Genomic DNA, 144179 nt, shown 5'->3' on the forward strand with positions numbered 1-144179 from the left:
CCTCCTTGGATCCTTGTGGCAAAGTGCCCCGCCCCTGGGCTATTTATTTGTGTTGTATGTTGCGTGTGGTGTGTTAATGCTGGTGTTTTGTAGTTGGTACACAGGATAATATGGGTTATGAACACAAGTGATTTAAAAAATGTATGTTTGTATTTAGGCACAAGGATTACACAGCACTTCACGCACAGGTAAAATGTAATATGTAAGCACGGAGAATTGCATTAAGTAAATTCACATGCAGTTGTACTGAGACTCCAATTGAATGATTGATTAACAATCGAGTCTCGGTACAGCTGCATAAAAGCAGCATGTTTTCACTCACTCGGGGTTGTGTGTTCGGTGAGTAGAGAACGGGTGTGGAGAGGAGAAAAGTAAAAATGTTAATTAATTTAACTCAACGTGTTTGTCTGTTCGTCCACTCGTTTGTTTGTCTGTTTAGTGTTAGTACGTTTTGTTTATATATTTATTTTCACTAAAGTGCCGTGTCCTGTATTTTGTTTGTCTTGCAACCTTTTATTTTCTGCTCTGTTTATGAAATGCTGAGCGCAAGCAAGCACTCAGCTTCACCAAAACTCCACTTCTCTGTTTCTCTTCTGTGTTGGTTCCTGTTTCTGGTCTGACGTCACCCACTGCAGCCGTCTTTGTTACAATACTATATTAATTTTAATTGATTCCTGGACTTAGAATATATGATGACTTAAAATTGATGAATTGCATTTTATATCCCAGGACCAAAAAATTTACTCTAATACTGTTATGATTTATAATGAATATGTTAAACTCTCTCTCTCTCTCTCTCTCTCTCTCTCTCTCTCTCTCTCTCTCTCCCTCTCTCTCTCTCTCTCTCTATATATATATAATATATATATATATATATATATATAATATAATTTTAGAAAGGTTTTGACGACACATGTTTTCCTCGCTTTAGTTTTTCTTTTTACAGTACATCCATGTGTTTTTACACTATTAACCATCTGAAAAAAAAAAAAAAAAAAAAAAAATTATATCAGGATGCTTCGGACTAAAAGTCCTTCTTCAGCAGGATGGAAAAGCAGCTCCAATATATATTTTGTTCTAGACACGTTTTTCCCACTTAGTTAGATGCATTTTTACCAATGAATAAAATAATATTTAAAAAAAAGAACAAAAAAAACCCACTTTCATTTTAAGATTTCAATTCACATACAGAGATTTAACTCATATTTTTTATTCAGTCTGACAATCGCCTTGCCTTTTATTCATGAACTATAAAAAAAGAGCACAACTCTGCTATTCTTTGTTTACCATTTCTTATTTATTTCACATATACGGCACTTTCTTTTTGAGCTTCCTTCCTTGGCAGAGTCATTTCTGACAATGTTAATGATTTACTGTAAAGCGCTCTGTGCAGTATGATTTGTGACATCCAGGCTAGCTAGATGGGAGGACTAGGCAGATTTCTGGGGGAGTGTTTGGGATGCAGAAATGCCTTGAAGATAGCAATTTATTATATTTAGGACAAGTATGACATCCCACTTCAAGGAAACAGCACCAATACATACTGGGGGGGTCGTAGTTGGGAGGAGAAGGTGAGTACAAAGGAATGCCTCTGTGTTTTTGGAGCAGACGACGATAGGAGGCAATGAAATGGAGGCAGGAGGGAGCAAGATAATGGTTAATGGAAGAATTTAGCCCGAGGCTATATGCCTGCTTTGCCTACTTCTGTATAACTAGTATATTTATAATTCAAATACATACCTTTAATAATTAACTACCATCGAATATTAAAGAAGAATACAGAAAATTATGTACAGATAGTCACAGACATTATGCATTAAATCTCAGCTGTAGCAAAATACAAAGAAATAACTGCGAAACAGAAGTTCCCATGATGTTTTTTGGAACGGTGAGAATTTGACAACTGCTTGAAAAACGTTTTTTATTCACTCACCTAGCAGGAACATACACACAATCCTTTCTTTTATTTAAATATTTTCAGAATAAATTGGTATGAAATTCACAGTCACCGAAGTATTTTTTTTAAAATAAAATAGTTGAACCCAGCTCTCTTCAGATTTTATTGTAATATTTGAAAAATATAAGCGTTTCCTAACTGTCTGGCTGTAAAATATTCACTGATAAAAACTTTGAGTAAATTGCATATAATTAGAAACACAGTATCTGTAGCTTTGTGGTTGCATTTTATAGTACAACTTGTGTTTTTAATGGGCAGGTTGGCAGTGCTGGAAAATCAATGATGAAGAGATGTCATTGTCTGGTATAGCACAGTCTGTAACTAGGCAGGTTTCCTTCACCGCCCAGCTGATTTCAGGAGAGGAAGCTTTGATGCACAGCATTATTCTCACCCTCTCCATAGCCACCATGCTTCTCTGAGCAGAGGAAACTACCATATTGAAAGCCAATTAGTTCTAACTGGTTGTGGGTTTTGTTAAGACCACTATAATTTGTTTATGAAGAGAAAAATAAAATGGCCGTACGAAATATTTTTAGCAACCCATACCAGCAGCCAAGAACCCCTGCAAGCCAGCCATTTTAATTTTACAAAGAAAATATGAGTTGTATCCACTGTAAATTCCTTTATTGTAGCTCTGGTTCTTTATTTGTTCTTGAACAGCACACTTGTTCTCATCGAAGATTGCACTTACAAGCTTGTGAATGTGGATGTAAATGTGCGTATAACGGCAGTAAAGAAATTATATAACCTGCACCTTTTTTTGTTTTTGAGTTATGGATATTAGTCCATTGTTTTGTTTCTAGGAGTCCTTTAGTCTGATCCAATATGAATAGTTTGAAAAAGAAACCTGTATCTATTGAACAACATTTATAATTAATTATATCAATCAAAACATATTTTCTATGTAAAATTAACTGTGTTTTTATTTCTAAGACCGAAGGCCACCAATCTACACAGATTATTTCCAAGGGAACTTTGTCAGTTAATGTTGATAAGAGCTGATTATATGATTATCTAAAAGTGGCATCTCTGAATTAGGATATGGTTGTTCTACACCAACAGAGTTCTTACCTACCGTACAGTAAAGAATGCACACATTGCCCTTTTTACCCTTATGAGACCAGCATTTCAGGATATACCTCAAATAATTTCATAATACTTAAGCTCCTGATACAGTGCTCTGTTGTTATTTCACTGTGGCTTTCGCATTATAAAAACATCACATATTGAGAGTAGTGAATTAGTGAAGGGCCTTCATGCAGCTAAGTAATGAACATTAAATTGTACTGTAATTGTTATATATATATATATATATATATATATATATATATATATATATATATATATATATATATATATATATATATATATATTGTACACACACACACACACACACAACAGCTATTTGCCATTTAATTTGTCAGTAGCTACTCTTGGTTGCCAACATTTTGTGTTTTGATTTTCTTTTTCAGTGCTTACCTTTGAACTTCCAGGGTACATCCTCTTACAGCACCACTATAAACAAAAAAAACTACCACCATTCAGGAGGGCAAACATGCACTTTGACTACAATTAATGAATTTCTCTTAGCTGACAATTGCATTGAGGTTTTATTTGTGATGAGAGAAAATTAAAGGGAATGGTTATCATAACCTCAGAGACTAGACTACTCACAACATATAACTCCAGCAGTATAAATCCAGCAAACTTGTTTTCTGTTCCTCTAGTATCAATTAGTACAAAATGCACACTTAGCTTTTACATACTAATTGATTAGAAAAGAACAAAATGTTTAAATATTACCCCCTTGGCCATACTCAAAGATGAGATAATAAATAGCCTTTTATGTTTAATGAGGATTACAAATTTTAAATTGGCACCCCGGGAATTCCTTATTTGATTTTGCTTAATTGGGGATGACTTCTGAAGGATTTGGCCCATCACAATAATGGTAAATTCTTTTTGTCTTGCACTAGGTCAGCCAAAGTGGCTGGACCAAATAATGGCTTTTACTGAGAAAAACAACAGAGGTCTCAGAGTGCTTACAGACAAAAAGAGCATTACAGAGTATTACTGCTCCATGGCTCATTAGAGAGCCCAGGCTCTAGAGCTGTTGCCTCCAAGCTCCAGTCTAGGAATTTCTACAGAATATAATGTTAAAAAGAGCATAACCACAAACTTAACCTTCTTCTTCTTCTTCTTCTTCTTCTTCTTCTTCTTCTTCTTCTTCTTCTTCTTCTTCTTCTTCTTCTTCTTCTTCTAATATAAGAAACATCTATTCTATAGCTGTGCTGAAAAGCTAATACCATGAAAATAAATTTCAACTCCTGAGATCCTTCAACTAGTTTGAACCTTTACAGAGATGGGGTGCCTAACCTGACCTGTGGCAAGATCCATTAGTGTATTTTGAATGTTAAATCTATTTTCTTTTTCTGTTTTATGAAATTGGATGAGTTTTTCTTTGCCTTGAGGCCAATCCCGAGGACATTTACACTGGTTTTGCCCTTGATCTTGGCCTCGGATGTCCTGGCTACAATGATTTCATGGACTGGGTGTTTTAAACTGATATTGTGTAATTTCTAATACTGAAAAGTTATAAGACTTAATTAAATGCTCATTTTAATGATCATAAACAAATATATTTTAAGAATTCACTGAATTAAATTGTTTGGCCTCAGTCTTATAGATCCTGTCCGTAAATCTAACACTGTTTAAAAAACAATTTATGAATTCTGTATTAAAGTAAATAATTATGTCGAACACTGCTCCACATCAAATTAAACTTCACAGCAATCATTGGTACAAGTATAAATACGTTACAGTACAATATAAAGATATTTTTCATCCAAGTTAAAATACTTTTGGTGAATTTAAAATGCTCAATTAACTACATTTAATTAAGGACTTACAGCCTTATATGCCAGCCCACATTGTTGCCTATGAAACTCTGCCTGTTGGCATTGGGTCACCTGAGAATCCAGAAGTAGGGTTTTGATGAGATTTAACTGCATGTTTACCATTCCTCTGCTTTGCTCCCCTGACTCCACTGCTTCCTGTTTACGCCAAAGCATCACCCAGCCGCTCAGTCTGACTCCTACTCCTTTGCATAAGCCTTATGAAAGTTTACTGCGGTAGGGTTATAAAGAAAAGCAGTAGAGCATGAAAGCATGATGAAGCACAGACTACTATACATATCAAAATACAGTTCATATAGAGCGTGAGCTCTGCAAAATGACGATGGAAAATGTACTGTGGCTTTTATGAGCACCTCGGTACATACTTTGTACTGCGTCTGTCTTCTCATCCAACGGTTACAGTTTCTATTAGATTGGTGCATTAATATCAAGGTTCCTGTTCTGCACTGATTAGGTGATGTTTTTGATACAGCTACATCATTAGGAATGGTCATTCTGTTGCAGGTTTAGTTCTAAGTAGCTGTCACAATTGTCGTTAAAAGTAGTGGTAGCCTGTCAGTTCTGTAATTTAGCCAAGCAGGCAGTATTCATTCTTTAGTTCAAAACTGCACATTTAAGCCCGTTTAGTGAATAAATATACATGAATGTGTTTTAAGATATTTAGATGTACACAAATTTAGAGAACCTTTGAAACATTGGTAATATATTTTTGTGTGTGTTGCCACTGTCAGGGTCTAATACCTTGTGTTTCTGTCAATGGTGTCATTATCGATAATCTTGGAGATATTTCCCTGACTGAAATAAAATAAAATCACAATACCTTAGTAGTTGTGTTTTGACAAGTGTCCATTCTGACTTCCTTATCAAGTAGCCATAAACGTTCATAAAAAACACAGACTTGTTGTCAAAAAAAGTTACATGTGATTTCCTTGTAAATTAATAGACAACTGTGTTACTTTACATGTTGATCCTTTCGCTAGTTTTGCAACAAAAAGTAGAAACAGCAGATTAATGTAAACTAGAGCTGAAAAAAGAACCTTGGCAAATTATTTAAGCAAAACCCAAACATAAGGTTCCTTTTTAATCTATCAGAATATTTTACTCATTCAGTATTTTTGTTATTGAGTAAACACAAATGACACCATTCAACCAATCATTTGGATACATTAGGAGTCTGACTAGCAACTCAAACCTTGGTTTGAGAAGCTGTGACTCCTTACTAGCAACTAACCAACTAACAATTCTGTTTGATCAGTGAGCAAATAAGATTAGTTTTTAGCGAAATGACCAGTGATGTAAACTTTCATACTTTAGTTAAATGATCATTCTTCATTATATGTTTATTTATTTCAAATTCCACATGTTTCAATGTGTAACACATTTGGGTCTAATTAATGAGGTTGTAATATAAGGGTAGATCTTAATTCTGTCAAAATATGAATTAATCCTGATGGTATTTCCCCCCCAGGAGGTGAGCTATTCACCCCTTTGCTAACAGCAATAAATATAGTAAAAAATAAACTTAAAAGATATTGATATACAGGGGTTGGAGGATTATGAATTTCAGGGACACAGTATTAAGATCTTCTACTGCTCAGATTAATAAAATAGACTGCCATATGTTTCCACAAGGGGGTCTTGTCATCATTTGCAGATATTATTTATCAGCATCTGAAATGTGTGAGATGTTTAAAGCAGAGGAAAACACATATTGTAATTTTTATTCATTTAAAATGTTGGTAACACTTTAGTTTAAAAAAAAAAAAAACTTTATAAATGACATCAATAAATATATTATAATGGATGGTAATACTATGTTTATAAGAAAATATCACTTATCTGTAAGAAACCTTATAACTATATTATAAAGTTACTTACATTTTTACACTAGCAATGAGCAATGTTAATTTAAAAAATGTATGCTTCAACTAAAGTATGCAATATTCTAATTTAGGCAGTGGCTACAACTGAACAGGTACTGCCACTGTGGATTGATTTCCTAGAAGGTTTTGCCTCAACATATTCACTTGACACATCACAACTTGATAGGCAGTTTAAAGAATAATAACACAAATAAATAAATAAAATGGCAAATCCTCCTCCTGCAAAAATATGCAATGACCTAAGAAAACAGTTTAATATGTAGATGTTGAATATGTAGTAACTACTCATGTACATGTGTTTTGTTTTTATAACTATATAGTATAATATGTGACAGAACGCTAGTCACAAATCCTACAGGGTCTTCAAGTTGTACTTTTTAAAGAAAGGCCAATCCATGCCATTTACATTGAATATTTTACACCAGGAGTTAAAATGTCTCGGAGCTTTGCAAAACAAGCCAGAAGTCTTTAAGAACAGGAAAAAGAAATTCTAAATTCTAGTTAACATTTAAAGAGAATATCTGAGTTTATTCACATTTAAAAGTTACAAAATGGAAAACGGGAAACAGAAGAAAAAAGTTTGAAAGGTTGTTACCCCATGTGTCTCTCTTTTCCATATTTAATAATTATTCACATCAAACTGTAGAAACCTCAAATCGACAGATGTTTCAACAAATTGATTCATAAAATTGATTTATCAGTATCCTCTAAAAAATATTGAGAACAATCTGTTAACTTGACTTAGATTTGTTTAGTTCCTTTAAGACAACAACGAGGGAAACTCTGCACTAGATTTTGAAATAGATTCCATTATCACCTTATACCCGTGGGTGACATCCAGGTCCAGAAATGAGAACGAAGGCCTTTCATCCTTAAAATGCATCTCCAGACAGGAGATAGTGATTCAAAGTACAGCCATTTTCATCAAATAATAGATACAAGCCAAATATGATCGATGGTGGTGTTAAATTGGTACAAGACTGCTAAAAAAAAAAATAATAATAATAATAAACTGAAATAAAAAGAATTCAGATTGAAGTAAAATGGGACTTGGAAGTAAAATGAAATGTATATTTATGTGTGTGTGTGTGTGTGTGTGTGTGTGTGTGCACATATACAATACGTATTTATAGTGTTTACGTGATATTTGAAATAATGTATATCTTTAAAGCCCTTTCCCTTACTTTCTTGTGAAACTGTCTACAAGTTTATTTTAGCATGATATATGTTAAATACTGGCAATCATCCTCTAATATAGTAAGCGCCCTCCTTTTGAGCAGGACCGTATGAAGTCTATGCACTGCGAATCCCTTTTGGCAAAAGTCTGAACAGTCCCTCTAAAACCAGCTTGCTATGAAATCCATTTTACAGGGTCCCTTTCATGGCTGCAATACCAGAGAGATTTTCTTACAGGTTTCCCCATCGTTATTTGATTTGTGGGCCTATTCATTTGAATCTTTTAGGTGTGTATCTTGGAGCCCGTGTAAAAGCTTAACCACTTTGCAGAATTAGAAAAAGAAAACAAACAGATTGCATAAGTTATTTCTCACTACTTTTATAACTTTGACATGTTTGCTTACTTTCAAAAAAAGGAAGTCTGATTACCATAAGTCCCGTTCTGAAAACACCATCTTGGTTGTTATAGAGTTGGAAACACATAACTCAATGTAAAGAGCATGAGGATGATAACATGGGCATTATTTTGTTTCTATTTGTGATGCCCCCTAATGCTCTTGACAGATAATACACATGAAATATTCAGTTTAGAACGCTACACTTTAAAAAGATTATATTAAAATGAACAACTGCTGTGTGTCTTCATTCACACTGCAAAACAAAACAAAGCAAAACAAGTATTGTTGTCCATATATAATCAAACACCTTTTAACACAAGTGATAGGATAGGCATACATAAATCCACACTCAGTCTGTGTTTGACTTGCATTGGTGACCACAAGTTAAAGCATGCTTTCCTTAAACGTGCATTGCATTTTATTTGCACAAGGAATTAATTAACAACACAGTTTTGTCCTCCATGTGGTGGTTGTGTTAACAGTTCCTTTAGGCAACACCCAAGCCTAATTTATTGTCAGTTACATCTATCATAACCTATTTGTTTGCCTTGGTTTTAATTATTTTCAGAATCATTGCCACCTTTCATTGTATTGGTATTACCAAATCTACCTAACTGGTGACAACTAAAAATACACTTTAAATGTGTTAAGCAGCCCAGACAGAAGGATTAAAACAAACCACCCTATTCAACTATTGGAACAGGAGACATATCAGAATGCATGTAATACATGTTTGTGACCATGTTGCAGCCCAAGATCAAGACTTCCGTTAATAAGACAACATAAGACTGTACACACACAGAGAGAGATACAGTACATACACACACACTCTGGCACAATAGAGCATGTGATAAGAGGCATGTGATTGAGTCTGGTAGTGCTATATGCATTTATTCATTATAATTACCACAATTACAATTATGTATTTATAACTCTGAAAGTGGATTGGTGAACTGTATATAGGTTACAGTAATATCATAACAAAATGTGCATCACAGTAGGCAATACACAGCATCTACACTGGGATTTAGAGTTATTGTTTTCCTGCAAGTGGGAAAGGGTCACTATCGGACAATTAAAAACACCCAAATGATAAACAATGGAAAGGCAATATGTTTGCTTGGAGATCGTAAAATGCTGAATGGATTATTCAAAGTAGTTATTGATTCAAGCTAAATTCTTACTGCTGCATAGTCAAAGATTTTAACACAAAGAAAACCACCATACAAAAACTTAATAGGCTATCTTTACAAATACAGATAGAATATGTTTACTTTATTTGAAGTCTCTTCTAAAATCATATTGTAAAATGTTGTAGAATATCTACATTATTATTATTATTATTATTATTATTATTATTATTATTATTATTATTATTATTATTATTATTATTATAATTATGATATGACACAATTAGGTGAATTGTCTATTCTGGGGCCTATACAATTTGTTAATATTATTACACACACACACACACACACACACACAAAAAAAAAAAAAAAACTAAAAAATCAGGATAGCATAATAAATGAGCTTAGTAATGTGAATGTGAAGCTACTGTTAGAAAAATATGTGTTATCGCTTCTAAAGGAAATGTTTCTTACATGCCAATAGACCACTCAACCACAAGAAACCGATGCATCATTATTTATTTTAATGCATTTAACAATTTAGTCAATAGCCATGACCAGCATTTAATTAAGAAGCACTCATAATTTACAAATGAGGTAAAGAAAATATAATGTAAATAAAAAGCTCTGCATGGGGTGATTTTTTTTTTTTTTTTTTTTTTTTTTTTTTAAGTAAAAAAGTGTTTTTATACTTTTGCTTAATCCACTTTTGAAAATAAGCAATGTATGCATTTTGTAAGCCTGTGGTGCTGCTAATTAATCCAGGCATACCTTTAAAAATATTTGAAAACATATCTTTAAAGTGTTCATTTTCTCTGGAAAACGGCAGAAATGATTTGGTATCTCCTAGGGTTAAATAACGTTTACAGCTCAGTGCACACTAGGTACCATAGGTCCATGTTACATGGGTAAATAGACTGTAGCCGTTGAACAGGCAATGAACCTTTGTTGGTTAATGTAAAACAAATAAAAAATAAATAAATAAATAAGTAAATAAATAAATAAATAAATAAAAACATTTTACCCATTCATTTATGAGATAATGAAGCAAAAATGTTAATTTAACTTAGTATGGCGCCTATACCATAGCATCTTGCTTAATCGTGTTTAAATATAAACGAACCTTTAAACTATATGTTTTATATTAACATGCATCTCTCGTTAAGAAATTGGAGCACAAATATTTATATTTTTTTATGACCCATATAAGCAAGCAATCATGTTCATACCGGATTATAAAACACTGTACTAGTCAATATGAACGTGTAGTTGATTCTGACAGTGTTCGCTTTTGGCATCCCTGAATATTTGACAATTTGCATCTGTAATAAACAGCTTATAGGTACCCCACTGCTTCTTTAAAGCCGCGAAGTCTGATAAATGATGAGTGACAGGAGAACTGAAAAAGGGTCAGTGCTATTAACTTCACGGCATCTCAGCTCCACTTAAACTTCTCCCAATTACATCTAGTGATGTGGAGAAGAACATTTCTCCCCTGACCCGCTTATTCCAAAACAACATTCATATCTTGCCCTGATTGCTTACCCAACAAACCCAAATTCCATTACACGCTTTTTCTGTTAAAAATGGCTATCTACAAGGTGAGGAAAATGCCTCGCAGTTTGCGCATATATATTCTTCACCTTTACATTGTTGTTGTTCATTATTTACATTGTGTAATTGCATGATTTATTTAGCAGCTATGATATTGTGCAGTTTGGCGACCGCAGAAATACACCGCCGAGAACAGTGTATCTATTGAGTGTACAGTGTGTAAATTGTACGGATAATTCGTTATTTTTGATTCCCAAAGTTCTCGTTTTTTTGTGATCTGAAGTGGTTATTTAAAAACAAAACAAAACAAAACAAACAAACAAAAAAACATTTCTGTCTGTCTGTCTTTGTTTTCTTCTGTCTCTATCAATCCCAAGTGGGATAACATTATTCAATTCATTCACTTTTAAAAGTGAACTATAGGTCCGCAAAATCGTAATAGCTGCTAATGCCATTTTTGACAATATCGACTACATGTAAATAATTCATATTTAAACACAGCACTTTCAGACCTATTACCGATACAGACAGTATACAGATTCGACAACATTCCCAATAATCGACTGTGCAGTTTCGATTAATTTCTCTAGTATTTTTTTTTATTTTTTTTTTTTTTTTTTATGTATTGAGTAAATGTAGGTTTTAGTTATTTCTGCGAATTGATATCACTTATTGTTTTTCAAACATGTGGATTGTATAAGTCACTCTAACGTGAAACTAAGCAACATTTGATATTTTTTTAAAGACAACAAATATAAACTAAAAGTTGCGCACATTGCTTTTCTAAATCACATTTCAAACATGCATACAGTGCAAAAACTTGAATGAATACAGAATAATACAAAGAAAGACTGAGTTTAAAAAAAAAAAATCAAATGCATTTTAGTAAAACAGGTACTTGTAGTTGCCCTTATATAACCTAAAAGTATTGAGCACTAAAACGGTACTAATTGGATTTTGAAATCAAGCAGAGTTCGTGGTTGTTATGCTTTAATAATTACGATAAAACACATTTTTAATGATCACCATTAACTTAGCCTTTTGTTATTCAGCTACTGAACAGCGAAATGGCGGTTAAGTTTAGGCAAAAATTTTGTTTAAAAATGTGCGCGCTTGTGTGTGTGTGTGTGTGTGTGTGTGTGTGTGTGTGTGTGTGTGATATGAGATGGTAACGCTCAAAACGAATTTCCTTTGAAATGCAATAGTTTTAAGTAATTATTGGCTAATTATTATTAGTTTTTGTTGTTGAAATGCTTGTTTATTTATTTATTTATTTATTTTTTAATACAGCTGAAGAGAGTCAAATTAATCGTGCTTATTCACAAGCAATGCTACTCAGCGGTTAATCGTGTTGTTCAGTAGTACATTGCCTAACACATTTCCAATTATTTAGATTCAACCTAAAATAAATGCATAAAGTAAAACAATAATATATAATTGAAAAACAGTCGACATATAAAGTTCAAATACCCACGTTTTAAACGTTGCGCATCAGCCATATATTACAATTATTTTCTAATTAGGGTCTATCCTATTTTACACCGTTATACAAATTTACGATTAAATATTGCAACGATGTCTTAAATACATAATAATTCCTAGTATTCAGTGTAGAAAATGTCCTCTAATAATGCTCCGGTTTGATAAACGGAGAATATAAAAGAAAGAAAAAAGTGTTTACCACAGCGCTGGTAAGGTTAATCCGCCAGATAGCGCTGTAGGTCTGTATATTTAAAAAAATGAGCTCTTGTTAAGAGAAAAGATTACAGATTTTTTTTTTTAATAGAAAAGTATAGTTCCATTGCTGTACTTTACATTTGTGATAGTAAAACTATAGCTTTAGGATCACTGGTAACAAAAAACAAAAAAACAAAAACACACACACACACACACAAAACAAACAAACAAACAAACAAAAAGATGTTAGGAATGTAAAGTCGAAACTTTAACAAGAATCTGAGTGACTCAATCCACTTTATCCACTTGCAGGGACCCCAGTCACATTGCAAGCAAGGTCAAGACAAGTTCAAACTGATGAGGTAACATTGACTTTTAAAAATGAAAAGAACGCGTAGAACAGAATGAAAAAGGTCAAAGACAAATATGAGAACCAACTTGAACAAGTACAGGTAAAAATAAATGAATAAATAAATAAATCGATGAATAAATATACTGAATGTGTAATGCTCTTTAAAATCAAATACCAAAAGATAAAAAAAACAATAATAATAATAATAATAATAATAATAATAAATAATAATAATAATAATAATAATAATAATAATAATAATAATAATAATAATAATAATAATAATAATAATGACCATCGTTGACTTGTTCTATGAAAGGTCTATACCCGCCGAAATTCTACAGATAACTGCACTTGTGCCAACTTAAATTTTAAAATAAATACATTTTAGATTTGCATTGAATGCCCAAACTGTTAATGTTACTTCCAAGACTCATTTGAAATATATACAAACCCTAAAATCTTCGTTTCAAAACAATCATCACACAAGTGTAGCCGTATTTCCCCCGCTAAATAGTCAGATCGATATTTGCATAATCTCAAACAATTATACAAACAAACAAACAAGATTAAGGACGATGTAATTTGTTCGTCTGGTCAGGCGTCAATTGTCCTGACAGATGTATAGGTACTAAGAGGATTTAAACCACACGATTTTAAGAAACCACTATAACAAAGGTATTTCTGAAAGCATTTGCAGCCAGAAAAAGCAATAGACTACTCACGGATCTCTTTTTTTCCCTACAGTGACCGTTAAATTACACGAATTGTGTGTAGTGGTTGCATATATTATCTTAAAAATAAGTTAAGGTAGTAGAAAATAAGCATGTATTATTATTATTATTATTATTATTATTATTATTATTATTATTATTATTATTATTATTATTGTTGTTGTGTTGTTGTTGTTGTTGTTGTTGTTGTTGTTTTTGCTGTTATGTTTCTGTAAACCAATATAATTTTATTTATATCACAATTTAAAACAGTTGTTGTGCATAATGATAAATCGTAGTATTAATATTTGAGGGTTAGTATATTATTTATAGTTGATCAAACCTATATGGTTCAGAGGATATCTGTCTGAAAATCTAACGTTCTCGCAGGAGCTTCAGTCGAAGTTTGGTCAGCTTGCTATGGTGCACTTGTAGGATGTTACACGGAGTACATCTTTAGCCCCATGCTTGTCTTAGTTGTGTTTTTTCTTGAAATTGATCCTTTGCCCTTAATGAATACCCACACAGCTGGACAGCTCCCTCGGACACCGAGAGCACTAACCCTAAACTGACCCCAATATGACACCGCGAGATGAAACTGTACCGCCTGTTAAAGCCATCTTCAGCAAGAGCGCAATATCTGTTTAATGGAGTTGCACTTCTACACCGGATACAGATTTGCAATTGTCTAAATACGATCCCCTTACTAAATATTCACAATGCAGTTGCTTGACGCGCGGAACAGACTTTGGATTTACTAAGGAGAAGGCATTTTAATTTGTAACTTGTTACATTTTTTTTAACAAAAATGTTAACTCCGCATAACTTGAAAATACATTTTCAAATACATCGGTTTCTCAATTAATATAAAACGTTTGCAGTAGGCTACTCTGATACATTTTTTGTCTAATTGCTACTCTGGGAATCGGATATTCATAATAAAATTGCTAATGCACTTTAATGTAATGTCATTAAAGAAAATACAATTAGTAGATATCTGTAGTTAAAATTGTGGACGCATATATAATTTTAATTATCAAACAGGACTGCCATAAACTTTGTGAGAACACTTTTTTTTTATTTTTTAAATGTCAGAAAATAGGTTTGACAAATAAATTAAATCAGATCAAACTCACATTATTTGGCCTACAAGTTTGTTTTATGTTGAAATGTATTTGGCAATAGAACAATTTTGGTACATATTTGCCCAGTTTATGTATTAGCTACGTTAACCTTTGTATTAAATAAATAAATAAATAAATACCTACTAAAACAACAGGGCTTTACTAAATACATTAAAAAAAAACCCCAAAAAACCCATAAAAACAAAAAACAAAAAACAAAACAAAACAATAATAATGTATTCGTGGAAAATATGTTTAAGACGGTTAATGAAAAATACAGTTTACATTATAAACATGCAATAAAAAGAAAATCATACTTCTTAAAACGTGATTAGCATGCACATATAACATAGATTATAAGCATAATCCATGCAATTTGCGTCCGTTCGGTAAATCTGCAAACATTTTCTCTGTCAAATTTTCCATCCGATATTTCAAAAGTAAAAAAAAAAAAATAATAATTTACATGCAGTGTTATTCTGACATTCACCAAAAGGAATTGAAAGTACATTCACATCTCATCTGCACAGTACATTAAAATAAAGGCTTTTTATTTCTTCAAATCTGACCATGAACTGTTTTCTTTCAATCTAATGTTCTCGAAGACTCGCCTACATTATGGCAGAATGATTCTTAACAAAGAACGTAGGTTCACTTACCATTCTAATCCCGGACAAGCCGTTACTATACAAGACATATGCACAGGAGTATGTTTTAAACTGCAGGTCTCTTAATGAATGGTCGGTCGTCAATAGCTTGCTAAAAGTGCTCGTGAAATGCTTTTTTTTTCCATGCTGCACTGCTACATTAGTCAGCAGCAGAGTTCCTTCTCAGGCCATCACAGCAAGTTGAAATGTCCATTGCCGTTTGTCAACCCCACTGCATTATTTTATTTTTTCATGCAGGGATTGTTTCCCCCCTACAAACATAAGTGTTGTTATGATGCCCGGTTTAATCAAACAGTTTAATTGCTCTAGCTATCGCTACCACAATTCCGAGTACTCAATCATTTATCTTTTGGGGGGAGTTCATTGACCTCTTCAGCCCCCTCCTCTCCCCATTCCCAGAACATATGTGACCAGTTTAACCATCTAGACTACATGTTTCATTTTAGAAATCAAATAGGCCATGCAGAAATATATTTAGCAATGTACGTGAAAACCTATCAATATACTGTGATGTCATATGCACAACATGGTACATTATCTCTGATGAAGCTAAACATTAAAGGGGATAGATGGCCTGGTTAAGGTTTTTGTGCGCAAAGGAGCGTGAACGCGACGGAAAAAGGCCAAAGCTGCAGCAATCGATGGCAAGACCATTGCTCCTCCTCGAAACTTCAAGCATTCCCATGATTGATGATCTTAGGGAGCTTTGATAATTGACTACACTGAGGTAAGGCATGGATTTGTATCCAGGCAGCGGATTGGAGGAAAGAAAAGGCACACAAAATTACTTTCCCTACAAAAGGGTTTTTTTTTTTTTTTTTTTTTTTGGAAAAGTTCATTTCTTGCTCAAGGGGGTGCGCTGTCTCACTTAATTCGCTAAATAGCCATGGTGTAATTAGCAGCACGATTAACAGACATTACCGGCAGCAGCCAGCCACAACATACATAATGAGTAAGCTTTAGCATCATAAATAAAAAAAAAAATAATAATCAAAAATCAAAACGGGCGAATGACATTCAGTTAACATTATACGATTCTTTACTCTCTATTGTATATTTTCAACGTGCTGCAAAAGAAATGTGTCGATTATTGTTATTATCACAATTTATTTATTTATTTACGTATTTATTTTAATAGCCTATATTTCGTAAAGTAAAAAATAAGGTCCGAAAGTTGTTTTAAGAGTTGTAAATGTAAAAGGTGTCATTTTGAATATTGTTGTCGATGAATTATAGATGTTTTGTGTGCATGTGTTTATTATGTATTTATTTATTTTACCTTTAAAAAGCGTCTTAAATTATTGTTAGAGATGTATGTGAAGTAGGTTATATTTTCTTACTTGTACATGTATCAGATACAGAATTATTTTTTTCCCCCCACCAGCTTTGATTCTTGTTATCGCTGAAGAATTGGTTTAGATAAGATGATATGTTGTTTGGCTCCCCCCGTGTGGAGTTGTAGCAGTCCTAATGCATACTCTGCATATCGGATCCTTTGGTCTCTCTCCTCTTTCAATAGCTGTTGTAGGACTGGCTATGGCCACCACTACTTCCGGGTTCCGTCATTTCATTCTCCCGCCGATCAGCGCTGCAAACTGACTCTGTTCTATAAGCAAGCTAGCAGCCAACCTGCCAACACTTACTGACACTCACTCATCTCAGAAAGAGCGAGCGAGCGAGAGAGAGAGAGACGAAATACCAACAAGGAAAGAGGAAAGATCTGAATTGCAATCTCTTAATTTCCATTGCTTTTTCTTTTGCAGTAATAATAAAAAGATAGCGATCCTAAGGCAAAAGGTGGAAGCGGAGTTATTGGAAGAAAACGAACTAAAAGATTCCTCCTCTCTTGATCATCATCAGCAACCATCATTCATTCATTACCTTGACAACCCCTGGCTTTGATTGACAGCTGGAGTGGCAAAAAGCCATGAGACACGACAGTTTAGTTACATGCGGGTTGTTGACGGGCCGATTGTAACCTTCAGTTTGGTGTTTGACATTTTTTTGCAAACGGGAAAACGAGAAAAAAAATTGCACCAACTCTTCTTGGTCGTTGTGTTTGCATTTTACCATATTGGAAAATAGGAGAAATCACTAAGTTGGTTGGAAAAGGAATCCTTCCACTAAATCACTTTCTAACCGGACTGGGATATTAAATATACGACACAGCCAGGAGTTTATTGGAGCGCAGACTGATGGCGCAAAGGGTAGGTTTAAATCTCCAACACTTACCTACTACAAGTCCACTATAAGAGGGCCTCTTCGATGGCACTCTTCTATTGATTATGGCGGCTCATATATTAAAAAAAAAAAAAAAAAAAAAAACAATAGAAAAAATAGATTCATAAATATTTTTATTTTACGCTTCTCAGTGATGCTCTGCGCCTTCCCCTACTTGATTTCAGTTTTTGATTAACCGGCGCTCTGCTAAAACACAGAGCTGTTTTCGAAAGGGGTCCATAAGTAATTTGCGGGTTTTATGAAACTGACGGAGAAGAGGGATTGCAGTTTAGAAATGTTTCTGGTAATCTCAGACCTTTTCATTTTTGCTCTTTTCTGTGTTATTGGGCTAGTCCTCTTCTCCTGGCGAATCTTTGCGTGTTATTTTCTTTTTTTTTTGTGCTTTCTGTCTTCTGTTTTACGTGTATGTCTGCTTTATTTTTACAGGTGATTTCAGTACAGAAATCATCGCTCGTTTTACAGCTGTTTCAGTGCTTTTTTCTACTTCATTTTCTTTGTTCTATTTGCTTACCTTTTATTCTATTCTTTTTCAGTACGATGAACTACCCCATTATGGTGGAATGGACGGAGTGGGGGTGCCAGCGTCTATGTACGGAGACCCTCACGCCCCCCGGCCGCTACCGCAGGTCCACCACCTTAACCATGGGCCGCCGCTACATGCCAGCCAACACTATGGAGCACATGCACCCCATGCAAATGTAATGCCAACCAGCATGGGAACTGCTATCAACGATGTTTTGAAGAGGGATAAAGATTCCATTTATGGGTAGGTAGACAAATAAAACTTGTAAAACGTTTTAGCATAAACAAAGAGTTGAAAAACAACTTTAGCATTCAACTGTGTACAAGTTAAAAACACACACACACAAAAACAATAGCATTTATTTTTTTATTTTATTTTATTTAGTCTTTAGAAGGGAATTCTGTGCAACATTATGTGACTAGCAGAACATTCATTATTTGCCTTTTAAAGAAATTCAAACATCATGCTACTTTGCAAACTACTTTTTTTTTTCCCCCAGAATTATTATTTGAAAAAAAAAAGTGTTATTTACATTTTACACTTTTAAGGAGGAGTAGTTTTCAACTTTTATTTTTTGTTGCCATGAAGGAATTGTTTGTTACAGATAACTACAGCAAAGAAAGCTACCATATTTTCTGAGGCGCGAAAACAAAGCAACAAAGTTACATTTTCATGCAGCTGGCAAGAAGAGTTAAAATAAAATGCATTTTATTTATACAGCGCAGAGATTCGAGTAATATTGACAGCATAGTAAACCAATATTCCCGATAAATGCTACATGTTAAAGTAATAAGCAACAATACAATATAACCATATTCATTCAACTACGCAAGTCATAACAATGAAAGTGGATTTGCAGGTCTTGTATATGTGTAACACATGCTATTATTGTGCAACGTGTCTATTGTTTCATTTAACCCACAATTGCCATACTCTGAACTTCTGTAATTCAAGTAATTGTTGTTTTTATAGTCGGGAGTGCTAAATAATAGATTAATAAAATAAAATAATAATAACAAAACACGTTACCACATGGTTAATTTACTGTACTAGAGGCTTATTTATGTTTTTTTCAATGTGAAGTATTTAAGTTCTCGCTTAGCTGAAGTTATAAAATGCTATATTGAGACTGCTCTTTTCCCCGTTGTAGTCACCCGCTATTCCCCCTGCTCGCGCTGGTTTTTGAGAAATGCGAGCTGGCGACTTGCACACCCCGAGAGCCCGGCGTTGCAGGCGGCGACGTCTGTTCTTCCGACTCCTTCAATGAGGATATCGCAGTGTTCGCTAAACAGGTCACTTTTCATTACATTTGAACTTTCCACTGTCTCAGTCGTGGCCACGATTTGCGCTTATCTTTTTTTTTTTTTTTTTTTTTTTTTTTTTAACGTTTTATAAATATAAGTTTTTGGTAGTTTACTACTGAAAGCCACGGCAACAGCAGAATCGCCTGCTTTCTCATATAAACATGCAAGTGAATGCACAGTGCACTTCCTTTCTGGCTAATGATATTGTTTATGATATATGTGATGATATTGTAAACTGTAGGTGTAGTACATTGAGTAAAATATTGCAGCTTTTAAGTTGGACTTTGGTTAAGATTAAAAGAAAAAGGACTGGTTTATTAAACAGATCGAGCGAACCAAGCAACAAACTGATGTACTTTCCGTCCACTATTTTAGGTTCGAGCAGAGAAACCTTTATTTTCATCAAATCCAGAGTTGGACAATTTGGTAAGAATGTTATAAATGGTTATATTTTATACAGTGTACAGACTTTTAGAGAACTATGACATGACTATTTTCAAAGCGCTGCGTTTACTTAGTCGAATGGAAGAAAGTGTGTGTGTGTGTGTGTGTGTGTGTGTGTGTGTGTGTGTGTGTGTGTGTGTGTGTGTGTGTGTGTGTGTGTGTGTGTGTAAAAAGAACAACATGAATGTTTCTTAGGGAGATCGCTTTGAAGTGTACAGGAAAAATCGAAGGGTTGTTGCATGATAATGCATTACATAGGAGGAAGTTGAGCTTAGTATCATTGTTTTCAATTTCAAAACTTTTTTTTTTTTAATTAATTTGGGCTATTCTCAATTTGAAAACATGCAATGTCCAATAAAGGCAACGGGTGTATAGGATATTCAAAAAATTGGTTGCTGAAGTTCAGATATTGTTTCCCTGTACCCACAGATCCCCAAGGGAACGGACTTTTGTAAAAGAAAAAAAAAAAAAAAGAAAAAATTGCAAAAAGTTTTAAATCGATGCATACCACAACTTTTTCTTTTTTTTTTTTTTTTTTTTTTAAAGATTAGAATATTGATTGTTACCACTTAAAACTCAAAATCAACAGTTTTGCTTTCCGTCGTGGTTTCATATTGTTGTTTATTCATTACTTGCTTCAACCAGTTAATCAACACATGAATATTTTATTAATTAAAAATATTTCTAACAGTTCTTCTTTATATATATGTGTTTGTGTGTGTGTGTGTGTGTGTGTGTGTGTGTGTGTGTGTGTGTGTGTGTGTGTGTGTGTGTGTGTGTGTAATTTTATTTTATTTTATTTTTTTACACAGATGATTCAAGCCATACAAGTATTACGGTTTCATCTTTTGGAGTTAGAAAAGGTAAACTAAGTTTTAATTTTTTTATATACATTGAAGACAGTGTTTGGAAATATTACAGCATTTAAAAATGTAATATTTAAATTCTGGTCATTATTGTACACCGTCTCTGCAGTGGGACTTTAAAATAGAGATATTTAAATTCTAAGTTAATAATAAATTATTATTATATATTATTATTGTAAATTATTATCTGTAATGAAAAATTAGCTAGTGCTCTGACGGTCTGTCATGCTACTGTTTAATTTAAAGTTCACAGTGTCAGAACTTGAACTGTAATTTTAGTATATCCATAGTACGATTTCATTGCTGAAAGAAATACCTATAATACGGTCTGTCACAACTGTTAATTTAATTTCCAGTGTCAGAAATGAACTGTAATTTTAGCATATAGCGATGCATTGAAAGAAACTACTCAAGTATGGAATAGGTGGCTGATTGCTTGATTTTTTTTTTTTTTTAATGGAATAGCAACATTATACCAAACCACTGCAGCGTCAATTAAAACAAACAGCAGAAAATATATTTAAATATTGGTGTTATGTAGGGGCATGCTTTAATGATAACAACTGTAATCCATATCTTATTTTATTTATTTATTTTTTAGTTATATATGCATATGCTCCAGCGGTATCCAAATTACGTTTTCAGATAAAGATGCTATCATAAAATCCTTTTCTGCTCCATGAATAGCTCTTTCGGTTTGACATGGTTTCTTTTTTCTGCCTTTCAACTTGTTGCTCCAGTCTCCTGAGAATAATAACGGCAGCAACAATTTCACTATTGTTTCCTTGCCATTGACTGTTATGCCTCTTAATTATAGTTATTCTTGGACTAGATCGCTGGGTTTCTAAAGGTATTTTCCTTTGCGTTTAGGTCCACGAGCTGTGTGATAATTTCTGCCATAGGTACATTAGTTGTTTAAAAGGAAAAATGCCAATCGATCTCGTTATTGACGAAAGGGATGGCAACTCAAAGTCGGACCTCGAAGAGCTTTCAGGATCTTCAACAAACTTAGCTGACCATGTGAGTTGCTGGGGGTTTTACATGTATGTTTCTCTGTTTAAACCACATTCATTTCTTTCTTCTTTTTTTTATGGGCGTTAAGTGTCTTTTGACTAGGTTTAGCTCACTGCTTGCGGTGCTTTTTCGCCGCAGTTTTGTCTTTTCACTTGAAAGAATGTCTTTAAAAAGTATTTTAAATGCTCGTTTACAGTGCTTGGGATGTTGTTCATTTCCTTTTTCCTATTCTGCAGAAAGGGTGTCGATAGTTCAGGAATCGGATATACACACCAAGACTGAACTTTTTCCTTTTCCCCTCCTCTTAGGCTGCTTTTATACTGTTTACCTATTTTTAGATCTTAATCCAATACCACGATGTCGACAGGGACTAATTGATTATGATGTGCGTGATTAAAGTAATAGCAAACATTAGCTAGCTGCTTTTGCAGTAAATCGTAAACTGTACAATCCCTCAGATAGTCTCAGTGCATGCTGACGCTTGTCGCTGCGTTGTGCGAATTGACTTTTTCAGAACGATAGATTTTAAAATGTTGAGTGATAATGTTAAGCACAACGATGTTTATATTCATTTTGGTTATCTTGGTAGCATAAGATATTTCTGTTTGTTATTAAACTTGTTATTGCTATTTTGTTTATACAAAACATTGTTTTGTATGACATTATTCTTGCTATCTGTGGTGCAGATGAAACTTGGTTCCGGGCGCTTAATTGTATTCAAATAACATATCATAGAAATTATATTGAAATCTTCAGAGTTTACATTAGGAAGGAGAATGGCTGGATTAAAAACTACATGCGACCGTGCACAACAGGCACGGTCATTGAGAAGCAGGCATTCAAAGGGACAGGGCTGCAGTTAAGAGTTACAGTCCAGGTTATAGCCTGGTTGATTGGATTGTGTTGCTTAGCATGATCAAAATATGAATGGGTGCTTTTTTGAAGCGACGGTTTAATTTTTAATATTGATTTGGCCGGCACTGTAGCAATGCTGTTGTAACTGTCATGTTATTATCAGAACAGATGCAAAAGCAATTGTGAGACAGACTGTACAGTCAGTGAGTTGGGTACAAGGCAGTGTAAATCATCTGCGAAGCTGTAAATACGGAATGCGATTTAGTACAGAAAAAAAAATAATAATCGCGTGCATCTGCGCAGTAATGTGTACTGCACATATCAGTTATGAATTTAATGCATTGTGATTAAATGATCATGTAAGCGAAGACTATCCAATTTCTGTTGAAGATTAAAGTGGTATGTGGTTAACATTTTTATAAAATCGAGAGTACAGTAGCCTATATTCACTGATACTGTGACGGATTGATATCTATCAACTGCACATGCTCAAGCCTATTAGGCATTACTGTAGATGTAAGTGTTATGCAAAGCCATTTTGCCGCGTCTGTTAGGGCTTGTCTTGTAATATTGGAAAATTGCTGTTTTGTTCAGATTGTGCATGATAAAGGTGGCTCAGTTTGGGGTTATTGAAAAATTGCAGGGCCTTATCAACTTCTGTTTAAGCCTGAAACTAGAGTTTGTTTCAAGTGTAAGTGTAGAAATGAGGCATGCTGTTGTTTATACTAAAGAGATTAGATAAACTAGTCTGTTTAGTTTCGTGGCAGATGGCAGATGCCCAAGCCAATTGTTCCATTATAATATTCAAATTTAGACATTGCAGTCGGACCATTGTGTAAAGTACTACTTCGATAATTTAATAATTAAAGATGCCAACAACAAGCCTGAGTGTGGATGACTGCCCGTTTATCTTCAACCCATCAAGGGTTACCACTTAATTTGGTATTTTAGTTTAGAGCCTTTTATTTCACTGAGATTTCAGCTTTTCATTTTGCTACAGCTGTTTGTTCTTAAAGAATCACTAATCTGTCCAGTAAGAACACCATCTAGAAACTTGTGGACAATTTCAAATATGCAGTTTGCTTTAGTTTGGAGAGTACAGGCTTTCATTTTTAAGCTTATGGAAAAGCAGATACATTCCCTAAGTAACGCTGACCCCCTAACAGTTTGAGTTTTAAACTGATTATTAAATGGTGCTATAAATGAAATCTAATCTGTCCCATATGAAATGCATTAAAATGTTTCAAGAGGAGCTAATATTGACTAAAGCTGTTATTCATAGTTTAAGAAGTATAGGTTTATGCAAAATAAAAGTGTGTGTGTGTGCGTGCGTGCGTGCGTAGGTGCGTGCGTGCGTGCGTGTTTTTTAACATTATGAACTGATACTGCCCATATTTGAATGACCGTGCAAGGCATCTATAGTCAGTTTTTTTTTTTTTTTTTTGGTGCAATATAATACAATGTACAAATAAAACTTGAAAATAATGGTTACATGAAATCAAGCAAAGGGTTTAGCCTTGACTGTAATTGGGTTAGGGTATGTGACATGGGTTTAGTAAGACTTCACACACACACACACACACACACACACACACACACACACACACACACACACACACACACACAAAAAACATTCTGAACTTGTTGGTTTAGAAAACATGCAAAATACCATTAGTTCTATTTTTAAACATAACAAGGGTGTAATAGGCTACAATACACCATGTTCCTTCTTTTACAAGGACTGAATATTTCCACAGCAGAAATATTAACAAGCCTGTCTAAAAACATGTACAGACACAAAGGTGAACTTGTGCTGAGTTTACGCTCATCTGAAAATAAACTTCAGATTGAAATGGGGAATAATGGGCAACAGACAGTTGTGGAAAGAAATGTGCTGTTTGATGGCAGTAAAAGTTTTTTGTAAAAAGGGATTTTTTTTTGTATAATTCATTACTAGCTTCTCTTTTCAGCACAGAGGGAGAGGCAATCTAATAGTTAGATATGCTAATTTATTTAGTTTGACTCTCTCACGTCCATTTTTCTGTTCTTTGATATGCATTTTTAATACATAGCCCAAGGCTAGATCTCATTTGGTGAAAGTTGGCATAGTGTAGATGATGAGCCACTTCAGAACGAAGGAGACAGACTGTTTTCTTTTTTGTTCTTTTCTTTACCTGATGGTAGGCAGTAATCAGCGTCCTCTTATTTGCATTTGGAATGCTGTATTGTCTTTGAACCGATTGGTTTAGACCAATGTCAATGAAAATAAGTCCTTCTGTACACCTTTTCGGTGGATGTGATTTTGTACATCTGTTGCCCTTAAGTCCTTCTGTACACCTTTTCGGTGGATGTGATTTTGTACATCTGTTGCCCTTCCCTCTTTCTCTCTCTCTCTCTCTCTCTCTCTCTCTCTCTCTCTCTCTCTCTCTCTCTCTCTCTCTCTCACATATATAGACTCTTGATGCCACCTATAAAGTAATAGCTTAATGCCTCTAGAATCCACTTCTATTTCAGTCGGCTAAGCTGTTCTTCAAAATATTCAAGCTTTTTTCCCCCAAAAGCCATAGTCGGAAGCGCAAATTAATTTTAACTGAATATCATCTCCTCTAATGAACAGAAACACTAGACAAGTCTATGTTTTTGTCTACCTTTCTGTAGGTGTGTGCTCTTTTTTCATTTTCTTAAGGTGACACATGTGTTAGCACAGAATTTATTTCCTGGCACACCTTGTAAAGTGCCACTGCTTTTCATATACCTGTTACTGGTATCATTGTTGGTCTTCAATTCATTTGTAGTCATGCGAGACTGCCAGCAAAGCAGATTTATCAGTGTTTATGTAAAGCAATAATGTTTTTTGTGCCCAAAAAGCAAACTGTATTGGCTGTGTTATTATAAACTATGCAGCACATCCTTACTTTTCCACTTTATTTGCATTTTCTTTTGTCTTCAACAAATGGAATACCTTCTATCTGGGCCAACTCAAAAGCATGGCTATGCATAAAACTCCCTATTGTAAACCTGATATCTGCATTTCTGTGCATTAAGGGACATGTAACATGTGCAATCAGCTGTGTTTATACATGTAAAGAAAACACTGTTACATGTAACACGTGAGTAAGTTTATTGTTTCAAGCAGTTACATTGTACTGTTAATGTATATCACCATTTTTATTCCCCCAGTACTTTATAAATGACAGCATTGAAATATCTTGCATATTAGCTGCGTTTTTGATAAATTGCCATTGCTTACTAGTACTTGCCTGTAAATTCTTACCTTTAAGTGAGATTTAAATTGTAAATTTAATTAGTAGCAATTACAAAACTATCTACAATGAAAAATAGACACACTACAGAGTCCAGATACAATAAATATTCATTAACATATTTGGTACTGTGTCCCATAGTAAAATTGTTTTATTTAAACCCAAACATAGGTTTTACCACATGTTGTTATTAGACAGTTACTTGTTATAAATTATAAGAGGAAATTAAATTTTCCACCCACTAGATAATTTATTATGTTATAAATATGTCTTTGCCTAATAGAAAAGTATGGTTCATTTTAGCTGCTATGTGGAATTGCTGTATAATTATGTTTTAAATTATGCCGAAACATGTAAGAAGTGATCTTGCCTGTAGGTTGAGGCAAAACATTCTGTAACATACTTCTCCTAAGATTTGTAGGTGAACGATGTGTTTTATGCCAACAATAAGCACTGCTTAGCATTTAACTTCCCCAGCATTGTAACAGTATACAGTGGCATTGAAATCTTTGACCCGCTGAACCACCTCCCTGGCGGGAAACGACAATTAGTAAATAAAAAGTATATCTCAATAGAAGATCTCTATGTGGTTTTGACTTCTACTGCCTACCAGTAAAAAGAAAAAGGTATATCCCCTTAAAAAAAAAAAAAAAAACACTTTGATAGGTAAAATTGTTTACATTTCCCAGTACTGGGGTTTCACCTACTGAGGAGGGACGCATCCGATTTCCTTCATATACCAAGAGACCTATATCCATGCTCTGCTCTTTTCTAGCTTTAGCAAAATTCAATGATGGTGTTAAATCAATTTTTTAAATTCCAAGGGACGAAAACACTGGCAAAATTGTGTTTTCCAGGCAAGGCGGTGTGTGTAAATGAGAAACGGTAGATAGCGACAGTGTTCTCCTGTGGCCTAGCTACTACAAGCTTTCCCCATATTGTCGCCTGGTTTTATATTAATTACAACTTGCATTATCAGCTGTACGTCTGTAACCTGGCAAATAGAAAGTGCTGCCCCTGGAGACCTAGCTTCTTGTATCTATTTTCCATCTACTTCCATTGTGCTGTGCTTGGTATTTGCTTCCTTTCTCTGGGTAACTGCGCTCTTTAACACAATTAGGAAAGAGCAAGGAATGAACCATGTTTGACTCCTAATAATTATTGAAGCTATTGGGAATTGTTGCATGCATGCAATGCTTTTGCTTTTGCACTTTAAATTGCATCATTGAGGCGGATGTTGACTTAGTTTCATGACTACAACTTAAATGGACTTTTAAAGATATTGAAAATGGTTTTAATGCTACACCTTCAGCTAGTCAGGAGCCCTGTGTATTAAGAGATTTACTGAATAATGAATATCAAAGTAGTGAAAGGAAGTAGCTGTGGGATTTAATAAGTGAATGCAGAGAATTGTTAGAACTGTCTTTGAACACATAATTTAAGAAATGTACTCAAACAGAACATATGTAAAATATGTAATATTCTGTTTAATCCATTTACTTATGTTTGGGTTCTAGAAGTATTTAGCACAGTGAATGTCTTAGAATGCCTGGCACTTCTTTATTTTGTACAGCCAATGTACATGTAAAATCACACAGTAAGTATACAGCCCCAAACCAAAGTAGTCAGTCCTGCACAACAAACAGTGACCTTTAGCAGAGCAAAGGCTAGTATGAAGGGATAGGCAGCAGTGGGTGTTTTTTATATGCACCTAGTCATTTTCTTCCCCAAGAACAACAGTGCATTTTCAGAACACAAAGTCTGGCTTGGCCTAGATAGATTGTATGACGTTGTTTTTTGTGGGTTTTTTTAATGACATTTGCCTTGAAACATAAAGGAGGTGTTACTGGATAATTAATGTAATTTTAACATCTGTGGTAGGGATCTGTAGAAAAAGATGGCTTAAAAGAGACCTCAGTGCATAAATTAACATCACTATGCCTCATTCCCAAAACCTTGGCCTAGGTGAACATGTTGCAATTATTCTGTTTTCTAAAAAGAAGGTTCTTGCTCGTTGTTGGAGGGCTAAATTCATGCCGAGCTATTGTTTCTTCTCTTTTTCATGTAATTCTTCAAGCTCTTTATCTGATTACCATCCGGCAAACAGCTGACGCTAAGAGGCTGCAGAGGGCTGAAGAGCCCCTGTCTGCTGTTTGCCTTCAGCTTGAAGCTATTTGAGTGCTTTCCTAACTTGCAGATAAAAAGGGTAGCTCATAGGCACAGCTCCGGCACAAGCGCTAGGCAGGAGGGAAAGTTGTTAAATCTCTGTGTTTTGCTCCTGACTGTTTCAGTGCTGGTTTAACAACTTAGCTTTTAATGCAGGACTCTTTTAAATATTTTTTTTTGTTTGTGTAGTATCTTACCAAAAAAAAAAAGAAAATGGTAATTTTTTTTTTTTTTATAGAACTTCTTTTTTCTTTTTTTTTTACAGTGGGTTGAGGGGGGATTTGTTCTTTCCTATTGCAGAGATGGTGTCAGTCAATACCATATTGTTGTCACATGCAGGTGACATGTACAAGTGCAGGGGCAGGCCTGGGGCTGATCTGTTTCATGTGTTCTGCCTCTCCTTTCTGCCAGAGGAAATGCCATCTCTTGCCCGCCTTCATGTGGAGCTTTTCCTGTACAATAGAAATCCTGTTTTCCTTTAAGCAACAGCAGGATATTGGGAATGACTACGGAAGGAGAGGAGGACCAGGAAGATCATACACTCAGCAGCGTTGTTCTAAAACTGCAACTTTCTGTTTTCAGCACTTACCTCTTTGAAAAGCAAGCTTTCACTCCAGGAATAAAGTAGTTGATTTTGTTATGTTGTGAAAGAGAATCATTGTTTTGCTTTTCTTTTTGCCAGAACAGCATTGTTATATAACAGTTTTTTTTCCAACTTTAACAAGATGTTTACACTTTTGGCATTTTCTACTAAATATGGTTATGGTTCTATACTTTCTTGTTAAAGATATTAAATACATGCATGGATTTTCTATGTTTGGACTTTTATATACATTACTATGATAACTGTTTTTTAACTTCATTGAGGTGCAACATATTTTGTGAAAATAAGTCAGATTTCTAGTGAGAATTGCCATAACACAGTTTTAATACTGTTTAAAACTTTAAAATGTAAAGTGAACATATTACTAGAAATATCCTAAAATGAATACGGTAAAGCCAGACCATTTTAAAGTGGAAATGACATTTGTTGTGCAACACCAGGTCCTTGAGACAGTGCTTGTTGTAAAGAAATTAAACAGTCGACACTTCAGTGCTAGCTGATCCTTGAGATGAGTATGTACAGCGTATTGCAAGCTCGTTCTCTGACTCTAATACTTTAGAGATGCTAATGCGATTCCTTTGCCTTATTTCTCCCCCCTCTGCTTTCTGTTCCTAATTTGCTGCTGGAACTGTATCTGTGGAAAAAAATTCCTTGGCTTCCTCACACCAGAACCCAGCGTCTTGGAGAGACCATGATGATGCAACCTCCACACATTCGGCAGGCACACCAGGGCCCTCCAGCGGGGGCCATGCTTCCCAGAGCGGAGACAACAGCAGCGAACAAGGTAAGTGGTCAACCCTTTTCTCCTTCTCGCCAAGCAGGCATGACTAAAATAACTTGATCTGTAATTATATTAGTGCATGTGTTATAATAGTAATATTAGTATGAATGGTTGTGGTGTACTCATCTGTGTATGTCATGCCATTTCCTTTAACACACACACTTACAGTGTATCTATAGATCACTTTTAAAGAAAGACATGGAATTATTAGTACTATACTGTATTTGGGGTTTATATGGTATTACCCAGACTGGATGATTATTTAATCTCAAGCCAGAATTTAAAGCATGTGAGTTGTAGGTTATTTATATAATGAGCACTGCTATGCCAGATAGCTATTTGTTTATGCAAGAATAACTTGTTAGATGTAGTCATGGTCATTTACTTTGTTCATATCTCGGCAACAAAAATCTGCTACTGCATTACATTACAATACAATGTTGGATAATTTGTGGTATTTATCATTGGTGGAATGCTTTAAATACAATGTCAGTTGTAGTTAGCGAACGCTTCCCATGCAGCAACATATGAAAGATAATCCTGATTTCATTAGTGTATGGCTGCTCTTTGTTTTTTTCCTTATGTCATCACTGCTAGGCCAGGAGGAAAAAAATAAAATCTGCAGCATATTGATTATCTTACACACATAAGTACAAGTGACCTGTAATCCACCAAGCTTTTATCGACTGCAGTCTGTTCCAGATCCAGAGCTGTTGATCAATGTAAGAGAATACACTCTCTGTACTTTGCATACAGCACTGGTAAAGAGAGTGACCGGATAAGGAGTTAAATATAGCCTTAACCACGAAAACATCTTCTAGAAACAAAAGGGAAGAACGGGAAGCTGATTTAATGTCTAATGAGGCCATCTTCCACAGAGTTGTTTTGTGCAAGGCTTGCTCTGACCTTTTGCTTTGCTCAGGAGCCCAACACTTCATTTTTCACATTCTTGCAATTATGTTAACGCTTGAAGCATTTTCGACTCTAACTCTGCTAGCAACACCAGGAATAGCTACCTTACCTCAGCTCCCTGTTCACCCCTCTCCCCAGCAAATTCACAGGCCCCAAAAGCAGTTTCATTAACAGGTCAATAGGACTGAGATGTTTTTCAAGTCGCCCGGTTTGGGTCTGTTGTGTTGGGTCTGATACAGAGGTGGTTGAGCTTGCAGGAAGAAACAGAAGAGCACATATGGCCCTTTGGTTTTATCAGGGAAAAACAGCATGTGAAAATCCCTCTGCTGTACATTAAAAGGTGTGCAGCTTGAAAATCAAACTGTTTCTTTCAAACAAAAGTCTCAGAAGCCCCTTTGGGTCCTGCGTTTCCTTTGCACTTTCCACAGACTACTAAAATGTTTTTGCTTACATAATGTCTACAGCAAGGCCTTTCAATAATTGCTGCAATGGCAAGCTTCTTTTTGGTTTTTATGCTGCTTTTCATTAAGTAATTATTTTTACGGGACAGTTTTCATTATGAAAAAAATATTTACACATTACTGGTTGATGTAGGGGTGACTTGTTTATATTTATTACAGTATGACAACTTTACATTTTTTAGTTGTGCAACACTTAAGTAAGTATGACTGATTGAAAAAAGCAGAGTTATGTAAAAGCAACTAAACAAACATTCTATACTTTTAGCATTATAGATATATATTTAAGTTGGTGTGCTTTGATACAGTGCCTGCCTTCAATTCCAACCTAGTTTGTTCAGAATAGATTCCTGTGGGAAAGATTAATTATCAGCTTGGGGGCGAAAGCAACACATATACCGAGTAAGATACAGCAGCTTTTCCAGGTTAAAGCTGTCACTGCAGATAAAAGATTAAAGTTCTTATATTTTCTGGCAATAATATGTAATTATTATTTTTTTTAACTATTTTATTATTCAAAATGAAAGCAGACTTGAGGCAGTACAGATCAGCTGCAAAACAAACATTTTATAGCATAGTAAGATCAGGAACAAGGCTCTTGTTTTGGGGTCTATGAAAGAATTGTGCGATTAGTAAAGGAAACTCAGGATTGCCATTTTTAAAGAATCTACATTGCATATTTGTTAAATGTTGGCACTGATAAGTTATTTTTTAATTCTGTTTCATTCTTTGAGACTAACTTTTTATTGTTTCCAATTACACATGTGGTTGTTTTGTATGATAGAAATGTGCCATTGTATTTTACGCTGGTGAAGATATGAAACCATTACTGAGGCAAGTAGAATATGTTTGCCTAAACATTAGCTATGCATGAGAGAAAAAATGATGTTGACATCTCTGATGTGAGATCATTGTAAAGGGCCTTTCTTACCATTCATCTTTTGGTAAAAAAAAAAAAAAATCAATTTTGTACATTTTGCTGCAATTGAACAATCCTTGCACTGTGAATAGGCAGAATTCCCAGAAATACTGAGGCAATTGGCCCAGTAACTGCTCAGCTCACCCTGCAAGCTGAGTGCATGTTAACTGCTGTGCTGCCAGCTTTAGTTAGCTTGATTCATTAAATAGTTCAATTTTCTCTAGCATGGTCACTGGTTAGCTTTGAAAAGGTCTGATTTCAGGATATCTGAGATATTGTCAGACATTGCCAGCATACAAGTTTAGGCTTTGCAGTAGGTAACGCAAACTGAATGAGCTTTAGTAATGCATTCTCTGACATTTTGAAAGACTTAATTCTGTGAATAGAAAAAAAATAAGTGGTTGGAATTTTATCCACGCACGTGACGGGGGCCTTGTTGCAACTCTAGCCTAGCCCTTAGTAAATGTGAAAGGATGTCTCCTGGTGCCGGTTAGAGTTTAATTTAGAGTAGTAATTAAACCTGAATACTGCCTCATAAACAAAAGATAAACAATAAAGCAGCCACATTCCCTGCTGCTTGATAGCCTTCTTTCCCAGCTGTTTTAGCACTGATAATTTTTACACAGTTAACTAGCTAGTGCAGAATGTTACCGGTACAGTGCTGCTGGTCAGGGAAGAGTTCTAAACCCCAACAAATAACAGAATACAAAAGATATCTCTTTTTATACAGAACATTGGCAGCAGGTGAAAGAGAGCCAGATAAACAGGGCAGGTTATACTTTTACTTTTTTTTTGTTCAAACAGTGCTATATACAGCATGTATATTATTGCGTGACACTGAGGCCTAACAAGGAACATGGCTTTGATACCTGTCACATTTTACCATTACTAATTACAAAACAAACTCTTCTTTACCTGTTTTTGAAGAAATGTAACTGCCAGGTATTTGTTGCAGGCTTTTGCAAACTCAGGAGCCTTTTTTTTTGGGGGGGGGGGGGGGGGTAATTGTTGAAAGCTGAGAATAGTTGCTCTGAAGAAAAAAAAAAAAAACAGAGGGATACTTTCATGATCCCATTAGCATAACAGTGGGTAAATTATTCATGCCAAGTGCCGATTCTATGGGGAAAAGTATAGTTAATGCACATAGTTTTAAAATGTATCCCTTTCTGCTCTGAGACCAAAATTCTTGCTGGATTCATCATTCAGCAGTTTACGGGAAAGCTCTGGTGGCATGTTAGAAGCAGTTTCTGGGGTGCTCTCAGTGTGCTCTCCTCTCAATAGAGACCATCTGGCCTTGATCCAAAAGGTGATTAACCAAAATGATCAGCCCTTGTTGCATTGTTACATGCCCAATACTCTGGATTAAAAAGAAAGAAAAAAAAAACCATTAGCAGCTAATGTCATCTTCAGACCACCACCCCCTTTGTAGATTTTTGCAGTATTCAGAGGTTCCTCAGGCATCCCTGGTATAAACATGTCTGTATTGGCCATAATCATGAACAGGTTGTGTGTGTACGGCCTTCTCTGGGTTGCTCTCTGTTCTGAAGCCGGAAAACGAGTCATATTAAGTGGGTCAGGCTAATGTGCAAGCTAATGTTCAATTGGACATGGGGAAAGAATTACTAAAATTATTCTTACAGCAGCTAAGGAGAATGTCTGCAATGAGCCATTAGGGAAAGCTGAGTTTTTTGCAGGTTTTTTTCTTGTGCAGATGAAGTCTTAATTTTCTTTGAAAAAAAAGAAAAAGAAACAGGAAATCCTAATGAAAGAATGAAACCGAGCAGGTTTTTTTTTTTTTCAATAATATCAACTTTGTACAAATCTACTACGCTAATGCTATAAACAGTACTTTGAGCATTGCAACTATAATGTAATACAATGTCTGAAAGTCAAACAAAAACATGTATTATAAAATGAGTATTATAAACCTAGAACTAAACAACCTAGTTGCTGGTAATTTAATAAGAACCTTTTCAAAGTTATTAGTTGTGGGTGGAATTTGCCAACCAATTAGCAGATGACCTGCAGATCATCGAAGCACTCACCTCTGAAGAGTGATAATCCAACAGCACTCTTCTATTAGCTAAACTTTGGGAAGAGAAGAAGAGGGTGGGGTGGGGTGCCCACAGGCAGCATCTCAAATGCTCTGTCTCGGTAGGTCCCTATTATGGCTGAGAGAAGGGTTACAAAGGCCATCTTTTACACAGGCACACCTGCAGGATGACTTTAAACCCTGCCTAGGCACTCCCCCAATAGCATTTAAGGTGTGCTTATTTGGGAATTAACCCTGACTCCTGGGCTTTAAGTTTTGTTATTTCTTTTGTGTTTGTCTGACTGCCCTTGCTGTCTTTTCACTTTTCTTTTTCTTTTTTTTTTTTTTTTTTTTTTTTTGTTTCTTGGTGTTTAATCCCTGCTCCATCTTTACATCTAAACATTGCATAGCTGAGGTCCTTTTTTTAAATATTTGGATGTAATCTAATAGCTTCTAAGAAATATCTGGCTAGAGAGGGAGGGTGGGATGGAGGTTACGAAGTGGATTCTAAATTCCAAAAGGCAGCGCTACCCTACAGGTACTACTTAAGCAATGTGCTTGCAGTGGGTGTAAAATAATACAGCTTTTTAAAACCATTTTATGAGCTTATGCAAATTTCCAGGGAGTTATTGAGATTTGCACATTTGATTAAAGCAGTGTCTGGTTTCTTGCCTCTTAAAACATGCCCATGCTTATTTTATAATGTAGCTGTCCTGTTCCTTTTTTGCTGCCAGTGTTTTAACTGATTTACTTGTTTTTGAGTGAGGGGAACAGCAGATGGATGTATATGATTTGACAATAGTTAGAGCCATAGCTTTTGTTACTGTATGCAACCATATAATCATTTCTAATTACCCCAAGGAAGTATCATGAGTGTTAGTCAGCAAAGATAATTTTCTTATTTACAAGCCCTGAGCACTGAGCACTCCTGAGGGAGGAGAAGAAGCCGAAGAAATGAATTTGCCAAACTAGCACCTGAATACTCCCTAGCTTGCTTCTGGCTATGGGTGACAATATATGTTTTATGTGTTAAGATAACAGATTTAGAAGGTCATCAATTGTATAAAAATATAACAACAATATTTTTTAACTGCCTTTGAGTTTTAAAAAATAGCACCTGGAATTTTGTAAAGGGTCGTTTTAGACCTTGTAATCTTGTATTAAATTCTGCTCTGTGTTGAAAAAACGGGCTTTCATCATATTTATTTATTTATTTATGTTTTGGGCCATTTGTTTTGAATAAGGCAGTCTAGCAGTGTCCTACATACAAATATAGTGTGTTTCTTCATTCATGTATCGTTAGTGTTTATTTGGCTTATGATGTGCTTAATCAAGGGTTTTGGTGTGTTTTTTTTTTTTTTTTTTTAATGACAGTTGCTCAATTGCACGCTGTTTTTGCTTAGCTCTTTGCTCTGCTGCTGTAAAACTTGAAAATGCATCTCTTCTAATGCCATCAAGCAACAATGGCTCAGCATTGATTAAAAACAATGAGGGAATGTAAACTTGTAGAAAGAAGAAAGAAAGGAAAAAAAGATCCTGTCAAGTGAAGAGGTCCAACATATGAATTTAGTTTGACAAAACACAGGGAGATTCTTTGTGAGTACCGGTAAGCCGACCTTATTTATATCAGAACAGCATTTTTAAATTTAATTTTACAGTGAGCAACAGTGCATTGTTAACAGTGAATGCACACATCCTGGGATGCAACCTTTAGACAACTGCATGTCTGCTGGGGACATCTGTGAGGAGTGACCTCTTGACCTGGAAAAGAATGCTCTGATGGTGGGGGAATGCAGCTTACCCCTCCATGGCCCAAAAGACACTTAAAATGTGCCCAAAAAACCGTTCAAATTGTGTAACTATTAAAAACGACAGGCAATGCATAGGACTGGTGTTGTTTGTTCCTAGAGGCCTGTTTTTCTCTGGCCTCATGAGATTGTTTTCATCCTTTATAAGTCAGAAGGACCCCAGTAAAATGAAAGGTTACGCAACAAGACACAGCTAGGGTGAGAGGTGCTCCTTGCTGCAAGGGTTACTGCTATTCAAGGCACATGCTATTGTGTGGACGCTCATTGTTACAACAAAATTAGTCGTGCTTCCATTAGTAGGGAAAAAGCAAGGGTGTTGTAAAGATATTTATTAGTTCCTTAACCACTTGCATTGCCTTGGAGAACTAGATGGCTGTGTATCGGTCTAAGATCCTTTATAAAAAAAAAAAAAAAAAAAAACCTCTTGTTTTTGGGATTGTTTCATCCCCATTATCATCATTGATGAAGACTACTACATAGGGGGTTTAGAATAGTAATAGCTCAAGCTCCCCACTTAGGCAGAGTGGTTCATGTGGGTACTGAGGGATTAAGAATATCAAGACATTATGTGTAAACCTGTTGTAGAACACAAAGGGGGTTATGCTTGTAAAATCATTTTTTAAATAAGACTAATTAAAAAAAGGAATTAGGAATATATTTAGCTGAATATTGCAAGTTAAGCTGTTTCAGTCTGTTAAATTCAAGGATAAAAATAAAACCCCTTGACCATGGTAGCAACAAACAGGGACAGGCTATCTTATTTCTGAAACAAACACTGGAAATGTATATGCTTGTATTATCTATATAAGCAGATACATTCACAGTCTAGGTTAGCAGCCAGCAGTAAGAACTGCATCCATTTCCCAATTGAATTCCTCTGAGGGGAGGGTGTCAGTGGATCTCCCACACTAACCCATTTGGTTTGTAAGCATACTGAGCCCTCTCATCCCCCACACTCTAAAAATAATACCTTGTGCCAGGAAACTTATTACCATTAAGCAAATGTTTAAGAAATCTAATTGAACACCTATTATTGTAGGTCAGCAATATAGAGCCATAGCAATTTGAACCTTGGATCTGAATTGCAATTTCTCACAGTCTTTAATGGGTTCTTACAAGCAAGTTATAGAGTAAATGCAATTCCTTGTGCCAACAATTATCAAGCTTTAAAAAAAAATAAAATAGCAACAAGTCAGGGTTTTTTGAATGCAATTGATTCTGAATATATCTATAAGTTAATTAACTGGGATGCTCATTATTCATGGCTTTCTTGAATAACTTAAAACTGCGTTCCGAATGAGTGGAACATTGCGAATTCTTCATGCATATCAGCATCAGATGCAGGTTCCTGAAATGTGCTCCATACTAGGAGGTGAACACCTTTTCTGTTATGCAGGTGAATGCAAGATTGAATGCTTGGGAGATTACATTTATACATGTAGGTACAGTAAATATAGTTGTACTTTTTAATGATACTGATAGATTTAATTATGTATACAGCCATTGCAGGACATTATTATTATTATTATTATTATTATTATTATTATTATTATTATTATTATTATTATTATTATTACGTTTTGTCTCTTCTGGAATTCAATCCCTATAACAGCTACAATGCAGACACTGAGTTTTTGTTATAAATAATAATTAATGTTTGGAATGACTCAGTGGAGAACACAAGACTTGTAGGCCGAATCATTGACTTATAAAGGAGCTGATGGGTTAGGGGTCTTCACAAGGCACATGCAGCTTTCTTCTCTTGTAATGGAGAATCTGATTTCTTGGCTAGCTGGGTCCCGAGAGATCATGTTGTGCTTACTGTTGATCAGGGACTCACAGATGTAGAGAATTAAAAAAAAGAAAAAATCTAGTTTTTAAGAGGCGTTCATCACTGTGGTTGAAGCTCTGAGAGAGAGAGGAAACTGCTCATTGACTTTGTATGTGACAGCACAAAGGACAGCAGTAGTAAAAAGCAAGTCAGCAAGAGGAGAGACAAAAGCAGTGATCAACTAGCACAGCTCCCAGCTTAATTTATGAGAAAAAAAAAATTGCACTGTTCACTGGATCAGCACACAGAGCAGGGAACAGAAGGAAGTTTTCATTGACTCTCTTGAGCAAGTGGGGATGCCATGGGGGATTCTTCTCAGTTTGAACTTTATCAGGGCCTATGCTTAATCGATAAGGTATTGGAAAAAGAATTAATTACTAAAGCAGAATAAAACAGCTGCATTTTAAGCTAAGGATTCATCAATTCTGTAATCTCCTAGGTGCCCTGAGGATAATTTTGACTTCAAATAATGAGGAACTGAGGGAGTTTCTTCCCCGAAAATGTATGGAAATTCGTAATCAGTCTTGTTTTCAGCAGTTTGTTATCATCCTCATCCTCATCCTCCTCATCATCATCAGCCACAACAGAATTCTTCCCTACTACTTCGCCTCACTCACAAGTTTCATTAGACATCTGCTGGCTTCCCACCAAATTCCAGCATTTACTGTGATCGAAAGCATTAATGTGGAAATCATTTGCACCAAGAGAACAAGTTTTAACTATCCTGCTGCTTTGAGCTGTGCTGGTTTTCGTACCGGACATACCTCTATTGTGCCACTGTAGGGTCAGGAACCTGTCCGTTGAAGAAGCAGTAATTTGAACACAGCCTGTAAATGTTTCATCCGTAATTTCCATAATGGTGGATTTCAAGGAGGGCTGAGAAGGGTTATGGGAGATGAATTAGGTTTTTAGTGAGCTCATTAGGAAGCCAAACAGAGTTTAGACAGCAGAGCAGTGAGTGTGGCTGTAATCAGTTCTGCTCGCTTTGTTCCCTGCCTTCGGGACATTTTTGAAAACTTCATGGCAGGGGTTGATGAGAATATGCTGAGCAGAGGCTACAATCTGATGGTTGACTTGTTGATTTATAAACCTTTTAATTACATTTTTCTCCAATTTAATCTCTCTTTTCTTTCTCCAGCAAAACCCCTCAATTATTAGGCCTTGTTTCACACCAGTGTCCTTTAGTAATTGTAGTCATTGTGAGGGGTCTAGTATTGCTGCAATAAAAGGAAAAAGCCCTCCCGAAATCCATGCGTTGTTATTTAATTGTTGTACAAGAAGCCCTTGATATATTGATCCAAATGCCTTAAAAAGTGTAGAGATGAAAAGTACTCTCCAGCAGTGTGCATTTTTACTGCAGCATATTTTTTTCCCCTTTGATTTTTCTACTAGGGTATACAAATACCAAATTCGCCGATAGCAGATAATTCTGTGTAATATCGGATTTAAAAAACATATTCATAGTTTGAATATTCATGTTTGTTAGAATAACATATTCTTTATTTGGAGGAGGACTGTTATTAGAAAATTGATTCAGTTTGCTCTGCTAATTTTCATGCTCATTTCAATTAATTTAACATGACCCAGTTTTCCTTCCTCAGGCTTGTTATAACTAATTAGAAAAGGAACACATAAAGAATGAGTTTTAGTTACAATCACTGGAGAACTGCAGGTGTAATTTTCTGATGGTAATAAAGTTATCAAACTGCAGGACAGATGTTTGATGTCAGTTACCGAGCCCACTTTAAAATATCTGTTATGTCTGTGTCTGTGTTGAAGGCCAGGCTAAATATATTAGTGGTGAGGGGAGATCGCTATCAATAAGAGACACAGCACACCTAGATAACCTCCGGGACCAATTAGTGTAATTTTTTATTCAGAACTGGAAAGACTGTTCACTTGTTCTGCAGAAGGGGAAAGGGTGGAGTTGTAAGGGAATCACAAACTGTGAAATCATTGGTCTAGACCCAGGGCCCTTCATTAGCCATTGATCCCTGTCACTTAGAGTATGGGCAGTCATGGGCATCGTGATGCTTTTTTTATCAAAAAAAGGGGGACAGCTCTCCCATCCTCTGTAATTTAGCCTTTTCCATTCATGTTACTTAGATTTCAGTTCAAGTGGCTCTGATAGAAATGTGCACTTTGGTCCTTTTCCTCTAAAAACATGTATTATTCATATATTTACATGATTTTATTTGACATGCTGATGAATACATGCACCTCATTAAATATGTTGTTTTTTATTTGCTAGTAATGTGCAGTGATTTAGAAAAAATGCATGTTTTTTAAAGATTTGCTTAAAAATATGCATTTTAACTACTCTGATTGAACTTTACCAGGACAGTAAAATAATATTTATATATTAATGTTAATAGTCTGAGCAAATTAGTGTAAAAGTACTTTTTCACAGTAGGTTTTCTTTTAAGTCAGCACTTCATACTCAAACCATTTGTGAATATTTTTATAATCTTGAGAGAGGGAGAGAGAGAGAGGGGGGGGGGGGTTCTTTTTTAGTTCTATTTTGTTTTCTTTTGAATTGAGCATTTAAAAAAAATAATCTCTTACAATCCCTTGCCAAGATTTAGTAATAATTAACAAAGCAGGTCACAAAAAGGTGAGGCAACTGTGACTTAAAAATCATAAGCATGGGATGATTAAAATTGTAATTAAAGCAAAAGGGAATTGGAGGAAAAATATGTTCCATTAATTAAGATGTGCAATAATCAGATGCAACGGAAGAGCTATTGTCAGCCTCTCAAAGGCACTATTTATGATGTAATGAGATAATTGTAGTTGCAGGTAGCAGGTTAATTACACTTGTAATTACCCTGCCCAAAGCCTTTGATAATATTCATATCAAGGCTTTCTCAAACATTGGGATTATTGGCAGATGATTATCACAAGGTTGTTGAGCCTCCAGATACTCCCCCTTGCTTGTAGCGTTTCTACAGCTCCTTTGTGGCTTGTGTTCTTTTTTTATTTCAGGTTAAAAGGTAGGATTGACTGTGTTCTAAAACAAGACCCCCCCTCCCCAACCCCAAGTTTAGAAACCTGTTTCAGAAGGTTGCCCCTGCCCCTCTCTTGTTCTTTTCATTGCTGAAGAGACGATAGCTATCTCCAACATTCCTGGGATGTCACAATGATTTGTGTTAGGGGGGAGGTGAAACCATTTAAGATGTACACTAGTCGTAACACTAAGCTAGTCATGCCATTTTCATTTCATTTAGGACCTTGGTGAAACACAAAGAAAACTTTAAAAGCAACAAAAATATTTTGTTTTAACCTATTAAGTGTCATTGTCCTTTGAGGACAGGCTACTTTGTAATGTTTTGGAGCATTTTTTACTTATTTTAATTTCTCTTGAACTATATTGTTGGATAGCTTACTCTAGTTATGTTAACCACAAAAGTTATGTCTAAATGTAATACCTAAAATGACATAAATACAGTTTGTGTTCTGATTTCTTCAAAAAAAAAAAAAAACTTAATAGGTTAAAAAATAATAGTAGTATAAAAACAGGAGGAGCAGTGAAAAAAAAATGTAATTATACCATTTAAAACCCAAAATGTATATTTTTATGTATTTAAACATATATCAGCACAAGGCATCTGCTTTTTTAAGAACCCGGTAACTCTTTTCATATACAAGTTTTTGCAGCTATCGGCCCTCTGTCAATCACAGAATTAAAATGACTCGTACCATATATTCTAGACAATGCAGAGAAAACTGTAAATGCTCAAACAGCTGAACTATAAAAGAAATACTGATGGCAGTTTTAATAGCTCCTGGCAATTCTTCCCACTGGTCAGGGGCCACTTATAAAAAGGACTGCTTACCAATCTGTTGTTTTATATATAACTAAGCAGGGCTGGTGTGTTCCAGTAAAATGCAGGAAATAATTGCGCGTAGTTGTATTAAAGTATCAACCTAAATATACAGCAGTACATTTCCAAGGTAATTACACGCCTAAACTACTATTCTCAGAGTTCCCCTTAATTTACTGCATGTTACAAAAACTGGGGGAAAGGCCTGTGTGCAGTTCATTCAATAAATACATCCAATCTATGACGGTTTCTGCTTTACTAAACAGTGTCCACAATTATAATCACTCTAGATTCTGGTAAAGAGAGCTTGGAAAGCCCTAGGTATATCCAGATGCTGTAATTTAAGTTTGAAGTTTACACAAGTAGTGGATGGAATCCTTTATGGCTGCCATTCTCTTTCTTTTTTTTTTTTTTATAGCAGTTAGTTAGCATATTGTTGCTGTCTCAGTGTAGCTGAATCCCCTAATCCTGGGGTCAGCATGAAACTTCAGTGGCTTACAGTCCTGCTGCCTGATAGGGTGTGAATAGAAGCGCTTTCTGTCAGGAACATGTGGTCTCTTTACTGGAGAGGGCCTGTGTAAATAGAGGGAGGCTAACAAAGGACGAGCCCCCGCCGCTCTGACCATTTGGAGCCATTTGGGGACTGAATGTGCTAAATGCTGCTTATGCCGCCTGAAAAGTTGAGGAGAAAGGAGCACAAAACCCCTTCTTTTCTCTCCTTTCTTGCTGGACCCTGGGGGGGGGGGGGGGGGGGGGGGTTTGAGGATCCAGGAAAGCCCAAGGTAAGCCAGTTGCACTCTCTCCTAGGGTAAGAAACGTGTCCTGGGTCACTGTCATCAGCCCTTACACCTCCCTTCTTTAATATCGGAAAAAAAGCCTTTTTTTTTTCTTTTTGCATTTCCAGAAAAGAAATGCAGCTGTTAAACAAGAGAGCTCCAGCACAGTAGGCCGTGGCCCCAGTCACCTCAAAATGATACAGAATTTCATTTTAACATGCCTGAGCACTGCAGCCCAGCGGGGGGGAACAAAACAACAGTAATTAGTCATTTTAAGTATTGGTTCCATGGGTCAGTACAACAAAAGCATACTACTTTTATCCACAAGCCTGATTACACCGAAACAACAAAACAGGAATGAATGAGGTTTGTCAATTAAGTTAGAAAATAGGGCTTGGCTTTTATAATTGTCAGACATTTTAAATATGAATAACTTTAGCAAAAGAAAAAAGAATACATTCTTTTTTTTTTGTTTGTTTTTGAAGCTGGTTAAATGCTTAGAGATATAAAACAGAGCTTGCTGGCTTTCTAGAACATAAACGAGCTTCCTAATTTCAGTTTACAGTTCCTTTGGAGTAACTCTTACTGCTTTACATAGCAGTTCTGTAGCAATTCTTTGACATTGGGTTTCCAGTATTCCAATGATCTGCTTACCCACAGTGGGCTAAAAGCAGTCAATCGTGCCACCTTTTCTACAAACCCGTACACAGTACGGTTAAACTACCCATGACACTGCAACACATGGCCTCACTTTATATTTACCTTGAATAAGAAAAGGCTCTCAACTGACATTTGACAGTTTTCCACACTGCAAAAAAAAAAACTCATTTGCACACAGTCAAAAGCTGTAATTTAATAAAGAAAAGCCATAAATGAATTTAAGTAATTTTAGATAACTTTTTAATTTAGTCTGAGGTCATTTCCCCCTCACATGCAAAAGGATATGCATACTTGCATTGCAAGCACTTGGACTATAGAATGTTTTTTTTTTTTTTTTTTTTTTTTTTTCATCTCTTGGGGCACTGCTTTTCCAAAACTGCCTGAGGCTACACTACAGCACCTCACATCCCCCGGGCCCTTCACCCGGCTCCTAATAGCCACTCTCCATCTGTGTCACATGGACAGATGATGAGACATTTACAGTTTCTGTTTTTTGGAGTACACAGACACACAGGTTAACATGCCAGAGTTGCCAAGGAACAGTCAAAAGCCATTAGCGTTTGGGACAATTTGCCCTGCAGCACTCCTTCTTTGGCACATAAGAAAGGAATGGGGGTGGATTTAAATCACCAGCACTCTTCGCATGTAATGAGGTTGTGTGAATATTTTTTTTCTTTCTGATTATTTCCACCTCTTTGGCTCGCCTTAATGCTTTTTTTTTTTTTTTTTTTTTTTTGGTATCTGCTTGTCTATATGCGTGTGTATGTTGTGTTGGGACGGGAAGACAAAAAAGTTGCAGGTCATGAAGAATCCGGTGACAGTGGTTGCGTCAATGGAAAGGGAGCCCTTTTTGCTTTAGGGAGCTGGCTGGCTGTATAATGAAGTGACATGTCAGTCTGTAAATACTACAGGGTTGCCTCTTGCTTGTGAGGGAGGGTATCACATTGCAGTGAAAATGGAAACGTCAATAAAATTAATCTGCCAGCTCTTTGCTGTGGCTTTTCAGTTTCTGTGGTCAAGGAAGGTTGGTGACAGATGAGGAAAGGCCCATTGCAAAAAAGAAAAGGTTTGTTAGCTAGAAAGCAGACCCATTTGTAGTTGTTTTGGTCTTGTTATTATTATTTGAATTTAAATAAAACTGGGATTAGCTAGCGGACTCTGTTGCATTCATCAGGAAGCTATGCTGTGTTCAGCTCAAGCTGCATCCAGTTCTGAGTTTATTGTTTTAGGCTTTCCTGAACAAGGATTTTACTTAGCATGGGATTTATGGCATTTGTTGCTAATGAATGTCTATTCTTAAATTACAAAACTCACAGTCAGTGCAATTCCCAGATGTCCTCACAGGACTTCAGCTTCTTAAACACCAGCAGGGATCACAAACTCTACACTTCTCTGTTTTCTCCTTCGTGTGGCTCTGGGCTAATGATGTGTAAGGAAAACAGCTCGGAGAAAGAAAAAAGAAAGAGAGAGAGAGCTTCAGTGCTGTCCTTGTATTCTTCATTTATTTTGCATTTGATTATGCCACCAGTTGGATCTTTCTTCTTTCCCCCTTTTTAATGTTATTAGTTCAAATATTTATGCGCGAATATGACTTGTATAGGTGCTCATGATTGATGCCTCCCCAAAAACAGGAAGACATGCAAGTGTGAATTTTAAGAAAGTAGGGGTCCTGCAATGCCTTGGTGGAGGAGTTTTTCAGATACATAATTTAGATGCCCTCAAGGAAGGCTTTCAAGGCATTTTTGCCTGAGGGTAAGAAAAAATAACTATGACTGTTAAAAGTAAATCATTTTTGCTAATGCACAATTAATGCTAGGGAAAAGCTGGAAGGAGAGAGGGCTGAGGATGGAAACTTCGTTTTAAAGCGTACAACTTGCCTTGATATGCACAAGTTTCTTCTTTAAATAAAATGATGATGGACATTAATGCAGTGAATGCCAAAGTTGTCCTGTCATGCACATTTTCTGCCTGCAGCCCATTATGTGCATTGAGCTGTGACATGTGTCACCTCAGAAAATATATTAGGCAAAACATGAATTGTTACAAAATGCTAATTTATAATGTATTTTTTAAATTTGTGTATCTATTTTTAAAGTGTCTTCTTTGGGTAGTATTTTCTCTTTGGACATTTAATTGACAAAGGGTAATTACACTGTGTCAATCACACATTTCTAATTATCATGATATATGGCTATGCAGAGCGTGTAAAGCCAGTATTTGGTGATGTAGTGTCTCAATGTTTTATTATTCATATCACTAATTAAATGTAATGAAAAATTTTACAAGCATGGTGTTGTATATAATCAAAATACTGCTTCACTAGTATCTCGGTAATTGGTTATACCTTTGATTTATATTCTCCACTTTTGTTTCTTGCACTTGCAGGTGACGGCCTAGATAACAGCGTGGCCTCACCTGGCACAGGTGATGAGGACGATCCAGACAAAGACAAAAAACGGCAGAAAAAACGGGGCATATTTCCAAAAGTAGCAACAAATATCATGAGAGCGTGGCTCTTCCAACACCTCACAGTGAGTGCACATAAACTGTTTTAAAGGTTATTCCATGTAATGAATGTTACAACAACTTCTGTCTTTGCCGTGAAGGTGTTTTGTGTGTTCCATGTAGTGTTGTGTGTGTATCTGTCTCAATCAACAGCAAAGCTGACAAATGAGGTTAAACTCCTAGTCAATAACTTGTGCTTGTGTCTTTGTTTGTTTTATATTTAGCAAGTTGCTCAGATTACCATATCCAATTGGTGTGTAATTCCAGAGTACTTCCTCATGTAATCAGCCATTTCATTTACATTAGAAAGTAAACCTAATTATGACATTTCCTAATCAGTTACAACAAACAAAAGCTTTCTTTTCTTCTTTTTTTTCTTTAACATTATTAAAAAGGGTGTTTTTTTATTTTTTATATGGTTTATTGTCTGGTATACCTCCAGTATTTGTCTGCATGGTTTAGTGCTGACAAAAAGCTTCTAGTTCTGGTCGACTCCTGCTTTACAATACAGAGATTAGAAGAATATTCTTGCTGTTCTTCACGTCCATTGTCTTAAAAGGTAGACATTTCACTTCTGGGGATTAGGTGGAAATAGTAACGCTTTCTATAACAATCTTTTGTCTGGAGATGTTTTTTATGTACTGGTGTTCTGTAGACAACTCGGGTAAAATCACTTGGGCTTTGGACATACTGTTTTTCAATCAAGACTGCTTTGTTTTATGATAGCATGAAATACACCAGCATTGCTTCTTCCAGGGAGAACATTCGTGTTTGGGTTGCGCCTGTTACTCCCATAGAACTAGAACCACCTTTAGAGCTTATGATTGTAAAAATAACAATTCAGCTAAAATGTGCGCTACTTTTCACATTCACAGACATCTGTTTTAAAACGACTTGGATTTGTTTCCTTCAAGCCTTGCAGTACTGTTCATTGATCTAAACGCGTCCCTCTGAGAATTCCTTAACATTTCTAATCATGAAAATTCAAACAATTTGTTAGATTAATGGCGAGAAAATATTCCCCTTGTCAGAAGCAGTTGCAGTTTTATGTATTTTGAAACTGTCTGCTCCTGCAGAGTAGAATGTTTGCATTTGCATTTCACACTGCTGAATGCTTAATCAAAATAACATTTGTCAATTACAAATGTACATCAACAAATACAATAAAATCGGCCACCGTATTAAACATTTACATGCTGCTCAGAATTAGTTACAGTTGAGGGTTGGGGATACATGTTAAATGTCTGATTAATGTCAAGGATCAGTGAACTGAGTTACCAGAAGCGTAGCTAAAACAAGCATAGGGGAATGGATCCACTTCCCCTTCTGCCACTTTGATGTAAGGACATTATTAGAAAATGAAGGTGTATTGATTGTGGCTGTGGGGTCAGGATTAGAAGGACTGGCTTTTCACTCCCCCAGAACACAGGGGTCAATCTGCCTCCCAGCCTTAGCCCTCATGGCGGTCAGGTGCCCCCTGTTGCTGTGCCCGCTTTGCCCAGGAGGAGTTTGATGTAACATGGGTCCTAAGGCTGATTACCTAACCAAAGACAAAATAATGAGTCCTAAGCAAATACTGACTAATTGAAAGGGCCGTAAATCCATTACATATTGGTCAGGGATAATCAGGAGTATTTAATCACTTTTGTCTATTCAGAAGCACTGAAGCTGCAACAGAAAATCCCTGAACCTTGCCATGTGCTTATTATTCTCATCATTATCAAAATTACTTCACAGCTGTTCTTTGCTACATCACCTCAGCTGGAGGTTTAGCAACCTGTAAAATGTTTTTAATTTGGAAGTTGAGTGAGTGTGAGGGAGAGAAACTGCTGGGAGTTTTTCAACAACAAGCTGAAAGCTGGTGGGCTAGCAGTTAAAAAGAAAAGCTGGAAGCACAAGCAAAGCCACCTACCACAGTGGTTATTTTTTATAATTTATATATATAATATATATATATAATACTCTATATATATATATATATATATATATATATATATATATTTTAAACTACGTTAGTTAATTAAATAGGCAGCTCCTACCAGGTTTTCTTACTTTATTGAAAGGTCATTAGGCGGCTTTCCCCTCTACCAAAGGAATGTAAGTATGTCCTTCTCAGGGTGACAGTGTTCCTTGGAACAGAAAAAAAAAAAAAAAAAAAAAAACCTCACAAAGCTTTGGAGCCCTTGCTTCAATTTTCTTTTGAATTGTTTTAAAACGGTATTGAAAAAATAGAGAGAAGCCCCATAGACATGTCTAAGAGCAGTTTTATTCATGTTAATGCAGGATTCAAGCCCCCTTTTTCCCCTTTTATTATTTCCACATTTTCTTAGATGTTGTCTCGAATCTTTGTTTGTCCCTTTTCTGAAAAGCCTGACCCGTTCTGTTACAAGCAATAATCCCTTCTTTTAAACCTACCTTTATATTTTTTGTGAAAAAGGGGACTAATTGAATTTTCCCCCTCTTTTATTTTAATTTGTTAAGCAAATGAATTTTCCACGTTCATGCAGGGAACTGGTAGAGGACTTTGGCCCTTGAATGGCCTATTGCTAAATTCTGGTATTCATGCATTCATTAACTGGGGAGAAATAAAAGGACTCTGGTTGTATTTCTTCAAACACCCGACTGGCATGGAGCAACTTTTCCCATTAACCACAGGGGTTTTTCTACATATGTTCTCAACCCTGAGCCATTGTCACCTATTCTGAAAAGCTCAAAAGGAGCCCTCCAAAAAACAACAAAGACCAACAGTAACAATTGTTAGATGTTAGTTTCAGTATAACAAAAATCAATTACCCCCCCAGTTTCCCTTTGGAACTGCTAATATTAATTTATAAATCACTAGTAATAAAAGCCGTTATGTATTTCTTACTACTAAGAGGACATAAGTGTTTTCGTTAATACTCTGCATTTTTGTCATTTAATATGTCTTGAAGGAAAAAAAAAAAAAGTGTGGTCTTATAATAAGCATCAACAATACACATTGTCCAATGAGGGATTCCTGGTTCTGTCTTATTTTCTGGATAACTTCCAATTGTAGAGAGAAAAGGGAAATCCCAGACTCTTAATATAAGCTTTTCAATACTACAGGGAGATTATGCTATCAGTAAGGTAAACTTTACTGTTAAGGCAGATTTTATTTAACTTCAAAGTTGAAGAAATAAAAGAAGATCTGGGGATCGCTAACCCCGGCCTTGGTTTATTTAGAGACTTGGAAGTGCCCTTGTGTTTTATGTAGAGGAGCCCTCAGTCTACTTAATTAGCCTCTCAGCTGCCCCGATTTTCCCCCTTCAAGTGCTCCCTGTTTGCCCTGCAAAGGTGAGATTTCACCACAAATGAAAACAGGAAGTACTCAGATACAAAGATACCACTTGGTGCTCATGTCCCTTATAGGTTTAAACATAAACTATTAGGCTAGCTGCAATACATAGTAATATAATAAAGCACTTTGTATTGAAGCGTGTATGTTTCTGTATGTAAGGGTAGGCAATTGAATCCTATGAGAGCACTCTGTATAAAACTTGCAATAGACCATTTGTTAAATGTCTTCTAAGCATGGTGTCGTAATGTGTATATTATAATTTGCTACACCCAAGATCCTCTATACAATGTATGATTTCCTTTATTTTTAGTGCGTGTCATGACATGTTATTTTAAAGACCAAAAAAATGTTTTTGAAATTGAGATTACAGAATAAGAAACAGCACTGGTAATATTTAGGCAAACTGAAATTTTGACAAATTCTGGTCATCTGTATATTTGCACTTATCTCCATGGAGATGCACTGGTGATTAAAGTCATCTTCAAGTCTCTGATCTTCCAAACTAAACAATATGCTTACCATGTTTCCAGTGACCGTGGCAGTGTTGCTATCCCTGGTAACGGATGTTTGCCTTACCAAAAGACCAGTCCACCACTATGAGAATCCTCCATATAGGTAGATTAAACATTTACCCTTTTACTTGTGGCCTGTGCCTGTGCCCTGCTTAATCCATGTGTATTGTTCCATCATCAGTGCTATTAAGATGGTGGAACACATCTGCTAACCATTTAAACACAGTACAAGAGTTGACAGGTCTGTTTTTTTTTTTTTTTCCTTCAAATTTTATGTCTGTGAGTAAATTTTTATTTATTCAACTCGATAGGAAACAATGTTACCATGGCACACTATTTTTCAGTTCACACTGGCATTTTCGTGTTAATTATAGTAGTTAAATTGTTGAGTGTTAGTGGGGGATGGTTAGCTGGGGGTCACCAAGGTTCAGGACTGAGTGAGGCCCCCAGACTCATTTGTCATGTGCTTGTTTGCTGCAAGGACTGGAAGTCAGTACTCTGGTCACCCATAGCAACCCAGGGACAGTTTGGGTGTCGCACAGGCCATGTGTTGAAAAAAAAAAAAAAAAACAGTGTTCTTGAGCTCATCAGTCACAGATCTATCAGATAATTATTGAATGGGCCTGCAAAACCTCTGCCTTTAGCAAACAGTGTTCCAATGTCTCCCTTTCTACAAAGGCTGCACTGAGGACAGAAGTCAACTCTGTCTACCATCTGTTGGCCTCTTGCCTCTTTCTCACATTAAGTAGCTAATCTGAGGAACCAAGGCAAACCTACTGAAAATGTAGCGATAACATTTTCAGGAGACATTAGTTAAACCAATTGACAGATCCATGCTATCTTTATGGGGCCAATGGGGTTGTTAAGAGTTCCATTTTAACCAAACAACAACAAAAAAATACCTTTTAATATTTGTTGTCTACTGAGATACACCAAAAGCCTAGGCCCTTTGAAAAAAATCTAAATCTAAATCACATAACCACTTTATTGTGGGCAGTATAATTATATGGCAGGGCACATCACCTTATATTTCATGGTGGATACCTTTAAATTCACTCGAAATCCCTGTGGTATGTGTGAGTTATTGAAAGTGATTGACAAACCCGTGTTTACAGTACAAGATTTATTATGACATTAAAACATAATAACCATACATTGTTTTATGCTGTAGATTTCAACCCTTTTCACTTCATTCCTAATCCTGATATGTCACAGTTTCACTTCAAAGGGGTATATCTATTATGGTACCAATAGAAATTAAATACAACACCATTAAACACAGTTAAGTGTAGGAGGAGACTAGGTCGTAAGGAATTCTTCACATTTCTGTTTTTATTTTTTCAAAGACCTTTTTTTTTTGCTTGTGGAACCTTATATTCATGGAATGCAGTGTGGCTCCTACCTATTGTGCAGTTTTAAATACACAGTATTGTGTTCTGTTTATTTTAGTATTACAGTATGCAGTTTTAAGCAGCTGTCACTCAAACAAATGGTTGGGTTCCTGCCACACTTTAAAGCAACAGTTTGTTCATTGTGGATTTTGTAATTTGTCACCTGTCTTTTGATTAAGTTGTAAATTCAGTGATTGATGCAGGATGTTTACATAAACCTATTTTCACACGACCAGCAGGGGATAGAAAACTGACATATATGTTTTACACACAAAAGTGTATTTTCTTTTTAAACAGCAGAAGTCTGCATAAACAGTTAAATATATAGATATATAAATACACACTTAAATACTACACAGTGTAATACATTTAAAAACCAGCTCAACTCAATTTGACCACTTTATGTTTGGCGCCTATCAGCTCTGCAGTAGGATAGGAACTGGAAAATGAAATATCAGAATGTCTGTCTGTTTAGGTGACTGCATTTTCAGTGACCTTAGAAAAAAAAGAAAAGAAAACGGTCTGTCTTGATTTATAAACTTCAATGGTAAGTTCTGAAAAAATATTTATTGCAAGAGCTATATTTCCTAATTACACATCTATATTAAGGTATGTATTATGAATATTTATTCAGTATTAGAAATGATTCACAAAGTGCTTAACCTGCAGCAATTACTGATATTATTGTGTAGGCTGGCATAGAAAGTAAGCCTATAGTGTATGTTTTTCTTTCTGTTTTATGTGATTGTCTGTGCCACTGTAGAGTGTTTAGCGGTTACAGCAGAATCCTTTTGGAAGTGTTTTCTTCTCTTGAGGTCCCCTCAGCACAGCTTGAGGGGGTTCTCGTAAGGGCCCTGACTGTCAATACAGTTGCCATTAATCATAGGCTGCCATGTTGTGACGCAAGATCTAAAAACATCCCATTGAGATGTTGTTATGTGCTAGAGGCTTACAAACAGTACAGGGCCTTTGATATTCATCTTACACCAGGATAAGGAAAATGCAGAGTACAAAAAAAAAAAAGAGCTAACAGGGAAAACAGAGCAAAATCAAAAACAGACACCGTTTCTGAATACTATTTGGTTTGCCAGGGGACCCAGGCTGCAATACATCTCAGTTGTGTAGTGTTTCTTTTTTTTTTTTTTTAGGCCCTCTTCAAAAGTAAAGGTTGTTCTCATGCTGTTACCAAGTAATGCTTGAGGTCATTTAAAAAAAAATAATAATAATAATAATTGCTGCTGTATAGTGTTTTGCTATCAGCTGATTTCATAATTACATGTGTACATTAAGAAAGAAAAAAAAAACAGCCTAATTTGTTGTGGTCTGAAATTTGCCATCCGTTTGGCAGTTCAGGGGAAATGGTTTCAAGAGAATTTCTCCCAAGAATACGTTTCGCACTGTAGACATAGACGTCTAAGGTTAAATTTATAGCACAAGTTCAGCAGAAAGGTGCCTGACATGCCTGAGCATATTTTATGAAGCATGCACGCTTGCAAATTAATTAATCTAAGAAACATTTTATGCCAAATCACCAAGAAAAAGAAGATAAAAAGGCAAGCAAGGCTGCTATAGATGTGCAAAGCTATGAATATTCATGGAGTCTATTGGCCCTTCTTTCCCTAGGGCTTCTAAGGCTTTGAGAATAACCATTTTTTCTTAACCTTACATAGCAAGCTTGTACAATTATTTAGATAAAGGGTTTGGTAAGATACAGTTTGATGCAGCCCCCAAAAAGCCCCTTTCTTTTTGTCAAGAAAAAATACATAAAAACCTGTAATTATCCACACTTTTGTGAATCCCACTTAATGTTCATTATTTAAACCAGCGGCAATTACAAGTTCAAAGGGGTTTAGAGGGCCAGCAACCCGCATAATCACTGCCAAATTAAGTGGGACTCATTCGTCACAGAAGAGTACACTCTGAGCAGTGAATCATGCATGCAGTGACAGGCACTGATTTACATAAAGACAGAAATCTGTGCCCTCTAGGGCTGAGTATTGCTCTATCCTCCGGAATCCTCTTATATATGCATTTTGTGTTGGAAACTTCAGTATGGCTAATAACTCTGAGCTGTGTATGTCTTCTTCAGACCTGCTTTTAGTTTTTCTTATTTTTGTTCACCCTCATGCCCGTCCCATCCCCCACCTGGGTGCAATGGAAATTGGAGTATGTGTTTTACTGTCCCCAGATTAGCCCTGAAGTATATCTTCTTTACTTTCTGTGACCGTCACAATGCTGAATGCTGTCTTCAGATGGCTGTTTAGTGAAGTCATGGAGGACAGGGAAGAATCCCTGTGATCTCCAGTTACATAGCACAGTGACCGAGGGTCACTTCAGAAAACCTAACAGAAAGGAACAGAGATCACTCCACCGTTTATCTGGCCCAGGTGCTCTTCTCTTTCTGTCTTTTTATGTGTCCATGTTTGTCTGGGATTCTTTCAAAGGCCCTTTCAGGTGTACACTGTTGCTATCACACTCTTGCGCTTTAATTCCCTGAGTGATGTTGCCCTCCCACCTGCCTCTGTTAGGCATGTTTAGAGTTTGACACTCACCAAAAAGGCAATATATCAAAACACTTTTATTCATATAAAATCTATTTTTATTTATAGACACATACACACACACACACACGTTTGTACCCAAAAACCCGGGTAGCCGTCAGGTTTTAAATTACGCAACACTACCCGGGTCTCTTTTTACTATCTGGGTATCGATTTATTAATTTGAGAATTTAAAGAAAATGTAGAAAGTATGACAATACAATTGTAAACGCTGGTCTCTGGCCGGTGTAATAAAGACAACGTTAAAACAAACTTTTGCATTAAGCCTTTTCTTAACTGACAGGATGTCAATGTTTTACAGAAAACAATGACACGCAGCAAGCGGCAAGTACACCTCAATAATAATAACTGCGGCGACTATTCTCAGGAAGTAAATCGGAAACAAAACACCATTGTTATGTATTCACAAGGCAGAATTTAGTGATTAGGAACGGCGCTTTATTGTTACAAACACAGACGCACATTTCCCACTAACTCTTTTGTGACTGCTGTCAAAACCCAGCTGCCTCAATATACGGTAGCTGTTGCAGCACTCCATAACTTAATAGTGGTGCTGTACTACTGCATTAGTTTAAAACTGAACATAACAGCCATGTTAACAACAACAACAGTAGTTGAATATGGCCAATATATGTCATAATGAATCTCGCAGCAATATGCACATTTAACATTAATAACAGTATTTAAACTGAGATTGTTATTATTGTTATTTTGTTGATGTTTCTAATACTGAAAAAGATTATACAAGTCTACAGATCTGAAGGGACTAAGTGCATGTGTACTATGTAGTATTTAAATAGGTATCATGCACTTAACCGGTCCATATTTTCTACTACTCATGCCGACCTCAAAATTTTATATATATATATATATATATAATATATATATATATATATATATATATATATATATATATATATATATATATATATACACACACAGTGCCTATAGAAAGTCTACACCCCCTTGAAATTTTTTTCACATTTTGTTGTGTCAGTGCCTCAGAGTTTCATGCATTTAAATGAGGATTTTTTCCCACTTATCTACACACCATACTCTACACTGTTAAGGGGAAAAAAGTTTTTAAAGAGAAAAAATATATATATCAAAAATACAAAACTGAAAGATCATAATTGGATAAGTCTCCATCCCCCTGAGTTAATACTAGGTGGAAGCACCTTTGGTAGCAATTACAGCTGTGAGTCTGTTGGGATAGGTCTCTACCAACTTTGCACTTATTTGCAATATTTGACCATTCTTTATAAAACTGTTCAAGCTCCGTCAAGTTCCTTGGGGAGCGTTAATCTTCAAGTCATGCCACAAATTTTTGATTTGATTTAGGTTGGGGCTCTGACTGGGCCATTCAAGGACATTTAACGTTTTGTTCCTTAGCCACTTCAGTGTAGCTTTGGCTGTGTGATTTGGGTTGTTGTCATGCTGAAAGATGAACTTCCGTCTCAGTTTCAGCTTTCTTGTAGGGGGCAGCAGGTTTTCCTCAAGGACTTCTCTGTACTTTGCTCCATTCATTTTCCCTTCTATCCTGACAAGTGCCCCAGTCCCTGCCAATGAGAAACATCCTCAAAACATGATGCTGCCACCACCATGCTTCACAGAAGGAATGGTGTTCTTTGGTTGATGCACTGTGTTGGGTTTGCTCCAAACATAACCACAAAACTTTTTGACACATGGCTACAGAATCTCCTGAGTGGTTTTTTGCATACTTCAAACAGGATTCAAAGAGGGCTTTCTTGAGTAATGCCTTCCTTCTTGCCACCCTACCATACAAGCCAGATTTGTGGAGTGCTTGGGATATTGTTGTCACATGTACACTTTGACCAGTCTTGAACATAAAAGCCTGTAGCTCTTGCAAAGTTGTCATTGGCCTCTGTGATCAGTCACCTTCTTGCTCGGTCATCCTGTTTGGAGGGACGGCCTGATCTAGGCAAGGTCTTGGTGGTGTCATACACCTTCCACTTCTTAATAATCGTCTTGACCATGCTCCATGGGACATTCAAGGCCTTTGATATTTCTAATACCCATCCCCTGATCTGTGCCTTTCAACAACTTTGTCCCATAGTTCTTTTGAAAGCACCTTGGTGCTCATGGTTGAGTCTTTGCTTTGAAATGCACTACCCAGCAGAGGGAACCTACAGGAATTGCTGAATTTATCCATGTGACTCACTACAATTTAACACAGGTGGAGGCCACTTAATTTGGTGTTTGATTTTGAAGACGATTGGTTATACCTGAGCTAATTTTGCATTGCTATTACAAGGTGGGTGGACACTTATCTAACCAAGCTATTTCAGTTTTTATTTTCAATTAATTTTCTACAAATTTCTAGACTATTTTTTCACTTGGAAATTGTGGGGTAGGATGTGTAGATAAATAAAAAAAAAAAAAAAAAAAAAACTATTTGAATGCATTTTAATTCCAGGCTATAAGGCAACAAAAGGTGAACAATTTGAAAGGGGGTGTAGTCTTTCTATAGGCACTATATGACAATTCATGACAATTGTCAATAATTAGCAGCTAATGGGTTTCATACGAAATGTGTTTATTGCCCAAATACTTTTGTCAAAGTATGAAATTAGTTTTTACATTGTATTTTTAATTTTATGCATGTTATATAATAGTTTGTTGTTTTATTATAAAGCTGAATCTCTACTTTAGTGTATATCTTTAAAAAAATTAGAAATCACTTTATTTGTGGTTCTTTTCTTTTTTTTTTTTTTTTTTTAAATGCCAAAATACTTTTGTCTGCGACTGCATATATAGACTAACTGCTGCAAAGGTATGTATGTGAATACAGTGTAATATACTCCTATAAATATACAGACATGGTTGATTGTATATTTGATTGTGTGTTTATATTTCCTATTTCCAGTTGTAGTGGAATACAGGCTGTATTTGTCATGTTTAGTTGAATGGTTTCTGTAGCAGATACATGTTGATTTCTGTTGGTAAGCTGTTATCTGCAGAGTATAAAGCAGAAACATTTTAGAAGTCTGGATTCAGACAGGGACAGTGGTATTTTGTCACAGCTTGAGTAGAATTAGATAAATAGATATAGATACAGTACATCCAAAAAAATTCAAACCACTGTTCAGGGTGTATATTTAAGCAAAGATTCACCCCCTGACACACATACATTTTACACAGATGTTAACAATTCTGCCATTGAACATATCTACATTAGATCTGTGTTGTAATAGCTATATAATGGACTGAGCAGCCATTTACAATAATGGAAGTAGGACAAAGTATCTTAAGTAGTGAGAATTCGAGTGATCTGACAAAGCTGATTTGTTTCAAGATGTTTTTTTTTTTTTTTTTTTTTTTTTACATATATATAATTATTATTTATTATTATTATTAGACCTTTACATTAAATTATATTGAAAGTCATTTTGCCCCTTGTGAATTGCGGGGGGAAGAAAAAAAGATTCAAACCTTGTTGTAATTATGATCACCTCTCTGATCGCCTGAGTGAAAGAAGTATATGGGGAAAGCTGTCTGGGAAATGGCTTCCTGAGTCATTACCATCAATCACGGCTCAGGTCAGGCCCCCCAATTCAGGCCATCAGGAGATGAAATAAAAATAATAAAAAATACTGCAAATCCCTCATAATGTGAGAGAGAGAGAGAGAGAGAGAGAGAGAGAGAGAGAGAGAGAGAGAGAGAGAGAGAGAGAGAGAGAGAGAGAGAGAGAGAGAGAGAGAGAGAGAGCTTCTTGCTGCCCTCTATGATGCTCCAAGCACTCCAGTCTGCGCCCAAAAAACAGCAGTCATCCGAGCAGAGGAAACCTGGATTAAGAGTTTTAAGCTGTCTGGGTTTTCCTTTCTGGGTATTTTGTCTCTTTACAAATGAAGAATAGAAGGATTATTATCCATAGGGCCTATTACCACTGGCGCCTAATTTAAAAGCATTACTTAAATACAGTTCCCGCTGGTCAAAGTCTGCATTTCATAGCTTGATTACATCATTAATTGTTCCAATGTCAGATAAAAAAATAAAAAAGGAACTAACAGCTGTCTTACACCTCTAGTCAACTTCAGTTTACCTGATGCAAGGCCCTGGGTTACCTTTCTCTCTGTAAGTGGTTATGTTACATTCTTCCGATGAGGCCTTGTAGAGCTGTTGAAAAGAAATGAGACGCTTGTCAACAGCATCTGAGGTTCACGCTTTACCAGACAGCCATTGCAGGAAAGGCTGATGACCTTATTTTGCACTTTTAGTTTGTTTTAGGCCTGAACTAATTTGCTTAGTTTCTTATAATAACAAAAGCAATAGATCCTGTTAATACTTGTGGGTTATTTCACTGAACTTTGAACTCGAAGAAGAAGAAGAAGAAGAAGAAGAAGAAGAAGAAGAAGAAGAAGAAGAAGAAGAAGAAGAAGAAGAAGAAGAATTGGTTAAGTGTAAAGCAATCATAAGCAACTATTGTAGAGTTGTTATAATACAGAAAGTGGCTAACATATCTGAAAGTACTTAGTAAAAATGTCAGATCAGTAGTGAATCTAGAAACTAATCCAATACAGAGTATATAAATGATCACTATGTTTATTTTTTTATAGTCTTTAATATATGTCTCTAATGCACCCATGTGAGCTGTTAAATACAAAATAAAGTAAGATTCAGCATTAAAAAGGCCACACAATCAGTACCGATCAGTTCGAAGTACTTAATGGAGACTATGGGATCAGTTGATAGCTGCATGTCAATCAGGTAGATAAGTTAAAGCATTTATTTTTGTTATCACACATGCAGATTATTGTTTTAGTGGAGGGTGTTATTTTTGCTTCTTGGCTTTGTGTTTCGGTAGTTTAAAAAAACGATTGCAAAGAAAAGGTCAGCACAGCGATGTTTCCAATTCTTTTATTGCTGTAAGCTGAGCTAGCTGATGAGCAACCTCCAGGGACAAGACAGGATCACTCCTGCTTCCTGCTGGGCCTGACTGAGAATAAAGCTAATGAAAAAAGAGACCCTAATGGCATTGCACTCCAGGTAAAAGGCCAGAGGACACTGGGTGTAGGAGGTCCTTAATTTCAAGCTAAATTTGATTGGTTCAGTGTAAGTGCTTTGGAATGGTAGGGCCATTGTAGGTGTAAAACTGAGCAAAACTAAACCTCCCCTTTTTTTTTTCCAAAATTGCTACTTAAGATATTCTTATTGTTCATTAAAGTAATGTTCACATTCAACAGAAGGTTGCAAAATAATAATATGTTAGTCATTTACAAGCAATTCTATACATTACGTACATCTCTATCGGATATTAAATGGCAAATTTTAATGGGAGCCTATATCTCTAGGATGTTTCCTGTGACTTCTGGTAGAATATTTAGTTTATTCAATGAATTCAGTGAACTGTTAATTTCCACCAACATGGTGTTCATTCCTCTGGAACATTGCTAAATTGGTGACATGGTTTATTTCTAACTATCAGCAATTCAACCCTGCTGCTGTCCATTTCAGTTTTTAAATGTTGCCATGGCACAACAAATATGACCTTTTGGGGTCTTACTCAGAAACTCCCCTTTAGTGATGTATATTTATCCAGTAATATCAATAAATCTATAGAACTAGAACTACAGGACAAGTAACTCCATTTTGAATACCTTGAAAAACAAAATTCTGACAAATATGTTAATTACTGCATGTTGGACAAGTTGGCAATCTATGGTTTGTATGTATGATGGCAGTAATCAAGCAGGATTTTCCCCACGTTAACTTTTGCTATCCATTGGCTTTTCTAATCAAAAGCACACATTATCAGGTACTGTATGTGTCAGTCCCACTTTATATTAATAGTATTAATGAAGTCAGTAAATGACTAGCTGATATTTGCAGGCATAAAGGCAATAGAGGATCTGGAATATCTCTAACATTAGTATTACCTCTTTAGTATCTGGGGTGCCTGATTAAATGAGAAGCTGGTTTGGCATTATCTGACCCCTTGTCTTATCCGTTGAGGTTAGGCTTTTTAGTTGTTTTAATGCGGAGCCAGGAGATTCCTATTAGTCTTGATCTGCTGGCGTGTAATAACTCGATCCATTTCATGCAGGCAAAATATATTAAAAGTATGGACGAATAAAGTTTGTGCCCCAGGGAGAATGCAAGATAATGCATTAAAATTGTTCAGAGGTAGTTAGATGCCTAATGGTCTAATATGTGTGCTATGTGAGGTCCGGGGTCTGCATCTCATAAATTCTGGCTAGACTCATCCAGTAATTTCAGGCACAGGATGAAACTGTCAAGCAGTCATTACTGTTCTACATCTCTGATTACGTTTTTTTTTGTGCTGTGCAAGTGGAAATCTTTTTAAACTGTCTGGGGTTTGGAAACACAGGTGGAGTCTACAGATCTTAGATGGTATACCTAAATGATTCACGTGCTTTAAAATCTGTGATCTCAGCTGTGTGTTGGGAGATGTACCTCATGTTAAGCACGTGTTTGTGATGCTCTATACATTTTTTTTCTTTTTTTTGTATAATTGTACCGTGTTGTATCTGAGCACATTGGGAAAGTGTCCATGGGCACCTTAAAACTATTTACACAAATGCAAATTTTCTATTGAAGTTTAGATTTATGTATTGCATGTGAATTGAAGCTTTAATCCTTGCATCCTTTGTTAACACCTTTTACATTACAGTGTACTGATGCAGTGTAAAGCCTGCCCACATCAACAAGTACCAAAAGGCTCTAATTGCCTCTCTCCAAGCCACAGCTCATGTTTGATTTATCTGATTTGTCTGTTTAGAGATTCTCAGGTTTACAATGTGTGCACAAGCCATTAAATTGGTGTTGATGTTTGTCCAGCGGACTTACCGATTTGTGTGTAACATGCATTCCCTATGAATTTATGACAAGGTGGCAGGAGTCGTGCTGCCTTCAATGGGTATTTCCCTTTCACTTGAATATTTGAGGAGACAATACCTGGACACACTTTTGCCTTGAGGTAATAACATTGCACACGGGTTACAAAAGTGGGAACTGAAAAAAAAAACAGGTTTCTGAAGCTAGAGACCTGAATCTTGAGGACAGTCTATCCTGACTGACATGTCTAGACATGAGGGAAAAGTATTTGGATAGCCATTGAAGTACAGGGGTGTCCACTACTGGACAGGGAGAGGACTTGCCGTGAAACACCCAAACAATTCTAAAGCATTTGTTTGCAAAAACATAAATAGGAAATTAATCTGAACACAACGTCTTCATAATATAAACCTTACATTTGTGTGTTACAGATGAAAAAACTGACAAGATAAATGATGGCCTTTTATTAGTTAGTAAACTGGCTTTGAGGAGTCATGGGTTCGATTCCTGGTTGGCTAGTCTAAAATGAGTCCTCAGTGGCAGGCTAGCCAGCTGTCCGCAGGGTAGGTAAATCCTATTTGATTAGGAAAAAATTGCCTCAGGGACAAGTTTGCTGCTCAGTCCCCTAGATCCTAATGGGCAGAAGATTGGCGCCGGCAGCAGTAAAAGCCCATAGAAACCCAGCATGCAAACCACTGTGAAGAGATCCTTATGCCACCGAGATGGACAGAAATAGACAAGGCTACGAACCTCAAAAATGTCTCTTTTAATTAGCTGTTTATAGCTGTTTGTGGTCATATTCTCTGAGCGAACTGTGTGTGCAAGCATACCCTCTGTCTTTTATTCTTATTTTTTTGTCTACAGTACATTCAGCGATAGGATTTGAAATGATTCCTTTTCAGCCTTATAGATGTTTACTGTTATGAGCTGTGTGCCTGAGATCCTCTGGGGGCCTTCGATCTTTCCTTTTTTCAGGCAACAGTTTGCTTGGCAGGCAAATTGATAGCCAAAGTTGCTCTAGAACCTTGCACCATCTCAGTGAACATAAATTAATAGTGTAAAGCAAACAGGCAACTGGCGAGAAGCCAAGAGCGAACAGGATAGAATCCAGCTATTGTTGAGGGGGCAGCTCTGTATTCCACAAAGGGAGCCCCTGCATATAATAGCACTACATAGCTTCTGGGTTTTGAGAGCAACCTTTGAAGTGTATGAAATGATAACTGTTTTATTTCTGAAGACACAACCAGTGAGGCCATTCACAGCCTGCTGCAGTAATTGTTACTCAAGTTCAGAAGCACCAGCAAGGCAAGCTGTAAGCAAAGTTATCTGTGGCATTCTTCAGTGAGGAGTGTGTGTGTGTGTGTGTGTGTGTGTGTGTGTGTGTGTGTGTGTGTGTGTGTGTGAGGCAGTTGAACTGGGTGAATGAGTCATGTGTCATTCTTGTCTGTTTTCTCTTGTTGTCAGGAAGCACTGAAAACAAAGTGCAAATTGCCATAGCCAAACATGAATTAAAATAATGAATCAAGTGAATAGAGGAAAATTAAATAATTGCACATTTCCCTAGCCCATTTTCCAGAAGTCATTAATCTATCAACCTGAATATAAATAGCAGTCATAAAAAATGTAAAAATATTACCAACTTGTTATTTATTATCCACTTAGCACATTGCATCATTAATTGCATCCTTCATAACAGAAAAGAAAAGACATGTTAAAATAAGATTACAAAAAATATAGAAAATAAAATCAAGTTAGGCAACCAACCACAATCTAAATAAAAAAGTTACATAGGAAAATATTAAAGTGTGCAAATCTAAATCTATTTGTAATAAAACAAAAAAATAGAAATATATTTGTTTTAAAGTTTGCAAGATTGATATGCGTGAGGTTATTTAATATTTAAAGAAAATGATTTTCATTCCTGGAAGATTTATTAAATGTGAGATTTAAAAGAAAGAGAAATAGATTTAATAAACATGCAACATGCACAAGCCTCCTTTGTACAGTACAAATCAAGGCAAAGGTGAAAAAAAAAATTACAAAACAGGGAGATTGTATTACTATTATATAAAAGCAGAAGACTACAATTTCAAAAGATTCATTAGCATGGAATGGTTTCACAGAACACCTAAACCTCTGACCTGTGTCTTTAATTCGCTGCAGTCTGGCTCCACACTGATGAAGTGATCTATCATCATTGCTGCTACATTCTAGCATCTACTTCTCCTGAATAGTTCAGTTTCTACAGGGGCAACAGCGAGCACATTACACACTGTAATTTAGCAAACACACAAAACACATTCCAAGGCCAAACGCTTATGTAAAAGCTCCTATTATTATTATTATTATTATTATTATTATTATTATTATTATTATTATTATTATTATTAGATATAATCATTTAGGCAAGAGTAACTATTGTCAACAGTTTTTACTGTAATTAACATATCTATTCGATCCCTGCAGACTATTGGCTTTAAGAAAAATGCCTTGTTTCGAGATTACATCTCAGCTTACCACCTCAACATTCATATTTTATTCAACAACATTTAGGATCCAAGATTGGAAGAGTGCTTAATATAAATGGAAGTAAAACAGCTGTTTTTGAAAGATTGAATGCAATTCTAATTGCCAAAGGCTGAGATAGTGAAAAGGTGGTGAATAAAATAATGTTTTAGTGTCTTCGATAAATTAAAATTGCCTTACGTAAGGTATCTTCGGTTTTAAAGTCCCCACTCCCCTTGATGAGCCATCCTTCTTGTTTGTGCAAACCATTCATTACGTGCCTTGCAGAGTAGGGATGAATCCTGCTGTTGGTTGGGTATATATCATTGTGGTACAGTGTAGCACCTGACAGAGCAAGATTGATGACTAGGAGCGGGCTGAGTGGCCCAGGCAGCCTTAATACAATGTAAATTACTAACTGCTATTTCCAATCCAGCCTATTCATTTCTTCCATCTCTACTGAAAATTATTAGTGGTTTTTATAGTGTCACAAAGGTCATTACTAATGTGTACAAGACCAAGGAGAGAGGGGGAGATAGAGAGAGAGAGAGAGAGAGAGAGAGAGAGAGAGAGAGAGAGAGAGAGAGAGATGGCTTTCAAAAAGAACCATCATTGTGAGCCAAAAAAGTGTCAGCGCCTGGCTTTAGGTTTCTTTGTTTTATATATATAATATATATATATATATATATATATATATATAATAATATATATATATATATATATATATATATATATATATATATATATATATATATATATATATATAATATATATATTTCAGAATATTAAAAGCCCTCCGTGTGTACTAGTACAAATCTGGTTAATCCCTTTTCACTGGCTAGTTTTATTATTTGTCCAATCTTTTGCTTATTTTATTATTAATTGCGTGCATTCTTCAAATGTTTTAAGCCGTTGTGTATTATTACGGGTGCTCGAAAATGTTAATTCATCTAACATGTCTTTATTACATTAGCAAGCAGCATTTTATGAAAGGTGTTTGAAAAAGTATACAACTAAAATGAACTGTAAAGACCTTTTGAACTGCTTTTAAACCTTTTTTTATAAAGTGACCTTTTAACCTCACTGCTAACCCTTCATTACATCTCAGGGAGTAAGGAGTAGTGATTGCCATATGTTACTATCAGATTCAGTTGATTGATTCAGTGTTTCCAGTTGTCAGTTACCAGTATTGGGTAATAAGGCCATAATTGTGCTATTAATATTTTCAGTTAAATGCCTACATTTCATATTGTTTGTTACCAAATGATATCCATCCTGTGACTGTTTATTTGTATATCTGAAAATGATATTGTTGCTAACTACTGAAGGCTGCATGGCATTGTTGTTAGAGCTTGGGGACTAGGAGTGAACAGAATCTAGTTTTAAATTTCAGCACAGCCACTTACTACATCCCTGGGGTTAGTCACTTTAATGCACTGTGCCTCAGGCTACCCACTTCTAAAACCAGGTGTGGACAGGTCCTCAGAGGTGGAGGATCTTGAGAAACTTTAAACTTTAAAATTATAATAGTAAAAAAAAGGAACCTATAGGTTCTGTTAGTGATGAGACCTTCCTTTTTCATGAAGCACTAATCTGGAAGAAATCTGTGTATCATTTAGAGTGGTTGAGCTTGGGTTATTTCATGTCACGAGAGAGATGTCCGTCTTTTTCACGAGAATTGGGAATTCCGAGCTTATCCGTGTACACCATCTGATACGTTGACACTTCTGAGAAAAAGAAAAAAAATACCAAATGAAAATGAAGATACTAAACGATTGTTCTGCTTTTTTTTTTTTTTTCCTTAGCATCCATACCCCTCTGAAGAACAAAAAAAACAGTTAGCCCAAGACACAGGACTCACGATTTTACAAGTTAACAACTGGTGAGTAAATTGAAATCCTCTATGATGTACACTGAGTATTTCATTTTGAAATGGCCTTTTCTCTTGCTGGCGATGAATCCTTTTTAATGCTCAAAATCTGTGGAAACACTTTATTTCTCTTTCCGTGGCTATCTGCACAGTGGATGCAAGCTATCAGAGCGCGCCGCTTTATCAAGGGTGTTTAGCAATAAGTCACAGCCCTCATCTGTTTGATATACATTTATTCACTTTGATATGTTTAAGAAAAAAAGGAAAGATTTCCACCACCCCCCATTTTACACATTGCGATATGGTGGATTAGTGCCATGGTGGTCAGGCCAGTCGTCCCTTTGTAGATGGCTTAGCACATAACTGGGGGTGGTGGATTAAATAAAATGATCACAGCAGCAAAGAAATGATACAGGAATTACTTATCAAAATACTGGTCCAGGTTTTATCTGCAGCTTAATTTTGTTCCGTACATTCTTGGGGTGATGTTCAGATTAATTGAACTGACAGCTTCCTTTCAAAATGCAGGGAAGGTATTTGCACGGATTTCAGGTCTTACACAAACTTAATTACATGGAACCCCATTTTATCATTCTAATTCCATGTAGCGGAGGTTGTATTTACAAATGAGAAGTCTTTGCCTTTTATTCACAGCTTTCCTTAATATATTTATCAAAGCAGGTTCATTTACAAAGTGCTCTATCTGTGGGATACAGGCAGGCAGACATTAACGAAGCTTTTAGGTTTATCAGGCTCAGTGGCTGATGAGCTACCCGAGGGTCAATTGATTTTGTGGTTCTGTGATTCATTTTTTTCTCATTTTTCTTGGATCACAATGAGAGACATGCCTGGAGAATTAGCCAGTTTGTCTGCCTTATCTGTCAGGCAATTTTATTTTTTCCAGGGAAGTCAAGCTACTTAAATTGGCCACAGGAACTGCCGTTATCTGACTTTAATACACCCCATAGTGTGGATAGCATTTCAATTACACCAGTAACCAAAGCTTAGCTGCAGCCTGTTTCATGCCTAGTGCCATACAGAAAGTGATGCACCTACCTACAGAAGCAGAAAATTGAGTTGCCTTGCTTCTGTCATGGTGATTAATGCAGAAATAAACTCAGAACCTGAAAGAAATAAGAGAGTCTCTATTCCGGGGCGTTAAATTCGTTCACACTGGAATATATCTATTAGAATACCTTAAAAGGCTGACAGTATGTCCACTGCACGTACAATGCTTGTATAGAGACATTGCGCAGGACCTGAAGCCTTGCAAATAAAACCTGAGTGAAAAAAATATATAAATAAACAACCAGATGCAAAATGGGTCTCTCTGAAGTGAATAATTATGCTGCAGTGCCATATTTTACATGCTCTGTTGTGCACTACTGGAAATGGCAGAAAGGTCATTGTTTCACCATTGTCAGTATAAGTCAGCATTTTGTCTTCAACTTAAATGAAGAGGGCAGTTTGTTTTGCAGGGGAATGATACAGGATGTGACATGGACATGGAATTCCTGTTGATAGGCATACCGGTAAACACTCAGAATTGTGAGCTGCTTCCCTTTGATTTGATGTTGGCAAATTATTGGCTAGTGACAGTGAGAGGGCAGGCAGTCGTCTTCAGTTTCCAGCACCCCCTGGAGAGGATGTAGCTGAATCATTGCTTTGTCTCCCAGCACAATCGTGTCTTGGAGAGGCCACAAGGAAGCTCTGTGTTTGTGTCGTTGGCAGCGCATCATTCCTGCAAGGCTGCCAAAAGCCATAGCATTTACCTGGGATTCACCTGAGCGCCTGTTGTTAGAGAAAAGAGTAGCAGAAAGAACTGTGTATTCTGTAAACAGAAGGTTAGCAACAGTTATAAAGGGATTTGTTGCTGTTACACAATACATACATGTGCTTATGTTATATACCCACCCTTACTGATAAGCTAAAAAAAAAAAAAAATCCACTACAGTTAACAAGTGCTACTCAACCAAAAATCTGTGGCCTTACTAATTGACAGTTTCTTTGTAAAAATGTACTGAGGTTTACCAAAATCAAAGCTTGCTAAAGTATAGTAGAGCCTAGTAAATATATGGTGTCAGAAGCCTAATAAAGAATAGCATTTTAATGCTAGTTTTTAGTCTATTTTAAAACACTGACTTTATTTTTAATCTCCTTCAGTAATTCAGAACAACTGAAAAGCAAGGAGGAGTTTTTTCTCTTTTTTTTTTTTATCGAGTCACATTTCCTGTTCCATTGTTTTAATGTTGAGCCTTTGTGCATGACTCACAGGCAGACATTGCTAGCTGTTTTCTTAAAGCTGCCCTGTAATTCTCCAGCTCCTACCAGAGCCTAACACTGCCAGCTGCAGGTGAAATGGCCATTCATTTAGTCAATCTGCACTGTGCACAACTGTGCACAATAAAGTCACCATTACATCTTAAATAAAATTCTATTGTTACAAGTTTAGAAGTTCATTTTGTGCATATTTGTGTTATCATCAAGATGTTAAAACCAGGTGAGGTAGTAAACTGACCACTATGCTGTAGAGGATGGTGTCTCTTGGCTTAGGTAGCAATTGGAAACATGCAGGTCCCAGCTGTAGTTGCCATTTCAAACCTTTTTGTTAGTCTATCAGTCTGGGCTAAATGGACCCTGACAAGATCCTTTCAAGTCTTTAATGCTGACACAGTAAGACATACCCTGCTCACCACCATAGATGTGATTATTGCCCTGGTGCTGTTGACTGATGCACCCGGCGCTACTATATATATATATATATATATATATATATATATGCATATATATATATATATATATATATATATATATATATATATATATATATATATATATATATATATATATATATATATATATATATATATAAAAAAAACACTTTTCAAGTATCATACTTTTCGTCGTGACAAGACGTATAAAGCAATATATAATTTAACTTTTGTCATGGTACTTTTATTTTTTTTTATATTTTTTTGTAACTGAACCGCGACGTCAGAGAGAATAATAATAATAGCAATAGTTTTCTTTTTTGCAATTCTGATATTCAAGTATTTACCAGCTGTAGCTGACAGATTACAGTACTGAATACATCTAATCCTAGTCACAGGCCAGGAACCTCCTATACGCAAAACAATAAGCCCTAAGAAACAAGCCTAATAAGTGACTCATTAAAATCCATAGAAATAGGCTGTGACCTTAGCATGCAGAATATATGGAGCACATGATGAGGAATAAGCCTGCATCACAAGCTACGAACACACACTGCTGCTCTCTGCACACTCCCCAGCTCCTGATATTCAATAAGCTTTAGGTATGATTTATGACATGCCCCTTTGACAACATCTGAAAACTGCAATGCTATTGTCCTGGCCGACACTTGCTGTTGCTTTCATTGTCCAATGATGTAATGGACGTGTTTCATTTAGTCAACTAGATTATGTGTAGAGCTGTGAGGATCTTGCCCCTGCTCGCAGTAGTCATTGTTCAACACATAATAAAAGTATGCTATCAATTTGCCAGCAGAGGAACACTTAAGTTCAGTGACTTACAGCCCAGTGTGCTTGCCTTGCAAGCTGGTAGTTGGCAGGGGAAATGAGCAGCTTTAGTTTACAAAGATTTTGTTAGTGGCAAAGAGGGACAAGCAGGCTAGAAAATCTAAAGGACTGGGCAGTCCCTTAGGGCAGTAATTTACTGGTTTCAGAATTTTAAATTCTTTGAGATTAGAACTGTGGGGTATTTGCCGTGTTCTATCACCATAGCATGTGTCACATTGTTATTTGAATTGCGACCTTGTGATAGATACGATGACACTTCTGTCAATGCACAACAAGCCATGCAACCTATTACACTGCCTGTTTAGCTTTCTAAAAATACCCTAGGTACGGTACTTATGTCCGACATGATCTAATAACTCAAAAAGAGTCGTACAGTTTGTAGCAGCCTTCTCCAGTGCAGACAGGCTGATCCTCCTCATTTAGGGATTACTAATTGGCAGTTCATTAGGAGGATTGATTCTGTTGTCTGATCCTAAGGCCCAGCCCTAAATTAATTTGATCTGGATTTGTGACACTGCAAAGGTAATTACATCTTTGTTACATGTAAAACTGGATTCAATGTATTTGGATAAAATTGTATTTTTGTTCTTAATATCTTTGTATGATGCCAGTCGCCATATCATTGCATAAGTAAATAGTCTGGTTGTTTGAATTTGATTAAGACTCCCTTGTACTTACAATTCTTTATATTGTTACTGTACAGAGATGCTGTCCATTCTAAGACAATAAGGCAGATTGCAGCCGCATGTGCTAAAATGTATCAGCCATTGTGTGTGTCTCTATTGACTTCTGCTTTATTTACTTATCTGACACTATTAAGATGTCTGTGTGTAATTAACAGGGCCGATCCACCTGTCAAACACCAATTTGGTTATTTCATCATTGTCAGGCAGCAGTAAATCTGAAAGTCTGGTGTGGGCCCCACACAGATGGAAACAGGACACTTTTCTAAACATATACTTCATTATGAAAAACAGGTGCCCACAAAAATGTTCTTAAGATAAACTGCTATCTTTTATTAATAATACAAAAATGAACCAATTTTCTTAACTGTTACACAGTCATGGTGATAATAATAATAGCACTGAGTGGAGGAGATTTAAAAGGACTAGGTTTTATTAGCTAAATAACAGGAAGGCATGAGAATTTGTGTGGGTCTGCTTTTTTTCTTGTTTTTGAGATATGGTGTAGAAAAGGGAAAAAAGTAGGTTAATTTATTTCATTTTCAGGTATAGAGTAAAAAAAAATAAAGGGGAAGAAAGACTTAAGGATGCAGTTTTCATGAATAAGCAGCTTAATGCATCTTGGTACCCACAGTAAGCCTTGTAGGAGCTCAGAGTGCCTCAGGCAATCTGTGAGCAGAATAGCAATTTTATTACTTTGTCATTAAACCAATTTCACAGCAGTATTGTTTGTTAATGAGCAGCAGCAAACGAGCGAAGATGTCACACACTGGAATAGCGGCAAGATTTGTGACCCAGGCTCAGAGCAGTAAGATGGGAAGGCCAGGGCTATAAAAAAGAGAACTACTTTAAGATAAAATGCAAAGTCTGTACAGTCAAGCATCTGTTTATGAGCTTCCATTTTACTTTAGAGCTTGTCGAGATATAAAGGTCTGCTGGTAGGTTCTTTAAATATATTGGAATAATATTTGTCAAATATTTGGACATAACCTGCCAATGTTAAAGAAAGGATGCAATAAAAATATATCTTTAAATAATACCTCAGAGGTGCTTAAGAAAACCTGCACTGGCTCAAGAAACGCAATAGCAAAGAATGAGAAAATATATATGGACCATTTTATTTTATTTTATTTCCTTGGCTATAGCCAAAAACAACACCAAAGCAACCATTTTGTGATTATTTATTTTTTGTCATAAGCTTTATGGTTCGTGAAGCACGCATCAATTACACGTAATGTAGAACAGAATGGCAGAAATGGAAGCAAAGGACATGGCTAGGTCCGAAATTCAAAATGTTTTCCATGTATGCACACTGATATGCAGTGCCTGTTTTCTGTATGAAAACGTATGTATCACATGATTCATCGCAGTCCCTTGCTTAAGCTACTCTTTACTAGCCACTGGTCCCTAATTTTGTGAGGATTGCACCTATTTACAGGCTTAATTAAAGACTTGAAGTCTTATAAGTCCAATTGGTGTCTCAGAAGAATCACCAGTGGAAAGTGTGTTTTTTAAAACAACATTCCACTCTCATAAACTGGTCTGTCTTATCCCACCACTCTGGAAATGTAGCTCTTTTCTCCATGACAGCAGTGTTTTTAAACAGTAGACAGTGCTCTGAGCCATGGGAGTCCACTTGAGACTGCTTTCTGCCTGACATGGCACAACCCCATAGACAAAACTCTGGCTGGACCTGTGCTAGTTGGCAGCCATTCAAACCTTGTCCTCTGCCAGCACTATTACTGGATAGCAATGCCAGACAGATCAATTCAGTTTTACATTCCAGCCATTATTTATAGCATGCCATATACCTGTTCTTTCTTATGAACTAACGATTGGGTAAATACATTATACATAAAACATGGAAAAGCTGTCTGGAGCAGGCCTTGCTATTTTGCTGATACAGCAAATAGTTTTAAAGGCTACAAAGCATTGAAAAAAAGATTTAAAATAATTAAGAGTGAGCTGTTTAGGGGAGTCTCAGATCTTGACAGGTTGCTCCGGGGAATGGGGAGGGGGGCGATAGCACCAATAGCCAGGATTACTTCACAGTGGTGACTAGGTGAGATAACCTGCATTGACATCATTGAGTTCAATACCTGTAACCCTGTGAACCGGCCACACATTCAAATTTTGTTGGAACGTGCTTGTTTAGTGTTTCATCAGGTCCATTGGTTAAAGTATTATAGGTATTGACAGGTTTGCTATCGTTCTTTTTGTGTGGAAACTGTAATGTTATTTTATAGCTTAAAATTCTGTCATTATTATTATTATTATTATTATTATTATTATTATTACAAAGGGGGATGTGGTACAGGGCACGCCACCCAGAGCCCACTGGTCGACAAAGGCCAACATGTTGCCAGCAGACTCAGAGTAGTAGTAATATTAGTAGTATTATTATTATGAACACATTTTCACAGTGTACTGTTGTGTGTCGATTGGTCTCGCTTGTCAACTGTCAAATTCTAAACAAAGTATATCATACTCAATTGATATTAATAGCATTAATAACATTGAAAAATGATGCATGCCTTGGCAATACTATTTTGCCCATCTGAAAACTATGGTGCTTTCCACAGCAGTATTTATTGAGCTCTTGTTATGACAGTGCTGTTTTCATTTAAAGCCATTGTTTGTGTTTGAACTTTGGAGGTTTTTTTTTTTTTTTTTTTTTTTTTCTAATTCCACCGAGAACATGTTACTACGCATAGCCCAAAATCATCAGTATATATATATGAATTTATTTGAGTGTGATTGCAACACTTTAGTTTGTCACCTCTTGTAATATGTTCATTAGCAACACAGTGTTATGGGTGCAGGTGGTTGCACTCAGCTGTCAGAGGTTCAGTCCTTGGCATGAGACCTAAAACTAAGGTGTCATCTAAGCTGGTGAGATATGAGATGTCCCTTGACACTTCTGGAATAAGAACCAGGCTAATGATGCCTGTGATTTTACCACATAAACATCCCAAAAAAATCTAGCTTCCCATATTAGCTTAGTAAAATAACACAACTAATATTGGCTTGTCCCACTATGGTTATGGTTAAATATGAATAAGTATTAAATAAGTGCAAATTGTTAAATATAAATTCAGTGCAAAAGCACATGTGATTGCATATAGGTAAATTGCCCAATGCGATTTTATAAATGTATCACATTTTTAACAAGGTTATTAGCTTCAGAACAAGCAGGTTTCAGTGAGGGGAGGAAACTTTTAACCCTACAGCTAAAATGGCCATTGGGGAATGTTGGCTTTCTTCTTGATAAAGCAGAATGCGCAGAAGGCATGGAGGAATGTTGTAAACAGACTCCAAAGAACCACAATTTAGCCTAAAATGTATTCTTTCAAATCACATACAAAAATATGACAGTAAATCTGCCTACTCAAGATGAATTAGTATTGAAGTGAGGAATGTGCTGTGAATGTTCAATAGGAAATCGTGTTAATTGACCCCAGAGAGTAAGAAATAAAAGGTTCATATTTCATTCAGTTTAATGGTGATTTTTAACATTTCTGAGCACAGTCAAGTAAACAAATGTTTGAATGAATTGAAAGCTTTTTTTTTTTTACTTTAAATAGCTGCAACGCTTGTCTGAGTAGTCAGAGGGTTAAATGAGAGAATGATTCATAAGAAGGCAGGTGTGGAAAATGGAGTAGGTAATGCACACTACTAATGCTTTAAGACTGCAAACCCAGCTCTGTAGCCTAAGGGACAAAACTGACAGAGCAGTTCTCAAGCCGGGATCTCTTTTCATTCACACCATCTTGACAACACGGCTTTACAGACTGTGCCTTGGGATTTGAGAAACAATAAGCAAGCATGCAAAAGAGACATAAAGTTTGCATTCTTTCAAACACTGGTCCTGACAGCTAAAAATGTACAGGTATACGTTCCAGTACCCTAATCCTTTGCCTTAAGAAAGTGACAGAGCCTCAGAGGCTTTGATGCTAACACAATGCTGAACTCATGGGGATTTTGTTAAAAAAAAACAAAGGTGACTGGTTCATTGTTTAAATGTTGCCAGCCTACCTGGTACTTTGCAAACAGTGCTTTTTATTTCTGCACTTTTGTTTAGTTTGATGTAAGTGTTGGAGGGATAAATGATTTAAAGGGCAATTCAAAGCTGCAGCTTGTTTTACTGTTAATGTTCAATAATCATTTGGATTAAAGGAACAACATCGAGCAACATCCAAAACACAATAATCGGTTGCATCTACGTGTGACATTAGCTTAAGGTTTAATTTTTTCTCTCCCTTATCGTTGATAGGTTAAATATTAATGTACCTTTTAGTACAGTACCTAACAGTGCTAAACTACCATTTTTATTTTTTAAAAGTCCTATTATCTATTTAAATAGTAGCTTTTTTTCTGTAATACCTAAGCTTTAATAGCGTTTTGTAGTTGAATAACAGCTGCCTAGCTATAGCCAGAGAAAACACACCATTATAGGTTGTGACCTGCTGTTTAGATCAAACAAAACAGATTTTTCTTTTAGATGCCCACCTTTTTAAGATGATCCTGTTTCTGAACATATTGTCAATGAAATGTCAATTTTGTTTGAAATATTGTGACTTCCTTGTCATTATAAATCAGTCCGCCTGTTAATCCCTGAATCTGCCTGTTTGATATCTGACAATATCCACCAAGGCAGAATCTCTTACTAGATTATTGTAGTTAAAAAAAAAAACAAGATCCTTATTTGCGATAGTGCCTTGAGATTAGTCTTGGAGCACTGGAAAGCAGAGATTACCTTCTATTCCTTTTGGCCCAGTACAAAAGGCTTGTTGCAAGCAGCTTTTGTGGAAGAAAGGGAAAGGAACTCTTCCTTTCACCCCCTTTGGTTTGTGAGAATAATCTGGCCGACCCTGCACAGCAAATAGTAATTTTAACTGGGCCAGCACACAGCTCAGACTGTTTGTTGTCTACAGTAATGATAGAGCGGCAATTCTCTCTGGAGTCAATAAGAGCAATAATTGAGACATTTTGGTCTGCGTTCCTGAATCATTGCTGTTTTCCTGAATGACAGCATTACTTGAAGGCCATGCCCTCCTGCACACTGACCTCAATTCAAGGGTTTTCAGACTGGCTAGTTGCAATGTATTTGCTCATTGCAATGGATTATTGTCTATTTTAAAACTTGAGTAAAACATAACTGATGATACATGAAAGCAATTTTTTTTGCATGTTATAGTTGTTGTGTTATAAATTGATGAGAGATACATAAATAATAACAACAACACACTAATAGTTCTTTAAAATGATGTAAAATGTACTACTAGGCATTTAAATAGGACTACTACTACTACTACTACTACTACTACTACTACTACTACTACTAATAATAATAATAATAATAATAATAATAATAATAATAATAATAATAATAATAATAATAATAATAACATTCCTAGCACATACAAGGTAGCACAAGCCAGATACAGAAACAGGTTTGTTTTGGCCAGGATTTACTGTTTGGGAGTTTGGAGCTTTCAATTCTCAGAACCCAAGAACTGGTAGTGCTTGTGCAGGTTAGAAGTCTATGGTTGCTACAATAAGGCTCCTTTCATACAGGTGTGTTTATGCCTGAGGCTTGCTGGCCACAGTCCATTCCATTCACAGAAGCTGAATTGAACAATAACTACCATATCTCTTAAAAAAAATAAAGTAAGCGTCAAAGGAGATGTCTGAGAGCTTTGTCGGGGCCAAGAAAAACCCTGTTGCAGTTGTCAGAGCTTGTTGATGTTGCAGAGAACAGAACAGTTTTTTTTCTGCTGGATTTTGTGGTTCTGCCTTAGGAAATAAAGTAAAATAGAACAGAAGAACAAAGTCCTTGTGTATAAATCAGCAGCTGCTCCATGCTAGATCAAAGGCATGACATTTTCTTGCTGGTCTGCTTGTCCACTTTAGGTGTTTGATAGACAACAAACAGCTGGGCTGCCACACAGTTCAGGGCAGCTAACTTCCAAAGGTGCTGAGGAGAGCAAAGCCCAAGGTTCAACAGGAGTTAATGTGGGGAATGCACCTTTGTGGTTTGAGGAGTTGGTATAATTCTGTTGGACATTTCTACAGTCTTCCAGGAGGTTTTGTTTGCATAACAGAATCATTACCAGAAAACCCAACTAAATTGCCCCCCAATTTGCACTTCAACACCGGCATGAATGAAATATGATGCATAAGAGGTGGGAAGTGATACATAGGCAAAGATGATTTGCAACTTGTCAATTGGGGGGGGGGTAGGGGGGGTAGGGGGGGTAGGGGGGTTCAAAGTGAAATGTAAAGCCACAAAACACAGGTTAACCATCTTAGGAGAGATACTTAAGAAAAAATGTGCTGCACTGCTATTGATTTCTTTTAATTAGCAGCTCGTTTAAAGTGTGTCAGTTTGTAAAACAAATATATCATTCTTATTTTAGACTTAAATGTATTCTTCTTTTTTGAATAATTAAAAAACAACTGGAAACAAATGAAAACAGATCAGTGGAACTTCGGAATTGCTAGGAAAAATCCCGGAGAAGAGTTCTAAACTATGTAAACAGAACGGCAATCTTAATGTCAGCTAGTTTTGTAAAAACTTCTAAAGTGATTCAGTTTCTCGTTGTTTCACATCTGCAATAAATCAAATCCAGGGTGAGGTAATGTACTAGAGCATATGTCTCTTGACTCATGTTTTATCGTAAAGAAGAAAGATCCCAGATACGAATTGCTAGAGCAAGTTTACTGTGTTTCTCTCGTCCCCTTTTTTCAAGTAGCTTTGAAAGTTCCTTTTTGATAGTATAAGATAAATCTCCAGATACATTGTGATGCAATTCTTAAACAGTTAGTGTCTAAAAAATGGTAATCTGCCCTGATCTTATCTTAATTTACAATAGATGAGATTAAAGCAGTGCAAGAGTTATGCATGCTGGTTTGTCATTTATTTGGGAGGAAATATTGAATGAACTTTATAAGGCCACCAGATGATTGTTACATTAAATAACTGAATGTGTAATTTCACAGTTTAGAAGACAAAGTTCTTTGGTCATCAGAAGTCATCAAAATATACCATAAAGGAATGATTGAATTTATAATAATGAATATACACAAAATAACTAGAAGACCAGCTTTTCTGAAAGTATGTTCATTTGCATGAAAATATACTCGGATCAGATAGTGTTATTAGTTGCACACATCTCAGCCAAAAGTAAAGTCAAGAATTTGACTATCTCATGCAAATGTACCCTCTGGTATTAGAGCTGTACATTATAACATGGTATTAAATAAATCAAGTTACGAACTTTCACAGCTTAATTTATTAGAAGCAGTATCTCTAGTAATGGGCACAATTTCTGGGAGCTACAAATTCAGTGTTCTGCAAAACCTGTCAAACAACTGACCAAGCTCTTGATTTGTAATTGGATGAGAGGGCTTTACTTTTGGCCTTGTTCCAGGTTACTATGGTTTGGCATGAAGATTTCTTACAGAAGGAATGCTGACAACAGGAGTAGGTTTCCAGGTGTGGCCTAAGTCAGTTAACCAGAAACAATGCTTTTCTGACTTAAACAAAATAAAATGGCAAACAAGAAGCTTAAGCAATCATCATCATATATATATATATATATATATATATATATATATATATATATATATATATATATATATATATATATATATATATATATATATATATATAAATATATTTTACCCCCCAGAGAGGGTAAATATAGTTAATTCCAAATTGTGCGACCTATACGGAAGAAGAATCATGGTGTTTTCTAATAAAATTCTCTTGTGTAATCACAGTTTGTGCTGCAGGGTCAAATTACATGGATGTAATTAGTTTCTTGCATTTTCAGGCCTTGCCAGAAACTCTCTTTTTTTAATGTGTGGATTTAAGAGGTCAAGTGACCTATAAGCTGTTAAGAAAATCTAAAAGGCAGGTAGCTATAGTAACAAAAATAGACAGTATTATGTCATATAAATAGGCACAATTAACAGCTACATGATCTGTTTATTTCTTCAAGTATTTATTTTAAGAACTATTTATGCTCAAGGATCAAATGTTGACCCACAGGCTAAGTTGAAGTGGGGTCCCATGGTAATGCCTATTATTGGTACCTCACTGTTAGTGTAGTATATGTTCCATACAAAAATAAGCAGTTGTACACAGCAGTAAATTTTGCTGTCAAACAATGGACAAGTTCCCCAGTAAAATGCATAGTCTGAAGTGTATCGTGTATGCAGGCCTAGTGCTATTGGAAATGATTTGAAAAGGTGGAATGAGTTCGTATGCTTACGGAGAGACCTAGGGTTTTTACACTCCAGTGTAAAAATGACCGAGCTGCATTTTTTTTAAAGGGCTCAGAGCACTGAGAAAATTTTTATATGCCCTAAATTGATAAGTAAACCTGAAAGCAACACAAGTGGATAGCTATGTTTTTACTAATGTAAACAATCTGATGAATATCCCAAGAAATGACCTCCAGCTGACCCCTTAACCTTGCCTTTAATTATTTGTTTGAAGACAGTATGGAGTTCCCATGCTGAGAGGAGAAGGGGGGGGGGGGGTGACCGTAATGGCTGGCAGCTCTGTGTGTGTGAGAGAATTTCAGGGGAACAGGGGGAGAGAGAGCTATAATAAGGAGACTACCAGATGTAAATAATAAAAATGGTTGGGGGTAAAATAGCTCTGGCTTATTTGTTTTTTTCTACTTGGAATGGAAAGGATATGTGAATAAAAGGGGTAAGAAAGATTCCTTCGCTCTGTGGTTTAAGCACAACCACAGCACGCCTCATTCCCATCTCTGGAGCTTTGTTTTGTTGTTATAAGCACACACCATTAGCAGCTCATGGGAGGAGAGAAAACAGTCTTATCAGCCTGGCCCTGATAATCTCAATTGGCCTTACTCTTACTGATAAAACACACTGTGGAAGCAAAAAGAGTTTCGGTCAACTCCCAGTGTGTTACTGTGGCAACTTAAAAAAGCACGGTGTATGTGTAGGTTTGTATATGCACTATATCTTTTAAGTAAAGAAAGTGATGTAATGTTCATAAGGTACACTAATCAGTTTAGTTGAATCACTTTGTTAACAGTAATTACTTGGCATAGTAGCTGGTTTACTGTAGTAAAAGTTGCTGAAATGTACTAAACTATATAGACAATGCAAGCACTTTCAACATGCTTCATAACTAAAACAATGGATCTTACCTGTATTTTCTTGCTCGGCTAGTTTTGATGCTAGAAACCTTTTAACTGCACCTCAGGCAGGGTGACATTTCTGACAACAAAGGTAGATTAGAAAGCCTAAAATACATCTTTGGTCTCACACTCCCAGAAAACTTTACTTTCATGTATGCAAAAAAAAGTATGCAAAAATTAAGCCAAATTTCCCATTTCTCCCCTGTTGTCTCCCACTGTTTTTGTTTGTTTGTTTGTTTATTTGTTTTTTATTAGCTTTGATATTCTATACAACTTGTACTTTATACTCGCTATGAGATTTGCCAAGCAAACCTTTAAATGTCTTTTTAAAATATGTCATGTGTCACTAAGAAAGCTGTTTAATTAATAGGAATAGTTCAGACGTGTACTCGGTACGGGATTAGAAACCAAATTGATTCCAGTCCTTTTTCATCTAATGGATGTTTTCATAGAATCTTTTAAGTGTTTGAGCTTTAAATACTAGTACCAGTCTGAAACAGAAACTGTTTTAGTCATAATATGAAACATATGTTTCTACCTGTATTTTTTTATGTGAAGGTATGTGAATGGGCGACTCAGCTTGCAGTGGCCAGTTTGCCTCAGTGGTAGACCTGGGTGTCCCAGTCTTAGTTAAAAAGGTTGCCCTCGGCTGGCACTAACCTCTAAATGACCCCTAACTTTACAGTCAAAAACTGCAGGAGTTGGGAAGGCGCAGGGGCCTTTGTGGACCGCACTTATTTGCTGTGTGGTGGTGATAAAACTTCAGACAGCCTAATTGATGGGCTGGCTGACATAACAATACCTTGTGAAAGCAGAGAGTGGCAAAGCCTGGTCCTCGTTTATGGACAGCTGGAAGGGTAGCTGAACCTCCTATAATGAAACTCATTGCAGGCTGTGAACTTTTAACATGTTTCTATTTCGAATGAGTGATAACTCACACACAGAATATGTTTATGTATATTAACCTTGTACATTAACTGCAAAGGAAACCTGGGCTTAGCTCGTCTAAGGAAAAAAAAAAAAAAAAAAAACTGTCTGGATGAACAGCGACAGCTAGGCCTGCGAATGCCTTTGGAATTGTTCAGCAGTAGCCATGGTTACCTAATGTAACTAAAACCTTTATTTAGCAAAATGCATAGATTAAAATAAACAAATGAATGCTGTTGCGCAGAGTGTAGGCCAATTAATCCAAGACTTTTTTTTTTTTTTTTTTTTTTTTTTTTTAATGTTCAATTATGTACAATATATTGTAGTATTACAGCTTTTGTCCTGAAAACCACCACCCCCTCCACTGTGTAATGTATTATTAATGCATGCTTTAACTTGATTCATTAGGTTATTACTAGTAAGCACTCTGATATATTTTGTTCCCTTTTCCAGGTTTATTAATGCCAGAAGAAGAATAGTACAGCCCATGATCGACCAGTCAAATAGAGCAGGCAAGTCCCAACTACTAACTATTTTCAGTTCCCACAGGCAAAAATCTTTATCAAGTTATTCGTCAGGAATCCCCTCACCTGATAAATAAACGCCAACAGCCTGGCATTCTGGGATCTCATATTTTTCTTGTGCCCCCCCCCCCCCCATCTCGCTGTTGGAAACAACCTCACTAATTGATGCTAATAAGAGATTTCCCACCCTCGCGCTACTGAAACTGCCTTTTATTTTCTTTGTGAATTGGTAATTGGGCACAAGTATTAGCACCACAAGCAGTAATTTGACTGCTTCGAGCTGCTGCAGAGTCCCTCCCACTGCTTGTCTGCATCCAATCAGGCTTGTCTGGTTACAAAGCCTTACCTCTTGCTGTACACTGTAACTCCTTATTGAATTTGCTTTTCTTCTGTAACAATTCATTGCCTGCCTATAGGGCAAGCGTATAGTCACAAATTAATAATAGCTGAAGTTTATTCATGACTCTTTTTCTTACATATTCATTGTACAGTTGTATTGGATATATATTCATCAGTAATATACATTTATAAATTACTTGTAACACCTCATTTTCTACACCCATTTGATGAAGACGTACTCAAACCTACTCGCTAGTCTTTCTTCTAAGCGTTGGCTGGGAAGGAAGCTCTGTGCTGTGATAGGGACTCCGGTCACTGACAGGTTGCACTTGATGGGTATTTGGCCTGCTGCTGTGTATTATCATTTTGACTGCAATGCTAAAATTATGTTTCTTTACTTTGTTACACTTCTGTTTCTGTCTCTTCTTTGTGAACATGATGATATAGTCCTTGAAAATAGGTTGAATCAGACTATGTGTTTAGTTTAGTATGTACTATCTTCTAATAAATGAACAATTAAAAGTAATGGTAGCGTAGCAGCTTAATTAAGCAAGACAGATCCAAAGATACTGTGCATTAAAGAGAGACAGAGATCTAGAAATAATTTTTATATTTATCCTTTTTCATGTTTTCTGCCTTTTCCCAGACATACGTGTGTGTGTGAGTGAGCGCGTGTGTATTACCCCTAATATATATATATATATATATATATATATATATATATATATATATATATATATATATATATATATATATATATATATATATATATATCCATATTTAATCAGTCGAGAAATTTGATAAGTGAAACTATACACTCCGTACAAACACATATGTACATATATACACAATATGTGTGAAATATATATATATATATAGATATATTAATATAGATATAATATATAATATATATATATATATATATAAAATATACACACCCTCCCCTCTGTATTGTTTCAGTTTAAACTGGAATGATTGCTGATTGTTTGGTATGTCTTCTCTTCTTTCTCCTCTGTGTCCACGATTGACTACAATCAGGTTTTCTTCTTGATCCTTCAGTGAGTCAAGGAGCAGCATACAGTCCAGAGGGCCAGCCGATGGGGAGCTTTGTACTTGATGGCCAACAACACATGGGGATCCGGCCTGCTGGTAAGCCACCAGCAGCCTTCGCACCAATCCTGTAGCTCCATCACACCCTCCCTTTACAACCGCCTCCATCCAACCCAAACGTCATGTTCCTTCCATCTCAGGGTCTCGCTCTTGCCTGCTGCCTGCCTTGCCTGTCTTCTTTGCACACACTTGGGGATATAAACAAATCTTTTAATATAGATTTGTGCAAGATTTTATTTTCACCCCTCCCCCCCCCACCTTTTTTTATCCACCAAATATGCTAAATTGCAAAGGGGTCTGTTCTTACCATCTTATTCGATCTTCCTGATTTTCTGGCATCTTCTTGGATTTTATCTCCTTTCTAGGACCTATGAGTGGAATGGGCATGAATATGGGCATGGATGGGCAATGGCACTACATGTAACCTCCATCTTGTAAAGCAATCGCAAAGAAAGGGGGAAGTAAGTACAACTGGGCTTTTTTTCTTAACTCACAAGCTCATCACCCCCCCTCCTCCCTTAAATTTCATTCGCCCCCAGATGCATGCCTGTCCACTGCAAAACAAGCAGGTAACCCTAACAGTAGATTGCAGCTGACAAATTTCAGAAAAGGACAATTGCTGTCAATATTTATGACTGCAGTTTTATTTCTTGCAATACCACTGTAGCCCACTATCAGACAGGCAATGCAAATGTTGGACATTTAAGGAAACATAACATCTTGAGGGCACCGGTTGACTGAGAGAAATTAAGCAGGCTCCAGCGAAGCAATAAGGAGGAGAAGTGAAACCGTCCTTTGAGTGACATAAATCTGTCAGGCAAGGATTGATGCCCAAATTATCGTATATGCAAAGATGAAATGCTGCAGTTCATTATGCCTTGTCAAAATATATGACAGTGGTGACACAGTAGATTCTTCACTAGGGAGTCTGTGTGTTTTGATTATTTTTTACACAGGCCCACTGACTTTCGACACGAGACACAGAGACAGGAAAGTCAGTCAATAAATTTAAGGGGGAAGACATTAAAGAATGACTGCATATAAAAGAGTGAATTTCTCTCACCATGCCTAAACGACTGCAGACTGATTAAGATACCCATTACACCTCTCTGCGAGCAGCATTGGTGACATTTGAAAAATCAAGACGTATCACATCCCAGAGGCACTAAGGCATAAGAAATTTTATTTAACACCTAAACTTCTTTGTTTAATGAGGCACAGTATAATAACACTTACCTTGATTAAAAATACTCTCTATATGTAAATAGAGGCCAGATTTCGTTGGGGTCACTGTGGCAACACCGGTGATGGAGCAGATTTTCTCTTTTTCTTTCCTTTGCTAATGGAGTCAAAAATGCAGAGAGCAATGTTCCCTAAAACAGCCACACAGAGACAGCATTTGCTCAGCTTGGATAATTCTTAATATAGGCCATATAATTTCTAGCCTATTTAATTACATAACATATTTTATGCTTCATGACCAATTACATTAATAGCTTAATACAGAAGAATATTATCCTTTCTTGATTTGATTATGCAGCCACACAATATGGTGTATTTGGTACTTAATTATCATCATCCATTGAGTATGCTGATGTGCTAGAACAAACAGGGTAGCTGGGACTGTGCAGTCTGTGTTATTGTCTTTAGATGGTTTTACCACTCCTGTTAATAAAGGCCCACAGATCTACTTAACAGAATGACTACAGTTTAAAAGACTAGATTACCAGCTTACACAGTCACAAACATCTGTTTGGCTTTTTAACTGGAAGTAGTCTAGGTGAATAGAGGTGAATATTCTTCTCAGGTTTAGTAACGGGTTGATTTAAAATGACAAGTTACTCATATTTTTATGTGCTGTAATCCCAATGCAGTACAATAGTTAATTATGTGTTTATTAACAGTAAAACAAAATGTCTTGTATCTTCCAAGAAAGCATAGAATGTATGCAGTTAACAGCTCATTTTATAATTCCTGGAAAAGTCCTGCACCTTTTCAATTTCCTAATTGTAGCATGTGGCAGAGAAATGCAGTACTGAGCATGCTCCATGACCTTACAGCAACCCCCTTCCCCTCCCCTTCTCCTTACCTTCATAATCCCCCAGAGGGTCGCATTACAAAGCAGTCTACAACCCAATGTCGTAGGTCCCGCTTCACTTTAGGCGTGTTTACAGAATGAATTAACAGCCAAATTGACAAAATAGCAATGCCCGAAATCCTGGTACATTCTTACGCATACCTACCCCAGTGTGTGCTCTGGAGCTCCTTGTTTTGTTTATCTCCTTTCTAAACTCGCACACTCTTCTTCAGCTCAACTGCTTGCTCTGGTTAACAAATATGTTCACTGTTGCTTCGGTGGTAATTGTGTGTTTTTTGATAGAATTTTTGTTTCATTATTATTTTTATTTATTTATCTATTTATTTATTTTTAAGAATGAAACAAAACGGCAGTTTTATTTGTTTATCACTCACTGGGTACAGTGAACATAACAATAGTTATACGTTTAAATGAAATATACTCACATCTTTTTATCCCTAGAGGAAAAAAAAAACTGTTCAGTCAGACATTGGACTACTATGTATGGCTGGGTACAACTGTAGCTAATGTGAACTCTAGCTTATTTATCTTAGTGTGTTTATTATATGCATTTCAATGCAGAACTAAAATTAAACTTAATTTGGAAAAAGTGTGATGTTTACATGTATTTTAATGAGCAGTGAGATTTTTTTTTTCCACCTTTAACAAACGTACTTTTTCAGGGGGATAAAATAACTAGTGCACACCCTTAGTGGTCATTTTTATACTGCCCTCATTACAGAAATTCCACATAAAAGGCAAAACTATTCCAATTCTTTTTATTAAATACGCAAAATTTCCATGATTGTAGAAACAGTAATCAATGGTTATTAAGATCACATATCATGTTGAGATAAAACATAAAAAACATTATGCAACTTGAGAGAGAATGATATTTCTTTAAGAAATAGACATAGAGAAATGTGTTCAAATAAACGACACCCCAATAATATAGGATACACAGTAGTTTGTTATTTTACACTAGAAAGAAAATGTATTGAAACTTAATAAGTAAAAGAAATAATAATAATTGTATAAATCCACCAAGTAGTTTGAAAGCTTGTGGTATGCATTGTTCAGCATTAACACTTAACAATCGCATTCAAATGCTAAGGACAGCCACAATAACACATAGTCCACGTTTTAGTGGACCATTAGTAACAGCTAAAGATGCGATTGAATTACGACTGAAGAAAATGCATTTTACTGACTTTTTTGTATGTGTGTGTGTGTGTTCCAGGTCTACAAGGCATGCCAGGGGACTATGCATCTCAGGGTGGTCCTATGGGCATGAGTATGGCACAGCCAAGTTACACTCCTCCCCAGATGACCCCACACCCTTCCCAGTTACGACACGGACCACCAATGCATTCATATCTTCCCAGCCATCCCCATCACCCGGCCTTGATGATGCACGGGGGACCCCCGCCACACCCTGGAATGACCATGTCAGCACAGAGCCCCACAATGTTGAACCATGTAGACCCTGGAGTGGCAGGACAGATCCTGGACATTCACGCCCAATAGCATAAGGGATCTCAAGAAAATAAAAAAAAATAATAAAAAAAAAAAAAAAAACAACTAACTAAAAACTATTTTCAAGACTTTTTTGAATTCTGACCAGAATTATCTGACACTTAATGGAATTCCAGATGAGTTGTGATTACTTTTTTTACTTGTGATTTTATTATTTTCATCAACAGTAAATGGAGGACCAAGCTAACAACACAGTCTTTCTTAACGAATTGCAGAAGATGTTCGACTAAAGTCTCTCTGGAAGAAAAATAATTAAATAAAAAGCTCCAAGAGTTAATAACTACTGTAGTATAAAAACATAGGAACTTTAAAAGTTTTAAACTTTAAAAGGAAAGTTAAACTTGTGCATTATTTTGTTTGTCACTCGGTTTATGTTGCCTCAGCTAGTTTTAGAAGAAAAATTTATCCCTGCTTTCCACACTGTGTGTGTTGTTCCCAGAAGAGAGAGCCTGTCTTGGTGCAGCAATAATGCAATTTACAAAAGGAAAAGTTGCCCTACATGAAATGACTGCAGTGGGCAACTTGGAGTCGAGATCTACCAGAAGAGCTGGAAAGCTGCTCTCCATCTTATCTCATAACAAAGTTCCGTTTTGAACATGTGTTTCCATGTCATGTTATTTTTGTTCTTGAATGAATGTGCCCTGTAGATAAACAAGTCCTCAGTTGATTGCCCAAGCACTGGATTGTGTTTTTTTTTTTTTTTTTTTTTTTTTTTTTTTCTGGACTCTTCTTCTTTAGAGCCTGTTGAAGGAAACCTGACGTTGGAATAAGCAGCTTCCACCGATAGTTCTCAGCCTGGGGATCGACACAAATGCCACATGGACAATATTGACAGTGGTGGATACCTTTGGCAATGAAAGAAGCTATTGATGGTTTTTGCACCAAAAAAATTCAAAAACTTAAATATGAACTCAAAGCTTGAAAACACACAAAAAAGCAAATAGAATATTGTAACAAACTCTGTACAGAGTTCAGTCAATTAATTGTTTCATGTTAGATATTATATGTGTTTACCTCAATTGAAAAGAATGTTTTTGCTAGTATCAGATCTGCTGTGGAATTGGTATTGTATGTCAATGAATTCCTCCCTTTCTCAGCACGTGTTTCTCAAAAGAAGAAAATGCTGTTTCCCCCCCTAAGCTTTGTCAAAAAAAAAGAAAAAAAAATACATGAAATACTTGTATGAGGACTGTGACGTTATGTTTAAAAGGTGTCAAGTCACAAAGGCTGTAATAAATATTTCATTTTTTGATTTTTGTTAGATTTCTGTGTGTTTACATGTTTTGCTATAAACTAAATTATTTATTTCTTTCCCCTCAGGAGGTGTTAAAAGAGTTGTCACTCTTTAAAAGAATGTTGTATATTTAGATGGTTTTTCAAAGAATAAATTAAGTTGTGGGTGATGCATTTTAACAAATTAATTACATGAGGTATTATTATTATTTGTTATTATTAATATTATTATTATTATAAGTATTACTTTACAATTGAAATGAGTCCCTGTGTAAGTGATTTTTTGTTGTTGTTGATTCCTTTAATGGATAACATGACATAATCAACAACACTATATACATCCTGTTAAGACACAAATAACTAACTAATTACAAAGTATGTGTGCAAGTTTATAATGTGTTACGTGGATATGTGTGTGTGTGTGTGTGTGTGTGTGTGTGTGTGTGTGTGTGTGTGTGTGTGTGTGTGTGTGTGTGTGTGTGTAAACTATTGCACTGACTAGATTAAGGACCTTTTGTATTAAATGGCTAATCACTTAAATTCACACAACCTAAAGATTGGAGTATTCATATCTCTCCCACGTTACCATTGTAAACGATTTTAGCTACAGGTACAATTAGATATTCCTGCCCAGTATTTCTTAGTTGAAATAAATATATAATAATATAATAAAATAATTTAAAAAAATTGAATTAAAGAAAATAAAAGTAAAGCTTGGTTGTCCTAGAAGGTAAGTATATGTATACATTGAACAAATAAAACATTGTTTCTTAAATAAGAATTATTATTATTATTATTATTATTATTATTATTATTATTATTATTATTATTATTATTATTATTATTATTATTATTATTCATAAATGAATATGTAAAATCATGTGTACTTTTCTTTTTCGAATCTAGCAATCAGTTAACAGTTTTTTATTTGTATTACCTGTTATTGACAATAATGCATTATTCACACAATTAAAAATGTTGTTTACATTTTGATGAAATTGTCAATATTTGAATGTGTGCAAAATACTTAATACGTTTATTTAGGGAAACAGGTTGCTGTTTGATATTTTAATATATAGAGTCAATTCTGCCTAAAGTTCATTGGTGTTTTATGTATGAAAAACAATAGGCCTACATTCCTTTACTTGAATAATTTATCAAATATACGCTTATAAGAAGTGAATTTATTTATTTAGTTAACTGGTCGATTGTTTTGTTTATTTTTCAAAAAAAAGATAGACATTCAAAACTTAAAGGATTTTATATAGAAGTAATTACACAACCTCTTTAATTTAGACAAAAACCACGTGTACTGTTATACAGTTATAGCTGCAGATAAGTAGCCTACAGCGACCCCAGCTGGTTGAAGCAGGCCTGCCTAAGATGTTGTTGGCGCTGAGGTATTTGAGTTTTGTTTGCCCCCGGCAACCACAACCCTTAACCAAAAACGACTATCTTAGATCAACTCTGTGATGGGATTCCTGACAGACCAGTGGAGAGGAGCTGAAATTAATCTCACACTGCTGAGAACAACCAAGTCTTAATGCTTTAGTTATTCTGTTTAATAAATAGTTAACAGTATTCTTAACATCATCATCACTATAATAATAATAATAATAATAATAATAATAATAATAATAATAATAATAATAATAATAATAATAATAATAATAATTCAGACAGCATTTGGGTCTCATATGTCACATGTAGATAAATGTTACTATTTTTATTGGTCAGTCATGGTAAATTGGTAAGGAATATATTTTTGTTTTCGTTGCAATAGAGGTGGAGGATTTTAGTTTTACGCCTACTCGGTGATGAATGTATATATTATAGATTAAATACTTTTTATATCTAAGTCAATTTTGAGTTACATTAAATTTGAATGTAGGCTTTACATTGTTGACTATTCTAAAATAAGTCGATGTTTATGGTTATTCAGATATGTGCTGTATTTTGTGTGTTTTAAATGGTGAACTAAGTATTAAGCCACTTAATTTTTTTTTTTTTTTTTTTTTTTTTTTTTTTTTTTTTTTTTTTTTTTTTTTTTTTTTTTTAAATGAGGTGTGAGCCCAAAGTATGGGTGTTAACCAATTTCGTTAAGTTTTTGTTTTTGTGAATAATATTTAAAGCCGCTTAACTGTTTAAAATAAAGACAAGAAAAGAAATAATAATAAAAAACCAGACACCAGTAATGTAATATTTATATACCGAGTTGTCTTATTTTGACATCCCAGCCTTTATGTTGGTTGTTATAATAATACTAGCCTGCGCAGTAGTAGTAGTATCATATTTTTATTCGCGGATTCGGTGGACTGTCGCTTTTTGGTTACTATTTAGAACTATGTTAATTGTTGACATGACTCCTACTAGGAATGTTATGACCTAACACTCAATATAAAATAATATACAAAGATAAAGCGCCTGTTCTGAAAAGATAGTAGGCTGTTACCCACACTGTTAATCAACACGAACAAAAAATACGAACAAACACAACCCTTTGATAAATCAACTTTTTGCATCCACCCCTCTTCGTGTACCTAGGTTGTCACTCAAATTTAACATTTTCTATTTTAGCAAATCCACAATAAATGAAGGAATTAAAAACGTAAATAAAAGCGTTGTGTAAAGCTTTTTTTTTTTCTTTTTTTTTAAAATATATATTGTTTAAGAAAATATCCCTGTTTTGACGAAAGCGAGTGATTACTCATTATTGTGAAGGTGGGATTTTAATAATAATTTTTTGAAGAGACAGAAGGGAGATTGCTTGTGCCGCTTCTCTTTGCAGCTTCATCTGACAGTGATGATGGATGATCCAGGCGAGCTAAACAACTCCACCCCTTCATCTCCACACTGTCAAAGCTACTTTAGAACCAGCTCCAGGAATAAAATATGAACGATTCCATTAGAACATGTTGATTTCCTAGGCGTTTCTGTCCAAAACACAAGCATTTTAAGTGTTAAATAGATATTCAATGATACCAGGTAACTGATCCAAAAAAAAAAAAAAAAAAAAAAAAAAAAAATTGAAAAAAAATTAGACAGTGTTATTAATTAACCCCTAATAATTAGGGTCTGCTTAACAAACATCTGGACGAATTTAGGTTATTCGATCTGTGCCAACGCTTTACTGTATGGAAGGCCGATGAAATCAACGAAAGCGACTGAAACAGTGTGTTAAAGACAATATCACCGACCGTTCAAATAAAACATGATCTCTGTTTAATGTAGCTATATACTAGATTTAATATTTCCACCACTCTAGTTTCTGAAACAAAATTGCCTTTGTTTGAACCATTTAAAAAAAAAAAAAAAAAAACACCTCTCACTCGTGCGCGCGCTCACCGTGCGTCTAAATATATCCCTGAAATTAACATTTTATATTAGCTTGTTTAGGGTGTTTTTGTATTTCTCTTTGCTTTTCGCATTTCAGTAGTTTTTTTCTTTCTTCTTTCGATCCCAAGGTGTTTCTATGGCTACCTTAGTGTATGTGTGAGGGTCAGATTGGGGGTTGGTGCTCCAGAGAAAAGGCTGCGTTTTGGAGATCATTTATCAATGTCACCCACATAATGATTCTCGCTGCAGTCTTCTATTGATGAGGATAATTACATTAGCTCAGAATGAGTGATCAATGAAAACACGCCAAAAAAAAAAGAAAAAATCCTCCATTCTTTTATATTACCAAAAAACACCCTAATACAAAAACAAAACAGGAGGTTTTAGAAATTTGAGTTTGTATTCCATTCAGTCATCACATGTGTAATATATGAATCAAAACACATTGATTACAGTGACATTTTTAAATACAATTTTGAATACCGCCCTGGATCATCTGTCTGGTAATGTATGCGTTATATTAATAATACGTTCATAATACTATAAAAGACTGACACGCTTTTGTGTTGTGTTTGGAGTCAAGATGCAGCTCTACACTCTCCTGAACAGGCTGAAGAAAATAGTTCGCTTTTTGCCTTTCAATTGAAAAGGGAACCTCATTGCTTAGTGTGTAGTTTGATGCTAGCATATTGAATAATGTTGAAAACTGTTACTATGTGCAATATTTACAAATAGAAAAGTGACCTATTGATTTGGCTATTGATAATTTCTGTAAGAAGTTTACAATTTAATGTACTTAGAAAATGGTCTTTCTTTGATCGATGCTTTGTTTTGTAAAAGTCTTCATTATATAGACATGTAAATCATGGGGGGGGGGGGTGTCTTTGCAAAGGTCATTTAGTCTTATGAACTATAATGTTACCGCCTGCTACAAGTCAAGCAGGCAATCTTCAGGCAAACTTAACATTTACTGTGTATACATTTCAACTAAACAATGCATCCATAACGCTGTGCGATTACAGTTACAATAGCTGCAGATATTAAACACACACACACACACACACACACAAAGAACGACATTCGCTGCATTAGACATATTTTGAGATAGCCTAAATTAAAAATATGATGTAGCCTTATTGAACTGGTATGATTTGAACATTTTTCTTAGGCTGCTTTATAAAAGCGTAACTATATATATATATATATATATTATATATATATATATATATATATATATATTATATATATATATATATATTATATATGAGAAATAAAAAAAATAACAGTGACATACACAAAATAATATCGATGCTAAAGAATATTTCCAGAACAATAATACCGCTGTATGCGTGTTATAATTGCAATAGTATTTATATTTTAACAACATGTCATCATTTCTGTTGATTTCAATCACAAATTACGATTGAATCCAGGCAGTTCTTTGTGTGTGTGTGTGTGTGTGTGTGTGTGTGTGTGTGTGTGTGTGTGTGTGTGTGTGTGTGTGTGTGTGTGTGTGTGTGTGTGTGTGTGTGTGTGTGTGTGTGTGTGTGTGTGTGGTGTGTGTGTGTGTTTAATTGTCAACAACTATTCCCTGCAGGAATTTTTCAAACTCTTTTGCCTAATTTTCCACAGCGCTAGATGCCAACTTGTATTTGCTGTTGATGTTCACGCCTGGAGGGAGACAGCCTTGAATAATCTATTTATTATTTCTGATATTTTCCATCTAGCTCTCAAAAACAAGACAGAGAAGAAATAAACTGGTGAATGAATTGGTATACTCTATATAATTCTCTTTGTAAACGACGTATTGCATGACAATAACTATAACAATCTGTAATTTTAAAGAACCAGTTTTCACATCTAGTGGCTAACTCGCTTGCGGTTCTATTTTTACCTGCATTTAAATGATGCAAACAAAGGCATAACCATGCCATTGATAAGAAACTCCGTTCAAAGTGAGACAGTATGTTTTTCTTTTTTCTTTGTATACTCATTTTAAACATGCTATAGTTTTTTTGCAGTATGAATACTTATTAATTTACACTTAAAGCCTTCTTTTCAAATTGTATTTTTTAAATTGTGTTATACATAATGAAATTGTAAAAATATTTGGGACATAACTGCATAAATAAATATATAAATACATAATAGGCTGATAATGTAGAAGCCCGTGTGTTGTTTAATAAAAACGCAAGCAGGAAGAAACGGCTTTTCACGGTCTGATTATATGAACATGCATCTTAACATATGAGGCTTGGATACTTACTATTAATAATACATGGACGAGTGGAAAGCTGAATAAAAAGTCTACTGTGGAAAAAAGGGAAACTAACGATGTGGTTTGCCGTTATAGAAAAAAAAAATCTGATTTATAACTAGCAGGGTAATGCTGAGGACTTTTTCTGCCTGATTGCCTTTTTGAATTAGAGCCGATTTCTTCACACTCCGGCAGTGCTTGTCTTCTTAAAAATGAGTGACAGATTTTTTCCTCTGTTTCCACCTCAAACTTAATGATGTAAATTTTCTAATTAGTTAAACCACATCGCTAAAGGCCTAAAATTCACCATTGCTCCTTATTTGAAATAACCAGGCCCCATAATGCAAAATAGAATGGAACTTTACTTGAAAAATAAATAAAATACAATAACATAAAATAAAGCTAAAGTTAAGCCTCGAGGTTTGTAGCCTTTATTTTTCAATCACTTAAGATGTAATTAGAAACCCCCGGCAGGACGATCTGATATTTTTTCATTAGTTTCTCATCGCTAATCTTGAGTGTTAGATTGGCTTAAAGGTTGTCAACATTTGACCAGTTTTACACAAGAAAGAAAAAAAAAATCGTGCTTCATAGCTTCAGGACTTGAGATCTGCAAATAAATCCTGCTAGACTCGGCGGAACTAACAGGCGAAAAAATGTTGATAATTTATAGTTGTGTTTTCTAACTTGCATTAATGTATAATTTTTCAGTTATTTGAGCAACAAAATAAAAGGTTATAAATAACCGGAGGGTAGCTCAAGGCAGTAAAGTGAGACATTTCACAAAAACTGTAAATAACAGGGGAGAAAAAAATAGGGATTGAAAACGGGAGAAAGAGAAAGAGAGAGGGGGGACTTATGTAGCCCACCAATGTAATAGAAACTAACGAAAAGGGAGATCACGCGGTAAAATGCGACCCCTTCTGGAATTCCAGTAACATCTCTTTATAGTAATGTCAAAATACAGATCAAGTCAGTTGTTCATAAATCATTTAATTACCTAAACCGTATCTCTCTGCCTTTATTAATAACAATGATCTTAATTTTAATTGATCTTTGATTGTTCTGTTTTATTTTTTTGAACCCTCACGCATTTACATTCGGACTCTCGTATATATTAACATGAATTTCCTTAATACCCTACTATGTAAGATATTTTATTTACCTTTATGCTATAAAATGTCAACCCAGTTCCCTTGTCTCTGTATATTTAAATTTTAAATATATATCTATATAATATCTCGATATATATATATATATATATATATATATATATATATATATATATATATATATATATATTATATATATATATTGGGTGTTTTGATGGAACTACAATTTGAAAAGATAAAAGCACACAAAACTAAATTGATCCAAAACATTAAAAAATATTTTGACATGACAGTTTAAATACTATTTTTAGATTATATAAATAATTTATCATCTTTAAAAAAATAAAATAAAAAAATGCAAAAACAAAAAAAAACAAAACAAACCAACAAAAAAAAAAAAAAAAAAAAAAAACCAGCCAAAATTATGGTTTAATACATGTAACTTAAAACTGCTTTTCTTCAAAAGTCACAACACTGACTTGCTTCACAGGTGTCAGATACATGAAGAGAAATGCATTTAAAACAAAACATAAAACAATAAATCACGTGTGTTTACCAGCAGTTAAGTGCAGTTAAGATAAATATTTATGAAATATTATTCGGGCTATGAAGAGTAAACGGTAAATCAACTTTAAAAAGAAAAATAAAAAAGAAAGAAACTAATCAACAGTCTGCTTATAGACAAATGTTTTATTTCCAAAATATATTCAATATATCAGTCCGCACGTAAGTTTGTGGGACGATATTAACAAATATATATATATATCTGATATATATATATATATAATATTTCTACATATATATATATATATATATATATATATATATATATATATTATATATATTGGTCACTGATCAGTGACTAGATATCTATTAAGGCTTTTCTAAAAAACAAACAGCAGGAACAGTTATTTCCTTGCAATAGCCTATACCTGCTGCACTGCCAAGTATTTATCAATATTTTAAAAAGTAACAACAAAAAACTACAGTAATTTGGAAAAAAAAAAAAAAAATCATTACAGATTTTTGCACTTTGCATGTCGATCATAGATGAAGAGATACGATCTAATCGATAAAGTAATTGATTACCTGGTCAGTAGATTCAGTATACTGTACAATGGCTACCTGTTGCTAATGGGAACTGATCGTTTCAAAATTAGATTAATGAGGTTCACATAATGTTAGAAAAGCCTGCATCACACATAAATAAAGCTTCTACTGTATATTACATTTGCTATTTTTGTTCTTTGTGAAAAATCTACTTATGATGCAGAATAAGCAACAAACACGGTGTTTATTTATTTGACAGAAGCAATAGCATTAGCTTATCAAGGTGGTAAATACTTTGTGGGTATGGTAAGGCTTGTTTGTTTGCTTATTTTAATTATTGACCAGCTACACGCCCTATTAGATTTGAGAAAACAAGTATTGCGTATGGTAGATTAAGATTGGCTCACGAGAACACACTGTACAAGCCGTAAAGAATGACGCCACGATACTGTCCGAGGAGAAAAATAGACTACTGGCAAACTTGTCAGCAATGTTAAGTAAATACCATGCTGATAGTCTTATAAGAAAAAACCCACACTGTCCAAGTCGTAAACCTCCTATCCTTACTCTTAAACCATTTGGAGATTAGGACTAAACGAATGGGATCCCTATCTATACATTATCTTCTCAAATGGCTGCTAAAACTATTGTATTTATTTTTCAAAACAAAGCGACAGGGGGGAGCACCAAAGTAATCACACTTGATGAGAAGGTCTCTGGTTGTGAGATAGACCATTTCTATTTTATTTTTTATAAGTTAGACAAAATATAAAGCCAGCAACAATATATAACATGACCTGAATGAACGAAGCAACAAGAAAACGCGCAGACACACCAGCAAAGTTGTAAATGGTTATTGCGAACGCTTTTTTTGTCGTGTATTTTAATATTTTGCCGACAGAAAAGTCTCTATACTAGGCTACGTGATTGTATCAGTTTGGGAAAATTGCTTATTAGATTGGCAGACAGACTAACAAAACTATAGAGCTTTAATAATTATGCATTTTAATAACAGTTGCATTATTTAATAATGTACTTCATAGCACTGAGGCTGATTAAAAAAAAAAAAAAAAAAGAAAACTGAAATTAGCATGGACACACGTTTTTTTTTTTCCCTGAAGCTTGCTGACACAAAACAAGCAAATACATAAACTTCTTGTATCAGAAGTGATTTATATAATTTATGGTGTGATATGTATATTATAGGATTATAACTGAGGCAAGTTATTTTGAGGTTTTCAAAACAAACAACCAAACCAGAACAAAAAAAACAAAAAAAAAAAAAAACAAAGTATATATTCACAATTTTAAAAAGTTTTAAAAAAAGGTGTTGCAGTTCCTTCTATGGTTAAGTTATGTGAATGTTATTATTATAAAAACAAATGGAATTTGAAAAAAGAATTAGGGGAAGATAGTAGCTGCAATTGCCACAAAAGTTCAAACAGTAAATATACAAATTCAGATTACACAAGATGAGGGTTTCACTGCCTTTAACACTCTGCTTGCTGCTAATTCTGTACCTTTAAGATTCTATAAAAATCATCCAATTGGCACATATATATATATATAGATATATATATATATATATATATATATATATATATATATATATATATATATATACACACACACACACACACACACACACACACACTGAGTGTACAAATCATTAGGGACACCTTCCTGATATTGAGTTGCACCCCTTTTTTTCTTAAGAACAGCTTCAATTCATCGGGGCATGGACTCTACAGGGTGTCGAAAGCGTTCCACAGGGATGCTGGCCAATGTTGACTCCAATGCTTCCCACAGTTGTGTCATGTTGGCTGGTAGTGGCTCTCTACTACGAATAGGTCATTGAGATCCCACAGATGCTCAATTGGAGTGAGATCTGGTGACTGGGCAGGCCACTGCAGTAAGCTGAATTCACTGTCATGTTCGTGGAACCATTGCTGGACAATCCTAGCCTTGTGGCATGGGGCATTATCCTGCTGAAAAAATCCATTAACAGATGGATACACTGCTGCCATGAGGGGATGCACCTGATTGGCAATGATGTTCAGATACCCTGTGGCATTCAAATGTTGCTCCACTTTTATCAAGGGGCCCAATGTGTGCCATGAAAACACACCACACACCATCACACCACCACCACCAGCCTGCAATAATGACACGCGACATGATGGATGCATGTACTCATGTGATTTTCTCCATACCCTAGTCCTCTCATCAGCGTGAAACAGCAAGAACCGGGATTCATCAGACCAGGCAACGTTTTTCCAATCCTCCAGTGTCCAGTGTTTTCGTTCCTTAGCCCACTGCAACCGCAATTTCTTGTATTTTGCTGAAAGAAGTGGAACTCTGTTAGGTCGTCGACTGCCATATCCCATTCGTGTCAAGGTACAACGAGTTGTGCATTCTTTTGTGGGTCTTTCGACACCAAGGTTGTACTGGAATATCAGTTGACTAACTCTAGCCCGTCTGTTGCTCTGCACAATTTGTATCATTTGGCCTCTTTCATCAATGAGCCGTTTTCGACCACTGGCCTGCCGTTGGCTGGATGACCTTTGGGTGGTGCACCATCTTTGATACACACAGGAAACTGCTGAGTGCGAAAAACAGCAGCATTGCATTTCTTGACACACTCAAACCGGCACGCCTGGCACCTACTACCAAACCCCGTTCAAAGGCATTTAAATCTTTTGTCTTGCCCATTTATCCTCTGAATGGCACACATACACAATCCATGTCTCAATTGTGTCAAGGCTTAAAAATCCTTCTTTAACCCGTCTCCCCTTCATCTACACTGATTGAAGTGGATTTAACAGGTTACATCAATAAGGGATCATAGCTTTCACCTGGATTCACCTCATCAGTCTATTTCATGGAAAGAGCAGGTGTTCCTAATGTTTTGTATACTCAGTGTATATATAGTACATTTTTACCATTGAATGCAGCGGCTAGACTCCAGTATACAAAAAATAATACAAGAATGTTTTTTTTTTTTTTTTTTTTTTTGTTTCATAACAGTGATATACCCTATTCTATAGCTGTATGCACCTTATTGAAGTATTTTGTGAACAGCAGGACACATTGTTTAACTTGGGAAAAGCCTTCTGTTAGTCTGTTTTTAGAAATTATATGGCACACGTCTAACAGTAGAGACAGCAGCAGAACAAAAGTTAAGTTCTCCCATGGCTTAAATATACCATAGTGCAGAAGCCCACACCCCAGCTGTTTCTGCAGGCACCGGATATAGAGGGTCACTTTACTGCAGTGAGGAGGACCCTTGACGACTCTGATACTACTAACTGTGCTCTGCCGTGGAAGCCTATCGTTGAAACAGTCCATACAGAAAAACAAAAAAACAAAAAAAGTGTTTCATATATTTATTTATATGAAATAACACAACGGTCATTTTACAGTGTATGAACAATTACAACATAGTTAAAAAGCAACCACCCACCTTGCTGAGAGGTCAGTATCAGGAGTTTGTTGTTTTTCTTTTTTTTTTTTTGAGGGAGGGGGGCAGGCAAAGGAAACTTAGGGTTATTGTTTATGTAAAAACCATACATACCAAAATAAACACATTAAAAAAAAAAAAAAAAAAACATTTTATGAATTCCACCCTAGAATTTTAAATTAAAAATCAGCACATGGCCTCTGTCTTTTGAAATCACAATTTTTCATGTCACATGGTATGCAGCTATGTATCTTAGTTTCTATTCTTGAATCCAACATTTGTTATAAGGAAAACAATATAATTACCTGCCCCCAAATACCATTTAAAATGGAACCATTTGAGAATAAAAAAAGCACTGCTCTAACCCTGAGAAAATGGCAAGTGTGCATCTTGTAAAGGATTTATCAGAAAATTAATAACTAATACTACAAAATAAATAACAAGTACTCCACCTAGAAATGTCTTTTATTTCTGTTATTGTTGAAGTAAAAAGCTTTGCATTTATGTCTTTTTTGTGTATCATTAACCCATCTAATATCTCATGGACATACAATCAGATAAATGAACATTATAACATGTGTTGTGTCATTTCTGACCGGTAAATCTCATCGGGTATTGTGGATCTTCTACAAAACAGCCAGGAATGCTTCCAGAGTGGTGCACAATTCTAGTGTGGGTCAGAAGCATTCCATAGATTTGTCCCTTACCTTTTCCATGACCAAACCAGTTATTTTTTGTGTGTGAAAAAGGAGTGTGCCTGTGGGTATGATTCCCATTGGAGTTGCACTTATCCTTAACAAGTTTTGGAAGTGTTAAGTCACTCTCTTATGGCTGCTAACAGTAGTTTGCCTCCTCTATCTGTATTTTATCTTCAGTCCAGTCTATCAATCTAACAGGCATCTCACTGTTGTTGAAAAGTTATAAACAGTACCCACTGTTTATAAAGGACATATCTTCATTTTCTGAAATCAGTTACTTATGGTCATGTATCTCACACCTACTGTGCCAGCAATGCTTAGCAAGAATTGTAGAAGTAATGCATGACTTACTGCCATCTGTATCACATGGCACTAGTTGGTAAAGTACCTTCCCCACCCCCAACCCCTTCCACTTGGAAACAATGACAAGCAATATCTATAAATGCCAAGTTCATGCCAAAAGAAAGAGTTCAGATAGGAGTCCCTGTTAGCAGTCAGAAGCATTGGTGCTGAAAAGCAATAGCTGGTGTCAAGAACTTTTTTAGCTGAGCACTGCAGCTGGTGGCAGTAAATATCATTCTAATAGCAGCGGATGTTCAACCCATGACATAAGAGAATACTGTTTCAACCAGAATATAATTTATGGACCTGCACATGTTTGAGAATTGATTTCTTTTATAAATAACTTCTAATTTGTGTGTTTGAGTTAAATAATTCACTTTATGAATCAATATGGAAGCACATGGAATCAACCTTTCTACTTGACAATAAATATTTAAATATGCAACAGTTGAGTCTGTGTCAGGCAATACAAGCTTTATATCATGCCAAACCCAGTGGCCATAGCATTTAATGACATATCAGATAGTAACCAAATTAATTCAGAGCATTTTATTACATTTGCTAGAATGATTCTACGGCGTCACTTAACATTTACTTGTGGTAGTTGTAACAGATTTGTATGGTAGGCCCTCTAGGTAAAACATAATTTTACTGTTTTACAAAAGATCAAGAATTTCAAGATACTGAGAATTTTTAACATTTGTGAATTATTTTTTTTTTTTTTCCCCATGATCAACTTCTTCAGACATAAAAAAAAACCCCAAAAAACCAAACCAAAAAAACAGTTGTTACTTAGACTGTGAGACTATAACGAAGCAGTGAATCATTACTGCACTAGACCGATCAACTGCAAATAGTGCCCAGTTCACAGTAACAAAAGCAATTATTGGCATGTGTCATAAAAAGCCATATGACAAAAAAAAGAGAAACACTTTGTAACATTCTGTTGTGAGTAAAAGACAGCCCTATTTACCCTGAGGACAGGGCACAATTGATAAAACCATATAACACATCGGGTTAACGATGAAAAAAATGCAGATCCAAATACATTTAACTAAAATATACAACAAAACTAACTGAAATACACTTGCTTTGTAATGGTGAAATTATTAAGACCATCCTTTGTTTAGATCATTATAACGGATGCTGAACTGCAATTCCCATGCCATATGCTGCCATATTGTATTGTAAAGCTATATAAAGTCAAACTATTCAAGAAAAATAACACGCACTGCTTTTGACCACACATTTATACACATTATTTACTTCTTCTCAAGACAGCCAGCCAGCAACACTTTCACAAATCTGCCAGTAAATCTACCTTTCTTTACCTCCTTTTAGTTTACAGATCTGTAGCCGTCCAATAGTAGCTGACTGGGGGAGGCCTTTTAAGACACCTTTTATTAAACTTTAAAACACAGGAAATATGCCACCTATACACCACCACATATACCATGAGCCATTATTACATGTCAACATGGCACGGGCTTGAAATAACGCAGCACATCAAGTTCATTCCATTTTGTTCGCTTTTTATCAGTGATAAGTAATACATACATGAATAAAGAAACTAGTATAAAACATTTTTTTTTCCATTTTGTCAAGTGACTCTCAGTGGGTTTTCTGAGCAGCTCCAGCTGAATGCTTTCGCTAGAACTGGAAGCTAGTTGGAATGCACCCTCCCATCAAGTCGGACGCAACTAATTAGATTCAACAAAACGTTAGAGGGTATAGTAGCTTTCGATTAGCAAGTCAAATCAAAATTAGATGGTGCCGATTTGCTGAATTCCATTCAACTGACTGGAACTGCTCGCCCAAATAGCAACACAAGTCATGTAAACTTCCTTTAACACCACACCTAATAAAAATAAAACCGTGAGGTCACATGACACATTGTTTTACAGTGTTGTAAAATTGTTGAGCGGTGCATGGTAACACAAGTCAATGGTTAATCAACATATTGTATATCTCATGACATTGCAACATACAATTCCTGTTTGAAATCTGAAATGACATGTTGATGTATGTGTTTAATTTTAGACAACTGCTAACATTTTATGAGATTCATTTTATGCAATCTGTTTAACAGGCAGCATTTTTTTGTTGTTGCTTTGAGATTATATTATCACTATTGTTATTATCATCTTGTATCCTGTGTAGAGTGCAAATAAAAAACAACAGGGAACTAAAACCATTTTAGACATGCTTACAATTTGAATATATTTGTTAAATAATGTCTTGTGCTTGCAGTGCTTGTATTAAAGACAAGGATTGTGTGAAGAAACATATCGCACCCATCACAAAATAAATAAGCAACAACCAGCAGAAGCAAATGCTTGAAGCAAAACAGTTAATTGCTTACCATATTGAGGTCCATGAATGTTCACAAAGAAGCTGAAATAACTAAGTACTCTTCTACTGGCCCATTACAGACTTGAATATTTCCAACACAAAATATTATGTTGCTCATGGCAACAGATTAATGAAATAACCAATCACATCTGACATTTGAAACATATCTAAAACTAGACAGGGATATACATAATCAGGAGTCATCTTTGTTATGATTTCTTTCCAGGATTTATTGCATTGTGATAAATGATCATTGAGGTTGTTTTGACAAATCGGAATATTTATGAATGAGAGGATTGATTCGCCTGAAGTGATGAACTGACTTGCAACAGAAGCATTAGTGGCCCTGATGCCATTTTGCCGCTGTTTAAGAATTGGGTTTCAGTTTGCCTTTATTTCTACTCAAAGGCTAAAACACCCATACTAATAAGTATCTGACAGCTCTCATCAGAAGAGAGAATCCTCTCACAATCAACAGAGAGGGTGTGCTGGGTCAGTGTTTTTCCGAGATCACGTTTTCTGTTACCACTCCAGCTAAAGAATCACATTTTCCAAACTCATATTTTTATTCGTGTCTTTAGAACGTCATCCTGCTCTCAACTGCTACAGGCATGCATGGTGCAGATTTAGGATGGCTCCTTGCTCTGCAATGACAACACTTGAAAACTAGGTCATGCCTGCTGAAGTCCAAATGGCACTCACAAGCTGACCTTTTGGTTTACTGCACATTAGCCAGCTAATAGGAAATACTACATCAATCATAAATAAAAATAAACAAATAATAATAATAAACACAGCCAAACAACTTTGTAATGCTTTTGATTAGGAATGGAAAAGATCTAAACAAAGCGTTTAAGTTTGTTGCATTGTCTCTGAGCCAAGTAGTACTCAAATCGATAAGATAGAACAGTGGAAATTCTCAAAGGTAATAACTCCCAAGTGTCATTAGAACCATTGTTTCTGAAAAGGAGAAAAAAAAAATAACCAAGTTACAAAAGTTGAAAAAAAGAATTTAATTCAAGTAAGTCGAAATCTTGTTTTTTCTTCAGACTTGGGGGGGGGGGGGGGGGGGGCATTGAAAATTAAACCAGTGCAGATACTGGAAAAATAAAATAAAATAAATAAATAAATAAATCACCAGGTTTCTCAAACATAGACAAGCACTAATTTGGAACTACATAATTCTACCTTTTGTGATAATCAGAGTCTGTGATCACACAGAATTCCAGCATTCCAAATCTAACATTTAGACACACAGTTTTTAGATTAGTCGCCAGTTCAGATTAATCTGACTACTACTACCACTCTCATTATTATTTTACTTTGGTCATTTCTATTTTATAAGAAATAATGCTTTGTTCCACATGAAAGAGATCTACAGAACGCCACGGTCATTACTCTTAGGGAAGCTTGTTCGCTCTGGTATCACTGCAGTGCTAGAAACAACACCGAAACATAATCAATCTTCAGTATACTTCATTCTCCAACTGAGCTTACTGTCATCACTTAGCAGGCACACATCACCTGCCCATCATCCAGAGCTGCCCCCTTTTTAAATAAACACTACAATAACTATTTTATTGTTTAACTGAACCTTTTAATAAAGATGCTTACTTTTAGTTGCTTCAGCATGTCTTTATTTGATCAATTTCAAAGTATAAAGCACCTAAAAGTATTTAACATAATAGTTTACTATAATGTTGAAAAAAAAGTACATTACCAACACTGCAATTTGCTGCATCTTAAAACTTCTTTGGCTTCGAAAGGCGTAACTCCTGTTGGAGAACCGTACTTCACTCTACAGGAACAGTGAGCAAGACCAGCAGCTAAATGCCTCCTGATGCCCAGATTTGTTGTTGGCACTTGTGCTCTGAAAATAAATTAGCTGCATTTTGGCTAGCATCATCTTAGTCTATTACAAAGACTGCAAGATGAGGATTAAGAAACTCTCCTGCTTCCTAATTTTAAACCCACCTAGCAGAACTGGGATACGTATACCTATTGTGAGAACTATATTCACTATATTTGACTGTTAACTTATTAGAACAAATATAAATCTTGTTTCTGTTTTTTTTTTAATTTGTTAAAGAGAAATTATAATACACCGGTATCACGTGATAAGAATCAATTGTAATACTAAACCACTTTGGTAAGAGACTTAAATAGTGAGTGACATTTTAGTACCCATGTTCATCTCAAAATAAAGTTAAACAGTTACACATCAACATTGAAGCTAAATGGAACTTGGTTTAGAACTGGCACTTAAGCACATTTAGCAAAGGTTTTTAAAGATCTGCCCAAAAAATACCTTTCCACATGTAATTAAAAAAGACAGAGAAGGAATATAGTGGGTTACAATCCCATGGCCCTTTTAAGCAGTTCCTTAATGCAATGTCAGTGAACTAATCCATTAACTTTTGTACTTCCAAGCTTACTTTAAAATGCAAAGTGCAATTCTACAGAAATAATTGTATAAAGCAGAATAATTGTATGTACCATAAAATAATTTAACTATATTGATATGGGTTGTACAATGTGGCAAGTACAGAATATTTAAATAGCAAACAAGGTCTTGAGGAGGACCTGTACCACTAAAAGGGTTTAGGTTTCACCATATGGACCATTCACAGTAAAACCAATATATACAGGAGGAGGCAAGAACAATGCAGACAAATCTGTAATTAGCAAAACATAAGCTATACTAGAGCAAATGAAAATTGTATTAAAACAATTTGTTATTATACTACTTTTAATGGGGTGGAAACTCCTGTATCAGGAATCCTTTGATCTTATTCTAAAATAGATTTATTTCTTTCACATTGCGTGCTGAAACTAATTTATTGTAGCTGACCTGAGCTCTTTGTCTAACAGCCATCTTTGAAACAATAGCAGGAAAGCTAAAAACACAAGAGGAACTGAATCTGCGGTTTACCGTTTTATTCATAATTACATTTTCCCCCTCTAAACTTTTTCTGACCATGAAATGGTACAAAATGTTGTGCATGCATTTTAATAAGCCATGAAGTCATATTTACTATTCACTAGAGGGTGGTTTTTATAACAGTCTGGGAGGGCATCCCGAGGAAAGCACATGCTATCTCTGACCTTTTTGTACCCTGCCTAGGAGGGTCTCCCATCACAGAAACAAAACTATCAGTGGTCAAAAAGGGTAAAGATTTAATGGTAACAAAGCATGCAACAGATAACTAGTGTTAAAACCTTCCATCAGAAGCACTTGTAGACAAAAACATGATAATTTTCCAAGATTAGTGCACAAATCCAAGTGTTAAAATAACATCACATCATTAGAACCTGGATGCAAATCCAAAATGTAACCATCTTCGCTTTCCTTTGTTTTTTTTTTTGCCACTACCTATGGACTATTGACGTTTGTTTCACTGCCGAGACACTGAAAATTATACATTTTACTAACAAGAACTCAATTTATAGAGCTCTTATTTTAATGAACACACAATGCCATTTACAGAGGTTATCATAAATGGACTAAGCACATGTATAAATGTTTTTTTTTTTAAATCTTTTCTGCAAAGGTATTTTTTTTTATGAAGAACTCTATAACAAGTCTATATATGCCACTGAATGCATCATTCAATTTTATGCACACTTCTCTGGCTTGGCAATGTTTATTCCATTAGCACTCACCAGAGACCACCTCATAAAAATAGACACGGCTATATAGTTACAGGTCCAAGCAGTACAAGATTGAAGAAAACTGACATTTTTAAGTATTTAAAAACCAGAAACATGCACTAAATTTAAACTTAATGCGTAGAAACATGTATAGCAAAATCTGCATCCTCTTCCACTAACTACTACATCTCCCAGAATACAATGTCTTCAGTTACTAGGAAACTGTACACAAGAAAAAACAACCCAAAAAGCATTGTCCGATCTCTGGCTACCCCTTTGTTGTTGCAGCCAATCACAGTAAGAATAAGAAAAATTCAAAGTTGCACAGGTTGAAGTGTAAACACCCCAGTCCAGATACAAATCCAACTAGAACCACTGTCAGAGGCAACCGCAAAAAAAAGGTGCCTATAATATTAAATAAAATGAATGTCCTTATTTTATTTATCTGTCTGGTTTTATATTGAAGTTGTAACATGTCCACTGAGTTTAAGAATTATTGTAATTAATTTGCAGAGTCAGTGTGATACCTCGAAAAAAAAAAAATGCGCTGAGTCAATAAAGAACCTTGCAGAACACACACATGGTTGGACAGTTGAAAGTAACATTGCAGTTAAAATGGAAGGCTCTTTCTTAAATGTCTACCTCTAACTACCATTAAAGACTGTACAGTATTTATCAATACTCATGACGTCAAGGTAATGTCGCATTTTACCCCCGAAAATAAATTCTACTACTCCCAGACTGAAAACCTTATCTGGAGTGCTGACTGCTGACTGCAACAATCAAAACTTCATAGAGAGTGTCATGCAATTTAAAGCCTACATATGACACATTTGTTACTTTCTCAGTACAATTGTACAGCTTTCTAACTAGCCAGAAAATAAAAAAAGAAGCAATTCAAACAACTTGTTGGATTGGGTTCCTCAATATTAACTGCAATGTCAAAACATTTTTAAGAGCTGAAAGATTTTGCTATGTGGAATTGTTGGAATGTCTTACAAAGTAACATAAATACTTGATGCGTGAACAGGCATCTGAATGGAAAACCAATTTTAACGACGCCTCTGTAGAAGTAAAGGAACACATAGAAATAACCACAAAAAAAGTACTGACAAGACCAACTCTTTATCATTTAATTTCAATAAATGCTATACAAACTCACTCAGCTTTAACATCTAATACAGATATTTTATTAATAAAAATAGCCCTGTGAAGTTTCAGCTTGGGCAGTTAAAACATGCTTTAACACCTTAAAAAACTACAATGTGTGTATCTCTCAAACAAAGAGCAGAGACGGAAATACGATTACTATAATATACCACAGTAGTTACATTGAGCTGAAATGAAAAAAACAATAAAACATTTATTTAGCATTTTTTTTTAAATTATCCATGTCTTTAAAAAGTCACACCTATTAATTTGCGTTGCTTTAAAAAATTCAGAGGGAAGAAAGATTATTGCTATCTAAACTGTTTGACAAAGACAGAGCTGGTGATAATGAGTGGGATGTGTCTGTCAGTTTTGGCTGCTCGCACAAGCATGGGATTGAAGTTAAACAGAAACTCAGAGTATGTTTTTATAAAGAGGTATTAGTATGACCCTGAACAGCAGGAGTTCATCTGAAGTTCAGGGCAGATGTTTGCCAGTAGTTTGCACTGCAGGAAAGTAAAATTGCTTCCGGATTTACCCTCTCTCCTTCTCCTCTCCCACCACTAACTCTGGCTCGAGCTGTGGCATAAAGTTACAATGTCTAAGGGGAAGCAGTCTTTAAGTAGGATGCCACGTTCACGATGACAGTCGAGCTCCTCTATAAATCCATGCCAGTAGATAACTAATCCAGGACCAAACCTGCAAGATAAAGAAATAGATTATTCAGATACACTGTATTTTTACTTCAGTGAGCATTACACAGATTTACATGGTTGTGGTAATTACCTGATAAGAAACTCAAACAGTAATGTTGACGTGTAACAAAATAGTTTACTGGTGTTTTTTCACCTGCAAATTAGTTTGTTTAATATCCACCGTGTTGCATTTTGAAAATGTTATTGTCACTATAAATTTCCACCTTAGTTTTAAAAAAAAAAAAAAAAAAATAACTATTTTAACAAGAATATTCTAATACCTCTTTTGGCTTTACTGTTCTTTTTAGATGAATTGCAAATTAAACTAGGGCTATCCAACTGGACAAAATCACTTGGCTGTTTTTAATATCCAAGAACAAACAGTAATAAATAGTAATCCTTCAACATGCTTGCCAAAAGATATGGAAGCCCCCCCCCCCCCCCCCCTCTTTGCTGAAGTATTTTGGTATTTTAACTTCAACCTTCCTGAAACACATTCTATATACGAAATACAAAATACAGTAAAACATATATATGCAATGCATTTAAATGCAACACATGTGTTAATTTATTTATTTTTAATTAAAGAAATAATCTTTCTTTTTCTCTTAAAACAAAGTATATTACATTCATTATCAATTTCACCTTTCTCAGTTTGCTGTGTTTAATTTTCATTTCAGTTTTTAAATTGGATTTATATCAGGTACGCCATAAAGGCATGCTGATTTTCCTTTCAATATAAAATTCTCTTGACAATCAAGCTTAGAATAGTACCATATTGAGCAGTATAGTTCAGCAAGAAGTTGGAGAAAACTTTCCACATACATTAAAATAAACTGGTTTGAGCTTAAGTTTCAGATTACACATATATTTTCATTTTTCCACTGCTGTACAACAGTGAAAAGTGACTCATGGCTCTATTCCCACCATGCAAGGATGGTGATCTGTTTCAGTTTCTGTAACAATAAGGGTATCAGGAAACTTAATAGAAGGTGCAATTCAGGATGTGGTGGGTATTACTGTGATTATATGCCAATGCAGATATGGTACATGCATTTCTGCTTCATCTGTGCTGCATATAGGAATTCTTCCACTGGGGGTAGTTGCTTAAAAAGAAGACTTCTATGTTTTATTTCCTCTGTGTGGTGCGTAGGAATATTGTTGAGGCCTCAGGCACGTCATCAAAGGTTAGCTCAATTTTCAATTTTATATACTTTGATTCTGGATCAACAACAGGCCCAACTTTCAAAGGAAAAAATAAACATTTAAATAATATCAGCATTGCAACATGAGGTCCTCAGACATTAAATAGAGTGGCTTGATCCCACCAGACCCGCTCAGGAAGTAGCCCTGTGGACTATATAACTCATCAGGAAGTTCAGACCTTCAGGCTGAGTTCATAAAGAAGTAATGACAATCAATCACATAAAAAAAAAAAACAAAAAAAAAACACAACTCATCTCAAAAACACAGCAATATGTTTTCAACATCAGCCTCACATGCAGCTTAACTTGCGGTGTTCTGCTGTGAGAAACATATACTGAAAACACAAATTACAAACTTTGCAGTAGTAAGACAATTACACTTTTAATTTCAGCCAAGAATACAATTGTTATACACAACTGTGTGCCTGCAATACTTTTTACAATCAGTGATTTACAGTACTGTATCTTTTTAGCAAACATGCCAAAACTAACAACCCAGAGAAGGTTGACAGATACCCTACAAGTTCACTCTAAAGTCACACATAGCTGAGCAATGAACGTTTAGAATTGTTGCTGCAAGAAAATTTTTTTCCTCGTATTTAATGCTGGGACTGGAACTAGCACTATGCTTTTTATGGGAATGTTATGGAAACAGAATCTAAACGTTTAGATAAGATAACTTGGGGGTGGGGGGGCAGACCCTTTTCTTTTGCTTATATACATGAATATATTTTACAGATATGGCAATCTCCATAACATCTGGGTTAGAAACCTTTTCAAACAGTTAGCGTTTAACAAGTATCTAAATTGCATTATTATTTTATATTTTGTGCAGAAAATGAAAACCACGTGTCAATATGAAAGAATAAGGGTTAAAAGACTTCTGATACCTTGCATAAAAACAGACTGCACACATATAAAGACAAGTAAATCATTATATTCATCTACATGTAAATACAACCATTTTATTTTACAAATTGGCAGGGAATAATAATAATAATAATAATAATAATAATAATAATAATAATAATAATAATAATAATAATAATATTTATTTTTATATAGACCTTTCATAGTGGAACATCATCACAAAGCGATTTACAGAGGTAAGCTGTGAACTACGCATTATATGCAGTCACTTACAATAGTACATTGATTTAACATCTCATCTGCTGGAGGAAGGTATAGAATTCATTACAATTCCTTAATAGTTTTAAAGTATAATATTTACTGTCAGAATTTAGCAGATATTATACACCTATTACTTTACCAGTATAGAGTATGGAAATTACATTTTTGTAAAAATGGTTATAAATATTTGTACTCAAAAACACAATGGACCACCAAGTAGTGGTGCTATTGTATAGTTGTTTTAAAAAAAAAAAAAAAAAAAAAAAAAAAAAAAAAGACAAAAAAACTCCTGCACATATTCTACAAACAGGTGGACAAGATACCTAAAAATATACTGCAAATTGAAACTGTAAACTTTGGAACTGCAAAGTTCTAAAGTTAAAATATGCAAATGATTACCTTGCAAACAGCAGATTGACTGAAGACAATGTAAAGTGCACTGGTTCTAAATCACAATAAAGCTGCATCTATAATCACTACATTTAATAACCGCTTACAAATTGTACAACTTTTTTGTTGTTGAGAACAGGTGCTTGGTGTTATACGGCAGCTTAATGATAGCACATCACCAAGTACAAAACAAAAAGTAGGTATTTGGATAACAAGCTGCTATTAACAAAAAGTAGGTATTTGGATAACAAGCTGCTATTAAGTCTCATAGAGCCTCACAAAATCGCAGCATAATTAAATTACAAATTACAGGTTTCACAAGTGTCGCCTATCCTGATAACAGTTCCTTGTCTATTTAATGGATTTAAAAAAAAAAAAAGCTTCATATTATAAATATATTACATGTTTTAAACTGTTTTCTTTTTGACTGTGGCATGTAATCACAGATTAGCTGATCATTTCGCTATATCAAGACCTGTTCTTTACTATTATTATTACCATTTATTTATTATATTGATTTGACAATATACATAAAATCGGTTAAAAATAAAGCAATAAAAATATATTAATGCTGTAATAAAAGTCTTTTAAAAGTACCTGGCTCTTCTTACACTGTTGGTTTGGATTAACTCTGAGATCATTGTTCAAAGGGTTACATTTTTGGAGACCCCTGTGAGACCTTTTGATTTATAAGAGAGATGAATCAATCATCTCTGCCACCACGGTTTATTTGTAGTTATTCAGGGCTCCTGTCTCGTAAAGATATTTGGCAAAACACTTTCTATTTTCTTATTATTTGATTGTAACCCTAATCCATGAAGAGATGTATCACTCCTGGGACAAGAGTTTCAAATTGTAGTAATAATAATAATAATAATAATAATAATAATAATAATAATAATAATAATAATGTCTTTTGAAAATTAATTCATATTGATTTCACTGATGAAATGCCTCTATCCTAATATTCTGTCATATTTTCATAATTCCGTGACCGGTCCCACAAAACAAACTAGGAATTTGTACACATGGATAATATGGGATAGAACACACTATGCAGCCAAGAATCTGAAAGCACAATGCTTGAGACGGACTGATGCTGTTTTGAGACATTTTGGTGTGGATTAAAAGATAACAAAATGTAACCAATGCACTGTACAAATGTGGTTGTTATGTGGGGTAATATATCTTTACAAACTTAATTCATAGTCAACTTGTTACAGCTTAAAAACAAAATTGTGTAGGACAACAATTCTAGATGTGACATTTTTTTCTAGAGGAAATAGTTTAATTTAAATTAAAAAATGACTGACATTTGTTTTACCCTTGTACAAAATGTAAATAACAAAACAAAGTCTATGTAACATACATATTTTACTCAAAATAGAGGTTCAATTGTTCTACCTGTTTCCTGAATTCAGGGATCAAAGAACTTAAAACTGTTTCTTGACCATTTGGATAAGGAAGCTGGTCATTCCAGGCCATGTTTTAAAAATGTTAAATAAATTACATCCTGGTAAAAAAATGACTACCCAATAGTCCACTTTGTTGTACGCATAGACTAAAATTACACATTTTAGGAGAGTAAACTTGTACCAGAGAGAACAACTGACACCAAGAAAATGTCAATTTACAGTGTCCTTGCAAAAGGAATGCTGCTCTTAGCCGAGTACCATTTACTGCACATTTTGAAGGCACTAAGCAATCTCTTGTGTTGTTCCGAAGACTGCTGACAAATACCTTATTGTTTAATTCCTGAGAAACTGAGCTATACATCAGCTGTAAGGGGCGTTGGTAAGGTTATTTTAAACATTTAGTTTAACTTGCGACTGTCGTCTTTTTTTTTTTTTTTTTTTAAAGAATGTCTGGCTGCAAACTGTTTCTTATCCTGGGTGACAGACTATGAGACAAGCTATTGAGGAAGGTTAGGTTGGGGTCTCAGCAGTCAAAGCTCTGGTCAGCGAATGTTGCCATTTGGTGATTAATAGGTGTTTATTTTTAGGGTTTGAAATGGAAGGCCATTTCAAGGCCAGTGCAAGACGATATCTGCAAAATCTGTGAGTGTCATGCAAGTTTTACAAGCCCCTTCTTCTCTGCATCTGGCTACAGTTCTTGGCAGGCAAATAAAAAGTGCCAGAAAAGGGATCATAAACAGGATATTTAGAAACTGATTCCGCCAAAGGGCACGCAAAGGGTAGCTATAGTGAGACATGATAGGCCTAGCAGAATGGATTTTAACGAGAGCACGCCAAGAACGTAGTAGTCTTATTAATAATGTCAGTGTAAAGGAATAAACGAAGATCAAAACAACGGACATTTCTGACCAACATGCTACTTTGCATCATCATTTTCCCAGTGTCTATATCTTACAAAAAAACTTTTAAAGTCTGCAAGAAGAAACACCTTTGCACTTTGTGTGAGCACTTTTTACCATGCACTGAGCTCACAGACATGTTGGTTTCAGCAGCTGTGTCTTTTGTTCTATTATAAATGATTCACCCTTTTGTTTATATACACAAGATAAGTACATGTTCAAGTTAGTTCTCAAAATGTGACATTGGGTATTTGCAACTGGAAGCAAAAAACACTCAATACAGCTTGTGCAGAGATTAAAAGAGGATTAAAGTTTCCTTATACAAAACATCAGAGACCCCAGGAGACTTGACCTGCCCTTTGCAAGATGACTAGATACCTTATTGAAGACAACCAGTCATATATTAAGGTAATTTAACTGATGATGTAAGCCTTTGGGGTACTGTCTATTGAAATGGTATGCTAAACACAGACTGGTAATTTTCATTTATTGATAGGCACTTTAAAATATTGCAGGGAAGCCTTTATCTCCTCTGGCACCCTGCTAATCACGTAAATGGTTAAACCTCATTATCTAATTCTTCCATTTATCACTATAGGGATATTGGCAGGATATATCCAATCAATGCCTACTTTGCTTCTCCTGATAACTGAATATATGGAATTTTCTGATTTAACTTCATTTATTCTGCAAAATGAATTAAATCTTAACTATAACAATCTAAACCTTTAGTTATAGGTGAAGAACCAAAATCTGCACTCTTAAAATATCTGCAATATGACATCTGAAATATCTTGAAAAGCAGGCACTGAAAATTGTGTGTGATTTTACAACATTAAATGGCACAATTTAAATTTTACATTTTTTTTTTCTGTGCCCCAAAGATAATTACTGTGTATAATGTGGTGTTTTATATAGACAAACCAGGATGTAACAGCTACCTAATAAGACATGACAGTTATGAAACAGTCATGTTTGATATTAAGGTTCAAAGGCAACAAAGGTAAGTAACCTACATGAAGTACCCAAAAATAATGGATATTATGACTGGTGTATTCAATTAAAGAAACAAAAAAATCAAAATATGCAATCCTGGTTTGAAATTGTCCATGATATGGTATATTGTTCATGCTCTTGTTATTGTCACACATAAATGAGGGCAGCATGTCAGCCACTGCCTGTAACGTAAGGCTTCATCCTCTCTCATGTCTTTAATCACTGAGAAAGACGTATTCATTGTATTTTAGTTTCTTTTGGTAATATTTGCATTTACCAGTATTGAACGCTATATAGTTATGGGTTAAGGTACCAGCCTCACCCTTTTTATAATGCAAAAGGGCACAAGAAACAAATGTTTTCAAACAATATCATATTATTTCATATCCTTAAAATATTACATAACTGGTATCCTTTTGCTTGGGTGTTGGTAAGAAACCAAACCTAAAGTATATTGTAGATGTTTTAACTATGAATGTCTTTTAGCCTCCAGTAAATTCTGTAACAGCAAATAGAAAGGTCTGTGTGTGTGTGTGTATGTTTGTTTTTAGTTCCTCAAATACTAATCTGGTACACTGTTAGAAAAAGGGAATGCTAACATCCTTTCAGCATCTGTGCATGAAAACATCAATTTGGTTCAAAAAGTCTTATACAGTTCACTGCTCTCAGGATGACAAATAACCATCATCTCTAGAACTGGTAATCTGTAAAATGATCTAGCGTTGGTGATGCTGGCCTTGGGACTGATCTAGGCTGGCAGCATGGTATCGGGGGGATACAAGGTCCCTTACCCTGTTATTGTGCTCTAGCAGCAGCCTTTCCAATAATTACTGAACCTCAAGGGACAAAACCAAATCCTCATAAACTGCCTACAATTTCTCTTTACTCTACCTTTGTGAAACCTACACTAATCCTGTCTTTAACCCTGTCCACCAATATGTTTTCAATTTTTTGCAAGTTCTTTCTTAACCCTATCTTTAATCAACAATAGTTTTTACTGTAATATAATACAGTCTATGTGCCTCAGCAGTGATGTATCAAGTGTTTCATAGGCTCAAAGAATACTTCACTAAATGCACATATCATTAAGAACAAATAAACAACAGGGTAAGTTTTGACTTTTGTGTTTTATTCACATTACTTGTTAAGGAGACAAGTTTCAAAGTAAATGCACAGGACCTAAGATTTAGACTGTATTATTTGTGGAAGTATTCTGACCAATGATGGCCAAAAAAACAAAAGAAAACATATGTCCATATGCCTGTATAGTGCCCATTATGCAGAATTTCAGAAAATAAATGTTGAATGTACAATGTTTTCAGCACTAACTAACTATACAAAAAGTCAATCCTAGAATGAACTACCAGTCTGCTGTTTTAGTGGACTTTTTTTGCCCCCCGGTCCACTTGAGAGTTAATGACATCACACACACAAGTTTGTATTATTAAAATAAGCAGTTCATTTCTCACCTTAAAAAATATATATATATATATTATATATCTCCCCAAAAGTAAAGCATGGTTGCAAGTACTTTTATTTCAGAATTAAAAATCAAGGTACAATGATGAAATTAAACCAGTCAATTTTAGTTGTGTAATAAAGTCTGCTTATAAATGAGGTTGGGAAAGCTCAATTCCATCAGCCGACTGCCCTAACCCAGACTCTCCCAGATTTCATGTAGGTAAGATGTAAAAAAGAAAGACTCCCAGTACTTCAAACAAGACCTTGTTCGTGCCAGGCTGGCATTGTAGATAAACAAATGAGCAGGAACGCTTTGCTCAAATCAATAACATGTGAACTTTATTCAGACCAGCCAGAGATCCTGCTACTTTCAAAGGCAATGGGATCAGCAACTCAACATTGCTCGAGGGTATTTAAATAACTGTGATCAGATACCATCAACTCACGGTCAATGTTTTTTTTTTGGATGATCCTAAGCAAATTACTTATTATAGTTTAAAAAAATGTGTTATAAAAACAAATGCTCAATTAGTTATTTCAGGGGTGACTGCTTGAGGGGAAAAGATGTTGTAGGTTACTTGGCAGACACGTGTCACTTATAAAGATAGGTTGGATTCGCAATACCCTATTGAGCCTATGAAAAACTAATTAGTGAGCTGTTCAAATTGGAAGCTAAATACTCTTAGATGTAATAAAAGAAGTAGTGAATGACACCCAGGTCACAAAAGCTGAAAATAGTATTCCTCCGGCAATCTGGTATTGATTTTTGTTTGTTTGCTATGAAGGGAAGCTTTTATGAGTTGTCAAAACTGACAATTTAACCCCCTTTTCACCAAACAAACAGATGATCTCCTTCCTGACAGTACTGATATATAGTAAAATGACATTACAGAGTGGCTGACAATATGTATAGATCAAACTGTTGTTTTTTTTTTTCATATATGCAACAAGTGCCAGTAGCACACACTCAAGAAGGTATGTTACTGAGCCCTGAAATATCGTTCTAGATTCAGTTAGTGTTACACTTGCTTCGTTACAAGAATTCAATGAATGCAATGATACCAAACCAGTGTTTATCCGATAATATACTAACGATATAGAAAATTCAGAAATGGAGACATTCCTGATTATTTTAAACAAATTAATAGAGGTTGCTCCTATAAACGAGATGTTAAATGACTTACATTGAGTATATATTTAAGTGGAATAAGTTTTCATCCAGTACTGTATACATTTTCTATAACACCAGTTGACCAGACCTTGAGCAGGATGAACGGGTGACTACCCTAGCCCAGATAGCCCACTATCTGAGAGAGCAGCTTAGAACAGAGGAGCAAACAGCATAGGAAATACAAGTATGGTGCAGGTATGCTAAACCAGCAAACCTTCAGAGGCATTGGGCAGGATTTTCAAAAAACAGTGTTATTGTATGGAACTTGTGATATAGTAACAAGAGCTTTAGTAGCAAGTGATTTTCAAACGAAATGTGTTAATTAAATCAATCCATTAATGCTTTGAAATGAACTCCTGATAAATTATGACAACACGGATTTCCTTTTAAATTCCCACGCAAAACAAAATAAATAGTCGCAAGAAGCATTGCTCATTTAGATATTAACAATTTCAGAAATCACATTGGGATGATTACACTATGTAACACAATTTTTGTTCCTGGGTAGTAAGTGTTATTTCCTAATTGCTTATGCCTCAAAAGTATAGAAAATGGCTATTATTCCCCACAAACTTTGCCTTTGTGACCAGGACAGGTAAATTTCAAAATATCACTATTTCCAATGGGAAAACAGGCAAATGTGTGTTACGATTATACTGTAATTTTACAGTATAATCGTAAATCTCGATAAAGTACTCACTTCTAAATCTTTTGTAGTCATTTTTATATTACTTTAGTATAAATACATGTTAATTTGGATTCATATGTTGTTTTATTCTGACTTTATGTGAATAAAAAGACACAAAAGCGCCCGTTTTCTCATTGGAAATAGTGATATTTTGAAATATCACTGTCCTGGTCACAAAAGCAAAGTTTGTGGGGAATAATAGCCATTTTCTATGCTTTTGAGGCATAAGCAATTAGGAAGTAACACTTACTACCCAGGAACAAAAAATAAATAAAAATTTGTTACACTGTGTTATTTAATAATGAAATAGGCATTAACGACCACTTGAAAATGCCAAAAATCAATGCTACATGCCGATTTGTTGAGTAACACTGGAGCTATCATTTACAACCTTTTGAAAATCCTGCCCAATATGTCGATACCTCGTAGAAGAGCAAGACAGTTGCTCTGCGCCAAGGAGCACATGCGTTGGATTTCTCACACACATACTAAACTAAACATTTAACTATTGCATTTTGAGGCACATGGCATTGTCAGTAACTGTCAATGGAACTTTCCCCCTATTAGTGAATAGGACTAAGAGTCTGAGTCTTGTGCTGGACAATTCTGTCATTTCAGCCTCAGATAAAAGTAGTAAAAACTTGCATGTTCCATCTACAGAACAATCAAAAAGATCAAACCATTTCTCTGACAGAGACAGTGCTACTGTTCCGAATGCCCTCGTAACATCTCGTCTCGACTATGGCAACGCCCTGTATGTGGGTCTGACCGTGTCTATGTAGAACCAGACTGCTCCAGAGCATTCAGAATGCCTCGGCTCAACTCTTGATTGGTCAATCCTGTCAGGACCCAACTTCTCAAATTCTACTGGATTTACATTGGCTCCCAATTGACCTTTGTGCACAATTCAAATTACTGTGCTTAATTCGCAAAGCACTTTATCAGCAGCCTCCTCACTATCTGACTGACTGAGAAATAATCCTATTCGTAGTCTGTCCTCGCACACCATGTCCCTGTGTCAGCCACGTTTTAAGCACATTTTGGAGCTCGTGCTTTTTCCGGTCCTGGGTCCACAGATTTGGAATGCTCTGCCTGTTGAACTCTGCCTTACTGCTAAAATTCTCCCTTTCAGGAAGAAACTAAAACCATTCTTATTTCACTAATTCAATCAGGAGAATGTATTGTCAAATGCTTTGACACTGATGCTTTATACTGTGCTGTGCTTTATTTGTTTATTTTTAATGTATATTTATGTCTTGTACACTTGTGGTCTGTTGAAATGAATTGAACCTGGTATTAAATTAATAAATACATACATAAATATTGTAATTTTGTAAACATTACTTGAACACTTTGGATGGTCATTTTGTTAGTTTTTTAAACCCAGAAGTAAAGCATTTAGGTTCATGTGAGCAAAGAACCAATAATCAAAAGCTGTAGTGTATATAGTACTAATTTCCATAACTCAACAGACCCAACAAACAAAAACATTAATTTTAATTTAGAAAAATTTAAATTAAATTCATTCTTACAACACATATTTCTGTTTATTTCATCAGGAATCACTGTCTCAGCAATTTGTTGCCCAACATTCCTGCTCCTTTGTAACCTTAGCCATTACTCCTGCTGTGTAAAAATCATGCAAGAGATTAAGGCTGCAATGCGTTGAGTCAGGGAAGGTGAAGTATGGTGCTGTAGTAGAAGCCTTTGAAAGGTAGGCAGCCATTACCAGGTAAGTGACTATATGAAACTACTCGCCACAGTTCACATATTTATTCTCAGGTTTCAGCCTCTAGCTGTTCTGATAGCCTTAAATACTTGACAAACTGAAGCCCTTTCAATTTCTCTTCAAATTGCCTCATCTCTCTGTCAGAACACCATGGGGGATTCCATTAGTTTTTCAATGCCTTTCCCCCCTCTGACAGTCATTTAGCCAGATCCTTGTTGTGAAGGCTGTCCATGTCAAATTAGCCGGGGCCCCTATTGTCCTTATTACCACTCGAGAAGCCATCACAAGTAATGCTACGGGGTTCCTCAGTTGTCACTAGTTGTCAGACAGAAAGGGAGTGTAGTTACATATAGCTGACAGGTAATTTTAATGTCTACAATTATCCCAATTAGTCTTGTCACAAACAATTCGATAAATCTGCACCAATGCAAACAGATAAACACACCAAGGTCACTTTTTTTGTATTAATGACAAGAGTAATGAGTAAATCGGTAGTATAATGCTCTATTTTTTGTTTCAGTACTAAGCTCAGCTGTGTGTTGGCAGTCGCTACCTGGTCAGCACAAATTGTACTATCTCCTTTCATTAGCTCATCACTATGTGAGAATTTGAAAGGCCGTGACAAAATTAATTTAAGGACAGAAAGAGCAGATTGCCTGAAGCAGATGTTATAAGGGAGATAAAACAAAAGGATTTTTCCTGAGCTGCAAAAGGGAATTAAGAGGAAAATATTGTGGCATAACACTGTGAAAAATAAATGAATGTTGACAAGTGAGGTAAAAGGAAGTGGAAAATATTAAAAATGTTATTTATAATATAACTGAGAATTTAAAAAGGCCATCTTACTGTTTTGTTTTGTAGAGCTATGACTGTTGCCTAACAGAATTTGGTTTCTAGCAGAAATGTAATAGATCTCTTATTTGTAAAAGCATAAGCGTACACATTAGCTATCATAACTCATTATTATCTATACTTCCCATGTAGAGATGTTTGGATATGAAAAAAAACAAAAACAAGACATTTGCAGTTTCAACTAATCCAACTACTGTAACTACATATTGTCCCTGAACTTTCATGTAGTTAAAATAACAATGTTGTTTGAAGAACTGATTAAGAATTAAATAAACAATACAGCAGTACTAGTTTAATTACAACCTGTAAAATACTCAGATGTTATTTTGCATAAAATTCTTAAAATGATAGGCACTCCATGAATGTGAGAAAGTGAGAACTGCTGTGGCTGTTCTAAATAATTTGTGAAACATGAAGAACTGCCTGACTGTTAGTCAAGATCTCTCTTGCACCCTGTCTCTTTTGCTGACCCCAGTCGAAAGTGATGGCTGAAAAACCCGTCACTGGGAAGTTGTAATAGGAAATTGCTCTTGGCAACTATTTGTTCAAGCACCAGAATTATTTTTGTGCCAACACTGAGCACCCCATTGGAAAACAGGGCAGGTCTCCCTAATGAGTAATCTATTTCAGTGCAGTCTTGTCTGGGCATGACAGTTTACCGAGAGGCTTGAAAAACTCGTAATTACCAGTGTAACAGGGCAATTAATGCATATTACAGTGCACCACTCATGGCGGCAACTGTCATTTTCTCAATAAAAATGAGTACTCTTCAGCTAAAGGTGACATTAATTGGGCCTTTAATGACTATGCAGAGGAGCTGAAGCCAAATATGAACAAAACAGCAATTCAATGAATGACTTCAGCATTGACAAAATTGTACTAAAACGAGATTAATTGCTGTTTAGAAAAAAAGTCTAAAAAGCTATTAAATTGCAGGGTTTGAGTGCTGGGGTTGATGATTGTGATGTTAATCCCACATTTTTCAATGCAGGCAAATATTCAAGTAAATGCCACTACTGCATTCGACATGCAATTTGATATATTGGTCTGTGAGAGTACTTGTGTATTGCTATCAAGTGGCTGGACAAAAAATAAATAAATAAATAAATAATACTTTGGTATATACAGCACACATTTGTTTAAAGGGTTGTCCCCATACAGAACTATTCAATTTGTTACTATTGACATGTAATTTAAGATATAAGCTACCACAATGGGGAAAACAGCACTTCTGGATGCAAGACAAAAACAAAAACAAAAAAAATGAAGAAAACAAAAATTTTCTATCTAACCACTGTAGATTTTTATAATTTATATAATTTTTTTTAGCAATAATAAGCCATATATTCTTGTTTTCTTTAAGGCAAAAGAAATAGGTTAATATTATTAGTTTTAAAAGAAAACAGAACAAATGAGACAAACATCAAATGAGGCACTCTCTCATATATATATACAGACACACACACACACACACACACACACACGTTCTTTCTTAATATAAGTGATATAAAAACATGCAATGGCTTTTCAGCTGTCACTGCAAATGTGAACACTGAATGCTAATCTTAGTAAAATCTCCTTCTTCAAAAGAACTATGCAGGGAGAGAAGAATAAACAAATATTAGAACTGCAAAACAATTCACCTTCTAAGAGGAGAAAACAACTTTCAAGTGTTAAGGGACAGTAGAACCATAAGCATTTTCTGTCACCTATAATGAAAAGCCTTAAAGAATGTAACATTTTGTTGTAGCACTGACTCAGAAAATGAAAAGTTCTAAAGTCCCATTGGTAAGGTGACCATATGGCTCCATGTTCATCAGGACAGTCTGGGACAGTTCAGGCTTTTCAACTCACAACCCAAGGCATTCTGGTACGTTTTACCTGTCTCAGGTACCATTCTTTCCTTTGAGAGAAGCAGGACTATGCTTACCAGAATGCATTTAATTGTGAGTTGAAAAGCCTGAACTGTCCCGGTGAACACGTTTAAAAGGCAGTTCACAGTTTAAAGGCACTTTTTGGAGATCGAGGAGGGGGCCTGGGGTATGCCCACCTGTGCTACCAACATTAATAAAACAGCTCATGTAAAATACAATAGGCTTTACAGCAGAAACAAGGAACCACAAAATGAAAAGAACATGTTTTTGCATGGAACAGAGGCCTTAATCTGTGGCACCTTGGTTTGAATCCAGCCAGGGAAATTAATTGACTTCTGGGTATCTCAGGACAATGGTTTACATATTACAATATGAAAAATAAAATCTCACAATAGCACCTCCTAAAAGCTTCATCAATGCAGAATGTGGCTGTGCTGTTTATTTACTGCACTCCGCTTTCACTGGAAAACTGTAAAACACAAAAGCATAGTCAGTGCTAGACTCTTAAAGAGCTTAAACTCTTGAAAAGACTCTGGAGAATTGGCTTTGTTCCTCTGTTGTAACACGTTTCATAAAGCTCTGCCTCACAAGGGACAGTGTTTGTGCAATTACTCTCAATAAGTAATAAGGACCTTGACATAGCTTGAGACGTCACTAAACAATATCCACTGTACTTCTCTAAACATTTAATATGCTTATTCTTGCCAGACAGTAAAATGACACTAACTCTCTAAAGTCAGCCACGTTCGTTTCAGTGCACTGGCAGCCTGAGGGACAAACAGTAAACACGTCACACTAGAGGGAAAAGAGAGAGGGACGAAGGGAGGAATTCTGTTTAATATAGAGGGAGGGAGTTATTCAATATAGAAGAGGGACACTTTAGTATTAAAATATGTTTTCTCTTTCTCTATATTTGAGTTGTTTATGCCATTTATGTGCTTTGGCAACACAATTCTTTTTACTGTCATGCCAATTACGCCAATTTGAAAAGAACTAGAGTCTTTTTAAGACTTCCCTTTATTTCTTCTCTTAACAGAGGACAGTTCACTCTCTAAATAACGTATTTCAACACAGCATACTATATCAGCAAAGTGCTGTCTTAAGCACTTTGCCTACCGTGCAACGTTTGGATTCAAAGCAACTCAAACAACTATAGGATGAAATCACTTTGGCTTCCAAGCTGTTCCTACTATTAATAATGGGATTCTGATGTTCCCAGTGTTGCCTGTTTGCAGGTCATGACGGAAGGAGCCTGCACACGTGTGGATCATATTGTTATAAAATGTCACAGACAAATTAAGCACTCTGATTGGTTGTTAGAGATCACATGCCAATGCAGGAATATTTTTTATCCCCTACTCATGCATAGTTTGGATCTAATGTTGTAATCAAAGCAGACTGATCTGTATTTTATTTATTTATTTAAATAGTCCATTTGATAAATGCAATAACACATTCCAGGGTTTGCAGTAATTATGAAATTACTGCACTTACTTGGTGGTTGAAGGAACTTGGCTGCACCTTGTTACTTACATATCCTACTAAAGCAGTAATGGAAAAATATGATTATATATATGATTTTTTTATATAAGACCACCATTCATTTCTTTACATTTGTAGTTATTATTCTTTTTTTTTTTTTTTTTTTTTTTAAGGATGCTAAGGGTTTAAGCTTCAGAGAGAGAGAATCAAATGTAGTGGTACGTTAGAAGAGTAATTTAAAGTGGACAGGTCCTAAAATGGAACTGGTTAAGTCCCAAGTGAAACATGAGAGAGAAATATTTATCCATTGCATCTTGTACCAGACAGGAACTGCTTTGCAGAATTGCACAGAAAGTAATGGACATTGCCTGAGCCTGTAAAATTGTAAACAGTTCTCTTAAGTGTTCCATATTAGTTTTAAAATAAATAAAAAAAGTTGTTTTTTTGAGCCACCTGTGATTACAAAATATATAGCAGTGACCAAACATGATTTATTTGGAAAAGCATGGGTTTTTTTGTTTTTGTTTTTTACATATATTCTCATCTCTACCACGTATAGTATGCCTGATCCTGTTGCATCATTTGATGCAAGTTACATGCATGCAGCACAAACTATCCAGTAGTTATACATACATACAAACAGTGAAAAACAGACAGAACACACATCCTACCCCACAACTTCCAAGTGAAAATTTTTTTAGAAATTTGTTGAAAATGAATAAAAAATAAAAACTGAAATAGCTTGGTTGGATAAGTGTCCACCCCCCTTGTAATAGCAATCCTAAATTAGCTCATGTGTAACCAATAGCCTTCAAAATCACACACCAAGTTAAGTGGCCTCCACCTGTGTTAAATTATAATGATTCACATGATTTCAAGATAAAGCAAGGTGGAGACTGATCAGAGAGGCTACCAAGAGGCCAATGGCAACTTTGCAAGAGCTACAGGCTTTTAGGACCAAGACTGGACAAAGTGTGCATGTGACAACAATATAACCAAGCATTCCACAAATCTGGCCTGTATGGTAGAGTGACAAGAAGGAAGCCATTACTCTAGAAAGCCCACCTTGAATCCAGTTTGAAGTATGCAAAAAACCACTCAGGAGATTCTGTAGCCATGTGTCAAAAAGTTTTGTGCTCTGACCAAACTAAAATGGAACTTTTTGGCCTAAATGCAAAGCGTTATGTTTGGCGCAAACCCAACACAGCGCACCACCTAAAGAACTCCATCTCTAGTGTGAAGCATGGTGGTGGCAGCATCTTCATGTTATGGAGATGTTTCTCCTCGGCAGGGACTGGGGCACTTGTCAGGATAGAAGGGAAAATGAATGGAGCAAAGTAAAGAGAAGTCCTTGAGGAAAACCTGCTGCCCTCTGCAAGAAAGCTAAAACTGGGACGGAAGTTCACCTTTCAGGATGACAACGACCCAAATTACACAGCCAAAGCTACAACGGAGTGACTAAGGAACAAAAAGGTAAATGTCCTTGAGTGGCGCAGTCAGAGCCCCGACCTAAATCCAATCGAAAATTTGTAGCATGACTTGAAGGCAATTGACAGAGCTTGAACAGTTTTATAAAGAATGGTCAAATATTGCCAAATTTAGGTATGCAAAGTTGATAGAGACCTATCCCAACAGATTCACAGCTGTAATTGCTGAAAGGTGCTTCCACCAAGTATTAACTCAGGGGGGGTGGAGACTCATCCAATTATGATCTTTCAGTTTTGTATTTTTAATATCTAACTTTTTCCCCCTTAACAGTATGGAGTATGGTGTGTAGATAAGTGGAAAAAGATCCTCATTTAAATGTATGAAACTCTGAGGCACTGACACAACAAAATGTGAAAAAAAGTTAAAGGGGGTGTTGACTTTCTATAGGCACCAATATATACATACATATATATATATATATATATATATATATATATATATATATATATATATATATATATATATATATATACACACACACACACACACAACTACTACTTTTTTGGCTATGCATAAGCTATATACTGTACTAATGGAATACACTCTTAGTTTGTAATTGTTATTGTACCTTTAACACATTTATTACAGTAAATATTTTGTTTCATAATGATGAACTTATGATACTGTTTTTTTTTTCATTAGATGAATTAAACATCTTCAACTGCCATCAAATTAGACAGTTTAGCTAAGACTTAAATTCATATTTATGGGCATAGGATTACAGGTTTATTACATTGGTTCTTAGCTTCTGCCATCTGTTTTGCTTTAATTAAGGTTTACAAAAAAACTTAAAAACTGAAACCAGATCACATGTACCTTGGTTAAAAAATAATATCAAATACACATCTTATATGGGAAGAGAAATCCGTATAATAGTTAAAGACAAGCAATGACAAAACCACTAAATCCAGGTTGTCAAACATAATTTATAATGTAGACATCTACTTTTTTTCTGCTAGAACAGTTCTTATGAAAACCAAAGCGATATGGGTGACTGTTTACAACTTCCTATTAAAAGTCTGGCTCAGAGCACTATGTGTTTAAACTTTAGGTTAAAGAAAATCACGTGGAGATCTCTGTGCGATGGCCTGGTGACTTTATATCCTCTTGTCAAACCTCTGTAGTTTTATTTGTAGTGATACATACAGGAGGAGGTTGGAGGTTAAAGTTGATAGGAAGGCCAACAGGAAAACCAACCAACCACTTTCAGAAGATTACAGCATTTAACATATTAGGACCTTTCCACAGTTTTTGCTAACTTTGAAAGTCTATATTTCATATGTTAAGACAGAAAGGAGCCCAAACGTTAGATCAAACATTGCAATTATGAGACCTTTTCTTTTTCAAAAACCAATAGCTTTAAAGTCTTAGTTTTAAAACACTGATTAAAATCTCTCTACATTCTTTGATTTGAAATGACATTTGACAAGGTTGATAATTTTTCACTGAATTGCCAAAATAGAATGACATCTGTTGCAGCTAACAAACCTTTTTCTTTTAATATTTAGATAAACATATATATTTTTGAAGATAAACTGGCGTTACCATAACTCAGCAATTATGTTACAGAACATAACACATTGTTGCTCAAAAGAGCCAACTTCCCAACGTTTCAGTATGTTTACATACCTTTGTATAACCATCTGTTTTGCAACAGTAGAAAACCATAAACTTAGAGGAACTACTGCCACTAATCAAAAGTACTGCTGATGTTCAGACACCATATTTATGTGCCATTAGGTTACTGGGCGTTAACAAGTCTGTGATACAAGGTGGTTTTGCAAGATATTTATGTAACTGTTATTTTCTTTCTTAATACCAAATTTAGGCTCCACACCAACTCATCCTTTTATTAACATCAGTATTAATACAACCATGCATCTCAGGTACAGTGGCACTCAAAAGTATTCACCCCCCTTGGACTTTTCCACATTTTATTGTGTTACAACATGGAATCAAAATGGATTTAATTAGGAGTTTTTGCAACTGATCAATACAAAAAAAGTCCATAATGTCAAAGTGAAAAATAAAATCTACAAATTGTTCTAAATTAATTACAAATACAAAACAGAAAATAATTGATTGCAATTGAGTCAATATTTGGTAGATGCACCTTTGACAGCAATTACTGCCATGAGTCATAAGTCTCTACCAGCATTGCACATCTGGACACTGCAATGTTTGCTCATTCTTCCTTGCAAAACTGCTCAAGCTCCTTGAAGTTGGATGGGGACCTTTGGTGAACAGCAATTTTAAACTGTTTCCACATATTCTCAATTGGATTGAGGTCCGAGCTTTGACTGCACCACTCCAGGACATTGACCTTTTTGTTTTTAAGCCACTCCAGTGTGGCTTTGGCTGTATGTTTGGGGTCATTGTCCTGTTGGAGGATGAATCTTTTCCCAAGTCCAAGGTCTCTTGCAAACTTCAGCAGGTTTTCCTCCAGGATTTCTCTGTACTTTGCTGCATCCATTTTGCCCTTTATCTTCAGAAGCTTTCCAGGCCCAGACGCAGAGAAGCATCCCCCAAGATGCTGCCACCACCATGCTTCACAGTAGGGATGGTGTTCTCAGGAAGATGTGCGGTGTTAGGCTTGCGCCAAACATAGCGCTTAGAGTTGAGGCCAAAAAGCTCGTTTTGGTCTCATCAGACCATAGAATATTCTTCCACTTGGTCTCAGTCTCCCACATGCCTTCTGGCAAACTCTAGCCGAGATTTGATGCAAGTTTTTTTCAACAATGGCTTTCTTTTTGACACACTCCCATAAAGTCTAGTTTTGTGAAGCACCCAGGCTATTGTTGCCGTATGCAGAGTGTCTCCCAGCTCAGCCGTGGAAGATTAGTGCCCTTCTCGCCCGGATACTCAGTTTTTGAGGACCGCCGGTTCTAGACAGATTCACAGTACCATATTCTTTCCATTTCTTAATAATGGACTTTACTGTGCTCTGGGGGATATGCAATGCCTTGGAAATGTTCTTATATCATACCCCTGATTGGTGCTTTTGAAGAACCTTACTCCGAATTTGCTTTGAATGTTCCTTTGTCTCCATGATGTAGTTTTTGTTAGGAAATGTAACCAACTGTGGGACCTCCCAGAGACAGGTGTATTTAACCTGAAATCATGTGAAACACCTTAATTGCACACAGGTGGACTCCATTCAACTAATTATGTGGCTTCTAAGGACAATTGGTTGCACCAGAGTTTATTTAGGTGTCATAGCAAAGGAGGTGAATACTTATGCAATCAATTATTTTCTGTTTTATATTTGTAATTTAGAACAATTTGTAGATTTTATTTTTCACTTTGACATTATAGACTTTTTTTGTGTTGGTCAGTGGCAAAAACTCCTAATTAAAACGGCACTGAAACGCCGCTCAGACGTGCCGGATATGACACAAAAGAACAGGAAGTTAACAAACGGGTCATGTGACGATACTAACGAGGGTAGCACACAGTACAAAAACTACAAATAAAAGGTGCCACGCAGGGAGAGCGCTCACCTTATTAAAAAAGACATCCCGCTCCAGTATCCGGCTACACTACGTAACCCTTGCTATACATTACCTGTGATCACTATCCCCTAAAATAACCTACTTAAGTCGGTATTCTTACGACAACTGCTGCTGCTTCATACAGCCTTGGCTGGGCATTGCCTTCACAAGCACCGTGTTGCAGTTTCTGGGTTGCATAGCTTTAGTTCCTGCAGAGCAGTCACTCTCCTCCTGACTGGATCAGTCGCCCAGAGTGATCTCCACCGGATGTTTTTAAACTGGCGGTCACTCAGTCGAGTACCGCCCACCTGCCCTTCCCCTCAACCAAGCCTAGCAGGCAGCTAGTCTCAATTGAGTGCCCGTCTGTAAACAATAATTTAATCACACATACAACAACTCCAAAAAGCACAGAAAACAAACCCATTTCCCCATATTAATTACCAACACTAATTTCCCCATGTACATGAGCAGGGAAATCGCCCTGCCACACTCCCTCAATGTCATTTATTGCAAATCTAGCCTGAATAGAAAACAGACAGTAAACCATATACAAATTAATGTAATTTATCATAGTAATAAAACCACTCTGCACAATTCTGAGTAGGAATCACTTACTTATTTATAACAAATGTTCCCTTTTCATTTGAAATCACTGAATAAATTAAATAATTGAGAAGTGGTGCCTGGTAAGCTTAGGAATTATTACACTTGGCCAGCATTTTGCATGTTTTTACAAATGTTGAGTGCGTACCAATATTCCCTGTGTAATCAGTCGCTGCTACCGGATAATTCTAAATACAGTAAATCACACACACGGGATAGACAGAAAAAGGCCCGACAGACTTAATGGATAAATAGCTGAATGTATACAATAAACTATCAAAGTCTGAGGCAAATGTTTGCAATACAGATCTTGTATTACAAAAGTATGTGTTATAGTCTTTTCATATCTCCAGTAGTATACTATTCACAGGCACTTGCAAACAGTTCATTTTAATTGGCTGTCACGGTTTAAAAGTTTGCCTGAAGTAAGGACTGGCATATACTTGTCTTGACTTGATTAGCAGCAAATGTTTTGCACTAACCTTGTATATATGTGAAATACCTTAAATTGGGAGCAAGTAGTCGGTCTAAAGACATACACTAGTAAGAAATGATGACAGATATCAAAGGTCACATCTCAATTTCTGTTTCCTCATGTGTGTTTGATTATCTCACCAATAACTATGAACTTCTAGCTATTTCAGCTATCAACCAATCACAGAAGTGTGTGTGTGTGTGTGTGTGTGCAAATGGAGAGAGAGAGAGAGAGAGAGAGAGAGAGAGAGAGAGAGAGAGAGAGAGAGAGAGAGAAAATAGTAAGTCAAATGTAGTGGCACGTTAGAAGAATAATTTAAAGTTTAAATCTGTGTTATGTCTCAACTGGAACTGGTTAAGCCCAAACTGAAACTCAACAGCTGGGGAAAATGTCATTGGTTACATCATTTTTAAAAAATTGTAATTTTGCTTTGTTGAAAACTCAAAACAGGCTTTAAGCTCTGCTATTTATTTTTTTTCATTCTGGCACTGCTGTCTAACAGGTACATGGCTTTGTATTCTGGATGATTTGTACTGTGATGCCTGTTTAAGCTGTAGCTTTTATTAGGGAGGACTTTGTTAAATTATACACATGCAGCTTTTTCCACCTTCACTTGCAATTGCAAAATTGTCATGTTCCCACTGTGGTAAAAATGTATGCTTGCCTGCAGGGGTAAATTCAATTTCTCAGTACTATTGTGTGGGCTCCATGCTTGATCCTGCAGCTATCCGATTCTGGCCCCGCGGTTGATTCCAATGTCGCTCTTGTAGAAGAAACCTTATGGCCACGTTTATTTCGTTTCTCTCAATCTGTGTGAGTTTTATCTTTAATGTCATTTTGGTGTTTTAATCGGCCACTTATCTATTTAAATTTCATTCAATAATATTAAAATAGGGATACATTCGTTAAAAAATAGATTTTTAAATGAAACATCAGGAAAAAAATCTCAGTATACACACTTTATACGTGGAATATGATGCGTATCTTTAGTTTCTGACTAAGTGTAATGTCCCTGGCATGTACGATGAAGCATAAAATCTGTGCAAGTCGAGAACACATTTTCTCCAAGTTAGGTGATACTTTTTCAGAGATGTTGTTTTTTTCCTGAGCCAGCATGGCACAGAGATGTTAGTTTCTGAGCTGCCATCAGTGTAGATTAGTTTCTGAGCTGAGCTGACCTGAACTGACCAAAGAAATGACTTCATACAGCACAGATATACAGCTAGCTTACGTAATTTCCTTGACCAAATTTGGTTTTATTTCCCTAACATAAGACAAAGCAAATTCAAAGTTAAATTTGCGTATTTTCTTCACTTTACCAATGTCAGCAGAAACCCAGACAACAAGAAGTTACATTTGAGAACAATGGTATGAGTTTTGCTCAATTCTCACAGGCAGCAAAGCGCTATACCCACGGATCACAAGGTCGAACAACAAGACTGGTGATTGCAAACTGCTGATGTGCACCAGCTATGAAAAGTTTACTTTTAAGAGTTTATTAACCCCGCATTGATTCAGAGCATACATTAAAACACAGGAAAATCACACGTTTACAGACAGTTTCAAAGATTTCTATACCATTTAAATGGAAGCATAAGTAACAGTAGTATAATAGAAAAGGAACAAAGGCTGATGAAACAATAAGGGCTTGTGCAATTTAACTGGAACAATGTGTACTCTGCCCCACACAGGGTGCGTGGTTATCAAAAAAACCTACGTGTTCCAATTGTATAGTTTATTATTATGCGTTCTGTGACACTTACCTAAAGCTACAGCATGTCATTTAAAAAAAAAGTAATGGTTTTAGAACCAATTTTAATTGGTTTGTACATAGGTGCAAAACAGCTTATTAAGCAGAAACAATTTATGTGAAAACAAATGTGTTCTCTGTCCTGAGTCACAGCTGCACGCCACTATGAAAAGCCAGTAACTCCCAACAAGGCCAGGGCAATACATAGGCACAAATCTTTACACGTTCCATAAGTTCACCAACTAAAGCATCATCATTTTCCGTCAAATATTTACGATTTTATTCAAAGCACAGTGCTCTGACAAACTCATTAACACAGTCATTCTGTGCTCTCTCTTTTATTAAAAGCACACGTAAAAGCCGCAGAAATTGATTGGTCGTCTCTCAGTTCACTTTCTTGTTTTAGTTTAATGTGTCGCTTGCTTTCGGTATGTTCTTTTACTCTGTCAGCATGAACATATACCTCATTGTAAAAGTATTTGCAACACTATGCATCCTCTGCCTTATCTGGCCTGCTTCTGCTATTTGGCTTTTTGTATACTTCGAAACATTAGTTTTCTTTTGAATATTCATAAACTGATTTACATTTTCTACCCATTCCTCATCCACTCAAAATATTACAGTGCTCCCTCTTTATAAGGTAGCCCTTTATACTGCAGAACAGGTTATAAGGCAGTACGGTGATGGCTCCCATTTGCCCCATAATGCCATTACACTAACACTAGTATTCTCGTTATAAGGCGAAACACAAACAGCACGGTCTCTTAACTATGGCTTCCAACTACAGCGCTATAAAACGAGAGCACTAAATATTTGTGTTAGTATTTCAATTCAGTTTTTGATCAAGATTGTTACTATGTTCAGCACTTGCCACAATAATCAGACTTTAATTTGCCAACAGAATCAGGTGATAATGTGTTTGTGAACAGAGAACCAATGTGTGACATTTGAACATCATTTGATCGGACGTCTAAAAGTACCTGCTATATACCAGGATGCAAGATAAGGCTGTTAATTACAACGTCAAAATAAAACATAAGTAATAAGTACCGGGAAAATGTTGAATATTAGACAGAAAAATTGACCATAAAATCAGTAAAAACCGAAGTTCAGTTTAAAAAAAAAAAAAAAAAAAAAAAAAAATCCTGTAATTTTTCGAAAAAATTTTGAATAAACTGGAAATGCAGAACACTATGTTGTACAATTTCAATCTGACTTAAAATCTTGTGATCTTACAAGGTCGCATCCAAAATCACAACGGAGTACAGGCTCTTTAAAAGATCCTTTGTGAAATGAATTCAAGTTTCCAGAATCTTGGTTATTATGTGATTACAACATAAAAACACAAATATTATGATCGTTCAGCTGTTCAAAACAAACGTTTGATGTCACACAGTAGTTTGTAAGGACTTTGTATTCCCCACCTAAAACATTAATGTAGTCCACACACACATTATATATATATATGAGAGGCCAGCTGCCGCGGGCGTGATGGTCTGGCTTCGCGGGCACGGCTTTGGTGACCATTGTTGTATAGCTACATTTTATTTTAGCCTTGGGGAAAAAAAAAAAAAAAGTCTGTAAAGGACAGCTTGTAAGTCCTTGCAACATACATCTGGTACACGGTTATGACAACAAAGTGGCCAGTGTAATTGATGGATGTGCAGTGAGGTGAAGGCAAATAGAGCCAACACAAATCTCCACAGGAAAGGACAAGGTTGAGTAAGGGACACTGGCTCCAAAAGGAGAATAAGTCAGGGTTATTTATAAACAACTACTTATCACTTCCATCAACCATCTTGCCAAAAGCAATACACCTCAATAGACCAAAATGTTGTGCTATTAATTAGACATGAAAATGTCCCTTAAACCAAGCAAAGCAGAAAATAGATGGAGCTTATTGTTTATTTATTTTTCAGTTTACCTCATTATCAAACACTGTTGCCTTTCCTAGAACACATGACCATAATAAAATTGCTTTTTTGACTGCTTCTCATACATATCAAAAGTTTCAGTTAATATAAACTACTGTTTTTTTCTGAGTCAGACATTTGTAAAAATAAACACAAAGAAAACATCTAGGACCAGAGGAATACAATACTTTTACAAAACTAGCAATACACTACTCAAAAAGCCTATTTTTTTTTTGTTCCAATCTACAGCCAAGCTGCATAAGTTGTGGATTTTACAGTTATAAAGGATTACACTTTTTATTTTGCCTTTACATTAGAAAACATGGCCCTTACTGTTTAATTTACGTTATAACTTGTAAAAGCAAATCCCCATAATACAAAGCCTCTAAACATCTTTTATAGCATTGAACTGCACAAGTCATTAAACTATGCCGCCTTCTATCTGATCAGTAATGTGTTTGTTAATGTAACTCTTTAAAGAAATGGAAAAAGGTATTGGTAATATAAGAACTCAAGAATGGATTTTTTTTCATTGAACTAAACATATTTTAGCTGTAAAGCTTTTAAAGGGGCAAAATGGGGGGCTTGCATTTGATTACTGCTGACAGTCATCTGACTCATGCTTGAATGCTCTCCTTAGCCTTTAGTGTACAATTGAAGGATCATCTGCTAAGAGATGTGTGCTTTCTCTTCCCTCTTACCCCGTAATTAAGGCATTTAATACATTTCACTTTCAGTTGTTGTAAAAGTGAACTGTGAAGGTACATGAAATGAGCCACTTAAGAGTTTAAGCTCAGGATATTTATATATGCATCAAACAACTTTCTTGATAGTTTTTGATGAAATATAAGTAGAGCATCTCAGGCCTCATTAAATTAAAGTATGTGAGATGCATCCTTTTAGCAGGGTTTAGGGGATTTTGTTTTTATCTAACCCATCACTTAAAGCCCAGCAGATCTGATGGCAATGCTGATTAACTATACAACTGAACAGTTCAGAAAAAAAAAAAAAAAAAAAAAAAGATTTCCAAAAGTACATAATCTGAATTTAAGATGGCTGGCACAAGATGGTTAAAACAAAACAAACAAAAAAAAAAAAAAAAATGAAGTCTATGATATTTTCCATAAAACAATACAAAGGTCATGTTGTTCATTTTCAGCAAATTTTATGGATAAATGTTGATATCAATTACATTTAACATTCTGTATAGCAACTGGAATCTAAGTTATAACCCAATGAGATTTATTATACATTTAAGCAACTATACATAAAACAAACAGAAAACAGGTGTATGTATTTCTAAATCAAAAGATGCATCTTAGTATTAATTGTAAAGTGTACATTTACCTGCTTATCAACCTTGATATTTACTATCATAACAGAAAATAAAGTTAATGCCTAATTATAATATCTCCTAATGACAACATACTTCAAAAGGAATGAATAGTGTTAGACTCTACAGAGCAATGTGAAGTACATTTTAGAAAACAATTTAAAAAAACACCACAGCATAAGGCTTCCAATATAATGTTTTGCAACAACATTTTGTAATAATGGTGTTAGCTGGTTTTCCTTTTGTCAAAAAACATTAAATGTTTTACAACATATTTAGTGCCACTTTTCAATGCACGCATAACAGTTTTGACTCTATATGCACAAAAAACAGCACATATTCAAAAACAGTTCAGCCATCAAAGCTATTATGTTATATTGTATAAAACAAAACAGCCATTTTCAGTCATACTGCAATGGGTACCCCAAGACAAGCTCTAGCACGAATGACAAATGCTGCTGACTTCTGCCTCAAATGGAACCCAGAAGGTCATCACTGAACAAACACAATACTATGAGTCTGATGACATAAATCTTGAAAGCTGACAAAAAAAATTAGTTATTTATTTATTTATTTTTAAAGTTCCGTAACAAAACAGGAATTCATTGGAATGACATGCTCCAATGCAGTTTTTGTAAGGGATCTTTTTTCATTCTAAACTGTCAGAAACAGACTTTAAAAAAAAAAAAAAAAAAGTTAGGTGCCTCATTGTTTGGTATTCTTCATTTACGACTTCCATTTAAACATCATTGTGTTTTTAACTTTACTCTTCTATAGCAAATTTCTTTAATAACAATATGGGTTCAGTGAGAGAAAAATAAATAATACCATAGGCCTCAAACTTCTCAATTAATCTAAAAAGTATGTAGAACAGGGTAAAATTAAATCGTAACCTTTTCGTTCTTATGGGAGCAATACTGTCAGACATTGGTGCAGTATGGTACATTCAATAAATGTGCATTTACGTAAAGGAAAACATTTGTTGATTATGTATTGCATTTCATTTAAGGATGTGTTATAAAGAGTCAATAATGCATCTACGAGTGTGTAGATGGATATATCATATACTACAGTTATTAATAACAAAAGATTATACCAAAACAGCTTTAGAAGCTTTACACTTGTAATCTGGTGGCATTGAATGTAACTGTAACAAATTGTTACCCATTGATAATAATGGCCCAATAATGGATTCTTAATCAAGTTTACTGAACTATACACCTTTATCAGAAAAAATAAGGTAACTGAAGAGTTTGACACTAAAGTTTCTGCACACCCCAAACGTTCATGACTAGACTGCATGGTATACACCCTATCATTCTCTTCATACTGATTCCTGCCCTGAGCGCATGGCGTTGTAGCCACAGACACAGGCTTTTAGCCATTACAGTCTAACAGTGAAATTCACTGCACTTATTCATTAAGGAATCTGTTCAGATACAAAGAATATGTATTAGAAGACGATGATGATCTAAGTGTGGGCCCATTTTTTAAATTTTGAAATGTTTCTAAGTTTGGTTCCTTAAAGCAACAGCTATATACAGCACATGGACTACCTACACCTCAGAATTAATTGCAAATACCACACCCACTAACACAGTTAATATAATAAACTATCAAATTGACTGTTTAAAAAAAAAAATAGTAAGAGGAATTAAATACATTTGCATATATTTGGCTCTTAAAATGTGGTTTTTCCAAATAAATGTGTAAGCAAGCAGAGAGCAATTATGAGGACTGCACAATGCAAGTTGATTTTTTTAATTGTTTTGTATTTCTGTGTATATCATTGTTGGTTATTGTTGCAGATTGTAATCTTTTTTTTGGCCAGGTCAGCATTGTATATGAAAACTATATATAGTAAAACCTGGTAGGAACAAGTCTCTAGACTTCTCAATTCAAGAATTTAGGACATAGTAGGAGCAAAAGTCCAGGACTGGAATTGATGAAACAGCCACAAAGAGGGCTATGACTAAACACAGAGCTGCTGTGAAAATGTCTGGAATTTTATCCTGCGTTCCTCAAAGAACACAGACAAGCAAATTCAATTAAGAGACATATGTAAAGCCTTTGTTATACCTTACAAGGCATTTCTAGAAGCATGTCTATTTTGGCCAGCAGTAGTTAATTTCTGGACCATTGTGGCTTTTGTAATGTCTAGTGTTTATTGGGTATAGCAACTTCTCAGCTGGCCTGAATGCTCCTATCTACCTGGACTGCTTCTGACATATCAGAATTGGTAACTGGCTTGTCTATATTTAGTGTAGATGGGCAATCCTATGACTTTTTTTTTTTTTTTTTTTTTTTTTTTTTAAATAGGACTGTGTTTTTTATAGTTCAGTAATATACAAACAGGTAAACATTACAATGACTACTAAGTCTAACACTCCTATTGCATTAGCTAACCTTTTGAGCACATGTAGGATACACAATTAAAGCAAGTTTTGCTGGAACCCGATTCAGATCTTTGTTCATAGATTATGTTATGCCACTTGCCAGTTTTACATTTTGTTGCTAGGAAAATCAATCTATGATTTAAAGTGTATATCTAGCGTCCAGCAACACTGAGTGTAACGAAGAAACCTAGGAAATAAATTTCAGCTTGCATGTATACTGAAGCGGTTTGTTTGGCGTATACTCAAACAATATTATTTTCAGTGTTACAACTCGGAAGAGATTCAAATGACTGAATAGGAAACCCCTTCCAGTTATATTGTCAAATATAAATTTATAATAGAACTTGGCTTGCGTTAATTTTTCCTGCAGTTTTAGCCAATAAACCCTCAAACAGATGACTGATGTATGATTTGAAAATGAAATGGTTTAAATGAAACCATATGAAAATCACAACAATTGTGTAAGCCGATATACAATTATCAGTCTAAATGAGGAAATTTCAAATGGGACAAAATGGGACAGTGTTACTATTCTGACAATTCCAAGTGGTCAAAGTTTATAATATATGACACAAAGAGAATCCTACGCTCCTCTCATTCAAGTGATAAATGAGGCATACTGTGCCATTATGTTGCTATAAATCACTATCGTCAACTACTGACAGCTCTTATCAGACATAACCTTTTCAAGCTTCTATTAGACTGCTAACATTTTCAACTTTGACAGATATGTAGTTTACAAATTCCACAACTGATTAACTCAGGGCAATGGTAAGCTGCCATCACTAACCATTTAAATGGTGGGCTCCAGAGGCATCTACAGTAACAGCTCCAACCTAATACAATGTCTTTGACGTACAAAGATTTTAACAGCATTTATTCTTCCAGAAGACGCCTGACAGTTATGTTTTCTTTTCAAGTATACTCCGATGACTGTATTATAGAATTTATAATAAAAAACAGTTCTAGTGATTAAAATATTCTTAGTAGTTCAGTCTATGCTATCAAGTATATGGATACCACTTAATCTGTGCCCCACAAGGTACAGCAATAACATACCTCCATAGCTGTTGTTAGTTTACTGACCTGCTCACAAATAAGCGATAGAGCCCATCGATGCGGGCTCTACCGTGTGATAGATGACTGTGACTGGAGTTACATGCCCCGAACCAAGGCGAGGGTGCTAACGAAAGTCAAGGTCATCTACCAAACGGTAGAGCCCGCATCGACAAGGCTCTATCGCTATTAGAAAACCATTTATTTATTTCTTTTCTCTTAAAAAAAACAACAACTTTGAAACCTATATTTGCCATGAACTTCTGATATTTCGCCAGTTAACATTCGGCTGAGGAAAACAGTCCCTAACATAATTAGAACAGAAAAACGACACACATGGAGAAAACATTATTATTATTGCTAACATATTTATTTATTGGGGTCTTACTCTTTCTTATTATAATTTATCTGGACATGTACAATTGTTAAATAGTCAGTGTAGTATTGAGTCTGACTCTAAACTTGTTGTTGGAGGCGGGACGTCATTCAAGCAGACAGGGAGTGGATTGGCTAGTGCTGAAAGAACTGAAACAAGGTTGGTAGTTTGACTGGCTATTTTTGATGGAGGGTGTTGTTTGGATCCAGCCGATGACAGAATTGTGGACCAATCTTGTCTTCCCTGTTGATTTGCTGTCCAGAAGCTGCGAATTGAGCCTTCATTACGGTGTCCTGTCAGACATGATTTCCCTTGTCTCTAGCCTAGCATCAGAAAGTATTTTAAGTAGTTTTTTATGTTATCAGATTAGTTGTAGATTAGAATTAAGCACTTCAACGTTCCAGCGGGCATCGATACAAAATAGAAGCCCACTAGAGCTGGAAGCTGATTGGCTGTTCACATTCAATTGTTTTCTAATGTAAATTTGTACATTTTAGACTCCAAATGTTTAATTTGTTTTTTGAAGGCTTGACGGAGAAAGGTTTTGTATTTACTGTACATATATTAAAGCGTAAAGGTGGTTATATATGGGTTCAGCCAACTTGGAAGTAGACCACTGTCATGGCTGGCAAGTGACCTTAACAAAATGTTGACTAATCTCCATCCTACTTACCACTGTGTGGACTAAAGAAATGTATCTTACAAAAACACAGAGATACAGATATGACTAACAATTCCTAAAATATGTTTCTACGACTGCTGTTTTCAGAAACACGCAGATAAGATCTGATTACCTGTAGACTTGACACAGAGCCCAAGTTTGAAGAAATACTGTCTCTAATAATTCCAGTCAGGCAATAGAGATTTTGATGTTGGTTGTGTGACCACTGGAAGCCTGGTACTTCAGAAGGTATTAGTTTTGATAAGAACTAACTATACATCAGACCGAAATAATAAAACCCAAAGAGACAGGCCTAGACTCCACCGAGAGGAAGGCCTGTTGCGAAACTCCTGAGGCAGATTGTCTCTTTATGATAAACGCCAGTTGTTTGAAAAATAGTGGACAAAGGACAACTTACCTCAACATCACACCATACATAGCAACCAGACAATGGGGCAGTAACTTGACAATTTTGATGTAAATGACAAAACAAGAGAAACTATTTATGCAATTGGCATAAATATCATGTAAAAGAAATGAGGTGGCTATTCAGTGTCCATATCAAAGGCTGCTTATAGATGAGACTTTGTATTCAAAAGTAAGGGCAAAAGTCTGCCCACCAGTTAATAGAATCACGATCTACAAACAGTAGAAAAAAAACAAAAAAACAAACAAGATTCACAGGACAGTTGGGCAATCATGCAACCATCCTATGCTATACATGTCCAATGCTATATAGTTGTACTAAAACAAACGTCAATTTTGCATAACATTAACCGTGTAGACATTTTCTTTACTGCTGTGATTGGCTGTTTAAAGTTGAAACAAAAGGAAAGATTCCTTCGAAGAATATATAGATTTTTTTTTCTTTTTTTGTCTCATTTCCAGTTAGTAGGCTACTAGGACATTTTAGAATATCTATTTTATCTGATACATGTTTGTTGCGTTGATACAAAATCAAAACCTTAAGGTTGCCCTCCAAAAGGTTTTCGGAGCAATTTTAGAAAAAAAAAAAAAAAAAACATTTCTAAGCTTTATACTGTAAGGCCATAAATATTAGAGACTAAAATATCTTACCCATAAAACCTATTTTTCTCCAGAAATTTAGGTGACCTGTTGCAATATACCAAGTATGTATTATTAGTGGAATTTGATATTCGTGCCAAAAATATTTGCATTATTTTTAATATGCAAAAAATGCATGATAAAATGCTCTCAAATATTTATGGCTTTACAGTATATTGGACAGTGAAAAGCCATCTACTTAATTTAAGGTACTATTTTTGTTATTAAACAGATTTTCATAAGATGAATAAATGTGGTAATGACTCTGCTGACTATTGATAAAAGAAAATGTAATTTAGCGCTTCTGTCTGAACTATTCCAAAAATATTAGTGAAATTTCTTTTAGAAATAACAACCACCACCTCACATTTGTAATAAATCACACATTTAAAAATGATTACAACAAGCCTTTAATTTATTTCACTAATTCAAAGTTCTATATGCTCACACTCCAACCATTTGTAAAAATCTTTGACAAATCTTAGATACTGTATATAACATGGTGCATATTAGCACTAAAACTACATCAGCAATAACTGACTGCATAGGGCTCACATTAATAAAGTGAACCCAAGTTTATCATTATAAATGAGATATAACCTCTGCTCCTTACTTTAATATATATATATATATATATATATATATATATATATATATATATATATATATATATATATATATATATATATATATATTATATATATAGTCTATATACAGCAGCATTTGAGTAATGTTTATGCAATTCTGAAGTTAGAAAGACTGATAACTCAACTCTCATAGCATCTATCAAAATATTACATGCTACCAAAAAGACTGATGACAGAAAGTCCAATGGATTTCCTTGCCATACTATTCAGGCACTGGGCCTGAAAATATTTTTTGCTGCTTTCACAGGCAAAGCTTCATTACCATTCACTGAAAGGAGTTCATTATGAGGCTGCCATTTTGGCACTACTGTTGTTCATATGTGAAATGTTGTGCGTGTGTGTGTGTGTGTGTGTGGTGGGGGTGGTGGGGGTGTGGGGTGCAGAAGCTTTAATAAAAAATAAAACAAAAATAATCTTGAGCTATTTTGCCATTCTAAAAAACAAAACATCTTTGTTCCTAATTACTGTAACTGAAATCTGGCAATTACAATAATGTAGGTTTTTATTTTTCTTCATTTAATTCTAATAAATATAAGCTCTTAAGTATCTTAAGACAGTCATTTTGATGGTTTTCACTTTTAAAATAACTCTGAGCATGTTAAAGATCCGTAGTTGTCTGTTCTTGACTTTTCCTGAATACATGTATTAAATACCCTGATGGCGTTTGAAAGTCAAAATCACAAAAATAAAAAGTTAAGCACTTCGGCCTAGAACCGCCAAAAGCCGTCATTGACGGCTTATTACAATACATGCTTTTATTGTTAATATAACCTATAATACACTATTTGTTATCTCTACCTCCGCTGAGTTTACAGCAGTATGTATTTGAATATAATATTACTCTTGAAGTCTAAATAAGTGTTATCCAAATATCTATTGTAATCCTATCGATTCCTTGGAGAACTGCAGTGTGGCTGTCTACGTGAGCATATATAGTCTGCTGTCTTATAATATTACTATTACAATAATTTTTTGAGAAATCTTGAGATTTTTGCATTTTGCAACTACAGATATATCCGCCTTGGTATCAGAAACTTGGAATGACTTCATTGAAAACAGCACTGCCTACTTCAAGCTAAACATAAAACATTATATGCACAAGCACCCGTTTCCAACAAAAGCATGGTGTCGCTGGACACAATACACGTCAAACAAACCTGTCAAATTTGGGATCTAGTTTTGGCTGGCAGCAGACCCTACCCCTAACTGTGCAAAGATGAAACACCCAGCTGGTCAGAGACTGGGTGGCAATGTGGTACTTAGTCTGATGTACTTAGGAAAAAGAATGAATGTTACCAATGACAATTTTTTTTTATTTCACTGTAATGAGCTAAACAGTGGGGGGGGGGGGGGCTTGGTTGGAACAGTGAACGAAGAGAGAAGAGAGTTTCCACCATCTGAGCAAAACTTAGTACTCCGCGAAAGCAATCACCAGTGTCTAATTGCTGTATTTTACAATGCACTGTTCATTTTGAACAAGGAATACACCAGGGAAAATATCAGTAGGAGAGATTTCATCTTGATGCTAGCCACTGAGCTTTGGCAGAAACATTTCGATCAGAAAATTGCAAAGCGGCAGGGAAACGCAGCTCAACCTGGATACAGTGCTCACCAAGTGACACATGCTACAGAAAACAATGCCAGGTAACTAAATGCAATAAAAATATCTGATATCTGTGCCCGGTGTGAAAGAGCAGTATGTGGTAAATGCACACAAGTTGATAAGTGCTACATCTGTGTGGACTGTGCTAATATGGGGGCTACTTTGAAGTACTTTAAAAACCTTTGCATAAGTTTATTTCTAGGTATTTTTAGGGGTTCCTAAAAAGGGGTGCCGACTTATACACCAGTGTGACTTATAGACCGTTTTTTACAGTATGCGTCCCTGAATGTGCACTCGTGTTAAACAATGGGAATTCAGTTATTTTCTTTGTTATTTTTTTAGAATTACTTTGTTTTTATAATTGTGTATGTACGTATACCGGTTCACAGCTGTTTACACAATATTTTCTTCCCAAATGTTTCTTTTATTAAAGCTTTTCATTTTTTTATGTCATGCGTAAAATGTGCTAATTCTGAAAATAAAGCCTTTTATATGTTTATTTTTTCATTTAAATAGTGTTTCTGTTTTGCATCTGAAAGTTTCTTTCATTTTCATATCGAAGTGGTTTAAAATGAACCCGTCAAAATGACTGCTGCCGGCGGTTCTAGGTAGTAGCATAAACCCAGCAGTTCTAGTGTTAAAGCATAGGCCGCCTATAACTGCTTTTTTAAATTTTATTTTGTAATCTAATTGGTTCTAATGAAAAATCTTCAACATGAACATTACTCCTATGCCTTAAAAGTTGTATGCAAATATGTCTTAATAATAATCATAACAATAATAAAAATACAGTATGCATATATAACCTTTAAAAAGCAAAATAACCATCCTTTTTAACTTGCAGCATATTTATGATGACATATTTTAGAAGATTACTGTATTGAAAGGATTGCACATCTACCTGGTATTCATTACTTTTTTGTTAAATCCTCAAGGGTCATGGGAACCATCCGGTAAAATGATGTACCTAGTGAGGAGGGAAATTATGTCACCCTTGTGTCGTCTAAACCAGCTTGACATCGTGACTATATATGATGTAGCAAGCCTGAAAAAGCAGGGGTTTTAACAATCCCTGCAAAGATGTGGTTTCAACAATGGAAGATTGCATTCAAAATGTCAGATGAAAATGTCAATTAAAAATTACAAGGAGTTCTGAAAAGTAAGGTCTGAAGTGGTTGACATTCTTTGACATCATAGAGTATCTGTGACCAAGCCTTTGGCAAACATAACAGGATCTACGCTGTCAGTTCTTATCGTACATAAACTTAGATGCTTATCTAATCTGAATGAAAAATACCAGAGAAATTGAAGCTGAAGCCTTGTGGTTATGTAGATTAAGGTTAAGAGCACTTCAGGCAGCCATGTGATCATCTTGACTGGAGAGCCTATAGTTAACTATGAGTGGTAAAAAGAAAAATAATAATTTAAAAAAAGTATATATATTTTTATATAGTTATATATATATATATATATATATATATATATATATATATATATATATATATATATAAGTCCTAACGTGGACTGACCTGGAGTCCCATGGTAGAGTTCTAAGGTCAAAACCTTCCAGCATTATGCCAGTGTGTCAAAATGTATCAGCAAACCATCACGATAAAGGAAGAAGAATGACCTTTCAGTTCTTAATGTTTGGGGCCGTCAATGAAGCCCACAGACGCTGGGTATGCATGAGCAGTTTGTTCAAGTTGCTTGACACATACAGTTGCTGAGGTTTTTCCCTGTCTGTTTACTACGGTTCTCAACGGTAGCACTTTATAAACCTACCAGAGCTATATGGAAATGTCAGACATGAGTGTATGCCTTCTTTTAGCATGCAAACACTTCCTTGCTAGTCATGATAATACATAAGTAAGAAAATGGGTGCGCCCCCATCACCTTCTCCGCTTCTATTTACATTTTAAATATTCTGAATTCATAAACTTGGGCATTTCTCATGAGACTTTCAGAATTGTTCCATTCTAAGTTTTTTTTTTTAATTGTTATTTTTATTGTTTTGGGTGCATTAAAATTGTGCTATTTCCAAAATAATACAAACATATGCGCTAGCTTCAATGGTAGGCACCAGTATAAGACTCAAGATCTTGTGAGTAAGTGGATAAACAGGGTTCATATGTCAAAAAGCCTCCACACAGTATCTAGTGTCTAATCAGAGAAAGGACCTGTCAACTAACCAGCTATCAGAAACTTTAAGCATATTTCTTTTGATTTCAAGAAAGCAGAAATGATCAAGTATGTGTGTTGATGACTTTTATTGTGTCAGTCAGTAGAGTTCCAAGGGGTTTAAATAATCGATTAGAATTTTTTCTACAGGTCAGGATTGCTGTGTCAAATTTGCAACTTATATTCCTACAAAAGCATAATTTGTAAGTGAAGAAGAATAGGAATTGTAGTTCAGTTTCTCCCTCCTGATAAAAACACGATATTTGACCCCAACATTATTTTATTTATTTATATCTATCTATCTATCTATATATATACACACACACACTAACACATATATACACACACACTAACACATCTATATACATACATACAATCTAACTTCACTATAACAAACCCCCTTTTTTAACGATCCAAGAAGCAAGAACTGTGTTTTTCAATGGAAATTAGTCCTATTAGAACAATCACTTTTACAAAATCTACCCAGATAAAACGATCCTGGTAGTGACTGACACTGAACTTTCTCCAGTGTGACTGTGTTATTCTCTCAGTGAAAACAAATATCTTCTTAGGCTAATTCGAAGATAAGGCTGACTCACAGATAACCTATTGTAGTGTGAATCATGTGTGACGTATGCAACCATTGCCATCACCTCACAAACTGCAACCATGGCAACAGGCATAAGGAGGTAACAAGATTGAAACAGCGTGCATTGAGAAAAACACAAACAATATGTTACACTGGATATGTTTTTTTAAGAGAAAGTACACAATTACTGTATTCAGCATGTAAGTGTACTTTTAATTTCTTTAATTTCTTTTTCAATGTGAAGTTGTCTTGAAATAACTACTGTATAAAAATGTTCAATTCAATTTGGACGTTTCTTCATTATTCTGATACAACAAATTGCCAAACCCTATTATAGAGAACAACCTGACATAACAAACATTTCTCCAGGCACCAGGGGGGTTCGGTATAATGAAGTTAGACTTTATATATATACACACACACACACACAGTACCAGTCAAAAGTTTGAGTACTATGCTTTTAACTGTATAAACTTGTCTATAAACACTTAATATTGCATTGTGAGACGTGTACTTATATAAGCTGATTATCACAAGTGAATTGCATTCAAAAATGTAATTTTTAAATGAAAATGTAAATCTTGTCAATTTCAATGAAATGGTCACCCAAAGCAAGGGGATTTCAGTCTGAATCCCAAGTCAGCTAGAAGTCTGAAATGTATATAACAGTGTTAGAACACTGGCCTAAGTAAAAACGTGTCTTTTTTAGATGTTCTCCGAGTTAACTAGCATGTTACCTAAGTACCCTTTTGTCACCAATTATTGTTAACAAGTGAGGGTCCATGATTACTATAAAGATAGGTAGCACAGGTACAAGTTTGTCATTCCTGAATGTAAGGGAGCAGAAAATGGCAATATACACTCAGTTAAGCAAAGAAAAAAGAAAAAAAAGTCTGTAATTCCTTTAAGAAATGAAGGTCAATCTTTAAGACAAATCGCAAAAACTCTACAAGTGTCTGCAACTGCCGTGGCCAAGACCATCAAACGATTTGAAGAAACTGGCACTCATGAGGACCAAACAAGGTCAGGCAGGCCAAGGGTGACCTCAGAATCACAGAACAAGTTCATTCGACTCACAAGTCTGCAAAACCAGCCATTAACTACCCCTGAAATAGAAGCTCAGCTAAATGCTACTAGAAGTACAGATGTTTCAACATCACTGTTCTGAGGAGATTGGCCTAACTGGAAGAATTGCTGCAAAGAAACCATTGTTAAGAGTGCAGAATAAGATGAAGAGACTTGCCTGGGCCAAAAAACACAGAAACTGGATGTTTGAGGAGTGGAAGTCTGTCTTATGAAGTCAGTAGAAATATTTGGGTCCAACTGCCGAGTATTTGTAAGATGCAGAGGGTGAGCGCATGAGTTCTGCATGTGTGGTTCCCACTGTCAAGCATGGAGGAGGCAGTGTCATGGTCTGGGATTGCTTTGCTGGTGACAGAGTTGGTGATCTTTACCAAGTCCATGGCAAGCTCAACCAGCATTGCTATCATAGCATACTTCAGAGGCATGCCATTCCATCAGGATTACAGCTAGCTGAGCAGTCCTTCATTCTTCAGCAAGATAATGACCCGAAACACACATCAAAGTTGTGCAAAAACTATCTGGCGAAGAAGGAAAGGACAACTCAATCTAATGACCTGGCCTGCCCAGTCTTCAGACTTCAATCCCATAGAACTTGTAAGGGA

The 144179-nt window shown here is 35.5% G+C and overlaps 2 protein-coding genes across 12 annotated transcripts in view; one reads left to right on the forward strand and one right to left on the reverse strand.

The window, feature by feature from the left end:
* Window positions 1-17074: 17074 nt before the first annotated feature.
* LOC121330023 (homeobox protein Meis2-like) lies at window positions 17075-85663 on the forward strand. 9 transcript variants are annotated; one of them, XM_041276237.1, is made up of 13 exons: window positions 17075-17754; window positions 18322-18554; window positions 19462-19603; window positions 19991-20041; window positions 20872-20922; window positions 21796-21945; window positions 29497-29611; window positions 45214-45359; window positions 64243-64319; window positions 79110-79168; window positions 80558-80668; window positions 80995-81090; window positions 83947-84037. In XM_041276237.1, the coding sequence occupies exons 1-12, from the start codon at window positions 17743-17745 to the stop codon at window positions 81051-81053; spliced, it is 1206 nt and encodes a 401-aa protein (XP_041132171.1). In that variant the 5' UTR covers window positions 17075-17742; the 3' UTR covers window positions 81054-81090; window positions 83947-84037. The 9 variants fall into 9 exon arrangements, with proteins under 9 accessions (XP_041132171.1, XP_041132172.1, XP_041132165.1 ...); XM_041276238.1 differs by having other exon boundaries at window positions 17076-17754; window positions 80579-80668; XM_041276235.1 differs by lacking the exon at window positions 17075-17754 and adding an exon at window positions 17812-18071.
* A 19237-nt stretch (window positions 85664-104900) lies between these two features.
* LOC121329523 (CDAN1-interacting nuclease 1-like) overlaps window positions 104901-144179 on the reverse strand; it is an 86138-nt gene continuing 46859 nt past the window's right edge. For all 3 annotated transcript variants that reach the window (XM_041275123.1, XM_041275121.1, XM_041275122.1), the window contains one exon: window positions 104901-105581. In XM_041275123.1, the coding sequence (XP_041131057.1) occupies window positions 105446-105581 (136 nt within the window). In that variant the 3' untranslated portion in view covers window positions 104901-105445. The remainder of the gene's footprint in view (window positions 105582-144179) is intronic.

Source organism: Polyodon spathula, chromosome 17, assembly GCF_017654505.1.
Source record: "Polyodon spathula isolate WHYD16114869_AA chromosome 17, ASM1765450v1, whole genome shotgun sequence".
Taxonomy (NCBI): Eukaryota; Metazoa; Chordata; class Actinopteri; order Acipenseriformes; family Polyodontidae; genus Polyodon; species Polyodon spathula.

Bases quoted from the DNA above. Each gene is read 5' to 3' on its own strand.
- LOC121330023 (XM_041276229.1), top strand. From the start codon at position 18,027: ATGAAACTGACGGAGAAGAGGGATTGCAGTTTAGAAATGTTTCTG. The intron at 20,923-21,795 runs GTAAACTAAGTT...CTTTGCGTTTAG, and splicing joins ATCTTTTGGAGTTAGAAAAG to GTCCACGAGCTGTGTGATAA. The intron at 80,669-83,946 runs GTAAGCCACCAG...TGTGTGTTCCAG, and splicing joins CATGGGGATCCGGCCTGCTG to GTCTACAAGGCATGCCAGGG.